Here is a 144179-nt window from a genome sequence, read left to right on the forward strand (position 1 = left end):
TGTTAATTCATCTATCTTTACCATTGTCAATTGGTATTTACCAAACAGAGATCCGGCGACGTCCTGCTCCTCTCTCCTGTCATCATTGGATGAATTCGCAGAAGGGACCGTGATCGTGGGTGGCGATTTAAACTTCACTTTGGACCCTAAGGTAGATACAACTTCGGGACACAATTTTCTCTCTCTCAGAAAGCTAATAAAAGTTAAACGCTCAATACAAGAGCTTCGATTGGTAGATGTGTGGAGAACGTTACACCCAGTGGAGCGTGACTACACATACTTCTCCCCGGCTCACTCCTCGTGCAGCCGCATAGACCTGTTTCTTGTGAGCCAAAAGGCTCTGACCTGGCAGATACAGGACTCTATAGGCAGTATATCCTGGTCTGACCACGCTCCTATATTCCTGAGCCTTACTATCCCAGATGGGGCAGGAAGGTCGTGGTCTTGGCGGCTGAACGATAGTCTGCTTGGGGATCAGGGGTGCATGAAGGATCTACAGAACACGATTGATGAATTTTTAGAAATACACTCAGAAGACCCCACAGCCCTTCTCGTGCAGTGGGAGGCACTTAAATGTGTGTTGAGAGGGGTTTTGATCAAACATGGGGCTAGGCTTAAGAGAGAGAGAACCCAAACCATTTTGTCCCTACTTCAGAATATTTCAGATCTGGAAAGGGCCCATAAGAAGACATTATCACCTTTGACACTGGCGGAGCTAGTCAAAAATAGAGAAGAGCTTAAATCGATTCTCGACCGACAGTATGAGCGACATAGGACTAGAATAAAAAGAGTCCTCTATGAGTATGCAGATAAATGTGGTAGACCACTAGCTAGGATTCTACACCCTAGGGGAGACCCCAGCCACATTCCCATGATTAAACGAGCAGACGGCTCTTCGACTCAGAACCCAACTCTCATTGCGGAACAGTTCCAAAAGTGTTATAGAGACCTATATAACATAAAGAGCAAATTTGGAGACATGCCACATGACGCATTAGAAAATAAAATAAACGACTACGTATCCAGAACGGCCCTACCGGTTATACCCAGTGCTGAGGTTGAAAATTTAGAGACGGACATTACAGAAGCAGAAGTGGCATCCATCATTAAAGAATCTCCCTCAGGCAAAAGTCCGGGTCCAGATGGGTTTACCCCTAAATTTTATAAAATATTCCAAACTCAGCTATCCCCGTTCTTGACTAAAGTATTTAATTCCATCTCAGAAAATTCCCAATGGGTGGCGCAATCTCTCGAAGCCCATATATGTGTTATCCCCAAACCGGGGAAGGATCACATGTTAGTTACAAATTACAGACCCATTTCACTGATCAATCTGGACCTAAAACTTTTTTCCAAAGCCTTAGCCAACAGACTTGCTCCTTCCTTGCCTGGGATAATACACACAGATCAAGTGGGGTTCGTACAAGGTCTGGAGGCACGGGACAACACCAACAAACTGTTCCTCCTGATAGCCCGGTCGAGGGCTTATTCTCTTCCTATGTGTTTACTCTCAGTGGATGCGGAGAAGGCCTTTGACCGGGTCAGTTGGAGTTTCATGATGGCCGCTTTAAAGCAGGTGGGTTTGGGCAAAACATTTTTAGATAGGATTGCGTCCCTTTATTCGAGACCCTCAGCAAAAATTAAGACGGATGGGTTTCTGTTGTCATCGTTTCAGGTCCACAATGGAACAAGACAGGGATGTCCATTGTCACCTCTGCTGTACGTCATTGTCATGGAGCATCTCGCGGTTGCCATAAGAAATAATGCTAGTATCCATGGGATAGAGGGCGGGGGAGGGAATCGCAAATTAGCTTTATTTGCGGACGACCTTCTCATGTTTATTTCCCAGCCACACATATCCTTCCCGTCTTTGCTCAAAGAGTTCGAGGAGTTTGGTAACTTAAGTAATTTTAAAGTGAACTTCTCTAAATCAGAGGCTATGAATGTGACCCTGTCGGCTGAAGATCTAGCCCGTACAACCCAAAATTTTCCCTTTAAGTGGCAACCGTCAGCTATAAAATATCTGGGGGTAGTTGTTCCTCGGGATCCAACAAAAATTATGCATCATAATTTTATACCCCTGTTAGAGAGGACAATTAGGGATTTAAAGAAGTACGACAAAAAAAGACTATCGTGGTTTGGGCGTATCAACGCTATTAAAATGGATGTTCTTCCTAGGTTTCTTTTCTTGTTCCAGACGGTACCTATTCAGCTGCCGGGGAGTTACTTCTCCAAAATTCGGACGGCTTTGTCAAGGTTCGTTTGGGGGAATCGGAGACCTCGGACAAGCATAAAAACTCTTACCAGACACAAAAATAATGGAGGGGCGGGGCTCCCAAATTTCCAGTTATACTACAGGGCAACTATCCTAACGAGGATAATGGATTGGCACTTCCATAGGAACTCGAAACAATGGGTGGCGATCGAACAGGACGGATTGGGAGTCCCATTGCACTTCCTTTCATGGATGGGAAAGGAGAGTAGGTCACAGACAGAGAAGGGAATGGATTTTATTTGGACAGTGATGGGGACGTGGGACGGTGAGGTTAAGAGGGGTTCTCTCTCACAGGGGAGGGGTCCACTTACCCCCCTCTTTGGCAACCAGGAGTTCCCTCCGGGGCTTCATTCCAATAAATTTCTGGGGTATGCTCGGGTGGAGGAAACTCGTTTTTTTCATGTGCTCCAGGGAAATACCCTGCCCCCTCATACATCTCTACGGGCCACAGGGCGAGAAGCTTCCTGGATAGAATATATGCAGCTGAAATCGTTTCTATACAACCAGGACAGGGAGAGGAATTTGAGGACCCCCCCCTACTCCATTTGACAAATTGTTCTTGCAGGGTTCGTCACCCGGGCATGTCATCTCTCTTATTTATAAAATGCTGAACCAGAGAGACATGTCGGACAAACCCAAATTTGTCTATAGATGGAGAGAGGAACTGGGAGAGGACATTTCGGAAGACGGATGGAGCAGGGCGTTTCTGTGGACCCACAAACTTTCTCTGGCTTGTGCCGCCCAAGAGAAAAACTATAAAATTCTCACAAGGTGGTACCAATACCCGACCAAATTGCACGCTATCTTTCCCTCAGTGTCCGACAAGTGCTGGAGATGTGGTACAGAAAAGGGGTCTATGTTACATATATGGTGGAGCTGTGCTAAATTGCAACCATTCTGGGACTCAGTGTTTTCTCTGTATAAAAAGATGAGTGGGGGTGAGGTGGAGAGATCTCCCCAGGTGGCCCTCCTCTCTATCCTCCCAGGTTCATTCAAGTCACAAAAGAGGGACCTGCTGCGATTTTGTTTAGCAGCAGCCCGTATAATTATTCCCAGATACTGGAAACAGACTAGATGCCCCACGTTAGCTGACTGGGTAGAGGAGATGGCAAACATCCAGAGAATGGAGGAACTCACAGCTGAACTAAATGGGCTCACGGAAAAATTTATCACAGTGTGGGGACCGTGGATTACGTTCATGGAGTCTCCTGAGTTCACGGTGAGTCTGGCAGGTTATTTGGGATGAGAAATGGTGACAAACCTTTTTTTTCCCCACCCCCTCTTTACCCTACTTTCTTCACTCTGATTCTTTCTTTTCTAAGCTTATATCTGTTCTTTTTTTTTTTTTTCTCTAGTTTTCTACTTTTTCTTAAATGTTTATTCAATAACTTAAAGGGGATTGTTTTATGCTGAGAGTGGTCTTGTCAATTATCAGGAAGACATGTTTAGCTGGAACTCTAATTTCTAGTGTATTGTTTGTCATGGAGTATTAGCATAAGGATAGCTCATAGAGTTCCAATGAAATATACAAAGTGATGTTATTTTTGTCATTCTGAAACTGCGAGATCACTGTTTATGTTTTATAATCTTTATAAATGTTCAAGATGTATGCTTGATTTATAAACTTAAAAATAATAATAAAACAGATTTGAAATATAAAATAGGGTCACTGCTGTGGTCAAGAGACCACTGACATTGCCATAGATATCCCATTCAAGAGAAAACATCATCAATTAACCAGAGACAGTGGTAACCTAGGAACTAAGATCCACTATCCCAAAAAAGTCCAGGAGGAAAAACCTGGAAAACCCAGAAAAAAAGAGCACAAGAGTGGTTGGTAACTAACAGGCAGCAACCCCTTGACTATTGAAACACAACTAGAAATAGCGATGGAGCATGCCTACTCTATCTAGATGCCTCACCACCACCTAAGAAACTAGCTAGCCTCAAAGATGAAGAAAGGAACCCTAACTTGCCTCAGAGCAGCACCAAAGGGATAGTTAAAGCCCTCAACATATATTGACAATGATATAAGAAATAAACAATACACAGTTGGGTAGGAATAGACTTCAGCAAAGGGAGGCCCTGCTAACTAAGACACCAAAGGATAGGCTAGATCACTGGGTGCTGCCAGCAAAACCCTAGTATATGCCAACTCCTGATTATCAAAATTCCTTTAGGACCACACAATCCTCCACCACTACATCAGGGATCTCTTGTGCAGGACACCAGACAGGATTAGCATCCAAGAGAGATTGTCTCAAAAATCAGCTAAGTAGCAACTGCATAGGAAGAAAGATATTCAATGTCCAACAGGACTAATAGTGAGCAGTCCATTGATGTGGCCTAATAAACTGTATACTAAGTACAACAAAAGTAAATATGCAAAAATGATGGAAAAAGGTCTTCAATGGATTCTCAGGAAGGTCTCTGTGTTAAAGTTCATCAGTGGGAACCCAATAGAGCAGAAACGCATATATGACAGAAAAACGCAGGACTATGTTCAGACAGAGAGAAAAAAACTTCACTATGCGTTTTTTCACTGTGAATGAACAGTCGTCATAGCACTTCAAAACAAATTGACAAAAAATTTAAATAAACATTGCACATACAAGAAAAATGCATGAAAGCAGTTCAGTCACAGGCTATAAAACACAGTACTTTTCCAAGGCTCCAAAAGACGAGATCAGGATGACTAGGAAAAAGAACAAAAATTGAATCCACAGAAGCAGACAAAAGCGGGCTTTACATGCTGCAACATCGCTAGCAATTGCTAGCGATGTCGAGCGCGATAACACCCGCCCCCGTCGTACGGCCGATATGTGGTGATTGCTGCCGTAGCGAATATTATTGCTATGGCAGCGTCACATGCACATACCTGCTCTGTGACGTCGCTCTGGCCAGCGAACCGCCTCCTTTCTAAGGGGGCGGGTCGTGCGGCATCACAGCGACGTCACACGGCAGCCGTCCAATAGAAGCGGAGGGGCGAAGTGAGCGGGACGTAAGCATCCCGCCCACCTCCTTCCTTCCGCATTGCCGGTGGAGGCAGGTAAGGAGATGTTTGTCGCTCCTGCGGTGTCACACACAGCGATGTGTGGTGCCGCAGAAACGACAAACAACATCGCTAAAAAGCAGAAAACATTTATTTCAGGAAGACCTCTCCGCGGCAAACGATTTTGTCCTCTTTTGCGATCGTTTTAGATCGCTCTTAAGTTTTACACACTGCGATATCATTAATGACGCCGGATGTGCGTCACAAACAACGTGACCCCGACGATAATTCATTATCGATATCGTAGTGTGTAAAGCCAGCTAAACTGTAGCAGACACACTGGAGATCTCCAAGAGAAAAAGACAAGCTGGAGCACATGGAGAACTGTCCGGTAGGTCACAGGCATACGGTCGACATAACAGGAGGACCTGGTGTTCAAGATATGTTCACTGGAGAAAAACTGACACAGGAAACAATGTCACCAGCGACAGCATGAGGCAGAATCTCTTCCTTTAAACACCAAGGGCTGGACATAATTGGCCCACTGGGATTAGAGCCAAGCCCCGCACCTGTCTCACTGACAAGCACAGAACCTGACAGTTCCAGCACTGGCCACCAGTGGGAGTCCAGAAACATCCTCAGGAAGAATCTTAACCTCTTCAAACCGGCAACGGCCAAACCAACAGACACACCCTCCATAATATGTCACTAGTGCTTTCTGCTGCTCTGGCACCTCATGGGCTTTGCGAATGTGACATGGAACCCCCAAACCATTCCAGCAAAACCTGCATTTCAAAATGGTGCTACTTCCTTTTTGAGCTTTGTACTGTTCCTGAAAAGCAATTTTCGACAACATGTGGGGTATTGGTGAACTCAAGAGAAATTGTGTAACAAATGATGTGGTCTATTTTTTCCTATTAACCCTTTTGAAAATTAAAACTTGGTGCTAAAATATTTTAGTGGTAAATACATAATTTTTCATTTTCAGAGCTAAATGTTACACATTTCTGTGAATCAGCTGTTTGAGTAAAATGCTCACTATATGCCAAAGTGAATTCCTCAAGAGGTGTAGGTTCCACAATAGTGTCACTTGTGGAGTGTTTCTGTGCACGAAAAGTCAAAGAACAATCCTTCCCTTACAAGCCCTGCCACGTGCCCAATCAGTAGTGTTCCCCAACATATGGGGCATTGACGTACTCAGAAGAAATTACAAAACCAAAAAGATGTTCCATTTTTTTCCTGTTATCCTTCTGAAAATTAAAAATGTGGACTTAAAGCAACAAGTTAGGGAAAAACACTTCATTTTTCATTATTTTCTGTCACTTTGCTGAGGCAGGATGGAGGTGAAAATACAACTTACATGAAGAAAGAAAGATGAAAAACATACCTCTGTGCCCATAGAAGCAATCTGGTAAATTTACCTTAGGTTCAGAAGACAGCTTTTGGTAGAGTAAAACCTCTGTAAGGGTATGGTTCCACTTGTGCATAGCTTCAGATGCGAGAGCATCGGAAGTGATTTGCTATTGACCCTCTTCTGCGAGCATCACCCGAGGGGTCATGCGACTGGAATGTGATCTTGCAATCGTATTACAGCTGCAGAGAAGAAGGAGGGAGCACTTTCCCCCCATCTCCTCCATGGCTTGTCTCTGCGTACATCGCACTGCAGTCGAATGACATGCGGGTGCAGTGCGATGTTTCACACGCTCCCAAAGACTTGAAATGGTGTGCGTGAGCCAAGACTTGCTACCAAATGCAGCATACTGCGATTCATTCTGCATGCCGCTATGGCATGAGAAATGAATTGCAGATGGACCCATAGTTTTGCACTACAGTGAGAGCAATCCGATGTTTTATCGGATTGCACTCGTCCATCCAAAACGCAAGTGGAAATGAGACCTAACAGCGGATAATGCATATTGTTGTTGCCGCTTGATGCATACCATCTCCAAGGACAAGAACTGTAACTGCACGGCCAGGGCGTCCACATTGTCCATGATGGCTTCTCAGCACACAAAAATGGAGTGGATTGGGGATAATGTTATGAATGAGTAATTAACTCATATGGGATAAATAGGTTAAACACTGAAAATACTGCAAATGACCCAATCAATTCAGGTAGAGACTAGAGGTTCAGACCCTGCAGTCCCTAGTGGTTCCTGAGTGGGATAGCCATAACCCCAGACTAAACAATGACAATGTGGACCTAAGTTTCCTTGGAAGGTCTTTGAGCACTTCATGTTCCTCCTAAAGAACCGGAGGGCAGAGCAGAGTGCAATATACCTACAGAATGAAAGGAGTGCCTGTAACACTTGAAGAGTTGAGCAAGAGGATAGTGGACCCACTGGACCAAGGCACCGATCGCTGACCTGGAAAAGAATACCTGTACGGTTACCAACAAAGAGAGGGGAGCCAGCACTGCCTGAGAATGGCATGCAAAACAAAATATTTTTAGTGTAAATTCACAATTATTCCAACTGTACTATAATGCAACGGTCTCTGATAGTAGATGCTGCAGCAACAGCCGGTATCGTAGATGCAACTGGAATGGATGCAGCAGCAGCGGACAATATAAGTGCAGCCTGGATGGATGGATGCAGCAGCGGCTGGTATCATAGGCGCAGCCGGGATAGATGAATGCAGCAGCAGTGGCCGGTTTTGTCACCATGTAGTACAGACGCAATGATGACTTTTCACATCCATGGCTCGTCTCTGCAAACTTCTCTCTTCTAAGTCTTCAGAACTTCCCAACATGGTGCTCTTAAAAATAAAAGTATCATTATACTACCCCATAAATTTTAATATCTCCCACGCTGTGACCCTGAATAAATAATTGCCATTCACTGAGTTTCCTGCAAAACAATATCCCCAAACTACCTTTCTCTATAATATTCCCCACACACTGCCTCTCTGTGTAATGCCCCCCCACATTGCCCCTCTCCATAATTCTCCCCCACACTGCCCCTCTCCATAATATTCCCTCACATTGCTCCTATCCATATTTCCCCTGCAAACACAGTCCCTCTCCAAAATATTACTCCCACATTGCCACTTTTTATAAAATACCCCCAACAATGCCCCTCTCCAAAGTATCCCCCCACACTTCCCGTCTATAATATCTCCCCACACTGCCTCTCTCCATAATATTCCCACACACTGCCGATCATATTATTCCTCCACACTGCACCTCACCCCACTGTCCTTTCTCCATAATATTCCACTCCATATTGCCTCTCTCTATAATATTTCCCTTACACTTCCCCTCTGTATAAAATCCTTCCAACAATGCAAACCCTCCAAAATACCTCCCCACACTGCCCCTGTCTATAATATCCCTTCACACTGCCCTTCTCTTTAATATTTCCAAAAACTGCCCCACATAATATTCCTCCACACTGCACCTCAATCCACTGTCCCCTCTTCATAATATTACATTCTATATTGCCCCTTTCTATAATATTCCCACACACTGCCCTTCATAACATTTCCCACTGCAGCTCACCCTACCGTCCCAGACTATACTATGCCCACTTTCAAAATTCCCCCCGGTTTCCACATAATGTCCCCCATTGACCCATAATGTGCCCTCACAGTAAAACCCTGCATCTACATCTAAAATGATAGCACATTTAATTTTCAGCTTCTTCATGGTCTGCAGTGCTGGTGAAAACAGCAGTGTCATAAGGGCAAAAGCATGCTGACTGACTAGTGATGAGCGAGCACTACCAGGCCCAGGTGCTCAGTACTTGAAAAAGCAGTTGGATGATCGGATGGGCACGCCGTGAGTACCTGACTATACTGGAATTCAATGTGGGACCAGAGCATTTTTCTGGGAAATCTAGAAAAATAATTGAGTGCCCTATTGACTTCAATTATACTATTATACTCAGGTACCCAGAGTCGCGCCCCTATGAGTATCCAACGGCTTTTTAGGAGAGCCAAGCACCCGAACATGGTAGTGCTTGCTCATCACTAGTGTTGACCTCATCACGCTGTTGCACATCAGGGTGGGGCCTAACGGGCACTCTTCCGCCCTAGTCCCAGCTCCCAAGTGTTCAAATGTATTTGTGTCTGAAAGACGCAAATACATTTGAATGTAGATGGAATGGAAGCTGGTGTGTTCTAGTTGCTGCAAGCGACAACAAACCCTTTGGTGGGCCGCATTTAGCCCCTGGGCCGTATGTTGTGCAGGTCCTGCTTTAGCACAATATGTCCATATATTCAAATCATTTTCAATGTTTTCTATGTATAGTCATGTCCAGGCCATTTTCATTACTTTGTTTTTGTTTTTGTTTTTCCTGTTGAATCACAATTCAAAAGCAATGTCTGATTTTCATTAGCGGATATTCAGGAATTTTAAATTAAAACTTAGTTTTGTCAGTTTCAAGTTATTTCAGTGACCATTGTGGGTTTACTATTTTGTGTTTATAGGTCAGTGGATATTCTCTGTGAGAAGGACTGTAAACCTTGAAGGGTGCTGTAAAAAGCTAACGATACCAGGGTGTCACCAAGACAAAGGCAAAAATGCCATAAAAACGTACAAGAATTCATAACCAGTGTGTGTCATCCAGGTGCTGGTATGAAACTTTTTCTCTAGCAAGTAGCTGTTTCAACAAGCCCAGGCTGGGTTACATCACTTCCTAAGTACACACTTGAATATATCTCCTTAGCTCAAATGAGTAAAACTTCACAGATAAATTTAAAGGAAACAGGAAATGTTCAAGTTCCTTTGAAAAAAAGTGAAGATATGTAGAAAAAAAGGGCGAGAAGATCAGAAACCAGGTAAGAAAAGTGATATACAAACATTGGCAGATGGTCCTTCACTCGCACAATCCTGCATTGCGGTAAGTTTGTGTATGTTCTCATGGTTTATACTGGTGACTTACCTTGTGAATGCAGGATCCTATGTGTACAGTGACTCAACCTCCACACTGTGCGTTCACATATGGAATTAATGGTTCCTGTAGACAGAAAGCAGTCACATTGCTTTTCTAGTTATATACATTTGTCATTTTACATTCTCAGGATACTACTCTGATCAGACAGACAACTAATACTGGGAGTAAGGCTGCTTTAATATGTTATACATTATAAGAAAAGACATCACATTGTCAAGCTTTACATACTTGTTTATGATCGTCTCCTAACATTTTCAATTGTATCAATTTAGTAAATATTAGTAATTTGTGGACCAGTATATGAGACAGACAGAAGCGGGGCACTTTGCAAGCACAATATATGGGTGCTTTGCAGTCCAATAGCTCATCATAATGCACATTTCCACCTGCTTTGGGTAGAAGTGGGCCCCTTCCCGCTTGGGCCCCCTTATGGCTGGAAAGGTTGTACCAATGATATGTCCGCCCCTGCTATGGATCACATTACTGAATGTACATGACGTCCCCAAATGACTTTTCTGATGACATGAGTAGTACACGCAGCTGCCACCCATTTATTTCTTCCAAAGAACACATAGATCACTCAGCCTGGTGACAAGGACCTTTGAGAATTCACTAACCCCAGACTATGGCAAAACTTTAACAGACTGATTAAAAAGATTTATGGGTAACCAAGAAGAATATTTCCTAAACTAACGCTGATAATATGTCAGCTGTGTATGAAATGTAAACTGTATATGAATTGCTAATAACACACTTTATGTATAACCCACATATTTCCTCTATATTTCTAAATTCGAAACAAAATGGTAACTGACCTTTAAAGAAAACGTAAGATTGAAGTGAAGCATTCTTCCTCAACACAAGCAAGTGACAACATTCTTAGAACAGCTGGGATCCATCACTGAGAAAAATAATTACACTGTCCAGTAATCGGATTCCTGTAACCTCCACAACAGCCCTACCAGGTGGGTCCACCCTCCCCACCACCTCCTTAGGACGGTGTGGTCGTTTCCATATACCGTCTTCAATAATTTTACAGGACTGTCAGAACCTGAAAAACTCCCTTAGAAAATATGTGGAAACTTACAAAGATAGTGAGGCAAGAAACTGCAGTGATTGAAGTCACAGGAAAATGTTTTCCACATATTTCTACAATAGCACCACATGGAGGAGTTGCAAGAAAAAGAAAGGAAAACTGTTGCGGAAAACAGAGGTGAATTTAAGTTTACCGGTACCTGGAGTAAAAGTTCAGTTAGGCGCCCCCTCCTATTTACAGCTGAAGCAGTCAGCATGTGGCTGCTCATACGCAAATTGCTAATTTACAGTTACTGACCTTCATAAATCTTTCAATGTTCAGAGAAAAACTACAGCCCCTGTTTCATTTAGTGAGGCAGGCAGAGAAGATTGACACGTGACTGTAAATATGAAAATCATCTTTGTAGTCATGTGATTAACACTGGCACCGGCAAGCAGAGTTGAATTCTAATAGTGAATTTATTACACACAGTTAGGATTGGGCATGCTACAGTGCTCAAGAGTACAATTAAAGGGGTTGTTCAGATTTGTAATCAATGCCTGCAGTCACCTACTCTGTTAAAATTCTCCAGTGCTGGTGTAGCAGCGGCATCCCTGCATTTCCCTGCCTCTTCCCAGCAGGGATACTGACTCACTCACTGCCACAGCCGGGGTGCATCCTCCCCCGCACTCCTACAGTCATTATCGTGTGCTCCTGCTTCCTCCGGCACCTGTGTACGCAGCACAGGTCCCCCAGGAGTAAGATTAGGACATGCGTGCGCGCGCACCTGTCCTTCTCTTAAAGGGCAGGAGTGCCATTTCCAGGAAGTGCCTCTCAGCCATAGGGACTTAAGGCATCCTCCCACTAGGGGAAGTGCTGCCTGCACAACACCCTTAGTTATTATTCTGTCTGATAGCTAGTTGTCAGGTCCCATGATCCTGTCCCGTTTCCTGTTTCTGAATCTGTCTTCACATACCTAGCTGTCCCTGTCTACTGTGCCCACCATACATGTGCGTACCCGCTTTCCTGTCTGCCTGAGCCATCCCACTTGTACCTACTTGCAGTTATGTCCATACCTGAGCCCGTCACTGCCCTGGGGGTCAGCTTTCATAGTCCCAGTCACTGCCCTAGGAGTGGTACCTAGCATTTGCCTTGCAGCCGGTGCTTAGTTAAGCCCCTACTAAAGGATAAGCTCGGGTTCCCCCTGGGTCCAGTGGGTCCAGTTCTACTCTTGCTCACCAACTCAACACCAGAGGTGTGCGTTACAGCTACAGCTGGTGGTCATGTGACCGCAAATATGCGATTCATATTTTACTGCCCACATTCCGGCTAGATGTGCTTTGCTTTGGTCAATACAAATGAACTGTATCTAGCCGGTAGGTGACTGCATCTATGCAAATGGTATACTTGAGGTGATGAGACCTCCTGCTCTCCCAACTGCTACAAAAGAATCCTGACAGCATGCAGTGGTCATGCTGTGAGAATTCAGAAGTTTGTAGTCACATTGAGTGACTGCAGACATTCATCACACACCTGGATAACTCCTTATATTGTTCTTAATATTAACATTTCATAAAATAAAGCCAGGTATCAAGTAATCTGAAAACAGCTACATGTGTACAGGATCAGAACCAATAACAGCACAGGAATACATTACCAGAACCCTCATCAGTACAGGAATACATAACCAAAATTACCATCTGTATAGGACTACATCAAGAGAACCACTATCAGTAAAGGAATACATTACCAGACCCACCATCAATACATGAATACAGCAACAAAATTACCATCAGTACATCATTACATCACCAGAATACCCATCGATACATGAACACATTACCAGACCCACCATGCAGCACACCCCAACATGGTGCCTTTAAACATCACAGTGCAACTATAATACTTTTTAATAAAAATATCTGTCCTATGCTATGCCCCTTAGTAAATATTTGCCCCACAAAATATGGCCCCAAGAATCTCCCTCTCATGGTGCGTTGCATCCAAATATATCCTTTTTATACTGGGCTCCCTCTTTACACTGTCGCCTAACACTGTGTCCCCCCTAAATGTCTCAATCTCTATACTGTGCCCCTCCCCTCACACTCCCCTCCTCTGCACACTATCACCTCCATACTCTGTCATCACACTGTTAGTATCCCCTCTGCATACAGTCCCTTCGACATTGCCCTTTCTCTATATTGCCCTACACATTGACGAGTTTCTATTCTGTTCCCTCCCCATAATATCCTCTCACTCATACTCCCCAAATTGATCCCTTACACATTTCTTCTCCTGTCTCCTCACACATTTCTTCTCCAGTTCACTCACATATTTCCCCCTTCCAAAACGGTTTCCTCACACATTTACCTCTCCCTATACTGTATCCTCCCACATTCCCCATCACCCCTTCACTCCATATTATCTCCTTGCACATCCCCCCTAATACCCATACTGTCTCCTCACACATTCCTTCTCCCTACATTGTGTCCTCAAACGTATCCACCTTCTCATGCTGTGTCCCCATATATTTCCCTTTCCACATACTCCCACAAAATTTTCCTTCTCTATAATTTCTCCTTCCACTCCTCCTATCTCCCTCCCCCTGCATACTGCCCTCTATAAGTTTTCTTATGACATTAAAGGAGTATTCAAGGGAGATAAAAAATTCTTCTAATGTTCCTGTCCTTATAAACTATAAAGATAAGATACCCAGTACAGTCCTATATCCTCTCAATATCTGTAAGTCAGTGTGACCCGGCAGCTGCTCTCACTGGTCCCCCTTCCCCTCTGGGACGCTACATCACACATCAGGGGGCCTGCCCATTATATTATATTTAGGACTATAGGCTGTGCATTATACGATATGGAGGACTATAGGGCATGCATTATCTTATATGGCGTACTATGGGACCCATTATACTATATGAAGGACTATAGGGTGAGAATTATACTAAATGGAGAGCTTTGGGGGGTGTATTATACTATATAGAGGAGTATGGGGTGTGCATTATTTTATATAGAGGACTATGGGGTGTTCAACATATTATATGAACTATCTGTCACGGGTGTGTCACGCATGACAGACAGTCCTATAGTTTCCAGCTGTAGAAGATTGCAGCGTTTAGCTTCACAAGATGCTACCACTCTGACTTTCCCTGCTTGGGGTTTATCCCTTTCACTTTTGGACCCTGCAGATTTACTCACCTTTTCAGCTCTTCGGCCCGCTTCACACTTGCGATTAACTCGCACGAGTGCAATGCGAGAAATTCTCGCATTGCAATCGGACACATGTTAATCAATGAGGCAGCTCCCATCTGCTGTTTTTCTCTCAGTCCAAATCGGACTGAGAAAAAACTCGCAGCATGCTGCGTTTTGGTGAGTTTCTCACGTGAGTCTCTCCAATGCAACTCTATGGGAGCGGGTAAATAAACGGATGTCACATGGACGGCACTCACACCATCCTAGTGACATTCGTTTTTCTAAATACTTTTATGGCATGTTTCAGAAAACACTGGAAATGAGTGAGGTCTCACAATGTCGGTGAATCTATATTCTCTGTCAGTCGGTCTCTCCCTCTTGGTCTCTATTCTCTCTCTGTCGGTTGGTCTCTATTCTCTGTCTGTCGGTCTGTCGGTTGGTCTCTCTCTCTCTGTCGGTCTATCCCTTTCCCCCTCTCTCATACTCACCGATCCACGATCACCGGCGCGGTGCTGCACAGCGTTCACACTGTGGCGGCTTCTCCTCTTTTGAAAAAGCCGGCCGCTCATTTTTCCATCACGTATTCACTGTTTTCCCCACCAACCGGCACCTATGATTGGTTGCAGTGAGACAGCTGTCACTCAATGTGGGGGCATGTCTGACTGCAACCAATCACAGCTGCCGGTGGGCAGGTCTATATCATGCAGTAAAATAAATAAATAAATAATTTTAAAAAACGACGTGCGGTCCCCCCTCAATTTTGATACCAGCCAGGGTAAAGCCATACGGCTGGAGGCTGGTATTATCAGGATGGGGAGCTCCACGTTATGGGGAGCCCCCCACCCTAAAAATATCAGCCTGCAGCTGCCCGGAATTGCCGCATCCATTAAATGCGACAGTTCCGGGACTGTACCCGGCTCATCCCAAATTGTCCTGGTGCAGTGGCAATCGAGGTAATAAGGAGTTAATGGCAGCAGACCATAGCTGCTACTAAGTCCTAGATTAATCATGGCAGGCGTCTCCCCGAGATACCTTCCATGATTAACCTGTAAGATAAAGAAAATTAAGACATACACCAAAAAATCCTTTATTTGAAATGAATAACAAAAAAAAAACACCCTCTTTCACCACTTTATTCAAGTCCCCAAATACCCTTCCATGTCCGACGTAATCCACAGAGGTCCCACAACGCTTTCAGCTCTGCTACATCAGAAGCTAGAGAACAATAGAGAAGGGTGTTTAAATGCCGCGCCAACAGATCACTCGCTCAGATGGTCAGACCAATGTCACTTTATTTTCATCCAGGTCTACGCGTTTCAGGAGCACCTGCTCCCTTCCTCAGGACCGTCAGTTTACAAATAACATCAAATCTGTCTCACAAAAGACCAGACATACAATAAATAGTCACAGTGACGTCATAGGGCCATCCCTCTAATGAAAAAAACAGGCGGGAAAGGGTGCCACGTTGTCAGCTATGACATGTTTAGAAAATTCTATAGATATATAAAATAAAACATAAAATTTAAACAGTTGGAAAATCGTAACCATAATCATCTCTCATAGAAGAGAAAACAAAAGGAAAAAAACCACTAAAATAGAACAACGTGAATATGCAGCAAAAAAAACCAGAATGTGTGTTAAATAAAGTATACATCAGCGAATGGATATCCGTAAATTTACAATTGATCACGCACATACTGAATGTGAAGTGCACCAGGATCAAACCAGGGGTAGTGAGAGCGCAAAGGAACATACCAATAGGTGTATGTTAAATTCAACACCGAAGGGGAAGCACAGCATTAGTGTGTGTCACCACCCGGGAGTGCATGGTTTTAATCAAAAAGAGTGTTCATTTACAACTACCAGCACAAAGTACAGGTGAGTTCGTGGAAACAAGCAAAACATGAAAAACCACCAAAGGGATTATTCAAGAATCAAGATTCAAGACAGCAGTTTACTATCGGGCAGAAGCGTGGGAACAAACCGATCCACGCATGCGTCCCAGGTCTGTATCTGGAACCGAAGGTTAAACAAGTTCAAGACCGTGGGAACCAACCCATAGCGCATGCGTGACGATCAATAGACCCAGCGCACGCCTGAGACAGCCAAGAGGGGACAACAGAACAATATAGGACAAAGAGAACCGAATAGGCAGCCGTACAGGGCCAAGACATACCCTGAAGGCTTATGATGAGAAAGGCATAGAACTAGAGATGTGTACGGAAAAGCTCAAGACAAAGGTGTGAGCATTATATCACGGCTAGTCACACCGAAAAAAGTCATGACCCGCATACAAAAAGTCGGGTTGTAAAATAAGTGAGGGAAAGACAGGTATGGAACAAAGGAGAGTGGGGAGGGATCCTCATAACCCAAAAACAATAGTAGAAATATGAAACTAAAAGTGAAAATATAAGCATATGGAGCATACAAGATTATATAGACCCGGACATGTGATAGTGACCACCCCGAAAAACAATTAAAACCAATTATTATATGTGCACATAAAGAATAAGTGTACATAAAGAACCAATTATTGTATGTGCACATAAAGAATAAGTGTGTGTGCAAAATCATACACATACATACAATCAAAGTTACATACATAAAACATCAAACAGATATATACATATGTATAAATGTATATGTACAAAGATGAGTCAAAGGCTCAAAAACCGACGGTGAGAGGAATATATAAAATCCATAAAATAAAATGAAATCAGCAGACCTGGTATAGAATCACGTGAAATGTGATTCAACAATAGAATTAATAACAATAAATAGGAGCATACAGATAAAACCAATAACATGTATATAAAAAAATATATATATAAAAAATATATGTATATATATATAAAAAAATCAATAAAAAACAGGGGAGGTTGTATTACCCATAAAACACTAAAAAATACAACACCGCTTAAAACCATAATAAGAATATCAATGAAATAAATCAGTCACCTCATTTAAGCCCCGAGGTTTTAGGGTGTTAAGCCTATAAATCCAATAGGTTTCTTTCCTACCAAGAACTTCCAACCTGTTAGGATTATGTGCAGGTATCTGCTCGATAGGGGTGACTTTTAATTTAATTTTTTTATTATGATAGATGGTAGTATGACGGGACAACCCATGAAGCATGTATCCCACCTTAATATTGTGCCTGTGGGAATTGATTCTGTTATGCAGGGCTTGAATCGTTCTCCCTACATAACGCTTCTTGCAGTCGCACTCGATCAAATAAATGACATAATCCGATTGACAATTCAGGTGTCCCTGTATTGGAAAATCCATGTCCCCCGGGTCAGACCCAAAAGAGACCCTTCCATGTTGGATCGATTTACAGCACAAGCAATTTTTGGTCAGACATCTATAAGACCCAAAAGGTTTATTAGTACTAATAGTGCTGGAGGAACTCCTCAGTCTGCTCGGGGCCAGCTGATTCTTTAGGTTGGAGGCCCTACGAAAAGTGATCCCAGGATGAGAGGGTAAAACATCTTTGAGAAAAGGGTCATTATGTAATATAGACCAATGTTTCTTTAATATCCCTCTGATGGCATCCCCATCACTACTAAACGTAGTTAGGAAATTGGATGCAAAATTATTTTTGGGGACAGATTTAACACCTGAAACAACAGCTGTAGGGGAAGGGTCACCTTGCACCCGATGTCTATTAGCCTGGTACGCCTTTTTTATAACAGTCAAAGGGTATTTTTTATACAGGAATCTTTCTTTCAGAACCAAAGATTGCTCCTTGAAATCATTATCTAATGTACAATTTCTCCTGATTCTTTGGTACTGATTTTTAGGAACGTTGAGCAACGACTTGTCATAGTGATTACTATTAAAATCAATATATCCATTGCAGTCTACTTTTTTAAAAAAGGTTTTAGTCAGGATGGAGCCTTCGGTATGTGAGATGGTCAGATCTAGAAAATTAATAGAAGTGTGATCCATAGTGGGTGAAAATCTTAAACCCCAAGTATTGTTCTCTATACCCTCTAGAAATGAAGCGAGATTATTATCAGTATTGTCCCAAACTATAAATAGGTCGTCTATATATCTCTTATAAATAACTACATGTTTGAATAATTCAGAAGAGTAAATATACAATGTTTCAAAAAGCCCCATAACCAGATTCGCAAATGTAGGTGCTGCTTTTGAGCCCATGGCAACGCCACAGCACTGATGATAGATCTTGTCATCAGAAGCTGACAGAGAGCGGTCACAGACCATGACCGCTCTCTGTAATCTCCCCGCAGGGACTGAAGTGAGTCGTGCTATCAGCGATGACGTCACTCAGGTTACCCGCAGCCACAGATCTCAGCGGGAGGACTTCAGCTGTGGCCGCGGGTAACCTCAGTGACAGCACAGCTGATAAATCACAGATCACTTAAGTCACTCATGGGATTTGCGGTCACCGGTGAGTCCTTCACCGGTGACCGAAAATCAGGCCATGACACACAGACAGAGCCGCGGGATGACAATGAAGTCAGGTGAAGTTCATCCGACTTCATTCTGATCGTGCGGCTCTGTCTGTGTCTGCTGTCAGTGGCCATTCAGCTCTGCTACATGGCTCTGTCTGTGTCTGCTGTCAGCGGCCATGTAGCAGAGCTGAATGGCAGATGACATAGTAAAAATGGATCCCATACGCATCAAACACGCATTGCACACGGACTGCAATCATGAGAAAAATCCCAGGATCGCATTGCAGTTGCATTGCACACTGATCATAACGTGAACAGAGCTCATCCTCCTTTCTAGGCCTCTTCTCCACTAGCGTTTTTGTCCTGAAAATTCCCTCGCATTGAGAAACGGATTGCAATCTTGCAAAGGTTTTCTAATGATGCTGTCTCCATTTCCCCTTTTTTTCCAGACGATACACGTGCTCTCCTTGAAATCGCAGCATGCTGCGATTTGATGCGATTCTCAGCTCTCTCACCCCCATGCAAGTCAGAATCCGGGTGGCATGCGCATGTCACACGGATCCTGACACTTGCATAACGCGTCAGACTGGCTACCGGAGGAATCTCCTGTAAAACCAGTCCTGGCCGCGGTTACATGCACTGAACCCCGGAGCTGTCACCTGAGCTCCAGACTGCAGCCTGAACAGCAAGCGCCGAGTGATGGATTCCCCGGCGATTGCTGTTCAGGTCAGCACAGCTGCAGACAGATCAGGCAGACGCTGGAGCTCAGGTTACAGCTCTGGAGCTGAGTGCAGGTAACCGCGGCCAGGACTGGTTTTACAGGAGATTTCTCCTGTAGACAGCTCTACACTTCTTACCTAAAAACTCACATAGCACTCGCATGACGCTCACATGTCATACGGATGCTATGTGAGGAAAAAAACACACACTGTACGCAGATCACACGCAGGATACTCGACTCACATTTTGAGCCGAGTATCGCTGTGATTTAAAAAACGCTAGTGGAGAAGAGGCCCTAGCATGAGACTCGGATCGATTTTATACGCACAAATCTGTTTCCAGCCTTAATACCCTCATTCCCAGTTACTCTGTGTTGGTGATAGATCTAATACTCTTAACAAGTCTTCAGTGCAAGCAGTCGGCCTGTATTCATCTGGATAAACTTTGGTGTTGTTGCAGTTCTCCCTAAGTCATGTGGAGATAAATTATTTGTTTATGTTTCCCTATGTGTTATTCCCTGTGTGTTCTTTAGAGCTTAGTGGGGTTGACTAAGCGCTCATCCTATCCATTCCCTACCTAGGGCTTATTTCAGGGTCAGCCAGGGTCAGGGCTTAGCGGAAGCTATCTAGGGTGGTGAAGACAGCCAGGGGCCAACAGGTCATGGGTCATCATGTCCCCCTTCATTAGACACAGGTTTTCCCTTCCCTTTCGCCATTAGCTTGGTACTTCCCTGTACCTAGCGTGACACTATGGGGAGTGCATTATACTATATGGTGATGTATGGGGTGTGCATTATTTTATATGGAGGCCTATGAGGTGTGTATTATATTATGTGGATGAATATGGGGTGCAATATATTCTATGAAGGAATCTGGGGGGAATTATTCTATATGGAGAACTATCTGATATGCATTATATTATATGGAGTACTATGATGTATGCATTATACTATATGGAGTACTATGATGTATGCATTATACTATATTCAGGCCTAAGGGGTGTGCTTTATTTTATATGGAGGACTATTGGGGTGCATTATATTATATGGAGGACTATGGAAGTGCTTTTTTTTCCATAAGGAGGGCTATGAGGGGGTCCATTATACTATATTAAAGGATATTTGGAGGCCATTATACTATTTGGAAGGCTATGAGGGGGCCTTTATATTTTATGGAGGTGTATTTGAGAGCAATTATACTGGATGTAAGGAATTATACAGTGTGAAGGTTTGTGTGGGGTCCATCATATTGCGTGGAGGCCATTATATAGTGTGAAGAGGCGTGGGGACCATTAAACTGCATAGATGGACATGTGAGGGTCACACTTGAGGATCATACTGTTTTGGGATCACTATACTTTGCCAGAGTAGTTGAGGGGGGATACAGTCGGGTCATCATGCTGTCTGTGTGGGGGTACTAAGTTGAAATTAACTGTGGGACTATCAGACAGTGTTTGCAGGGCACTTTTGTTGCATCATACTTCATGGATGCAATGAAAGGAGAATCTAGGGGCTTCAGGAGGGGGAAAATTACATTGTAGTTGTGAGATAAGCTTTTCTGTGACCCAGACGAAAATTAACTTTTTTTTTTTGGGGGGGGGGGGCGCAATTGGAAGTTTTACTATTGAGACCCATGATTTGTATGTACGCCCCGATAATGAATATTGAAGATATTTTATGTTGGAAGTTCTTTTTCACTCTATTTGGCTGAGTTTGCATGAGCTGTATTTACATGGCTTCTTTGTGTTGGATGCCCAGTTTTCACAGGCAAAACTTTTTTTAACATTAAAAACAATGCAGCCAAATAACTGCTCTGCAAAGCTGGAAAAATGTGATGGTAAGGGTATGTGCCCACATTGTGTTTTTTCATGCGTTTCCGCAGCGTTTTCAACTGCAGCGTTTTAATGCCAAAATGCATGCGTTTTGATTTCCAAGCAAAGTCTATGAGAAATAGGGTTTTCTTGTGCGCACTTTGCTGTTAAAAACGCTGCATTTAATGCATATTTTTGGGCAAAAACTCAGCGTTTAAACATGTCAATTGTTTTTGCCATTTGAGCTGCGTTTTGATAACATTAGAGTCAATGAGAAGATGCAAAAAGCATTCTACATCAAAATCCTAGCGTTTTACATGCTTTTTTGATGCAGAAAACAAGCGTTTTTGACAATTTAATTGCATGCGTTTTTGAAATTTATATTAAAGGCATGATATGTCCCTTTACACACACACACATAGTCCGACAATTAAAATTAAGAAAAACATTCATATAATGTTATTTTATGCATAAATATTAACAAACATTTAGCATTTTAATATAATCAGCTATTTTGTTTATGATTATAATCTTGATATTTGTTATCATTTTTTTTCCATTTTTTCATAGTGTTTGAATGTTAAAACTTTATATAGCAGTGTATTTGTCATCAAAACACATGTGACTTTAAGCAATGAAAAAGCATGTAAATCACGGTAAAAACGCGGCCAAAACGCGGTAAAAGCGCAAGCGTATTTATAGCGTTTTTGTGGTCAAAAGCAACTTTGGCAAATACCATTTCTGCCAAAGGGTGCGTTTAGAACTGCAACTACCTCGACGCAACGTGGGCACATAGCCTAATACTCTCATGGCTGTGTGCTTGTAGCCAAAGTCTAAAGGCCCCGTTACACGCACCAACATCACTTACGAGATGTCGTTGGGGTCACGGAATTCGTGACTCACATCCGGCCTCGTTAGCGACGTCGTTGCATGTGACACGTACGAGCGACCGCTAACGATGCAAAATACTTATCAAATCGTTGATTGTTGACACGTCGTCCATTTCCAAAATATCGTTGCTGATTTTGGACGCAGGTTGTTCGGCATTCCTGAGGCAGCACACATCGCTATGTGTGACACCCCAGGAACAACAAACAGCACCGTACCTGCGTCCTCCAGCAATGAGGTGGGCGTAACTTTCATGCGGGTGCTCTCCGCCCCTCCGCTTCTATTGCACGCCTGCCATGTAACGTCGCTGCGATGCCGCACAAACCGCCCCCTTAGAAAAGAGGCTGTTCGCCGGCCACAGCGACGTCGATAGGAAGGTAAGTATATGTGACGGGTACTAGCGATATTGTGCGCCACGGGCAGCGATTTGCCCATGACGCACAAACGACGTGGGTGGGAGCTTTCACGAGCGACATCGCTAGCGATATCACTGCATGTAAAGAGCCCTTAAGGGCCACCATGAGCATCTGGTGAGTTTTTGGTGTTGCAGATTTTCTGATGAAATTTCCATACCAATAGTAGATTACTTGCATTTTTCGGTACGTTTTTCTGTTTTCTATGTCATGTTTCTTATCTTTGTTAAAATGTTATTAATAAAGTCATGTACACATTACATTTGTTTTTCCTGCAGATGTTCCTCCTCTTTTTCTAAGTCTAAGGGGAAAACCTGCAATTAAAATATATTTACATCAAGAGAAATTGACATTTTGCAGATTTTTATACACACCATAGGTCAATTTTAACAGTGTGAAAATAAAATGTGGGTATGAGGTTTATTTAAATCCCATACTCTTTGCTGAAACTGTAACATGTTGCATTATTTCCTCACTAAAATAAGCAGCAGAAAAAAAAATGCCTCAAACTACTGAAATGGAATTTGTCAACAGGTTTTTGCCACCTAATCTTAGAGTAGCATAATGTAGAGTCAGAGACCCAGATTCCAGGAATGGGTCACTTACAGGGTTACATTATTTACTTTTACTAAAATCACATTTTTATCAGCAGGAGATTATCAGTGGATGATGATAAAACTCTGTATAAGGGGTGCTTCACACACAGCGAGCTCACTGCCGAGATCGCTGCTGAGTCACGCTTTTTGTGACGCAGCAGTGACCTCATTAGCGATCTCGCTGTGTGTGACACTGAGCAGCGATCTGGCCCCTGCTGCGAGATCGCTGCTCGTTACACACAGCCCTGGTTCGTTTTCTTCAAAGGCGCTCTCCCACTGTGACACACAGATCGCTGTGTGTGACAGCGAGAGAGCGACAAATGAAGCGAGCAGGGAGCAGGAGCCGGCGTCTGACAGCTGAGGTAAGCTTGTAACCAAGATAAACATCGGGTAACCAAGGTGGTTACCCGATATTTACCTTAGTTACCAGCCTCTGCAGCTCTCACGCTGCCTGTGCTGCCGGCTCCGGCTCTCTGCACATGTAGCTGCTGTACACATCGGGTTAATTAACCCGATGTGTACAGCAGCTAGGAGAGCAAGGAGCCAGCGCTAAGCAGTGTGCGCGGCTCCCTGCTCTCTGCACATGTAGCTGCATTACACATCGGGTTAATTAACCCGATGTGTACTGTAGCTAGGAGAGCAAGGAGCCAGCGCTCAGTGTGCGCGGCTCCCTGCTCCCTGCACACACAGCTAAGCGGTGTGCGCTGGTAACTAATGTAAACATCGGGTAACCATACCCGATGTTTACCTTAGTTACCAGTCTCCGCAGCTTCCAGACGGCGGCTCCATGCAAGCGCAGCGTCGTTTGCACGTCGCTGCTGGCTGGGTGCTGTTCACTGGTCGCTGGTGAGATCTGCCTGTTTGACAGCTCACCAGCGACCATGTAGCGATGCAGCAGCGATCCTGACCAGGTCAGATCGCTGGTTGGATCGCTGCTGCATCGCTAAGTGTGAAGGTACCCTAATTTCACTCCATCACTGATTAGTAGCTTTCTACCTATGCACAGAGTACACAGAAATCTGTCAATCAGTGATGTACGCAGATGCGATGCTTGTCACTACTCCCGGAGAAGCCGTGAGGTGGGATAGTCAAACATTCCGGGGTCAGATACCAAGGGAGCTCGTGGTGAACTAAAGGGAAAAACAAAAAGCATAGTCAGGTTGCGGTCCGCGTTTAGAATACCAGGAGGATAGTGGATCAAAGCAAAGGGGCAAAGCAAATGAATGGTCAGAGGACTATCAAGGTCTGGCAGCCATAGATCAAAACACAGCGTTCTAAATGGCACCGATTTCTCTTTTCCACAACCCGAGAACTGGCAGTTCCAACCTCCATTGGCTCCACCTCATGCAGACAAACGTGCTCCTGGGAAATATAAGAGGCTCCCTGCGGCTCACTTCATCACTCCTGGATTCTGCAATCCATCTGTATGGCCTTGGTCATAGCCTCCAGCAAGGAACCAGGGGGAGCATGTGTGAAGCCCCTGGACTATCGGGTCGTCACAGGGTATTGCACAATCTGCCCTCCCATGCAGTATCCACCTCCTTCTTGGTTTACGGTCCCAAACTACATGGTATTGCCTACATCAGCTAATCAAATCCTAGATACACCCTGCACCACACCCACCAAACAAACCAGTGGGCTTGGAATAGAGTCGCCCACCTGGGGGGTTGGGGGGAGAGGTCAAGAGTGTCAAGAGGAGAGAGTTGGGTCTGAGAACTGAAAGTGAGAGGAGGTCAGGAGCGGGGCTCCTGGGAAGCAATCTAGGTGGCAGACAGTGGTCTGGGCCTAGAGGACCTGGACCCCCGGTCGCAGGGGATAGTGGAAGGGGCACGGATCTGTCGAGGAGGACAGTCGGCAGCCTTGCACCATCACCGGGCTGGGACCAATGCACGACAGGGTACGTGGACCCTAGGTCGGGGAGTAGTTTCAGGCAACCCGATAATTTACCCGAGGAGAACGGAGTCTTCAAGATCTGTTCCCACCTACTCCAAAATTGGAGCATTAGCGCAACGAGGGGGATAGGACTTTCCAATTCAAAACAGTCCAGAAAATCCCAAGCGTGAGCCCTGAGAGCAAGCTCCCACACTTAGCCATAGTGGGGAGTGGGACCTGGCTGGTTTCACAATACCGGGACCACCAAAGAAGTAAACTTAGTGCCAGGAGGCAGGTCATGGATCACCAGGCAGTACCATTGGGAACGCGACCCAAACTAAGCTCCCCTCAGCGGCAGCGATGTCCAGAGACTTGTTTGACCAGTTGTCGGTGTCAGCTTAATGGACTGAGTGAGTACCACAGTGACCCCCTTGTATCCAACGGCACTGAGCCCCGGGGTATCCCCCCTACCCGTGAAGGGTCACAACACCTGGCTGCCCCATTCCATCATCCCCGGGTACTCCCAACTGCAGCAGCGGTGGTACTCTTAATTACCACATACCACGGGTGGCGTCACGAACTCTATAAAATCCCTTGTAAATAAACCCCCTTCATTTGAGTGGCCACACGACTCCCGGGTCCGGAGACCCTCGAGTCACTGAGAACACAGATCCGAGCAGCTCGGCTGCTAGCACAGGGCGGCACACATGGAGAACTAGATTGTCCTTAAGAGCTTCAGAAAGGCCCCTCTGGAATCGACACCTGAGGGCTGCATCATTCCACTGAACCTCAGTTGGCCATTGCCAGAATTCTGTACAATAATCTTCAGCCAGGTTCATGATATTTGACATAATGACCTGGATTTGGTCTGGTTCATCATTAATTATACCTAAGGCATCAGAAAAGGCTGAAACAGAAACCTGTTCTGGGGACAAGGGAACTAAAGAAAAAGCCAAGATATGTGTGTCACCCTGTAGAAGTGACATCATTATTCCTACCCTGTTAAACTGACAGCTCAGCACGGTCCTGCACTAGATTGTGTGACTGAGCTGTCACTAAACCAACTGGCAGCTCAGTATGGTCCTGATTTCATAGGGCAGTAAAACTGTGCTGATGTCATACCCATGTGACCAGAAGAGGCGGGGCCTCAGCCAACATAGCTTATACCAGGAAGCAACATCTTTCTGTTGGTTGAGGCCCTGCCCCTTCTGGTCACATGAGTATGACATCAGCACAGGTCCCTTTAGTTACAAAGTAAACGATTGTATAATAGAATTAGCATAAGTAACAGGGGTGGGGATAGCTATGAATAGCCACCCCAGCTATCAGCTGCTGCAGCTGCTGTCACTCAACAAGCTACTGATTTTACAAACTTTACTTGCTTGTGCTTCAAAACCTATACATCCGAGCTGACAACTAAAAGTATGTATAGAATCAGCATGATAGGGCCAGTATATAGCACTGGCTTTAGGTTATATAGGAAAATCCTGGTGATTTGGTATCCTTTAAGGGTATGACCGCACTTTGCGTTTTCCTACTTGCAGTTCAGAACGCACGTTTTTGCCTTAATTGATTTAGCCAAAGTTGCCTTTTCCAGAAATTTAGCGCTAAAAACGCATGCGTATTTACCGCGTTTTAGATGCATTTTTAGCGCTTTTTACATGCTTTTTCACCTGCGTTTTGGCAGATGCCTTTTGGACACTGCTAAATAAGGTTTAAACAGTCAAACAGAATGAAAAAAAGAGAAAAAAAACCAATACATTTATAATTTGTGAATTAATAAACAAAAAAGTTAAATTTCATGAAATTATAGCGGTTTTATAATATTTAATGCTAAAATAGCAATAAAATCATATTTTTCTTAAATTTAATTGTCGGATTATGTGTGTGTGTAAAGGGACATATGATTCCATTAATTTAATGTTATAAAAGCTTGCGTTTTGTTTGTCCAAAACGCTTGTTTTCTGCACCTAAAAAGCAGGTAAAACGCAGAAAATTTGAAGTTTTTTGTTTTTTGCCATTTCTCATTGACTTCAATGTTAGCAAAACGCTGCAGAAATGGCAAAAACAATTGACATGCTGCTTCTTTGAATGCATGGTTTTTGCCACAAATTATGCAAATTAAACGCAGCGTTTTAAAATGCAAAGTGCGGTCTAGAAATCTACATTTTCCATAGACTATTATGGAAAAGCAAAACGCATGCCTTTTGGCATGAAAAAGCTGCAGCTCAAAACGGACCTAAAAAGCAGCAGAAAAGCAGGTGGCAACGCAAAGTGCGGTCATACCCTAAGTTAGTCTGACATGACTTATTAGTTACAAATACATGCTGGCCCTGGTTAATCACTTAGTTTTCATCCAGAACTCTGCATATTTTAAGTTTTTATTTATAGAAAGTGTTGCACATCTCAGGCTCTGTTTGGGTGCAACTTTTAGGAAACAACATGCATTTGTATGCTTTTCTTTTTTAATTATTTTGCCTTGAAAGTCCTAAAGAGTATTATAAGGCCTCATTCACATGTCCATTGTCATCAGTGTTTGGGATCAGTGTGAAATCAGTGTACAGTATGTGTGTCTACTTTTACCATCAGTTGTTATCAGTATTCTTCATGGATGGATAAACTACAAAGCCTCTTCTACACCTTACAATGTTAAATACGGACTGCACACAAATGCCATTCGTGTGCTGTACTTGTTTTTAACATGTTTTGGCCCTTATCAACTGTAATATAGGAAAAAATATGTCTTAGTGAGCTTACTGAAATGTGACTAGCTCCATACATTACAATGGATATATGTTCTATCTGTAGAAAAAAAACGGATACAACTCGTATATGCAACACGGACATCTGAATGAGGCCTAAGGCTGCTTTCACACATCCGGCTTGAGCAGTGCGGCTCAATCCGGCTGTGCAAGCTATGCAACGTATGCGGTGAAAACACTGCATCCTTTGCATACGTTTTTCCCATGCAGCCTGTCCGGTTTTTGCCGCATCACGCCGCATCCGGCCGCCATAGGCATGCAATGAAAAATGCGCCGCATCGGCCGAATGTGGCGCAATGCGGGTTTTTTTGCCGCACAAAAAACGTGCCAGGCAACGTTCCATCCGGCCGCCGCATCGGCTAAATCTGCCGCATGCGGCAAAAACCGGATGGAACGCAAGGCCTTGCGGCACAATGCGGCACTAATTAAAGTCTATGCAGAAAAAACGCAACCGGCAGCAAAAAAACGGTTGCGATTTTCCTGCAAAGTGCCGGATTGTGCCGCATTGCAGAAATCGGAGGTGTGAAAGCAGCCTAATAATGTATCACTATTTGGTAAATGTTTGGGTATAGGACTATACTAAATTTTTACCCTAAAGTAAGAGAAAAACAATCACAACAACATGTGTTACACAAACGATACTGTATTTACTCCACTCTCACAGAAAATACAAAACTGTTGGTAGGAAATAGGTCAAATAAAGCATAAAATGCCACGTAGCAAAATGTGGAAGTGTTAACTGTCAAAGCAGATGCATAGTAGCCATTGCTGTAATATTGACAGTAGCAACATTGTAAAATATACTTTTTTATACCATAATCATAAAGGGGAAGTAAGATGTCTGAAATAAATGTACAAAGATAGCGGTTTAGAGGTATAGTCCTCTTAGGGTGCATCATCAAAACACAAAAATAGCGTAAGAAAACACCAAGATGTAGTATTAAAAGCCAAGTGAAGTGATATTGCAGAAGGATTACCAATACATATTACATAAAAGGAAGTTTGCAACACAGAAATAAAGGTTCCATGGTGGTTTCACAGCAACATTCACATGAGCACTTCTCCCCATTCCTGTATCATGCAGCGATCATTCACTTTGAATTCACTGCTCAAATCTGTCTATGCTGAGGAATCAGATTACAGTTGCTGTCTATAGAAGTCAATGGAGAGGGAAGGGGGTGATGAAGGTGCTGAATCTGCTACAGTGAATAGAAATAGCATTAGAGCAGAGTCACACTTGACTCGCACGAGTGCAATGTAGGAAAATCTCGCATTGCACTCGGCCCCGTGTATGACAATGCTGCAGCTCAGATCTGCGAGCTTTTCCTCAGCGCTAATTGGACTGAGGAAAAAAATCACAGCATGCTGTGGTTGTCTGTGAGTCTCTCATCACTCGCACCCATTCAAGTCTATGGGTGCAAGTGAAACATCGGACTGCACTCGAATGACATCCAAGTACAATGTGATATACGCACAGGCTGACAATGGAGGAGATGGAAAGATTAATCCCTCCTTCTCCTCCACAGCTGTGATCCGATCACAAGATCAGATCATAGTTGCATGACACTCGGCTCTCATTCGCTGCAGAGCGGGAGCCGATGGTCATTAGCATATCACATTTGATGCTCTTACATTAGATGTCATACAGTAGTGTAACTTTAACCTTAGGCTAAGTTCACATGTCCAGTAATCATCTGTTTTGTTTTTTTTTAACATGGGAGCCTATGGAAAACAGATCCCTTAACTGATTGCTATTTAACCATCCATTTTTCTTTCAATTGTAAAGGATCCGTTTTTTGCTTTCTGGATAATTTTCAAATGGAAGATAAATAGCAATCAGTTAACAGATCTGTTTTTCATAGACTCCAAAGTTAAAAAAAAAATGGATTGTGCAAAAAACTATTTTTTCAAAATGGATTAAAAAGTTGTGTTTACGCAGCTTTTTTGCTAACGGATTTCTGCTGGATCCATTCTAATGGATGATTACTGGACATGTGAACATAGCCTCATTCCTCATGTAAGTAAGACAACTTATTGAGGGAAGTCCACTGAGATGATAGTCAGACCATTTCATAAAATTATATAATATACCCTTAACCACAGGGTTGGACAACATTTTGTTTTTGGTCCAAGGGCCATATTGTCATACTGAATCAATCCAAGGGCATTACCTTCTGTGACATATATGGCATATTGAAAGTATATCCCATAAATGTCTGATAAGTACAAAGTCTACTTAGGCCACATGCACACATTAAGTATTTGATGGGGTTTTTTTTAATCTCAGGATTTCTAAGCCAAAAAAGTGGATTGAAAAATGCAGAAGTGGTGCCTGTGATTCTATTATACTTTTCCTCTGATTGTGCAATTTGTGGTTTTGGCTTAAAAAGACTGATGAAAAAAACTCACCAAATGCTCAATATGTTCATGGGGCCTTACATGACTCTTACCTTCACCAATCAGCACTCTAAGCCCCCTTCACATGTTTGTACAAAACACAAACGTTTTGCATGGGCCATTGTGGAGTTCCATGGGGCATGTGTCTGTGTGTGATGCGTGTGCAGTCCCTGTGCTATCCGCAAAACTTCTGGATAGCACACAGACAGCAAGAACTTGCATACTTACCTGTCTCCGGTCCTGCTGTCACACTTGCTTCCGGGTCCACAGTCAGTGCAGTGAATATTCATGATACATAATTAGTGGGCCCGGAAGCAACAGCAGTGCCGGAGACAGGTAAGTATAAAAATCCTTTTTTTATTCAGTGACTTGGTTGTCCTCCATATCACACTGATCACATCAGTGTGTGGTCCGTGTGACATCCGTTCTGCCAACCAGAAATGGACATGTCGCCGTGTGGAGCCCATGGACACACGTGTGCTCTACAGGGTCCATGTGAAAACACGGACGTGTGACTAAATTCATTGAATTTAATGGGTCTATGTGTGTCTGTGTCTCAGGTACATGTGGAAATGGACACCCCACGTATCGGAAACACGGACGTGTGAAAGAGGCCTAAGACTGTGCCCACAATAACTTTTTTGATGCTTTGTATTTTTGCTGCATCAAAAACAATAAGAATTTTACAGTTCTAGGAAAGTGGCAGGGATGTATAGAGCACACCATGCTTTTTTTTTTAAGCTCTGTAAACTGACCTGCGGTGCGTTTCAAATCTGTAACTTGTCAATGTCTGTTGTGAGTACGCTGAGTTTTATGTGCAGATTTTACCTCTAGAATTTCTTTAGATGCAGAAATTCCACAGGTAAAAATCACATTTAATCTGTACATGACTATATCAATAAACGTTTGTCAAAGACAAATATGAGAAAATATCAAAAACAAAAGAGCTGTACTTTAAGCACCACATACCAACAAGATACAAAATGCAATAACAATGCATGTAAAAAATGCAGTAAAAATATATAACAGTACCCTAATTTATCTAAAATGCTGCAGAAAATCTGCAACATTAAAAACCCACCAAACACCCATCATGGGAATGGTGCATGCACACAGAGTTTTCTGGTGAAGATTTAGACATAGATTCTACTCCTTAAATCCACATCAAAATTTGCATCAGATACTCACAATACGTTTCCTACTGATTTGAATGGAAAAGCTCCCTTAGTGCATTTAGTACTATTTTTTTACGTTATTTCGAACATTTCCCAGTAATACTAATAGGAGGCATATTCGAAAAATATTTCAAGATTTTTTGGGGGGGATTTGCAGTAAAATTCTTATGAAAAAAACTGTGTGAAAAGGCGTAAAGAGAAAGAGGTCATGCATGCACATGGCTCTCTACAATAGATTTTTTTTTTATTTTTTTCCAATGCCTAAGGTTTCCGAACGCCCGTCAATGGCTTTCTTTACATGTACCAGTTTCCAGGACATGTGGTGTCCATTTTCACACGTACTGGAGACAAGTTCATATGAATCCTCATTAAAATCATTGGTTATCTTCACACCTCCATGTTTTCACCAGACAAAGTCTCTGTGTAAGCCACATGTGTCTGTGTGATCCACATGGAGACATGTCCGTTTTTAACCGGCAGCAGAGACACACGGACCCATACAAATCAATGAGTCTATGAAAAACACGTACAGTATATAGATGACATCTGTGTGACATCCACGAGTCGGCCATGTCCTGTACGTATTTAAGAATGCAAAATATAGGAGACACTAATTTGCTACTGGAAAAACACAGATGTCACACGGATGGACACACATGTACACCGGGATGGACAAATGGGCCCATGCAACATGTGCGTTTTTTAAATGGACGTGTGAAGGGGGCCTACAGTGGAGTAAGCCAGAGACACAGAAGGCCATATCTCTAGTTCACATACTCCTTTCTGGAAATGGGTGACTAGACCCCACTCTACTGATGTATGGGGCATCTACAAATGACAGTACACCATTAGGACTGCAAGCCCTTGCTTATGATTGGGGGCCACACAGAATGGCATTTTGGGCTACATGTGGCGCTTAGGCCTCTGGTTGTGCACCCCTCATTTACCAGCTTTTTTCTCTCGTTTCCCATACTTTACTACCATATTTGAAAAAGGTATCAGTTCCACTTACGATTAACATAAATGAGTACAATCCGATAAAACATCAGATTGCAGTCGCACCAGTGTTAATTAAGCAGGCAGTGTCCATCTGTGATTCTTGCCACCTCATGCCATATCGGCATGACAAATGAATCACTGCATGCTGTCTTTGGCAGTGAGTCCCAGCTCATAAGTCTTTGGGTGCGTGTGAAACATCGCACTGCACTCGCATGTCATCCAAGTGCAGTGTATGATATGTGCAGCAACAGGAGGGAGAAAATGCTCCCTGACTATTCTCCGTGGCTGCAATCCGATCGCAAGATCAGATCACAGTTGAATGGTCCTCGGCTCACACTCATAACAGAGCCTCAGCTGAAGGTCATTAGCATATGTGACGCCCTGAACCCCCAGGGGTCACAGTACACTAACACCACACACACACACACCCTCCCCTGGGTAGGTGACACCAATCAACCAAAAATCCTTGTTGCCACCCTCCAGGCTTGATGTCCACACCAGGTGGGGCGGAGCCAGGCGGTTGACCCCACCCACCGAGGAGTACACAGGCCTGGAGGCGGGAAAAGGACAGTAGATTGGAGTAGACAGTGAAAGTGAGAGGAGTAAAGACTGTCGGTGTCTGGGTTGGAGCCCAGGCACGATCAGCAAGGTCGGCAGACGGTGGTGGTCGTCTGCAGGAGGTGGTGTAGATCAGCTGAACCGTAGGAGAGGGGTCGGGCGGTGGCCCGCCGGTACCGAACTGCGGAGCAGATTGAAGCCAAGCACCAAGGCAGGGTACTCAGACCCCGACTAGGCTAGGAGCCACCGAAAAGGTCAAATTCTCTGATTGCGGTCTGGACCTCAGGGGTTCATTCCCACCTAAGTCCTGTCAGAAGGCAACAGCCCAACCCGTCCTGATAAGTGCCACCGCCAAGGGCCAGAGATCCAAGGGCCAGCGCCTGCGGGCAAAACGGGCTCTTCCGACACGTACACGCCGGGGAGCGGACTACCCGTGGGAAGCCATAGGAGTCAAACACACTTACACAAGTGCAGGAAAACGACAGCCACCCATCCGGGGAGAGTGAGAACACCGCAGCCGGCTGTGGGCCCCGTCCATCCAGCCGTTTGGTTTACCAGAGACTCTGTCCTTCTGTGTCTGAGTGAGTACAACAGTACCACCCGGCACCGCGCTGCACCGCAACGTTGCACTCGCGCCCACGCTGCTTCCCCGCATCAGCACCTGCACCTATACCTCCTCCTTACTCACCAACCGGGGCCCTAGGGACCAACAGCCCCCTACCCACGGAGGGGTCAACACCTTAGCTGCTCTCCGCCATCGCTCCCGGTATTCCCCGTCACCAGCAGAGGTGGTGCCCACCATCACCACAACCCGTGGGTGGCGTCACGACAGACATCCCCAAACATCACACCACAAACCACCCCCTTTTCACTCATGGGCGAGGAGGCGCTGCTCGTGCCCCCGGGTCCGGCCCCGTGCTCGAGCCACCAAGGAGCAGAAGCCCCGGACCAGAGCGCCAGCGGTTCCAGGCGAGCGGCGTTCCTAACCCCTCCGCCCGCAACACATATCGCATCCAATGCTCTTGCATCAGAAGCGAAGCTCAAGTGCAACCGAGGTCTAAATGTAATAATATTTTGCATCAATAATGCCAACTCATGCTGTACATATTTAGCCTGGCATTCTGCACATAAATAGTGCCACTGTACAGCGTGTAAATAACACAAACATGAATGCTCCAAATGAAAGTGCCATTAGTATTAGTAATCCCATTAAAGCCACTAGAGCATGCCACGTAAATGTGACGCCCTGGCCTATCAGGTCATCACAGGGTATTGTGCAATCTGCCCTTCTGTGCAATATCCATCTCCTCCTTGGTTAGAGGTCCCTAACCAATGGTGTTGCCAAAACCAGCTAATTAAAATCCTAGGAACACTCTGCACCACACCCACCAGACACACCAGTGGACGGCCTGAGTGGAATAGGGTCGCCCACGTGGGGTTTGGTTAAGGGGAGGTCAGGAGTGTCAGGAGTTAGTCAGAGAAGAGGAGAGTGTTGTGTTGGAAGTGAAGGAGAGAGGAGGTCAGGAGCTGGGCTCCTTGGAGGTACTAGGTAGCAGACGTTGGTCTGGGCCTGGTAGGAGCTGGACCCCCAGTCACAGGGGATCGTGACAAGGGGCACGGCATTGTCGTGGAGGACAGCCGGCGGCCTTGTACCGTCACCGGGCTGGGACTAGGGCACGACGGGGTACGTGGACCCTAAGTCAGGGAGTAGCTTCAGGCAACCTGACAATTTACCCGACGAGAACGGAGCCTTCAAGATCCGCTATCCCCTGCTCCGAGGGGGATAGAACTTTCCACACATACGGTCCAGAAAATCCCAAGCGTGAACCCTGAGAGCAAGCTCCCTCAGTTAGCGACACTGGGGAGTGGGACCCGACTAGTTTCAAGCTACAGGGGCCAACTAGGAAGAAAACAAGGTACCAAGGAAAAGGTCACAGATCAGCAGGCAACACCAGCAGAAACGGGACCCAAACGCGCTCCCCTCAGCGGCAGCGGTGTCCATAACTTTGGTTTACTAAGTTGTCGGTGTCAGAGTCATTGGACTGAGTGAGTACGCAAGTGACCCTTACCTCCCCAACAGCACATCCCTGTCCCCATCACTGAGTCCCGGGGCATCCCCCCTACCCGTGGAGGGGTTAAACACCTGGCTGCCCACTACATCGCCACCGGTACTCCCCAGCTGCAGCGGTGGTACTCCACCTTACCACACACCACGGGTGGTGTCACGAACTGTAAATATACTGTCCCCTGTAAATATCCTCTTAATTAGAGTGGCCGCACGACCCCCGGGTCCGGACGCCCCTCAAGCCACCGCGGATCTGGATCCGAGCAGCTCGGATGCTTACGCGGGGGCGGAACATAAACAGGTAATGCCTCCTGTACACAGAATTGCCAGCAGAGTGCCTCCATAAACAAACGTGCCAGCATAGTGCAATGGTAGAATCTGTGAAAATCGTGTGCATTTAAGTGGTTAATAGACACAACCCAGCTGGACGGGAGTGTTGTAATATCCTTTTTTTAGTTAGGATGCCAAATAGTGACACGGCAGTAGATTCTACATCTGCACTCACTTTACAATACCAGAATTGTGCATGACATTGTAAGAAAACTGGGAATAATCTCCCCAGCATAAATTATCCAGGACTTGGAATCTGCTCTATCTCGATTTATCCCTCTGACGTCAGTACATATTTCACCCTTTGCAATGCAAACAATGATGTTTACGAAGTATGGGTGAGTCTATGACACAAGTGTTGCTCCATTACTTGTCCATAGGTATGGCCTGAATATGCGTCCAGGGCTGGATACAAAGCAGATGTTCTGCAAAGGAAAGTCTACACTGAAATCTTCAGATGCAATCCCGGCATCAAATTTTGCAGGTGTTTTTTGCAGATTTCATTGCACATGTTGTAGACATTCTTGTGACTAAAAATTGGTGCCATACATGTGAATGTGGTTGTTTCAGATATATTGGACAATTGGAGAGAATTCTACAGCAAAATCTGCAATGTGTGAATTCATCCTGAGGGCAGGTACAGATGGCAGACGACAAAAGACCGGATCATTCTCGGACCAACGTTAGTCTATGGGGTTGTGCACATGTCAGATTTTTTCCTCAGAAGTAAAGAATTTAGTGTGCACTCAGTCTCTAAGCGAGTATCCAGTGAAGAGGTTATGTACAACCCACAAGTAGTACGAGGATAACCACTCTGTACTCTTATTTCATGCAGAAAGTAGGCTTTAATCAAACAGTGCATAACAGATGCCAGAAATGTCACTAGTAGATGTGACAAGAAGGACGTTTCAACCAATTTATGGTCTTGATCACAATGTCGCTCTGAGGAAGAATGTGCTGCTGGCACTCTCAAGCACCCTCGCCTTTTTCTTATGTTCAATAACTGTAAAACTCTTCCCTTTTGGGAGGCAATATCAACATTTCAACATTCTGGTAATCAAGTCCAATTGCAACCTGCAAACCTTATGCAGCATGCATGACTTTAATTTTTCTTGGCAACTGGAAGTGCTGGAGGGCTGCGGCCTGGTCCTTCTCAGTCTGGTCAAGGGTGAATTCCGGTGCGTAGTACCACAGGTCGCAGAAGAACTCACACACAGTCCAGAAATGTCTTTCAGGGTTTTTACTCACATTCAGATGGTAGAGTGAGGCAACCCGGGCGATGCTATGATGAACCAGGTGGAACCAGGTATCCTTCAGGCTGATCCAGGGGTGACTGTCAACTCGCATTCCTAGCCCTTCTTGTTTGGGGTGACCCCTGACTTGGAGTTTTGCGGGAATCACCCAGGAAAGTCGCAATTACCTTTCTCCACTTTCTGGCCCGTTTGCTGGCAGCGTGGACCAAGTAAAGATGGCTTCTTGCCCTGTCTCACTTATGGGCCCCCTCGTTGCTGCTGATGCTGTGGGCTCTGTGTTGGTTGGTGAGGCACATTCAGCACCCTCACCAGCAGGTTTAGCAGTCCGAATCCTTGGTTTGCTGCTCTAGGGACCTGTTTCCCCATGCGGGCCTGGTCTACCAGGAGTCCCTGTACTTCCTGAGGTGCCTTTCAGGCTAACTGTGTGGCAACCGAACTCCCCCGCTGACAGCCACGACACGTGCAGGGTCTGACTAGTGACCCTGCGCACGTCCTCCTTCTGCGACTGCACACTGCGCTTCCTCACTTCAGACTGGTTCACTACTGTCTCCCCACTGTGCCTGCCACTGCAGCCTAGCAACTAGCTCCTCCACCGCACCACTAGCTGAAATGTGGAGGCCATGCCCCCTCCTGGGTCTGCCCAGGGTCCCCTCTATGGTGTGTGTGAGACCTGGTCACTATGTGTCTGTGTGTCCACACCCTATTCAGCCATCAGGATTACCTGTTTGTACTGACCCAACATTGGTGCAGTACTCAGTGGTCAGGGGCGCCACATATGCAGCATGCATGACTTTAATTTGTCTTGGCAACTGGAAGTGCTGGAGCGCTGCGGCCTGGTCCTTCTCAGTCTGGTCGAGGTTGGATTACGGTGGACAGGTCTGTGTGACCAGGGCAAGCGGCGCCCGGTTCTCATGGGCCTGCATGGTCGCCACTACCTCCATCATACCGGCTCTCCACTCCTCTATTTGCTGGAGCTGCTGTGCCCGCATGACTCCGGTACCCCGCATCAGTTTCACTCTCACATTGCTTGGTGACTCCAAGGGGTGGGGCTAGCATTCGCACACTTTTCTCCACAGCAATGGCGCAGTTGCTTTTTCACACAAAATGGTGAAAGTTGCACAAGTCACAAAAACAGTCCATAAGGCGCAAGTCATCCGGTGTGAACGGATCTAGTCAAATCCTGTTTGTGACGCCAGGAAAAAGCTGACTCGCCCCAGGGCTATGGGGTATTCGGTCCTGGGCCGTATATATACGGGGAAACGTGGAAACGCATACAAAAGCATTGCGTTCGCACATAGGTATGTCAATAAAGTTTTGTCAAAGCCAAATACCAGGAAGTATCAAAAACAAAGCAGCTTTATTTAAAATATGACACACCAAGAGATAAAAAAAATACACATAGCCTCAAAAACTTGTTTAAAAAAAACACATGTAACCTAATTTACATAATAGGGGGCAGAAATGATACAAGAATCCTACAACATCAAAAACTCCAACAAAACGTGAATTGTGGGAACGTAGCCTGATAGATCTGTCAGCTTAGCATGCTCCAATTAATCCTTATGTAAAGGCAGCATATAACTTCATGTCCATAGTCCTAGCAATCAACAGCACACAAAAAATCTTGTGCCATTTAGCTAATGGAATGCATTGCCCATGAGAGGTGATTGCCATGCTGCGGTGTATGTAGATAGACAGCGCTCCTAAAAGTCAAGCTGCATGTGTGGCGCCCTGGACAAGCCAGGACGTCACAGGTACTACAGCAACACACCCCACACCCCGGCTAGGCACATCTAGGTCAAACACAAATCCTTGTTGCCTCCCTCCAGGGGCTGATGTGCACACCAGGGGGTGGGCCAGGCGGTTGGCCCCGCCCACCGAGGAGTTCACAGTCCTGGATGCGGGAAAAGGAAGGAAGTCAGATCAGTTTTGGAGAGTGAAGTGGTAGTAGAGGAGACTGACCGTGTCCGGGTGCGTGGCCCGGGCACATACAGCAAGGTTGGCAGACGGTGGTGACCGTCTGCAGGAGAGGCTGATTGGAGTGAACCGTAAGGACCGGGGATGGGCGGTGGCCCGACGGTACCGGATCGGGGAGCAAAGAGAAGCCAGCACCATTCGGCAGGGCTTACGGACCCCGACCAGGCTAGGAGTCGCCGTAAAACCGGTCAAATCTGTTAGCGAAGGGAACCTCCGAGGTTTCCCAGCAGTCAAGACCCGATTGAAGGCAACAGCTCAAACCGTGAAGGGAAATACAGTCACCGCCAAGGCTACAGTTCCCAGGGCCAGAGCCTGCGGGCAAAAGGGGCTCCCTCAGCATCCATCCAAGCTGGGGAGTGGGTTACCGGTGGGAAGCCATTGGAACCGTGAACACAACACAGGTGCAGGGAAAGGCAGTCACCACCAACCTACCGGGAGAGCTACCGCAGCCGTCTGTGGGACCCGTCCATCCAGCCGTTTGTTTTACCGGAGACTTTGCATTCATCATTGGCTGAGTGAGTACCATCGTGCCGTGCGGCACAGCGCTGCCCCCGCGACCCTGCACCTCACCAGGCCCCGTAACCCGCCTGCCATCCCTACCCCTCACCGGGCAATGGGACGAGCAACCCCCTACCCACGGAGGGGAGAAACAACATCCAAGCTGCTCCCTGTCATCGCTCCCGGGATCCCCGTCCAGAGCAGCGGTGGTGTCCCAACCTCACCACAACCGTGGGTGGCGTCACGGACAATATCCCTAAACCAAACCACCCCCTTTCACTCACGGGCGAGGAGCGCCGCTCGAGTCCCCGGGATCTGGCCCACCGCTCGAGCCACCGACTGAGCAGCAGCAGCCGCCGGACCCGAGCAGTGGGTGAGCGCAGCGTCCCCTCCTCCGCCCGTGACAACTTGGCGTCACGAACAGGATCTTACCGCTCTGCCGTCTGGTAGAGGTGCGCCTTTTGACCGCCGGAGGCGTCCGGCCGAAAAAATTAAGAAGCCGCCATTTTTGGCGCGAAAAATCCCCGCTCGAGCGTCTTCCCGAGAAGTGGAGGCGCGAAAACCGAAACCCCGCCCCTGTAGAGGAGGAGCCGAAAAAAAGACTAAGGGGGACGGATGGCGTCTGGCCGCATGTAGCCCGCGGCTATAAAAGCAGGGACGCCAGGACCCTGCGGCCATCTTTTTGTTCCTGGAAGAGGCCGCCGCAGCGATGTACCAACCGTCCCGCAGCACCGAAGCCCCCGCGCCTGGAACCGCGGCGTGGGTGGAGGTCCGGACCGCTCAGCTGCAACAACGGCTGCAGATCAGAGTGCAACTCCTCTTGGAGGAGTGGGAGGCCTACATGGCGGAGGTGGTGGCGGCCATACGGAGACGCGAGGTGGAGGGAGTCTTGGAGGAGAGGGTAAGTGACCCACGCCCCTGTACCCCTAGTGGGTCGGTCATCGCGGCCGAGGGGCCCGGTCTACACCCGCTCACCCTGCTACCTCCCCCGCTACCCGTGTTGGCTGCTGCTGCCCCGTCACTAGGCCCGCTACCACCACAACCGGTAGCGGTACCCCGTCAATCCGCCCAGGCAGACCGACCTGCAGCCGGGGCCCGTGACCGCCCGGAGCCGCTCCCTTGGAAGATGCCGAAATCCGAGGCCATCAGTGGAGAGGTACCGGAGGCACCTGTAGTGATCGTGCCTGAGCCCGAATCAGTTCCGACAGGCCGCTGTGTGCAGGAGGTTAAGCGGGAGACTGTCCCTGTGCCCATCCCCCACGCCTCGGCTGAGGCCGCGCCGGGTTGCCGCTGTAAGGCAGCACCCCAGGCCATGACACCGCGGGACCTTCCCCCCAGAATGCCAGTACTGGGCAGCGTTAAGGAGGTCTCGCGGGGCCCGACCCGTGCGCTGGGCCCGCAGTAGCCTCTTACTGGGACAGGGAACAGACCCCGCTGGGCCAGGAGATTGCGGAGAGGGAAAGGAGGAAGGCGGAGCTGGTAGCCCGCACGATTAAGGAGAAAGAAAGCCTCCGCCAAGCCACCTTCCGTGTACGGGGCCCGCTCTATGAAGGACAAGTGAGGAGGTTTGACGTCCGTCGGGGGTACAGGTTTATATATGAGCCGGGCCTGGAGGCCGAAATCTTTGTGGCCCGATGGGACGTCAATGCCCACCTGCCAGAGGACCACCCGTGCCGCAACCTGATGCCGGGGGACTTGGTCCAATACACTCGGCATTGCGGGGAGAGGGGTTGGTTTGCTCTGGACGCTAAACTGAGGGGCAGTCAGGAGGCCCGAGTACCAGTCCGGCCCCCTCCCCCGGCCGACACCGTGGATGTGGAGTGAGTCAGCGGTCCACCGTTGTCAGCAGTTGTCCCCGTTGGGACAACCAGTTTAAAAGTTGGGAATGATAAGTAATCAACAGAAGATGTAACCTGATTAGCACTTTGATTAAACCGGCCATTGCCGGCAACCAGTCCCCGTGGGGACTTCCTGCAACCGTTGCGTAAGGGACTTCTTACGGACAAGCCCGAGAACTGGCAGGGCAACCACAAACTAGTGGGATGTAAATAAAAATGTTTTGGCTTGAAACCGTTACCGCCTCCGGAGAGGCTGATTTGGGAGGATGGGCCTGGAGGAAAGGGATGGCCCAGGCCCGCCACTACCGTAACCGGTGGCGATCCTCCGGGGGTTCAGGGGTCCCCATGGACGCGGGTCCCCTGAAAGAGACCGTACCCGCTCGGGGAGCCTGGTGATGGACTGGGGCAAGGGGTGCTGCCCACTTCTTAGGGGCAGCATCAGGGCCAGGTTGTTTGGGTGGGAGAAGAGCGGAAGCCGTTACCGTTTGCAACGTTTAAGTACTGTACCTCCCGTTAAGGGAAGTTTTATACAAAAGAAATGCTTGTATTTACTGTTTTATATGTTTTACCCCTTTTCTACAGTTAACCAAAAATAAAACCGGTAATGGGCGGGCAGCCCCCGGACGGTCTGCATTTTACTAAGGGGGAATGTGGCACCCTGGACAAGCCAGGACGTCACAGGTACTACAGCAACACACCCCACACCCCGGCTAGGCACATCTAGGTCAATTACAAATCCTTGTTGCCTCCCTCCAGGGGCTGATGTCCACACCAGGGGGTGGGCCAGGTGGTTGGCCCCGCCCACCGAGGAGTTCACAGTCCTGGAGGCGGGAAAAGGAAGGAAGTCAGATCAGTTTTGGAGAGTGAAGTGGTAGTAGAGGAGACTGACCGTGTCCGAGTGCGTGGCCCGGGCACATACAGCAAGGTTGGCAGACGGTGGTGACCGTCTGCAGGAGAGGCTGATTGGAGTGAACCGTAAGGACCGGGAATGGGCGGTGGCCCGACGGTACCGGATCGGGGAGCAAAGAGAAGCCAGCACCATTCGGCAGGGCTTACGGACCCCGACCAGGCTAGGAGTCGCCATAAAACCGGTCAAATCCGTTAGCGAAGGGAACCTCCGAGGTTTCCCAGCAGTCAAGACCCGATTGAAGGCAACAGCTCAAACCGTGAAGGGAAATACAGTCACCGCCAAGGCTACAGTTCCCAGGGCCAGAGCCTGCGGGCAAAAGGGGCTCCCTCAGCATCCATCCAAGCTGGGGAGCAGGTTACCGGTGGGAAGCCATTGGAACCGTGAACACAACATGGGTGCAGGGAAAGGCAGTCACCACCAACCTACCGGGAGAGCTACCACAGCCGTCTGTGGGACCCGTCCATCCAGCCGTTTGTTTTACCGGAGACCTTGCATTTGTCATTGGCTGAGTGAGTACCACCGTGCCGTGCGGCACAGCGCTGCCCCCGCGACCCTGCACCTCACCAGGCCCCGTAACCCGCCTGCCATCCCTACCCCTCACCGGGCCCCGGGACGACCAACCCCCTACCCACGGAGGGGAGAAACAACATCCAAGCTGCTCCCTGTCATCGCTCCCGGGATCCCCGTCCAGAGCAGCGGTGGTGTCCCAACCTCACCACAACCGTGGGTGGCGTCACGGACAATATCCCTAAACCAAACCATCCCCTTTCACTCACGGGCGAGGAGCGCCGCTCGAGTCCCCGGGATCCGGCCCACCGCTCGAGCCACCGACCGAGCAGCAGCAGCCGCCGGACCCGAGCAGTGGGTGAGCGCAGCGTCCCCTCCTCCGCCTGCGACACATAATTTTATTGCTGTTTTGGCCTCTAGGAATATGGTTCGGTCGCTGTAATCTGCTTTACTTATATAATGCAGTGTATTATTCTGATAGACGTGGTGAACATAATACTAATTCACATTCATTGGCCATTATGTAATTATATTGCTGCACTGAGTCCTGTAGGCTCCTATAAACATCTCTACATATGACGGTAATAGTATGGCTGTGCACTGGGGCGGTGTCAGTGCTCTATGACGGAGCAAGCCAAGTGCATTGACACCACCCAGTGCACCTCCAGCCTAATTTACTTATTTCTTCAATTCAAGATTTTAACATTAAGGAGGTTATGAGGTTGTGCAGGTGATTGGGATGAAAGTCTGCAGTTACCTTATGTGGCTGCAGATTTCTGTTTGCTTACAAAACTTACATGCTTATACTATATACAGTAAAGGGTTAATGTCACTAGGTAACAAAAATGTTGGTGCATGAAATAAAATTCCCATTATGAGTGCATTAGGTTGGGAGTTGCTCTGAATGTATACAATCTTACTGCTTCCTCACAGATGGAAGGGAGCACCACAGAGGAGGCGCTCACACCAACCAGCCAGACATACCCTGTATTTACATCCGAGGGAGACGAGACCCTGTCCACCATCACATCTGATGCAATCAGTGAATCAAGCAGTGAAGCCACTGAATCCCCCGATGGTTCTGATTCAGAAGTGATCACGATCCTGATGTATGCGGCTCCTGCCATCATTCTGGTGCTGCTGCTGATCCCCATCATTATATGCATTGTAAAGCGCAAAAGACGAAAAAAACTGCAAGAAGGTAAATGTGTAATATGAGGACCATAGTCTGAATCGATCGTCTGGGGTATTAAAATCAATAAGTATGTTAATGTTGTAGTTACCGTAAGTATTTATGGGGTGGCAATATTTTAACCATATATTTTCTTTCTTTCTTTATTGTCTGTATAAAAGTAAATTTTCAGGAGGAAAAATGACACAATGCTGACTTAGTGATTACAGCCCATGTAAAATGCAAAAAATAACATTCATCGCAGATTGTCCGTATTATAACTTGTGGACACAGTTAAGGAGTTCTGTTCTGTATTTAGAAAAGTGGACTCCAAAAGTAGCCTATTACAGTACTTCCCTCCCCAGGTCCAGTTCCGGCCCTACCACTTTGGCCTCAGTGTCTTGACCGCAGCAGTGAAGTCAGATTGGCTGCTTACGTTACCGCTGCAGGCAATCACTGAGCTCTGCAAATTATGTGAATGTAGATGTTACGAGCCATTGACATCAGTGGTGGACTGAAATGGTCAATGTGATGTCACCAGTCTGGCTAAAACACTGGGACCGGAGCAGAAGCGGAGAGCCCGAGCTGGATCCGGGGAGGAAGAGCATACTGTTATTTTACATAATAGGCAACTTTGGGGTCCACTTTTCTAAAAGTGGAAAACTCAATTAAAGGGAATCTTTCACCAGGGTCTCTTGCAGTTGATCAAAAAGTGTCCCCTGTTAGGACCATCAGGAAACAACTGTGATCTGTTGTAATTTTTAAGTAAGAAATCAAATTTTCTTAAAGTGAATCTGTCCCCATATTTTTGCTCCCCCATCTGAGAACAGCATAACATGGAGTCAGAGGCCCTGATTCCAGCGATGTGTCCCTTACTGAGTTGTTTGCTGTAATTTTGATAAAATCAATGTTTTCTCTGCTGCAGATCTGGCAGTTATACAGAGCTCATTAATATGCTGGACTACCTGGCAGCACACCAAGTAGTCATTTAATGGTAATATACTCCTGATTAAACAGTGATTTTATCAAAACTACACTAAGCAGCCCAGCAAGTGACACATTGCTGGAATCAGGGTATCTGTCTTTACATTATGCTGCTCTCAGATTAGGTGGCAAAAACCTGGTGGCAGATTCCCTTTAACCCCTTAATGACCGCGGGCAGTAATATTACGTCCAAGCGGTTATAGTATTACTGCCCCCGGTCTGGCGCCGGCAGCTTGCCGCGATCGGCGCACATCTCAGCTGATTTTCACAGCTGAGATGTGTGCCTGCTAGGCACGAGCAGAATTGTTATCTGCTCGTGCCGCTTAACCCCTTAAATGGCGCCGTCAATATGTGACAGTGCCATTATAACGGCATCAGCGGTAAACATTTACTTACCACCCGATACCGGAAGTCACGTGACGTGATCACATGACTTCCGGTGGTTGTCATGGTAGCACAGGGTCATGTGATGACTCCTGTAGCACACATGAATTACATTCGGTTTCACTCAGCCCAGAGCCCAGTGAAGCAGAAAGTGAACATATCTGCTGTTTACAGCTGTAGATCTGTGATCAGCAGATAGGGCAGAGCGATTGGATTGTTGATCCTTATAGTCCCCTAGGGGAACTAGTAAAATAAAAAAAAAAAAAAAAGTAAAAGTAAAAAAAAAAGTTTTAAAAAATTAAAAAAAACACAAAAAAAATAAAAGTTGAAATCACCCCCCTTTCGTTCCATTGAAAATTAAATGGTTAAAAAAATATACACAATTTCCAAACGCCAAAATGACTTTTTTGTCGCCACAACTTTTGCGCAAAATGCAATAACAGGTTTTGGGGAAGTCACGGTGGTGGTCGTTACTCGGTTCCGTGCCCTGAGCCCTTTTTGTAATGGGCATATTTACAGGGGAGAATAAGATAATGTTCACATGTGACGCCACTTGCGGTGTTGCAGCTAAGTGTAGGGAGCTGCCGCTGCAGAATGTCTCTACTGGGGCTGGTGATATTGGCCACTAGAAAGGTAGACCCTTCGCAAGTAGGGTTTTGCCCAGAGGGTGTATGCTGCAGTGGGCGTCAGAAGAAGGGAGTCCACACAGATGTTGAGTGCAACCGGTTTACTCACTGCTGGTAGATGTTGTTTGATTGCCCAAGGCCGGCTGGTTTCACCTCCAGGTCCCCTCCATCCCAGTGCCAGTTTGGTTCTCTGGTACCTTCTTCCCCTGCACCTGTCTCTGGTAAGTGTGTCCCCGTGGTATAGAACAACTGGGGGTCCCCATTCTGTGGTTTGTCCATTTCTGTCCACCTGACGGTAATATGAACCCTGTGGGGTTGGAGTCTCTGGTCCTGTCCCCGGTTCTCCCTTTGCTACTGAGTCTTTGGATTCTTCAGGGCCAGCAAGGTCCTTGAATGGTCCCCTTGCTGTGCAGGTGTTAACACGTCGGCTTGAAGCTCTTTCCTGTCCTAGAGTCCTGTACCCCATCGGTGCGTAGTTCTGGGATTACTTCACTGTACTCCACCGGCAACCACTTCTCCTGGGTACCAGGTTACTGTTAACCCGAGTCAGGACGTCGCTTAGCTTCCACCTTCACACTCCTGCCACTGTCAACTCACTGACTACTTTCCACAGTCTGCCCCTCCCACCTGGTCAACTAGTGGACTGGATTGGCTCCACCTCTAGGCGGCCATCCATTGGTCCCACCCTAACTGGGTAACATTGTATGGGGGAATGTTGGGGAAAAAGTGGGATTACCTGGGTTTTTATTTGTACCAGCACTGGGGTTCTGGGTCCCTAAGGGGGTAGGCCCTGCATCATGGTGGGGATGCAGAACCTTTTAGCACCCTGATGGTCTTAGAGGCACTACACTAACATAGCATAAACTATAGCTGGCATGGGTAGAAGGATTCAACCAGCATAAATAAGAGGTTAGCATATGAGATAGATCTCCTCACATGTGATTAAAGGAGCAAGCAGACTAGCAGAGATTAAACAGGTTGACACCCAAGTCTGCCTGTGTTGATTCCAGACACCAGAGAAACCATTTTGCAGACTGTTAGAATCTGCAATCTGAACAGAGCCCAATGCCGTCATCGCAGTCAGCGAAGTTTGCGCAAAACTCCACATGACAAGTTGATATCCCCCAAGCAGAGGACCACTTTTAATCCCAAACCAGCGGTGTTCATAGGGTGGTTGTTCTGAAGCTGAAACTGCAAAAAGGGGAGATACTGGCAAAGTATTAAAAGTTGTCCAGGCACGGGAGAAAAGTATGCATTCACTTTATTTGACAGTCACGATGCCACAGTATTCCCCATGTGAGAGGGCAGTCACATAATAACTATATGCATTTAGTTTTTCTCACTAGAAGACAATTGAGAGAACCTGGATCTAGTCGGTGCATGATAAAAAGTATTCAAATCGCAAACATGTTGTCGTGTGACTGCCCGCTCACATTGGCAATACTGGAAAAAATGTCACAGTCTATGCACCTGCAGTCTGGAGTCAAATAAAGTGGCAGCAGACTTTGTCCCAAGCCTGAACAACCCCTTTAACACATCCCCCTCACTGTATTTAAGGCTACTTTCACACATCCGGATTTTTGCTCTGCGGCACAATACGGCGTTCTGCAGAAAAACCGCAACCGGCTTTTGTAACGCCGGTTGCGTTTTTTTTTTTGCATAGACTTACATTAGTGCCGTATTGTGCCGCAGGGGCTTGCGTTCGGTCCGGTTTTTGCCGCATGCGGCAGATTTAGCTGATGCCGCGGCCGGATCGAACGTTCCCTGCAACGTTTTTTGCTCCGGCAAAAAACACCGCATCGCGCCGCATCCGGCCGCTGCGGCGCATTTTTCAATGCATACCTATGGAGGCCGGATGCGGCGCGATGCAGAAAAAAACGCATCCGCTCGCCGCATGCGTTTTTTTCCACTGCGCATGCTCAGTAGCATGCCGCAACCGGAAAAAAATGGACGGGCCGCATGTAAAAACTTATGCAAAGGATGCGGTGTTTTCGCCGCATCCGTTGCATAGTTTTCACAGCCGGATTGAGCCGCAGTGCTCAAACCGGATGTGTGAAAGTAGCCTTAGGCTGAATTTAAAGATACCAAAACCTCTCAACTCTTTCCTGAAGGGATTCCACATTTTTTAAATGAAAAGGAAAAAAACTTGATTCTAAGTTTATTTTCGTTCCTATAGCTGCTTTTTCTAGACAACTTTTTATATATATATATATATATATCTCAATATATAAACACATATAAAAAAAATAGAGGCAGCGCTCCAATACAGAAATATAGAAAAATATTTAATGGGCCATTAAATAGAGAATATTTTTCTTAAGTTCTGACCCTATTTTATGAATAAATTGGGGGACTGGTCATACCTAGGAGATTTTGCGCCCTATTGTTTATTTGTTGATGGTGTTACACCTATATTTTATTTTTATGCATATGTTGATTTTCTCCCTTTAATTATACGTCTTTTCCTTTAACATGTTTAGATAAGCCGGGAGATGAAGATGTAAAAAGGTAAACTTTAATATATGATTCCACAGGATGTACTGATTGTCTTCCCTGACACATTGTGTAATCAATTCTCATATCTTCTACAAGACAGAACTGGAATTGTTCTCTTGGCCAGGGGGTTTATGTTGGGTTATAGAGTTCACATTTTTACTGGAGTAGTATTGCTCACGGATGTACATAGAAATCATAAGGGCCCCACTGTAAGGCTATGTGCGCACGTTGCGTCGTGTCCCTGCAGAAATTTCTGCAGGGATTTGACAGCACATGTGTACTTCAAATTGCTGCAGAAACACTGCATAATGGATGCAGTGTTTCTGCAGAAAAAAAAGCAGATTTCATGCGCTCTGGATGCAGCCTCTCCCATAGACAGAGCGGGGGCTGCATCCAAAGCGCGCAGAATAAATGACATGTTGCTTTTTAGAACGCAGCGATTTGGAACAAAATTTTGGCATCCAAATCGCTGCGCTCTCAAACGCAACGTGCACATGGATTATGCACAATCTTCATAGATTGAGCAGGGGACGCAGGACACATGTATTTACGCTGCGTTGCAATACGCAGCGTAAATGCATAAAATTCGGCAACGTGCGCACACAGCCTAAGAGGCTGAATTGTATCTACTCACCCCAAAATAAAATCAATTATTCTAACTAAAATAATCAGAATATAATCCATGAGTGTGCTAAATGAAGCCAAGCAAATTAACGGTAAAATAAATCTTGTAGGCAAAAAAATATTCAACAGCGTTTGTTCAAGAAAAGGACACAAGTAAAACATAGTAGCTAGGCTTTGACATTTTTTGGGGGGGAAAATGTGTACCGTAATCATTGGTATAGAGTTAAAAAAAAACTAAGAGTGGTGCACTGGGCTCCTCAAGTCTCAGGCCCCATAACAGATGCATGGTCTGCCTCACTGGCACGGCTTCTAAGGGGAAAACTTTTCTTCTTGCGGAGACTGACAAGCCAATCTGGCTGTTGGTGAGGAGTCTTATAGTTGCAATGCTCCTCTGGGAAATATTCAAATTGTCTGTAAGGGAAGAAGGAGACAAACTGTAGTACCGCCTATTGGAAGTAGCAATCCTAAAAGTTACAAGTGACCCTTTAACGAGCCTTGTCATATGACTTAAGATTTCTGCCAGATCAGAACCTCAATTTGCAGACACAGTGTTTTAGGGTGATTGCCCCTCATCAGTGCAAACCATGAGATCTTATCTGGCTATATGAGAAGGTATAGTGGGGCCTAAGGGGAAAACCTTTCTCCTTGCGGAGACTGACAAGACAATCTGGCTGTCGGTGAGGAGTCTTATAGCTGCAATGCTCCTCTGGGAAATATTCAAATTGTCTCTTCAGGGAGGAAGGCATGGCTTCTCTAACATTGAGCCAACCTTGAATCCACAGATCCATAGTATATACAGTGTATTGCTACTAAAGCTTCTCTAACATTGTCTACTTTTACAGTTGTTATTATTATGCTGTACTATTTCCTACGAATATTTAAGAATTACTTAAAGGAGTTTTCCAGTTTCAGAAAACCTATCCCAAGTGCAGTTTGTTTAAAAGAAAAACAATTCTTTACTCCCCGCCTCCAGCTCTGAGTCTCCATCACTACACTAAAGTCTTGTGACTAGTGTTTTATGTTAGTTTTCTGGGGTAAACACTTTGATGAATCAGGGCCTCTTAGGTGGGCTTTGCACGTTGCGACATCGAAAGCCGATGCTGCGATGTTGCACGCGATAGTCCCCGTCCCCGTCGCAGGTACGATATCTTGTGATAGCTGGCGTAGCGAAAATTATCGCTACGCCAGCTTCACATGCACTCATCTGCCCTGCGACCGTCGCTCTGGCCGGCGACCCGCCTCCTTCCTAAGGGGGCGGGTCGTGCGGCGTCATAGCGACGTCACACGGCAGGCGGCCAATAGCGGTGGAGGGGAGAAGATGAGCAGGATGTAAACATCCTTCCGTATAGCCGCCGGCGGCAGGTAAGGAGATGTTCCTCGCTCCTGCGGCTTTACACACAGCAATGTGTGCTGCCGCAGGAACGAGGAACAGCATCGTACCTGTCGCGGCAGCGTAATTATGAAAAAGTCGGAGCCTGCAACGATGATACGATAACGACGCTTTTGCGCTCGTTAATCGTATCATCTAGGATTTACACACAACGATGTCGAAAGTGACGTCGGATGTGCGTCACTTTCGATTTGACCCCACCGACATCGCACGTGCGATGTTGCAACGTGCAAAGCCGCCCTTAAGCGGGCTTTGCACGTTGCGACATCGCAAGCCGATGCTGCGATGACGCACGTGATAGTCCACGCCCCCGTCGCAGGTACGATATCGTGTGATAGCTGGCGTAACGAAAGTTATCGCTACGCCAGCTTCACATGCACTCACCTGCCCTGCGACCGTCGCTCTGGCCGGCGACCCGCCTCCTTCCTAAGGGGGCGGGTCGTGTGGCGTCATAGCGACGTCACACGGCAGGCGGCCAATAGCGGCGGAGGGGCGGAGATGAGCAGGATGTAAACATCCCGCCCACCTCCGTCCTTCCGCATAGCCGCCGGCGGCAGGTAAGGAGATGTTCCTCGCTCCTGCGGCTTCACACACAGCGATGTGTGCTGCCGCAGGAACGAGGAACAACATCGTACCTGTCGCGGCACCAGCATTATGGAAATGTCGGTGAATGCAACGATGATACGATAACGACGTTTTTGCGCTCGTTCATCGTATCATCTAGCATTTACACAGTACAATGTCGAAAGTGACGCCGGATGTGCGTCACCTTCGATTTGACCCGACCGACATCGCACGTGCGATGTCGCAACGTGCAAAGCCGCCCTTAGTCTCTTAATAAATCTTTGTGTGAGGTTGAAGCAGGGCCAGCCTTAGCCTGAATGGTGCCCTGTGCAAAACTGCCCTTTGGTGCCCTACACCCCCCTACTGATTTTTTACCCAGTTTCCAGGAAACAAATGAGGACCAGAGGCCTTTTTTTATATCCTAAGAAAATTGATCTTTTCAAATGTACAATAAACTCCTCCAGATTTGTGCTGGAGAATCTGCTTCTCAAATCCACATTAATTCCACCACATCTGAAATTATTCTTATTGGGGTCTTCTCATCTCGTACATGCTGTATGCCTGGATATTACATTATGGATGGTACATATGGATCCCGCCAATGGGGCGCACATGTAACTGCAGAATGAGGCGCTGCCGCTCTTCGTGGAGAGATGGTATAAATTCCTATACACTAAAGGCCCTGTCACACACACAGATAAATCTGCGGCAGATCTGTGGTTGCAGTGAAATTGTGGAAATCAGTGCCAGGTTTGTGGCTGTGTACAAATGGAACAATATGTCCATGATTTCACTGCAACCACAGATCTACCAAAGATTTATCTCTGTGTGTGACGGGGCCTTTAGAGCGGCACAGGTTGTGGTCCCATTGGTGGGATCCTGAGGATAAATGTGCCAGATGATACTAGACAAGGCACCATGGAGTCGACGGCCGATGCTGCGTGTACTCCGGACCAAAAAGTACAAAATACAGATATTGAAGGGGAATGTACGAAATTAGAAAAAATCTCTGCTTTATACATAATAAAGAGTCCTCAGGTTATATGTGTTACTGCCTCTCAGCTCCATTGACCTGAACAGACTGAGGTGCAGCACCACATACACACCATAAGGACGGGGGGCGCTGTGTATGTGTCGCTACCTCTCAGCTCCACTGCCCTGAGCAGACTGAGGTGCAGCACCACATACATACACACCATAAGGACGGGGGGCGCTGTGTATGTGTTGCTGTCTCTCAGCTCCACTGCCCTGAACAGACTGAGGTGCAGCAGCACATACACACCATAAGGACAGGGGGCGCTTTGTATGTGTCGCTGCCTCTCAGCTCCACTAATCTGAACAGCCTGAGGTGCAGCACCACATACACATCATGAGGACGGGGGACACGGTGTATGTGTCGCTGCCTCTCAGCTAAAATGACCTGAACAGACTGAGCTGCAGTACCACATACACACCGTGAGGGAGGGGCACGGTGTATGGAAGAACTTTGGCATATATACTGTAATCCCTTTATTAACCAGTCTGGGCTCACTCCATTTGGCGATGCTGCAAATAATTATTTTGGAAAATTTGTAAGATAAATCCACGCCGAATAATGTAATATTCTGCAGAAGTTCATAATGCACACCTCAGTTGCTGCAGAACCACATCATACACACCTCAGATGCTGCAAAATCTCATAATACACCTCAGCTGCTGTAGAACCCCATAATACACAACTCAGCTGCTGCAGAATCTAATAATACACCTCAGCTGCTGCAGAACCGCATATTACACCTCAGCTGCTGCAGAATCTCATAATACACCTTAACTGCTGACGATGCATTACAGTGGACTTCATAATGACACTACGGCTAAGTTCACACAGGACATCTTTTGCTGCATTTTTGAGGTCACAAAGATTCACCAAATGCTTGCATTTCCTCCTCTCAGCAAAGCCTATGGGATTTCTCTTTTGCTGTCCACACTGGGCATCTTTTGTTGGCTGCATCTTTTGTTGGCTGCGTTTTTCAAGATGCAGCATGTCAATTCTTTTTTCGTTTTCGTTTTTGAGCCCTCCCAGTCAATAGATTAGACTTAAAAACCGTATTGGGCAAAACGCCGTAAAAACGCGTCAAAAACACATTGCGTTTTTTTTATGTGTTTTTGCCGTGGTGCTTTTTGGTGCATTCTTGGGAGAAAAACGCTGCATATTTGTGGTAAGAAAAAAGTTGCCCCGTGTGAACATCCCCTAAACCATTACATGTGATGTGCAGACGGCAGTGACGCCATGTAACATATGAGACTCCACTGTTATTTTGCTACCAGATAAGGAACCTGACAGCTGATTCCTCCTGCACAACCCCCGAGTGGAAGGAATCAGACACCGGCTCCATTATTGCAGTCGTCTATATTTTACTCTGATGCTTCCACATTTCAGATAAAACACATTTAATCTCTGGCCGGGGACGATGCACTAGGATGAGACGTCCGGGAGGCTGATGCCCAACGGCTTCTCCCTGCTCTGCTGCCCTAGACTGACCGGTATCTCCCATGTGTCTGACATTCTGCACATTGACTGGTCGAACCCCCAAAATGTGTAATATAGGCTACTTTCACACATCCGGTTTGAGCACTGCGGCTCAATCCGGCTGTGAAAACTATGCAACGGATGCGGCGAAAACACCGCATCCGTTGCATAAGTTTTTACATGCGGCCCGTCCGTTTTTTTCCGGTTGCGGCATGCTACTGAGCATGCGCAGTGGAAAAAACCGCATGCGGCAACCGGATGCATTTTTTTCCGCATCGCGCCGCATCCGGCCTCCATAGGTATGCATTGAAAAATGCGCCGCAGTGGCCGGATGCGGCGCGATGCGGTGTTTTTTGCCGGAGCAAAAAACGTTGCAGGGAACGTTCGATCCGGCCGCGGCATCGGCTAAATCTGCCGCATGCGGCAAAAACCGGACCGAACGCAAGCCCCTGCGGCACAATACGACACTAATGTAAGTCTATGCAAAAAAAAACGCAACCGGCGTTACAAAAGCCGGTTGCGGTTTTTCTGCAGAACGCCGTATTGTGCCGCAGAGCAAAAATCCGGATGTGTGAAAGTAGCCTTACACTGTTAGGATTTCATTTGCCAATTTGAGTGGTTGTGTGATCTCTCACAAGTGATTTGCAGACTCTGTGTCATCTGTAGAATGACGTCTCCTCCTGCGTCTCTCATTGTTATAATTTTCAATTTGAGAGAAACAAGAGGAGACGTCATTCTACAGATGATAACACAATGCAAGTCACATAGGAGTAGTCAGATGACAACTACTCGAATCGGTAAGTGAAATCCTAACAGAGCGCATATTACACACCTTTAGGATATGGCAGGTCAATATTCAGAATTACATTACATTAAACACTATATGACATGTACAGGGCATATGTAGGGTGTATAATCTAATATATAAAGCTAAGTGTATGTATGTGTGTGTATGTCCGTTAAAGGAATCCACACCGTCGCATATACAATCAAGACGCCCCATGTGACTCAGGGAATATCATAGATTATGTTTTGAGGGGAAATTTTAACCCCGCACTTTACAGTTATTCGTCGAAAAACCTGCTTACATTAAAATCAATGGAGCTGGGAGTTACAGGTCATTAATAGGAGCTATAATTGGTTGCTATAGGCAACAAAGAACATTCTTAGCATAAGACAGGTAATGTGTCAGATAATATGATGTCGATAGAGACAAACACAGAGACACAGATACACAGAGACACAGACACACAGAGACAAAGACACACAGACAGAGACACACAGTGTCACACACAGACAGAGACACACAGACTGATACAGAGACACACAGAGACAAACGCAGGGACACAGAGTCTGATACAGAGACACACAGAAACAGAGACACAGAGAGATAGATGGATGCAGGGTCAGACTGGGGTGTCGGGTCCACAAGAGCAGTTAACACTAGAGGCCACACTACCACTATTATTATTATTATTTATTATTATAGCGCCATTTATTCCATGGCGCTTTACAAGTGAAAGAGGGTATACGTACAACAATCATTAACAGTAAAAGACAGACTGGTATAGGAGGAGAGAGGACCCTGCCCGCGAGGGCTCACAGTCCCTGCAGGAGCCCCCACACAGCCTCCTATGCACAGCAGCAACCCCCACACAGTCTTCTATGCACAGCAGGAGCCCCCTCACAGCCTTCTATGCACAGCAGGAGCCCCCACAAAACCTTGTACACACAGCAGGAGCCCCCACACAGCCTTCTATACACAGCAGGAGTCCCCATACAGCCTCTTACACAGAGAAGGAGCCCTCACACAGCCTCCTATACACAGAAGGAGCCCCCACACAGCCTTCTAAACAAAGCAGGAGCCCTCACATAGCCTCCTATACACAGCAGGAGCCCCCACACAGCCTTCTATACACAGCAGGAGCCCCCACACAGCCTCCTATACACAGCAGGAGCCCCCACACAGCCTCTTATACACAGCAGGAGCCCCCCCACAGCCTCCTATACACAGCAGGAGCCACCACACAGCCTCCTATACACAGCAGGAGCCCCCACACAGCCTCTTATACACAGCAGGAGCCCCCACACAGCCTCTTATACACAGCAGGAGCCCCCCCACAGCCTCCTATACACAGCAGGAGCCACCACACAGCCTCCTATACACAGCAGGAGCCGCCACACAGCCTCCTATACACAGCAGGAGCCACTACACAGCCTTCTACACACAGCAGGATCCCCCACACAGCCTCCTATGCCCCGCATGAGCCCCCACACAGCCTCCTACACACCACAGGAGACCCCACACAGCAGGAGCCTCCACACAGTCTTCTACACAGAGCAGGAGCCCTCACACAGCCTCCTATGCACAGCAGGAGTCCCCACACATCCTCTTACACAGAGAAGGAGCCCCCACACAGCCTCATATACACAGCAGGAGCCCCCACACATCCTCTTATACAGAGAAGGAGCCCCCACACAGCCTCCTATACACAGCAGGAGCCCCTGTCGCGGGCGGGGAGGAGGGTGTCGGCACACTACGCTCACCCCTTCTGCTCGGGTCCGGCAGCTGCTCAGTGGTGGCTCGAGCTGTGGGCCGGATCCCGGGGTTTCTCGAGCGACACTCCTTGCCCGTGAGTGAAAAGGGGTTTGTGGTTGGGTGTGGGGATTGTTATAGGTCGTGACGCCACCCACGGTTGTGGTGATTTCACCACCGCTACTCTGTACGGGGCTCCCGGGGATGGTGATGCGGAGCAGCCAGGTGCTGTGTTGCCCCTCCGTGGGTAGGGGTTGGTGATCCCGGGGCCCGGTGTTGGAGAAGTAGGTGCGGGGCCTGATGGGCGCAGGGACGCGGGGGCAGCGCTGTGCCTTGCGGCACTGTGGTACTCACTCAGCCTGAGACGTGGACACAGTTTGTACGGTAAACCAAACGGCTGGTAGGACGGTCCCACAGACGGCTGCACCTGCACTCCCGGTAGGTGACGGTGATGTCCCTCTTCCTTGCACCTATGTTTGACTTGTGGTAGCGGTGGATTCCCTCCGGTTACCCGCTCCCCGACTACAATCTGGGCCGGAGGAGCTCTACACTTTGCCCGCAGGCGCTGGCCCTGAGAAACTGGTGCCGTGGCGGTGGCGGTGTCTCTCTGCTTCAGGTTGGGCTGTTGCCTTCAATCGGGACTTGGTTGTTGGGGGATCTGCGTCCCCGTCACTGACGGATTCGGCAAATTTGGCGACTCCTAGCCTTGCCAGGGTCCGAGAGGCCCCTGCCCTGGTGCTGACTGTCCTTCGAAACACTGCTCCAGACCACCGGGCACACAGCCAACGGGGTCCTTCCAGGAACTTCCAAACGGTCCCCCTCCAGACAGTCACCGCCGTTGCTGACCTTGCTGATCTGGCCCTACACAAAGCTGGACCCTTCAAGCTTTCCTTCTTCTTGTCACCTCACTTGCTTTCCTCCCTTTTCCACTTTCCTTCCTTCACTTTCACTTTACTGTTTACTCTTGCCCTGTCTAGACTACTCCTCCACTCCTTCCACTTCCTCCTCCCTGACTAGACTGCCTGGTTTCTCCCGCCTCCAGAGCTGTGACCTCCTTGGTGGGCGGAGCCAACCGCCTGGCCCACCCCCTGGTGTGAATCATCAGCCTCTGGAGGAAAGCAACAAGGATTTGTAGTTTAGCTGTGATGTGCCTACCTGGAGTGTGGGGTGTGGTGGTGTTGTGACCTGTGACCCCTGGCTTGCCCAGGGCATCACATTCCCCCTTAGCAAAATGCAGACCGTCCGCGGGCTGCCGTCCTACACCGGTTTTATTTTCTGAAAAAGATAACATTTGGAAAATCAACATATATACACTTTTAATCATAACTCTTCCCAAGACGGGAGGCACATTTCTTTTAACGTTACAAACGGTTTACGGTTACGGTTTCCGCTCTCTCCCACCCAAGTAACCTGGCCCTGATGCTGCCCCTAAAACCCAGGCAGCACCCCTTGACCCACAGTCCAGCACACGGTACCCGAGCGGGATCTGTCCTTCCCTCCAGAGGGTAGCCACCGGTTCCTTTGGTGGCTGGGCCCTAGCCTGCTCTGCTGAGGGCCCTCCCTCCAACCTGCCTCTCCGGAGGCGGCATGCGGAAAACGGTAACGGTAAACAACATATTTACAAGCCACTTATCGTTTGTGGTGCCCTGCAAGTTCACGGGCTTGTCCATGGATAGTTCCCATGCCAAAACTTTAAACGGTCCCCACGGGGACAACGGTGCCGGCCCCAGCCGGTTCAATCACAAAAGCAAATCTGGTTAAACTTCGGTAATTATCATTTTTCTTATCATTTTCAACTTTTCAAACAAACAAACTGGTGGTCCCAACGGGGATAACTTTTAGGCGGAGGACCGCCGGCTTAGCAGTCCATCCTCAATTGCGGGGCTCTAGTGCCACCTTCACATGGTGCATCGCCGTGGACCCCGATGGTAGCTAGCTGCGGGTCATTTTCCTCCATATTCATGCGGGCATGCACATCCGCTCTACACCCCTCTCGGGCATCGATCCCCCTGCGCAGCTGTTGTTGCCGTCGCTCCCAGCCGGGAGTACTTTCTGTTTGCTCCGGTTCAGCGTGTGCGGGGGACGGGCCCAGCCAGAGTCCCTCCGTGTCGGCTACGACCGGCACCTTCAGTAATAAGGGACCCCGCTGTGACATGGCCTGCTCTGCCTCCTGGCAGCTGCATCCCCGCCGTGCCTCCGGTGCATCTTTGCTGACGGCCTCAGCCTCCGGCTTCTTCCATTGAAGCGGATCAGGGTGGTCACGATCTTCTGCTGAAGGTCTGTCCGCCGGGGCGGATTGACAGGGTACCGCTACCGGTGGTGGTGGTAGCGGGCCTAGTGGCGGGGCAGCAGCAGCCAACACGGGTAGCGGGGGAGGTAGCAGGGCGAGCGGGTATGGACCGGGTCCCTCAGCCGCGATGACCGACCCACTAGGGGCACAGGGGCGTGGGTCACTTACCCTCCCTTCCAAGACTCCCTCCGTCTCGCGTCTCCGTATGGCCGCCACCACTTCCGCCATGTCGGCCTCCCGCTCCTCCAGGAGGAGCTGCCTGCGGACCTGCAGACGGCTGCTTAGCTGGACGGTCCGGACTTCCACCCACGCCGCCATGCCGGGCGCGGGGACCACGGTGTTGTTGGTCGGACTCAGCATCTTTAGCAGCGGCCTCTTCCAGGAACCAGTCAATGGCCGCAGGGTCCTGGCGTCCCTGCTTCTATAGCTGCAGCTACATGCAGCCAGCCGCCATCGCTTCCCCCTTAGCTCTTTCCGGCCCCTCCTCTCTCGGGGCGGGGTTTTGGCCTTCGCGCCTCTACTGCTCGAGAAGACGCTCGAGTGGGAACTTTTCGCGCCAAAGATGGCGGCTTCTGAAATTTTTTCTGCCGGATACCTCCGGCGGCAACAAGGCGCACCTCCACCAAACGGCAGAGCGGTAAGATCCTGTTCGTGACGCCAAGTTGTCACGGGCGGGGAGGAGGGTGTCGGCACACTACGCTCACCCCTTCTGCTCGGGTCCGGCAGCTGCTCAGTGGTGGCTCGAGCTGTGGGCCGGATCCCGGGGTTTCTCGAGCGACACTCCTCGCCCGTGAGTGAAAAGGGGTTTGTGGTTGGGTGTGGGGATTGTTATAGTTCGTGACGCCACCCACGGTTGTGGTGATTTCACCACCACTGCTCTGTACGGGGCTCCCGGGGATGGTGATGCGGAGCAGCCAGGTGTTGTGTTGCCCCTCCGTGGTGATCCCGGGGCCCGGTGATGGAGAAGTAGGTGCGGGGCCTGATGGGCGCAGGGACGCGGGGGCAGCGCTGTGCCTTGCGGCACTGTGGTACTCACTCAGCCTGAGACGTGGACACAGTTTGTACGGTAAACCAAATGGCTGGTAGGACGGTCCCACAGACGGCTGCACCTGCACTCCCGGTAGGTGACGGTGATGTCCCTCTTCCTTGCACCTATGTTTGACTTGTGGTAGCGGTGGATTCCCTGAGGTTACCCGCTCCCCGACTACAATCTGGGCCGGAGGAGCTCTACACTTTGCCCGCAGGCGCTGGCCCTGAGAAACTGGTGCCGTGGCGGTGGCGGTGTCTCTCTGCTTCAGGTTGGGCTGTTGCCTTCAATCGGGACTTGGTTGTTGGGGGATCTGCGTCCCCGTCACTGATGGATTCGGCAAATTTGGCAACTCCTAGCCTTGCCGGGGTCCGAGAGGCCCCTGCCCTGGTGCTGACTGTCCTTCGGAACACTGCTCCAGACCACCGGGCACACAGCCAACGGGGTCCTTCCAGGAACTTCCAAACGGTCCCCCTCCAGACAGTCACCGCCGTTGCTGACCTTGCTGATCTGGCCCTACACAAAGCTGGACCCTTCAGGCTTTCCTTCTTCTTGTCACCTCACTTGCTTTCCTCCCTTTTCCACTTTCCTTCCTTCACTTTCACTTTACTGTTTACTCTTGCCCTGTCTAGACTACTCCTCCACTCCTTCCACTTCCTCCTCCCTGACTAGACTGCCTGGTTTCTCCCGCCTCCAGAGCTGTGACCTCCTTGGTGGGTGGAGCCAACCGCCTGGCCCACCCTCTGGTGTGAATCATCAGCCTCTGGAGGAAAGCAACAAGGATTTGTAGTTTAGCTGTGATGTGCCTACCTGGAGTGTGGGGTGTGGTGGTGTTGTGACCTGTGACCCCTGGCTTGCCCAGGGCGTCACACCCCCACACATCCTCTTACACAGAGAAGGAGCCCCCACACAGCCTCCTATACACAGCAGGAGCCCCCAGACAGAGCAGGAGCCCTCACACAGCCTCCTATACACAGCAGGAGCCCCCACACATCCTCTTACACAGAGACGGAGCCCCCACACAGCCTCCTATACACAGCAGGAGCCCCCACACAGAGCAGGAGCCCTCACACAGCCTCCTATACACAGCAGGAGCCTTCACACAGGCTCCCATATACACCAGTGGCCTCCACATAGCCTCTTATATACAACAGGAGCCCTCACAGATCCCATATATACATAAAAAAAAATTATACTCACCTAATCCTGATTCCCAGCACCGCAGCCTCCATCTTCTCTTCTATGGTGGCCTGCAGAGGCAGCGCAATGCAATGATGCCACTGCACTGCCCTTGTGGATATGCGGTCTCCTAAGACACAGGCCTGCAGCAGTCTGTGGCTTAGGAGATGGGCAGTGATAGAGCAGGGAGCTCTCTGCTCTGTCACAGGAATGAACTGTATCGGTGCGACACCGACATAGTTCAGTGCGGTGCTTGCAGAAGATTCGGGGCTCCGACCAAGAAGTTCTGGGCCAGAGCTCTGGATCTTTGATGCCAGCTGCAACCCTTCCAGTGGTTCCCTTTTATGTCCAGTTAGGCTATGTGCACACACAGTGTTTTTTTTGACGCTGCGTTTTTTACCGCGTTTTGCTGCGTTTTTGATCTCTACGTTTTTCTGCGTTTTTTTTTCCAATGCATTGCATGGGGGGAAAACGCAAAAAAATGCAGAAAAGGATTGACATGTCCATTTTTTTTTTTTTTTTTTTTTTTTTTTTCTTTAAAGCTCAAAAACGCAGCTTAAAAAAAAGTTGTGTGCGGACAGCAAAAATGAAAACTCATAGACTTTGCTGGGGAAGCAAAGTCATACAGTTATGAGCACAAAAACGCACCCGAAAAATGCGCAAAAATGCTGCAAAAAACGCACTGTGCGCACATAACCTTAGAGAGCCCTCTGGGGCATTCACTGGTGTCTGTGTGCCAGACCAAGGCTGTATAGATGTTAGATAGACAAATAGATATCAGACACATCAATATATAGATAATAGAAAGATAGAGAGATACCGTATATGATAGATAATAGAGATACATAGATATAGACAGATATATAATAGAGAGATAGACAAACAGAGAGATAATAGATTGACAGACAGATATTGCACACTATACAGGACACACACGTTATACATAACACATACAGACAGCACATAATACATTACAGATGACACACAGCACATTATACTCATATATAGTTACTTCCTGGGCTCCAGGATTTCAGTGTGACTCTTGTAACAGCATCACCGGCAGTGCTGCCGACCCTCCCCTCTCTCTGGTAAGGACGGGAAGAGAGAGGACACAGAGCCGAGATCAGGGGAGGGCGCCCACTGCTGGAGCCTGTGCAGGGAGCCGACAGTGCAGAGGAGGGGGAGGGGCGCCCCCTGCTGGAGCCTGTGCAGGGAGCCGACAGTGCAGAGGAGGGGGAGGGGCGCCCCCTGCTGGAGCCTGTGCAGGCAGAAGATGCTATGCAGAGCTGAGAGGAGGAGGAGGGGAGCTCCCTGCTGGAGCCTGTGCAGGGAGAAGACGCTATGCAGAGGGATGAGAGGTGGGGGAGGCGTGCACCCTGCTGGAGCCTGTGCAGGGAGAAGACGCTATGCAGAGGGATGAGAGGAGGGGGAGGGGCGCTCACTGCTGGAGCCTGGGCAGGGAGAAGACACTATGCAGAGCCAAGAGTAGGGGGAGGGGCACCCCTGCTGGAGCCTGTGCAGGGAGAAGACGCTATGCAGAGCCGAGAGGAGGGGGAGGGGCACCCCCTGCTGGAACCTGTGCAGGGAGAAGATGCTATGCAGAGCCAAGAGGAGGGGAAGGGGCGCTCCCTGCTGGAACCTGTGCAGGGAGAAGACGCTATGCAGAGCCGAGAGGAGGGGGAGGGGCGCTCCCTGCTAGAGCCTGTGCAGGGAGAAGACGCTATGCAGAGCCGAGAGAAGGGGGAGGGGCGCCCCCTGCTGGAGCCTGTGCAGGGATAAGATGCTATGCAGAGCCGAGAGGAGGGGGAGTCGCCCCCTGCTGGAACCTGTGAAGGGAGCAGACACTGTGCAGAGTCGAGAGGAAGGGGAGGGGCGCCCCCTGCTGTATACTGTGTAGGGAGCAGACACTACGCAGAGCCGAGAGGAGGGGGAGGGGCGCTTCCTGCTGGAGCCTGTGCAGGGAGAAGATGCTATGCAGAGCCGAGAGGAGGGGGAGGGGCGCTCCCTGCTGTAACTGTGCAGGGAGAAGATGCTATGCAGAGCCGAGAGGAGGGGGAAGGGCGCCCTTTGCTGGAACCTGTGCAGGGAGCAGACACTGTGCAGAGTCGAGAGGAAGGGGAGGGGCGCCCCCTGCTGTATACTGTGTAGGGAGCAGACACTACGCAGAGCCGAGAGGAGGGGGAGGGGCGCTTCCTGCTGGAGCCTGTGCAGGGAGAAGGTGCTATGCAGAGGGACGAGAGGAGGGGCGCTCCCTGCTGGAGCCTGTGCAGGGAGAAGATGCTATGCAGAGCCGAGAGGAGGGGGAGGGGCGCTCCCTGCTGTAACTGTGCAGGGAGAAGATGCTATGCAGAGCCGAGAGGAGGGGGAAGGGCGCCCCCTGCTGGAATCTGTGCAGGGAGCAGACACTATGCAGAATTGAGAGGAGGGGGAGGGGCGCTCCCTGCTGGAGCCTGTGCAGGGAGCAGACGCTATGCAGAGCCGAGAGGAGGGGGAGGGGTGCTCCCTGCTGGAGACTGTGCAGGAAGAAGACGCTATGCAGAGCCGAGTGGAGGGTGATGGGAGCTCCCTGCTGGAGCCTGTGCAGGGAGAAGATGCTATGCAGAGCCGAGAGGAGGGGGAGGGGCGCTCCCTGCTGGAGCCTGTGCAGGGAGAAGACGCTATGCAGAGCCGAGAGGAGGGGGAGGGGCGCCCCTGCTGTAGACTGTGCAGGGAGCAGACACTATGCAGAGCCGTGAGGAGGGGGAGGGGCACCCCCTGCTGTAGACTGTGCAGGGAGCAGACACTACGCAGAGCCATGAGGAGGGGGAGAGGTGCTCCCTGCTGGAGCCTGTGCAAGGAGAAGACGCTATTCAGAGCCGAGAGGAGGGAGAGGGGCGCTCCCTGCTGGAGCCTGTGCAGGGAGTAGACACTACGCAGAGCCGAGGGGGGCGCTCCCTGCTGGAGCCTGTGCACCGAAGAAGCAGCAAAGTGAAAGTGCATTCCTGCTCCCTGGGTGCCTGCCTCTGCTGACGGCCAGCTGGCGCCCTGTGCGACCACACCACTCGCACATAGGTAAAGCCGGCTATGGGTTGAAGCTATCCTTTTTTCCGTTACAATTTTAGCTCCCTCTAGGGACCTAGGAACCCACTGCATAAAATATAAACACTCAAAAGGGTTTTCCCAGTTATTAATAATCTGCCCATAGGAACTCATGCACAAAAAAAGAAATGTAAAAAATGTATAATGTGTCCATTTAATTCTTGTTATTCCAGTGCCACATCTCTGTTTCTCTTTGCTGGTCATCTGCTTACCCTGCAGCAGCGGTGAGATTCCATATAACTCTCATAACCAGTGCGGCTAATCGCATTGTGGTTACATGGTACAAGATGTGGTCACGTGAGGAAAATGTGACATCAATGCTGAAGTCATTAAAAGGAATCAGTCACAAGGATTTCTCAACTAATTCGGGAGCAGTATGATGTAGAGACAGAGACCCTGATTCCAGCGATAGGTCAGTTACTAGGCTGCTTAGTTTAGTTTTGATAAAATTACTCTTTAACAGCGTGGAGATTATCACTAATGGACTACTTGGCGTGCTGCCAGGTAGTCCAGCATATTTATGAGCTCTGTATAAGTCCGTCCCACCACTGATTGGTGTTTTTCTGTGTACACTCAATATGGTCATAAAGCTGCCAATCAGTGCTGTGGGCGGTGTTATAGATCTCCGCATTCAAATAACTGCTTGATCTGCAGCAAAGAAAGCAATGCTTTTATCAAAATGACAGCAAGAAGCTCAGTAAGAGACACATCGCTGGAATTGGGGTCTCTGTCTCTACATTATGCTGATCTCAGATGAGGTAGTAAATACCTGCTGACAGATTCTCTTTAAACAGATGACCTGTATTGGGAACACAGTGCTGGAAACAATAAGAAATGGTTGGGCTAGCAATCATTTTTTAAAATTTATTTTGGTGGCTGCGGGGCAGTTTTGTAAAACTTCTTTAACAGCCCTTTATTAATAAAACAGAAAGCAGCAAATTTCTAGGCTTTTTCATCGTGAGTTAATTTCATGCTCATAACTGATCAAATTTTGTACCTTGACTTTGAAATCCCTTATCTCCCATCTCTGCCCATGTGTTTTGGTGTCTTTATTTCTATTCTAAAGAGAACCTGACATCATGATTTACCACTAGGAGCTATTATGAGCAGTTTATCAGCCTCTTAATACTCTTTTTATTGATGCTTGTATTAACCCTAAAAGCTAGACATATGTGTTTAAAAAAGTGTAAGTAATGGTTCTGCTCTCTGTGCCTGCAGTAACTGGATTTGTTCAGAACTGCTGTCATTCAATGCCAGGGTGCGATGGGAGCATGCCCACAAAAAGTGTGACTGGCATGTGCAGAGAAGAAGCCGTCCCTCTTTCTAGATACCCAGTTCTCCCTGCACATGCCAGGATGTCCGTTACATTGCTGTGTTAATGCTCCCACCAAGCAATAGCATTGATTGACAGTGGCACTGATCATACCATTTTTTCCCAGCTCCGAAATAGGAGGGGTGATGGGGCGTTATTGGGTGTGAAAACCACCGCTTGCCAAATTTGGGACGAGCAGTGGTGTGTCTGACTCCACAAATCTTATTCCAGTCCTAGACTGGAGTAAGATTTGTTGGTAAGCACATACGCCGCTTTGTGCCTCGCCTGATTCAATAAGAGATGTGCACTTCTTGATGAATCAGGCACCTCACCTTCTAGCTCACCCCCTCATCAAGACCGGCATGAAAGAAGCTGGTCTTGAATCGGGGCCCGGTTGTCACATGATTGACCCTGCCGCTTTTTAATGAGGCTATTCTCTACTAATCAGACAATTCACACAAAATATCTACAAAAGATGAAAAATGTGATGGAAGTCATGAAAGACAGGTTTTGGCCCATATTACTCCAGAATTCTGGCACATTTATCTAGTTTTGGTAAGTATTGATCTGATCAATGACACAAGAGCGAATCATTGTTCCATCCCCGGGTAAAGTGAATGATCATGTGGCAATTATTGCTCTATGTAAGAGGCCATTTACACTTTCTGTAAGCGTGTGTGGCACTCTATCATTTACCCGTTCTTAGAGAATATCACCGATAAGATCTGACTTTGTAATTCTCAGCTCATTTTTTAGTATTAATGATGAGCAGCTGCTTTCTTCATCTTTTCCAGCCCTATCTTTGAAGAGGACACTCCATCAGTAATGGAGATTGAGATGGATGATCTTGACAAATGGATGAGCAACATGAAAAACAGTAAGTGCTTCACACACATTTCTGTATTATAATATAAAATGGCAGGGTTTATCCCAGCAGCTGCGGCAGACACCCATCAATACATTATGCCTTTGTTTGCCTCATGTTTTTATATCACTTATCTCTATAGGGGCCTGTAATTTTGCCTTTGTTAGATCACAGATCACTATGCTGTGGGAAGGTACTCCACGTTTTTGTGTCACAAATGATCGCTTGTTGAAGAAAGCTAATTCTTATTCTTACACTATAAGCTAAAAATATAATCATCTTATGGAGACGACATATAAACGACTCCTTCTCTTTCACAACAATGTGATATTTATCATAAAATAGACAGAATCCTCCAAGTATATCAGCACTTTTATGGTACAACCACACAGTATTTTGTAGCAAAATCTGCGGCACAGCATAGCGATTTATCTTATCATAGCTTTCCTCTTGTTATTTTTTAATGTTTTCTCAAGTTTGTAAGTGTTTTTAACCCCTTCACAACATCCGGAGTACATGTGCGGAGCTGCAGGAGGTGTTTTCATGCGAAGTGCCGTAGATGTATGGCGCTATGATCGCGCCGGCTCACAAGCGGCGCCCTTGAGACTATAAGCAGGTGTCAGCTTTGTGTTGTCATAGATGACAATCTGCTGCAATTTCCACGATCAATGCTAGCACTGATCGCAAGTGTTTAACCCCTCTGATGCCACTATCAATAGTGACAGCAACACCAATCGGCATAGCAGAGGGAGGGAGCTACTTCTCCGCTCCGATTGGCACAACGTGATTGTGATTGTGGTCTGCAGATAGTCACCCCGGTGACCCTGGACCGAATAATTCAAAAGGAGGGATCCAGCGTCTCAAGGAGAATGGAAGAAGTTAAAAAATTGAAAACTTTATTGTATCCATTAAAATGTCCAAAAATCAACACACAGGAGGCACATAGAAACAGGGTAGAGGATATATTTCCTACGCGTTTCAACCCATTAAGTTCTTAATCATGTTTCCACCAGTGGGCTCGTATATACAGTATTCTAACATGCTGTATATAAGAGCGCAGGCCGCTGTGAGAACATAAAAAACACTTTATAATACTCACCTAAACCGGTCGCTGCGGTGCTGGTTGGCCCGGTGAGCGGCGCTGTTCTCCGGTGCCTCCTCTCTCGGCCCCTCGGTGATCATGCCCCAATAACTTAGCAAGTTCATGAGTCTTTAAAGCATCTGTAATATAAGATTTTTGACCTTTGTAGGAAGGGGTGTCAGCAGGTCATATGACTTCTTTTCTCTAAAAACCAAAATACATAAAAAGACAGCTGAAAAAAAAATGGAAGCAAATGTATAACACTTTATTTGCACGTCTTCCATTGATTTCAGTGTTCTAAATACAGATCAGATTTTTGCACACAGTCTTTTAAACCATGTAAATGTGCAGCAGATGGCGTTTTTGCATCCGGTAAAAAAGTGATCAAAATGGATACGTGCAAAAATGTATGTCACACTGATGCCAAATTGAAATACATTTTTTTGTATTCTATGCAAGTGCAAACACATCCATATAAATACCATTTACAGTAAAAATGGTTCTGTTTCGTAAACCACATACATTTGGTGTAATACAGGCCCACCAGACACAAGATTTAACTATGGAGGCAACTTGTAGAATTTATCAGACATCTGGCTACATTGTGACAGGTAACATACTCCTCATTGTGTCTATACTAACCTACCTTACTGAATTACTTGATAATGTGCTCTATATTTGCAGGTTGTCGCTTGTCTACCCTGGAAGAAGACAGCAAATTTCACACAAGGTATGTGACACTTTCATCATGCTGCCACTAGGTGGCTCTAACAGACACAGGAAATCAGATATCAAGTAATTACCTTACTATATATCAGCCAGCATAAAGTGTGATTAGGACAAAACACTGTTTACAGGAGGAAGGGACCATATTCTAAGACTATTCTGGTAAACACTTAGATTGTGGACACTATAGAGAAACTTGTCGTAGGTCATGTCAATAACTAAATCATCTTTTTCAGAAATAAGAATTAAAAAATACATATAAAATCTGTAGTTGTTATTTTTCCTGACATTTAAGGTTCGTTCATGTCTATAGATGTAAGAAAAAAAGAATGGCACACGGAGCATGCTAGTGCCAGCCATTGTTTTACAGATACATTACCATTCTGTAGCACAGAACACTGTAATGGTCCTGTAATTGATTGTAGAATAATAGTTGCTGAGAAAATAAACAACGCATTGCATATGGAAGGTATACACGTCATACGGATGCTAGGCGAGAGAAAGCCGCAAACTCACATACCGTAGCACTCGGATGACATATGGAATAGCAAACAGAGTTCACTGCTCCAAATTCTCTGGATGAAATTGAACAGATTTTTTCATATGCTGAGTGAGGGAACTCTAAAAGGGGTCATCCCCAGGACTTTGCAAAATAAAAAAAAAAGGGCCTAAACACTAACAGGCTGATAGTTGCTATCTACTTGCCTGTTGTGCCCGGTGGCTTTCTACACTAGCACCGAGAGGTCACAGACAGCTCCCTGTGTTCCCCAGCACTGCCAGTCGTTCCAGGGTCCCCCAGTATGTGTATGACACTAGTGCTTCAGGTTCGCAGCATCCCCAGTATGTGTATGTCCCCCAATGGCCCCAGCAATGTGTATGCCCCCCCCCCGTAATGTAATATGTATGTATGTATGTCTCCCTAGTAACGTGTATGTGTGCCGCCCCCACGCCTGTAGCAGCCGGGCTGCTCGGATCCGGACCCGCTGTGTGGCTCGAGGGATCCCCCGGACCCGGGGGTCACGCGGACACGCCAAATGAAAAGGGGGACGTAGTTGTACGGGCTTGGCCGTATTCAGTTCGTGACGTCACCCACAGTGTGTGGTGAAGTGGGACACCACCACTGCTGTTGTGGGACACCTGGGGGAGATGTAGTGGCAACTGGATGTTAACCCCTCCGTGGGTAGGGATGGTTGCCCCGGGACCCAGTGTCTCTGTGCAGGGTATGGCGATAGCAAGGGATTGCGCGCCCGGACGTAGCAGGTGATGTTTGGTTACTCACAATTAAATGAATCACACGAGTCTTTTGGTAAACCAAGGTGCTGGTGGCCGGCCGCCGCGGCCGGTTGTACTCTGGTTCCCCACCTGGTCTGGTGGTCGCCGTCTTTTCCGCTGCACTAGTTCTGTTGTTTGTTTAGACTTCCTTCCCGGTATGGAACACGGGAGTCCGCTCCCGGCTTTTTGTGTACCTGATGAGCCGTGCCCACTGACGCTGACCCGAGGGATCTATGGGCCCTGGCGGTTGCCCTATCCCTCTCTGTGGGTGGTTGTCTGCTTTTGGGACTTTGACGGCAGGATTATAGGTCCTGTCCCAAACAATCGGTTGCTTAGCTAGGCCGTTGGTTCCGGTCCTGGCTTCAGGGTCCGAGTGCCCCCTCTGTGCATGGTTTCAAGGTCGAGTGTCTGGTGTCGGGACCGGCGGGCTCCAACCCTGTCGCGGTCCACCTCGGATCTCCGGCTGCCATCTTGCAGTCGCCTGCCGACGGAGACCACCGTCTGACACCTAGCCAAGGTACCAGGGCTCTGACCCTGGTACCTGTCAACTCGAGCTTCACCTCCGCTGGAGCTACACCTAGCCCCAGCCTCCACTCCTCTCAACTTAAACTCTAGACTTCATCTGCTTGTTTTCCCGCCCCAGGCTGTCTAGACCCCTAGGTGGGCGTTCCCTAACCGCCTGGCCCCGCCCACTGGTGTGCCTGTCTTGCCCTGAGGGGGATGACTAGGGTTTCAGGTCGGCTGTATGTAACCCTGTGAGGGAAGGTGTTATACGGCAGCCTAATCTGTGACTACCTGGTTTTGCCAGGGCGTCACATTCCCCCTTGGTTTAATACAGACCGTCCGCGGGCTGTCCGACCACCAACATTTATTTAACTGGAACTAAAAAGTAGAAAAATAGGAACAGTTTACAAGTATATTAACATTAATACATTGGTTTTTCTTCCCTTACGGGAGGCACATTGCTTAAATGTTTCACATTTAAACTGGGACGGGACGGACCGGGTCATTCTCAACGCACCCCCACCCAAAACAACCTGCCCCCTGGTGCCACCGCTAAGCACTAGTGTGCACCCCTTGCCCAAGTCCAGGACAGGTCCCGGTGTTGCCCTCACGGGTCGGGTAAAAAATTCCTTACTCGGCAGTCTTTTGTCATGGGCCCCAAGTCCGGGACCCCTGGCCTGGAGGGTAGTCACCGGTCTCAATGGTGACTGGGCCTCGGCCTACTCTACCGCAGGCCCTTCCTCCAATCAGCCTCTCCAGAGACTGCAGCAGGGTGAGAAGGGTGGTCAGGGACTATTTACAAGACCCAATAGTTCTTGGGTTGGCTTTCCATTCCAAAGCCGTGGTCCATTTTTAAAACTGTAAAAACTTTTTAAACGGTGAACGGTCCCAACGGGGACTTGTATAACTGGGGTAGCCGGGGTTCCGCTACCTTAACTTCTTAATCAGGTGAAGATGGCGGAGAGGGGTGGGTGTGCAGCTGGGCACCCATCTTCACCCACTTCCTCACGTCGAGGGTGAACCACCCCCTCTCTCCACAGTGCCGGGTGTACAAGACCATTTCTCCGGGCTCCAGGTCTTGGTCTGGGAGGCCAACAGGCAGATGAGGGGCCACATCCCTTCGGGATACAAAGATCTCGGCCTTCAGGCCCGGCTCATATATGAAGCCCCAATCTCTCTGGGCATTGAAGTGCCGGACCTGCCCTTGATATGTTGGGCCCCGCACCCGGAAGGTGGCGTTCCGGAGGTGGTCTTTCTCGGTGTATGTTTGGGACAGTACCTCCACCTTTCTCTTTTCCCGGGCCGCGATCTCCTTCTTCAGCTGGCGCCGCTGCCGCTCCCAATACGGGGCACCGGTTTCGTACTCCGTTTCCACCTGCGCGGGGTCCGTGCCAGGCCGGACACCCTCCGTGCCGGCTGTGACCGGCACCACTGGCAATGGAGGGCTCCGCTGTGTCGTGGCTCGCTCTGCTTCCCTGCAGGTGCATCCCGGGTGCGCCTCAGCTGGGACCGGGAACTGGGGAGCTGTCGGCGTCTTCTGCTGACTTCCGGTCAGGCGCCGCCTCTGTTGCGGCTGGGCAGACTGCCGGGGCCGTTGTCATTGAGTGCGCTGCCTTCTCCGGGACCGGGAGTGATGTCGTCGGGGGTTCGGCCTGGCCCGGGACCGGAGGGGATGTCTTCCAGGTCTCAGTCTGGCTTGGAGCTGGTGCCGGAGCGGTGGCGTGCTCGCGGCCTGAGGATTCCGATGGTGGGTCCTCACAGGCAGATGGGATAGGTACCGCTGCCGTTGCTTGTGGCAGTGGACCGAGCGGGGTGTCGGCTACAAGTACGGGCAGCGAGGGAGACGGCGTGGCGGATGGTGGCAGTCCGGGCCCCTTGGCCTGGTGGGCCGGTCCCGGTGGGACACAGGGGAGTGGGTCGCTTACCTGCTCCTCCGAGGTCTCCTCCACTTTGCGGGCCCGGCGGCTGCAGCCAGCTCCGCCTTCTCAGCCATCCATCACTTTAGCAGGAAATTGGCCTGAGCCTGGATTCTGCGGCACATTTGGTTTGACAGACTGTTCAGCCATCTTTCTCCGTCGGTGTCCAGGAACAAAAGGGTAGCAGAGTCCTGGCGTCTCTGCCCTTTATCTGCTCGGGTCACATGCTGCAGACTCTTCGCCCGCCCCCCTTGGTCTTTTGCAAGCACTCTCTTGAGCGGCAGGTTAGTTTTGTTTTCGGCCTCAGGGTGTTGTTTCCTTCCAGCCTCGTTCCCAGGGGGCGGGCTTCAACTTCGCGCCCTTTGTTGGGGGAGAAGACGCTGGGCTGTAGTTTTTCGCGCCCAAAAATGGCAGCAAAATGGCGACTTCTGGAAATTTTTCAACGGATCACCGCTGACTGTCCAAATTAAGGCGCACTTCCACCAGGTAGGTGGATGGGTTACAATCCTGTTCGTGACGCCTTTTTATGGGGTGTGCCGCTCCCACGCCTGTGGCAGCCGGGCTGCTCTGATCCGGACCCGCTGTGTCGTTCGAGGGATCCTCCGGACCCGTGGGTCACGCGGACACGTCAAATAAAAAGGGGGACGTAGTTGTACGGGCTTGGCCGTATTCAGTTCGTGATGCCACCCACGGTGTGTGGTGAAGTGGGACACCACCGCTGCTGTTGTGGGACACCTGGGGGAGATGTAGTGGCAGCTTGATGTTAACCCCTCCGTGGGTAGGGATGGTTGCCCCGGGACCCAGTGTCTCTGTGCAGGGTAAAGCGATAGCAAGGGATTGCGCGCCCGGACGTACCAGGGGATGTTTGGTTACTCACAATTAAATGAATCACATGAGTCTTTTGGTAAACCAAGGTGCTGGTGGCTGGTCGCCGCGGCCAGTTGTACTCTGGTCCCCCACCCGGGCTGGTGGTCGCCGTCCTTTCCTCTGCACTAGTTCTGTTGTTTGTTTAGACTTCCCGGTATAGAACACGGGAGTCCGCTCCTGGCTTTTTGTGTACCTGAGGAGCCGTGCCCGCTGACACAAACCCGTGGGATCTATGGGCCCTGGCGGTTGCCCTATCCCTCTCTGTGGGTGGTTGTCTGCTTTTGGGACTTTGGTTGGGACAGGACCTATAATCCTGCGCTCAATCGGTTGATTAGCTAAGCCGTTGGTTCCGGTCCTGGCTTCAGGGTCCGAGTACCCCCTCTGTGCATGGTTTCTGGGTCGGGTCTCTGGTGTCTGTACCAGCAGGCTCAAACCCTGTCCCGCTCCACCTCGGATCTCTGGCTGACGTCTTCCCGTCGCCTGCCGATGGAGACCACTCTGCCACCTAGCCAAGGTACCAGGGCTCTGACCCTGGTACCTGTCAACTCGAGCTTCACCTACGCTGGAGCCCCAGCCTCCACTCCTCTCAACTTGAACTCTAGACTTCATCTGCTTGTTTTACCGCCCCGGGCTGTCTAGACCCCTAGGTGGGCGTTCCCTAACCACCTGGTCCTGCCCACTGGTGTGCCTGTCTTGCCCTGAGGGAGGTGACTAGGGTTTCAGGTCAGCTGTATGTAACCCTGTGAGGGAAGGTGTTATGCGGGGGCCTAATGTGGGCCTACCTGGTTTTGCCAGGGTGTCACATATATCCTTCTAGTAATGTGTATGTCCCTCTATTAACATGTAAGTCCATCTAGTAATGTGTATGTCCCCGCAGTAACGTGTATGTCCCTGCAGTAATGTGTATGTAGCCCAATAATGTGTATGTTCTCTAGTAATATGTATATCCCTCAGTAATATGTATGCACCCCAGTAAAGTGTATGTCCCTCCTGTAATGTCCTCTGTGATATATCAGCCCCCAGTCTTTCCAGTGATACCGTATATATATACTGTAGATGCCATGTCTCCTGTGATGTATATACAACATTCTCAGTGTGCACTATGCGGCCTTGCCTGCTAGCAGTGACTCTGCTGGACTAGCACACAAACAGAATTAAAGGTGTACTGCTGTGCCAGCCCATCCAGGTCACTGCAAGCAGACAAGGCCGTACAGTGCTGTCATGTCTGTTAATGATGGCCATCAAGCAGCATGGCGTGCACAGGCACATACCCGAGAGGAGCTGGATGGGAAAAAAGGTGAGTGAGATTTGTTGCCAGCTTCTCCATTTTAAAAATATCTGTAATGTGTCTGTGTGTGCATGTATGATGCGTGTCTTTGTATGTCAGTGTATATGAATGTGTATATATTTATGTCTGTCTGTTATGTCTGTTGAAAGGTATTTTTTGTGAATTTGTCTTCAAATATGTATATGTATATATGCCTGTTTGTGTATGCGTCTGTGTATGTGCGTATCTGCGTGTGCATGGGGCCCACTGAGACGGTTTCATCTGAGGCCCATGAAAACCTGGAGCCGGGTCCTGTCCCACAGCCCCCATACACCGAGTGATCGCCAATCTCCAAAACACTGATTAATGACACACAGTTACGCAACATAATATGATGGCCCCCACAACACCCCCAATACAATATGATCCCTCACAGCCCCAAAACACAATTTTATTCCCACAGGCCCTAAACCCCCACAGTTTCCCAAACACAGAATGATGACCCCACAGTATGATTACTCACAATTCCCTAACACTTTATAATGGCTCCCACATGGTATCATCCCCCATAGGTCTAAACACATGATGACCCCCAAATAAATGACAAAAAAAAACCAAACACTTCTTACCTCGCCCCTGTTCCTCCAGTGCTCTGCTCCAGTCTTTTCTCTGCACAATGATGCTCCACAGCAGGCACGATCTAATGACATCATCTTGCCTGCTGTGCTGAGCTACTCCGTTCCACAGACTGAATGGTGAAGGATGGAGCCACAACTCCATTCAATGTTATCTGCATATTGACGATGCAGATACTGGTGAAATCGGAATTGAGGGGGTAGGGTGACTGTGGCGTAGTTTGCCCAGGTCTGCCTTAGGGGTACTTTGCACGCTGCGACATCGCAAGCCGATGCTGCAATGCCGAGCGCGATAGTCCCCGCCCCCGTCGCAGCTGCGATATCATTGTGATAGCTGCTGTAGCGAATATTATCGCTACGGCAGCTTGACATTCACTCACCTGCCGTGCGACGTCGCTCTGGCTGGCGAACCGCCTCCTTATTAAGGGGGCGGGTCGTGTGGCGTCACTGCGACATCACATGGCAGGCAGCCAATAGGAGCGGAGGGGCGGAGATGAGCGGGATGTAAACATCCCGCCCACCTCCTTCCTTAGGCATAGCCGACGGGAGCCGCGGTGACGCAGGTAGGAGATGTTCCTCGCTCCTGCGACTTCACACACAGCGATGTGTGCTGCCGCAGGAGCGAGGAACAACATCGGACCGTCGCGTCAGCGTAATTATGGAATTCGCCGACGCTACACCGATGATACGATTACGACGATTTTGCACTCGTTAATCGTATCATCTAGGATTTACACACTATGATGTCGAGAGCGACGCAGGAAGTGAGTCACTTTCAACATGACCCCACTGACATCGCACATGCGATGTCGTAGTGTGCAAAGCCCGCCTTAGTATGATATCTGTCAACCAGATATTCATTCCTGGAATTGATCACTGTTCCACCCCACCTTACCATACATTTTATCCACCATTCCTAATTACAATGTACACAATTTTTCCCATTGGAATTCACCTAAAACACTTACCTGTCATCTAACTATGCATCTCAACTTGTTCCTCCATTTCACTTTTATGTGTTTGATTTGTGAGTAGTGATGGGTAGACTCGCAGATAACCAGAACCGGCGGACCTAACTGAATTTAAAAAAAATCTGGTTCCGGGCGCGCATGCGCACACATCAACTGCTGGAACTTAAAGAGAAAGACCCTGTACATCAGGATAAGAACGACAGAACACATAATCATGTCACAATAATAGCAGTAATTCATAGTAATAGTCCACGCAGTGGGATCCAATGAATGGTAAATCAAGGAAAATTCCTTTCTTAGCAGTCAGGCTGTAAGATGTGTCCAGGCAATCAACATGCTAAGGCAAGGGACCAAAACAGGAGAAAAGGGACTGTAAACAAAAAGCAGCAGCATAAAAATACAGCAAAACAAGAAAAGGTGACACAAAAAAGTCACATAATTTAAAAACATTAAAAGTGTCAATGTAAAAATTTAGATAAAACCCTCATCAAAATGAAAGATGCGGGGAAAAGAAGGGGGGAGGGGAGGGAGAGGAGCTACAGGAAGGGGGCAAAGCTCAGGGACTCGTTCAGACCAGACGGAAACATGGTCCCCAGTATAGTAATCCATTTCGTTTCCCTCTGGGCCAGAAGTTTCTTAATGTTTCCCCCTCTAATGCCACCATGGACAACATCTATTCCCATGACTCGAAGTGATTTAGCATTACACCCGTGATGACTCCTAAAGTGTCGTGGGAGCGTTTTACGAGTTAATACATCAGTCACTGTCCTGGCCGCGCTAATGTCTCTCACATGTTCGCGCACTCTAATCCGCAGTTCCCTAGATGTCAGACCAATATAGATCTTAGGGAAACTGCATGTGGCATAATAAAGGACATTAGAGGTAGCGCATGAAATATAAGATCTAATATCGAACTTCCGACTGCCATCAGCAGTTTAGAAAACTTTACTGCGAGAGACATTAGTGCAGGCAACACAGTGACTGCATTGTAGCCCTTTTTGATGGTACGGCGGCTATACCCCCTAGCAACCAGCCTGGAAGTTAAATCAGTGGCCCAGGGCTACAATCGGGCAAGGAACACAGAGAGACGAGAGCTCCTGCAACTGTCTGGCAGGGTGGATACGGGGCCCGGAGAGGCTCGATTCATCTCTACATACAACCACACTTGGCACAACATGCGGTCCATTCTGGGTAAATATTGGCCCATCTTAAAATCTGATCCCACCTAGAAGGATCTCCTCCCTAATCATCCCCTCATGACTGCACGATGGTCTAAAAATCTCAGAGACTACCTGGTACACAGCCACTACACACCCGTGATGTCTCATCCTTTTGGCCTTACCATTTACCAACCCTACACGCGGTTGTTTTCACTGCAGTCACTGTGTTGCCTGCACTAATGTCTCTCGCAGTAAAGTTTTCTTCACTGCTGATGGCAGTCGGAAGTTCGATATTAGATCTTATATTTCATGCGCTAGCTCTAATATCATTTATTATGCCACATGCAGTTGCCCTAAGATCTATATCGGTCTGACATCTAGGGAACTGCGGATTAGAGTGCGTGAGCATGTGAGAGACATTAGCGCGGCCAGGACAGTGACTGATGTATTAACTCTTAAAACTCTCCCACAACAGTTTAGGAGTCATCACGGGTGTAATGCTAAATCACTACGAGCCATGGGGATAGATGTTGTCCATGGTGGCAATAGAGGGGGAAACATTAAAAAACTTCTAGCCCAGAGGGAAACCAAATGGATTACTATACTGGGGACCATGGTTCTGTCTGGTCTGAACGAGTCCCTGAGCTTTGCCCCTTTCCTGTAGCTCCTCTCCCTCCCCTCCCCCCCTTCTTTTCCCCGCATCTTTCATGTTGATGTGGGGTTTATCTAATTTTTACATTCACACTATTTAATAATGTTTTTAAATTATGTGACTTTTTGTGTCACTTTTTCTTGTTTTGCTGTATTTTTATGCTGCTGCTTTTTGTTCACAGTCCCTTTTCTCCTGTTTTGGTCCCTTGCCTTAGCATGTTGATTGCCTGGACACATCTTACAGCCTGACTGCTAAGAAAGGAATTTTCCTTGATTTACCGTTCATTGGATCCCACTGCGTGGACTATTACTATGAATTACCGCTATTATTGTGACATGATTATGTGTTCTGTCGTTCTTATCCTGATGTACGTTATCTTTCCCTTTAAGTTTCAGCAGTTGATGTGTGCGCATGCGCGCCCTGCGTCCTTTCCCGGCGTGCTCGGCGGCGTCTTCTGGGCGGTGTTGTGTACGTATGGGGGTGGCTTCTTGGACGCGTCATATCGCCCCACCGTGCACTCCTCTGCTAGATGCTGCTTGCGCCCGCTGTCAGGGACGGGCGCCGTCCGCGCATGCGCTGTCTAAAACACCACTGACTGGCTTTTTCTGACCATGTGATACACCACATGGTGAGTTTCAAAGACCCTACAACAGAGGAGTGTTCACCCCTCCCTGGTCTGATGAAGCATTAAGATAGACAACACGTGAAACGCGCGTTACCTTTTCTCTCCCCCTGGGGGGGACTCCAGGTCTTTTTGTCTAGGCACTATTGGTACTTTACTAGTGGGTGACACTTCACACCCCCATCTATCTTGGTATGTAGCATTGCTTGTGAGCTGGTGATAACCTCTTGTGCTACATAGGCACTCTCACCACTGTATCTGTGATTCTTTATATGGCTGCTACCAGTGTATTTGTATGTGCCAATATCCTCTTTGTCTCTCTGTATTCTTATTTATTGCATTTTTTGAACCTTGATGGAATAAAATTTTCACTATTTTTGCATATTATCCACTTTTTGTTCTCCTGTTTTTAATATCTTATCTAGTGGATTGCATTCATTACATGGGTTTCCCTACAGGATTTCCCACAAGTATGATTAGTGGTTGTATTCACTGTTTACTAGCCATATAGTGATCGCTTACCTGCTCATATGGATATTATTTTTGCTTATTTATGACAAGTGACAGATGCTCTTCAACTTCTGTTAAATAGCAAAATAAAGTAACAAGCTAGTAACTTTATTATCTGTATATAATACTGAGCAATATTATTTAGTTGTACTTTAACTTTAATGTCATCCTACATTTACCACATCAAAACTACTCCATCTGGAAATTCATTCTTTTTACCTAGTATATGTGTCCACTCACTGGCGGACAGACAGAAAAGAGCAACTGTGAAAAAAGGCAAATGTACATAATATACTGTATATTTCTAAATAAATATATAGCTAAAGATGCTTGTAACGCCGGTGTCCATGCATTCTCCCACCTCTTTTCCTGGGCAGAGACGCCAACATGCTTACTACCACCTGCCTGTTTATTTCCCTGCTACTTTTTCAGTCCCAACGCTCCAGGGCCTCCACATGTTGCACAGGTTCCCTTGCATCATTCCTAGGGTGCGAGTGCGCTCCCCAACTTTTAAAGGGCCAACGCTCGTGCTCAGAAATTGTTCCCCAACCTATGGCTAGAAGGCACTATGTATTTTATGCACCTTTCCCTGTTGGGAGGTGCCTGAACAACTAGGTTCCTGGTTAGTCTGATCCGGTCAGTACTTCAGTCTGCTGTCTGCCTGTTGTCTTAGCTCCTGAACCCATTGTGCCTCTCTGAGTTCCCAAACCTGTCCTACCTGTCTCCTGAAGTAGAACTTGTCCTGCCTGTCTCCTGAACAAGAACCTGTCTTGCTAGTCCGTTTCCAGTACCTGTATTCGTCCAGCCTGTCTCCAGTTCCTGAACTCGTCCTGCCTGTTCTTGCACCTGAACTCAATCTGCCTGTCTTCAGTAGCTGCCCGTCCAACTAGTCTCCTGAAAGTACTCCGTACTCTTAAGGCTGCTTTATACGGTACGACCGATTGTGCGATTTCACAATCGATCGTACCCGCCCCCGGCCTTTTTGCGTCACGGGCAAATCGCTGCCCGTGTCGCACAAAGTTAGTTACCCCCGTCACACATACTTACCTCTCGTGCGACCTCGCTGTGGGCGGCGAACGTCCACTTCCTGGAGTGGGAGGGACGTTCGGCGTCACAGCGACGTCACACGGCCGCCGGCCAATAGAAGCGGAGGGGCGGAGATGAGCGGGACGTAAACATCCCGCCCACCTCCTTCCTTCCACATAGAGCCGGTGGCGGCCGCGGGAGGCAGGTGAGCTTCTCATCGTTCCCGTGGTGTCACACGGAGCGGCGTGTGCTACCACGGAAACGATGGTCAACTAAATCAAACGATATTATGGAACCTAGCGAGCAGTACCCGACTCACGATTTGTGAGCGATACTGCGTCACTAGGAGGTGTCACACAGGCCGGCATCGCCAGCGATGCCGGATGTGCGTCACAAAAACCGTGACCCCGACGATCTATCGCACGATAGATTGTCTGGTGTAAAGCACCCTTTAGGCTATGTGCGCACGTGTGCGTAATTCATGCAGTTACGCTGCGCTTTGTAGCGCAGCGTAACTGCATGCGTCCTGCGTCCCCTGCACAGTCTATGGAGATTGTGCAGGGGCCGTGCGCACGTGGCGTTTTAGAGTGCAGCGCTTCGGCTTCTGCCGAAGCGCTGCGCTCTAAGAAGTGACATGTCACTTCTTCCGTGCGCTTTGCCGGCAGCCCCTGCACTGTCTATGGCAGGAGCTGCAGGCAGAGCGCATGGAATCGGCTTTTTTTTTTTTCACTACGGACATTTCTGCAGCGATTAAAAGCGCACATGTGCTCTTCAGATCGCTGCAGAAATTTCTGCAGTGACTGTACGCAACGTGCGCACATAGCCTTAGCCTCCACTATACACGCTCCGTCCTGCCAGCCTCCATACCTGCGTCCTTGAATTTTGGGTCAGATACTGCAGTACTAAAGACTGCTGTGGAGTGGTATCTGGTGTCTAAGGCCAGCCCAGTCCATCTTTATCATAAGGGACTCTGTTGAAAACCAGGTAGGAATTCAGTCACACCCCTCCAAGGTAAGCCTGGTCTATGGCAAAGTCGTTCTTCCTCCGCTAGCGTAACAATGCTATTGACATCACTGCTATTGACATCACAAGATGTTGGTGATAACCTGCCCAATAGAAACAGGCAAAGAAATCAAAGCACAGATGTCCATAAATTTAGTGATGTTTAATAATGAGAAATTATACAGGGAAGAAGTTTTGAAAATGCTTACTGAAATGTATTTAATACTTCATACAAAAGCCTTTGTTGGTGATGACCGCTTCATGACACCTCCTGCAAGGAGAAAATAGTCGCATGCATTGCTCAAGTGTGATTTTGGTCCATTCTTCCACACAAACATTTTTAAAATCCAGAAAGTTCTGTGGGCTTCTTCTATGAACTCTGAGCTTTAGTTCCTTCCATACATTTTCAGATCAGATGATTGGCTGGGCTATTCTAGCAGCTTTATTTTTTTCACTGAAAACAATTGAGTTTCCTTGGCTGTTTGTTTACAATCATTGTCTTGCTACAATAACCACTCTTGTTTCATCTTCATCATCCTGGCAGATGACAGTTTATTTTTATCAATAATGTCTCTGTATATTTGTCCATTCATCCTTTCTTCCTTTAATGACAGTGAAGTTTTCCAGTACTGTATGCTGAAAAACAGCCCCCCAACATGATGTTCCCACCTCCAAACTTCATTGCTGGTATGGTGTTTTTAGGATAGGGCCTTTTTTGCATCCAAACATGGTGTGTATTATGGCATTCAGAGAGTTCAATTTTGGTCTCATATGAACAGACTATATTCTCCCAGAATTTCACAGACTTATTTAAATATTGTCAAGCAAACTTTAAACTCATTTGAACATGCTTTTTGTTCAGCAATGGAGTCTTGCATGGTGAACCTGCATACTGGCCAAGGAGGTTGAATGTGTTAGTAATTGTTTTCTTTGAAACAAATGCACCTGTTGATTCCAGGTTTTTCTGTACCTCGCAACAGGTGGTTATCGACTTTTGGACAACTCTTCTCACAATTCTTTTCACTCCTCTGTCTAAAATCTTGCGGGGAGCACCTAGTCTTGGCCGGTTTTATGGTGAAATTATGCTCTTATCACTTCCAGTTTATGGTACCACCAGTACTCACTGGATCCTTTAATAGTTTAGAAAATTTTCTGTAACCAATGTCATTAGTATGTTTTGCAAAATTAGGCCCTGTGCGCACTAGGCGTTTTTACCCGCGGTTTTACCCGCGGTTTTGCTGCGGATATTTCTTGAGAAATGCTTGTGATCTTTCTGCAGACATTTCCCAACAAAACCTATAGAAAAAAAATAGCTGTGCGCAACTGCGCACACTGCGTTTTTTTCTCAAGAAAATTCTTTCTAAAGATTTTCTTGAGAAAATTTCTTGAGAAAATGTGCATGTCACTTCTTTTCCGCAGGTACCTGCGGTATATCCCCGGTATTTCACTCCATTCACTGTAATGTAATCGCGAAATACCGGGGGTATACCGCAGGTAGCAAATGATGTGCGGTATACCCCCGGTATAGCCGCGGTTTACCTGCGGTAATGCTCATCGCTGCCTGCGGTTTTGCAGGTAGTAATGTCATTATGACAGAAGAGGAAGTGGAGCAGAGTAAACACACAGATCACACTCCCTGGACGCCGCACAGAAGCACTTCCGTGTGACCTCCAGGTGCCCGTGCAGTCTGTGTCCCGCTCCGGCCCCGCGGCTGCCCGCCCTGCAGTGTGTCAGTGTCTGCCCGCAGTGTCAGCAGCTTGTCACCCTGCAGTGCGTGCAGCTGCGGGGATGCCGAGCGCTGCTGTCAAGAGGTGAGATGAGATCATTACCTGCTGTGACGATCTCCTGCCTCCTGACGTCACCGCCGTCACTGCCGTCTGTGCCCGCGGCCCGAGACTGTCACTAGCGGTGACGTCACGGGCTCTCGTGATACTGCTGAGAACGCGGCGGGCATAGAAGGCAGTGACAGCGCTGATGGCAGGACTGCAGGAGATCATCACAGCAGGTAATGATCTCATCTAACCTCCTGATGGCAGCGCTCGGCATCCCCTGCAGAGACCTGGGCTGACCTATTGATGTTAGCTCAAGTCACTGCATTGCTCTCCCAGCCAATAGGGAACATTCTGTTCTTCATTGACTGGGACAGTGACTATGGTATGGATCGGCATGTGACCCCCTTATTGGATTACACCGGACCCGGATTTGATTGTTCTGGTCAATAAATTGGTGAAAGAGGTAAAGTCATTTACTCACTGACCTGCTGCTGTGACAGGAGACACCATCTGGAGGCTGCCGATTCCCACTGGAGCTATTCCCTGAGTCTTGCACGGTGTTGCTGGATCTCCAGAGGCTGGAGAGTGTGGCGCAGCAGCCATCTTCCCACAGTCTGCATTTTCACAGTGAGCAGCAGAGCATGACTCCGGAGAGCAGTAAGGAGTGACAGAATTATGGCCAGAGGTGAAGACCTGGGAGTGGTGAGCACAGAGAGTTAATCCGTTAGCTGTGTAACTGGCAGTCAGAGAGCAGCACATTAAGGGGTCAGCGGCTGTGTAGGAGACTTTAACCCATAGAGTGCTGGAGGGTCTGGAGTGTGTGCCTTGAAACACAGGCCCTGCAGATTCTCCCTGACACATGAAAACAAATAAGTGGCACATATTGAAGTCCCCACGCTGCGCAGGCCTGCGTCATCCTGATAAATACACCCTGAGTGCTGTGCTGCCCTGGGACTCCCTTCATTCTTATTATCCACCATATAAGTGGCTGTTTTCTGGCTCTCTGGACGTGGTGAGGAAGTGGAGACAGACATATTACTAAATATACATTATAAAAGCACAGATTCAGGCCACGGGGGCACGATAAGAGAGGGGTGCAGAATCAGCAAATCCCCAGTGTATCAATATGAGAAAGCAGACGATCTGGAGAACCGCATGCGTCAAAACAATATACGAATCTTAGGACTCCCAGAGCGCTCGGAAGGTCAGCATCCGGAACAATTCCTGGAGGAGTGGCTGAAATCTAATCTCGGAGATGCGTTCTCCTCGACATTTGCGGTGGAGAGGGCGCACAGAGTTCCAATGAGGCCTCCTATTCCAGGCGCGCCACCACGTCCCTTTTTAGCAAGGATACTCAACTACAGAGATAGAGACACAGCACTCCGTCTGGCCCGACAGAAGAGCCCACTCAAGTTCAATAATGCTGCGCTCTCGATCTTTCCGGACTTTTCGGTGGACCTCCAGAAACAGAGGGCCCACTTCATGGAGGTGAAGAAGAAATTAAGGGAGCGGAACATCATCTACTCTATGCTGTACCCTGCCCGGCTCCACATAGTGCATGAAGGGTCATCTCTGTTTTTTACTACACCTGCTGAGGCTGAGGACTGGCTACAGGTACACCCAAAACCTAAGGGGCAGAAGCAATGAGATTACTTTCCTAGGTGACATTTTCTGTGCCCCCTTGTGACCCTCTTCTTCCATGGTTGCTTGAAGCCCCTTTGGAGACAGATGCTACTTCCCCGTGCCTCGAGTGATGGAGGAATTGGCCAGGAATTGGTTCTTGTGAAATGGGAGCCCTATCTTGTGCACCCTTATACCACCTATACCAGGACACTGTATTCAGTGGTGGTATCCCCATTGATGTGTGAAATGTTTTACAGGACTTATCGGAAAGGTCCTGAAGTTCGATATTGGTTCTTTATGTTTACAGCTGCAATTGCATTAACTTTATTTCTTTGCAGGGACAGGCTTATTACTGTTGGAGGGTTAACCACACTTAACTGCAGGGCAGAAAGCGTCTTATACCTGGGATCCTGGTTCTATAAAAAGATCTATGTGATATGGGGTCAGAGCTGATATTTATGACCTGGAATGTCAGAGGCCTTAAATCGCCCAAAAAACGTATTAAGGTATTCTCCCAAATTAAGCAAGTCAAGGCCCAACTGGTGGTACTGGTAGAGACTCACCTCACACGGGACACAGCCAGACTAGTAAACAAACCGTGGGTACAGTGGTCGGCACATGCGTTCCACACCAGCTACTCCAGGGGTATCTCTCTATTGGTCCATAGACATATCCGTTGGGAAGTGAAGGTGGTGAGGCGTGACCCAGAGGGGCGATTTGTGTTTATATATGCGTCTATAAACTCTAGAGATTGTGTGCTGTTATGTATTTACAACCCCCCGCCAGCTCGCATCTCCATTCTTAAACAAGCACTGAGCTTTGCCCTCAATTATCCAGATGCGTATGTGTTATGTATGGGGGATTTTAATTTTGTGATGAATGAGGAGCCGGACAGGTTTCGGATGGATGGAGGGGGACAACATTCAGCCACACACTTGACTGATTTGCAGCAATGCACGGAGGGAGGTGGGTGGATTGACCTTTGGCATCTCCGGCATCCTAATACCCGAGAATATACATGTCATTCTTCTACTAGACGCACGCTGTCCCGACTGGATTATATTTTTGGGTCGAGCAATATCGCAACCTGGGTGGATGACGTGGTACACGGGGTCAGGGGCATATCAGATCACAGCCCAGTGATTCTTACTATGAAGACTAACCAATGTGTTGGTAAACCCTTTTGGAGGTTAAACCCCTTTTGGCTGAAATTAATAGATCAAAGTGATAGAACTCTGACCCAAATAGAGGATTTCCTGGAAGACCACCCTAAACCCTGGAATATTAACTTGGTGTGGGACACTCTTAAAGCCTACCTTAGAGGGTGTTTGTCTTCAACCATAACATATCTTAAAAGAGTGACTAAAACTGAGGATGATATAGTAGAGGGGAGACTTAGGGATTCAGAGGCAATATATATATCGGCCCAAACCGATGGAAATAGGGCGGACTGGATGCAATCATATAGGTTATATATGCAGCACTCTGAGACAAAGTCCAAACGCAAATTGTTCTTTACCCGACAATCATATTTTGAGCTTGGAAATCAATCCAGTAAATTATTGGCATATATGGTTAGGCAGTACAACACTTCAAATACAATATTGGGTATACGGAGGATGGATAGCTCAATAGCTACATCCCCTGAAGATATTTTAGAGTGCTTTTGTGAATACTATAAAACCCTATACACTTCTAGAAATCCTCATGGAGTTCAAAGTTGCGTGACATATTTGTCGGATTTGGAGTTTCCCACTTTGAGTGGATCACAACGGGAGTCTCTGGAGGCGGACATCACACTGGATGAAGTGATTACTGCCATCTCGGATATGGCTAGGGGGAAATCTCCGGGTCCAGATGGCCTTCCCATAGAATTCTATAGTAAATATTGTGACGTATTGGCCCCGATTCTTTTAGAGGTTTTCTCACATTTTTCAGCCGGCGACTCTCTACCTGCCCCCTTGTACGAAGCACATATAGTCGTGCTGAGGAAGGAGGGTAAAGACCCACTAGACTGCGGTTCATACCGTCCTATATCCCTAGATAACGTGGATTACAAGATCTTTACCAAAATACTGGCGTCCAGGCTTAATTCAGTCATATTGAGTATAGTTCACCCAGATCAAACCGAATTTATGCCTGGGAAAAACACCTCTATAAATATAAGACGGGTCCAGTCCATAGTGCAATATAGCACACTGGTCCAGGAGAACGAGTGGGCCTTGGCCTCGCTGGATGCGGCCAAGGCATTTGACTCGGTAGAATGGCCATTTTTATTTGCCTGCCTCCAGAGATTCGCCTTTGGGCCTAAATTCAGCAATTGGATTCATATGTTGTATAGGTCCCCGACAGCCAGGATACTAGTCAATGGTGCTATGTCTACACCCTTCTCATTGAATCGGAGCACAAGACAGGGATGCCCTCTGTCTCCAGCATTGTTTGCACTAGTTATTGAAGCTTTGGCAATTAGAATCCGATCTCATCCACAGATCACTGGAATCACTATAGCCGACCGCACAGATCAAATAGGATTGTATGCGGATGACATGGTTGTCTTATTAGATCGAGTGCAAGAGACTCTACCGGTGGTTATAGACACTATAGATACATTTGGGGAGTTTTCGGGACTACGCATCAACTGGGATAAATCGGCTTTGATGCCATGAATGCATGGGTCTGGAATTTCAATGGAGGGTAGGTCGCCTCTGCAAGTGGTAACTAGCTTTAAATACCTGGGAATACACATACAGAAAGACCATACACTAGACCTGCAGACGAGTATAACACCACTTCTGGAGCACGTTAAACTTAAATATAACTTGTGGAACAAGCTACCCCTGTCAGTGGTTGGCAGAATAAATTTAATCAAAATGATATTACTTCCAAAGCTTAGTTATACACTACAACATAGTGCAGTATCAGTACCCAAATCCTTCTTCTCAATGTTGAACTCGCTTACTACCTCTTTCATATGGGGGAAATCCAGGCCCAAACTTCGGTTATCCATTTTACAGAGATCCAAAAGACTGGGAGGGATGGCTTTACCGGAGTTCTTCCTCTACTACCTCGCGGGACAGCTTAGGGCACTAGAGACTTGGATGCCTGGATGTCAGCTGCCAAACTCTGAGAGTCACTTGGCACACGCAGCTGGTACTGATTGTTTAATGGGTTTTCTGGAATCAGATGGACTGAGAACACCACGGCAATTACCCCTCCTCAGGTTGGCAAGATTAGTCTGGCCTGGCGACAAGCCAAGAGGGTGGCACACTTCGAAGGGGTGGTGGCGGAACTCCCATTATGGGGGAATAGCCACTTCCATACTCTGAGAGCTCACCCCTCGGCGCAATTCTGGGCCACTCACAGCGTCAGTGCATTAGGTGATCTTCTTGTCCCAGGAACCACAACCTTCAAGTCCTTTGAACAAGTCCAAATTGAATATAATGTTCCAAGATCAGTTTTTTAGATACCTGCAGATTCGCACAGCGATTCAATCCCACATACAGAAAATTGGAGTGAGGAAATTGATATCATCACTTCCTATGATAGGTATTCTAAAATCACAAGGACCTCGAGTCCTCATCTCAGCTACAGTTAGGTCCAGAAATATTTGGACAGTGACATAATTTTCGCGAGTTGGGCTCTGCATGCCACCACATTGGATTTGAAATGAAACCTCTACAACAGAATTCAAGTGCAGATTGTAACGTTTAATTTGAAGGTTTGAACAAAAATATCTGATAGAAATTGTGGGAATTGTACATATTTCTTTACAAACACTTAACATTTTAGGAGGTCAAAAGTAATTGGACAAATAAACCAAACCCAAACAAAATATTTTTATTTTCAATATTTTGTTGCGAATCCTTTGGAGGCAATCACTGCTTTAAGTCTGGAACCCATGGACATCATCAAACGCTGGGTTTCCTCCTTCTTAATGCTTTGCCAGGCCTTTACAGCCGCAGCCTTCAGGTCTTGCTTGTTTGTGGGTCTTTCCGTCTTAAGTCTGGATTTGAGCAAGTGAAATGCATGCTCAATTGGGTTAAGATCTGGTGATTGACTTGGCCATTGCAGAATGTTCCACTTTTTTGCACTCATGAACTCCTGGGTAGCTTTGGCTGTATGCTTGGGGTCATTGTCCATCTGTACTATGAAGCGCCGTCCGATCAACTTTGCGGCATTTGGCTGAATCTGGGCTGAAAGTATATCCCTCTACACTTCAGAATTCATCCGGCTACTCTTGTCTGCTGTTATGTCATCAATAAACACAAGTGACTCAGTGCCATTGAAAGCCATGCATGCCCATGCCATCACGTTGCCTCCACCATGTTTTACAGAGGATGTGGTGTGCCTTGGATCATGTGCCGTTCCCTTTCTTCTCCAAACTTTTTTCTTCCCATCATTCTGGTACAGGTTGATCTTTGTCTCATCTGTCCATAGAATACTTTTCCAGAACTGAGCTGGCTTCATGAGGTGTTTTTCAGCAAATTTAACTCTGGCCTGTCTATTTTTGGAATTGATGTATGGTTTGCATCTAGATGTGAACCCTTTGTATTTACTTTCATGGAGTCTTCTCTTTACTGTTGACTTAGAGACAGATACACCTACTTCACTGAGAGTGTTCTGGACTTCAGTTGATGTTGTGAACGGGTTCTTCTTCACCAAAGAAAGTATGCGGCGATCATCCACCACTGTTGTCATCCGTGGACGCCCAGGCCTTTTTGAGTTCCCAAGCTCACCAGTCAATTCCTTTTTTCTCAGAATGTACCCGACTGTTGATTTTGCTACTCCAAGCATGTCTGCTATCTCTCTGATGGATTTTTTCTTTTTTTTCAGCCTCAGGATGTTCTGCTTCACCTCAATTGAGAGTTCCTTAGACCGCATGTTGTCTGGTCATAGCAACAGCTTCCAAATGCAAAACCACACACCTGTAATCAACCCCAGACCTTTTAACTACTTTGTTGATTACAGGTTAACGAGGGAGACGCCTTCAGAGTTAATTGCAGCCCTTAGAGTCCCTTGTCCAATTACTTTTGGTCCCTTGAAAAAGAGGAGGCTATGCATTACAGAGCTATGATTCCTAAACCCTTTCTCCGATTTGGATGTGAAAACTCTCATATTGCAGCTGGGAGTGTGCACTTTCAGCCCATATTATATATATAATTGTATTTCTGAACATGTTTTTGTAAACAGCTAAAATAACAAAACTTGTGTCACTGTCCAAATATTTCTGGACCTAACTGTATATATACTTACCTGTTGTTGGTGGGGGTGGAGTCGGACCCCTTGCCAGCCCAGGATAGATGGAAATCTCTAATTCCCTCTCTACAGGGAGAGGAATGGGAAGAGATGTTGGAATCTCTGACTGCGGTATCCCCTTCGGTTCATAATAAGTTGATTCAATGCTACATTGTCCACCAGGCATACCTTACTCCAACTCGATTATTTAGTATGGGCCGTTCTCGTACATCTGAGTGCCCGAGGTGTCATCTCTCAGGGGCAAATTTCATACATATGATTTGGAGCTGTCCCAATATATCTTCGTACTGGCGGGGAGTGACATCTCTGCTATCATCGATTGTGTCAATTCCTGTTTTGTGTGACCCTTTGATATGCCTGTTTTGGGTGGTGGAGGAAGAGTCCTGGGATCATTACATGGCAATATTCGTCAGAGAGGCATTGTTTCTGGCTAGGAAATTAATAGCTCTGAGGTGGATGGGAGATTCGAATCCAACTGTGCGGTCCTGGGTTAAACTAGTCAATGCAACCATAGTCTATGAGCGGGTGGTATATTATAATAGGGGGGGCCCGGGAAAATTTAACAAAATCTGGGGTTTGTGGAATTCGTCTCCAGACACACTTGCGGAGATTTGAGGGAGATTATGTGGATAATGGTGGTTCCCGTTAGATGTTGGGATATGAAACACTGTCCAATGGTATATTGAGGTATAATAATGCAATGTGGCTGTTGTTCTTTCTTTCTTCCTTTTTCTATTCCTCTTTCTATCTTGTTTTCAAAATATGGTCATGCTGAAAGTTAGAGCTGTTCTTATGCTCAATATAAAATTAGATATATATGCAAATGATAAGAAGTATGGATAATAATATTGTTCTATCTTAAGTGCTAAAGATATTATTGACTTTATATGACTGTTCATTGTTATATTCAAATATTACTATCTATGTACTGAGCTATTTTTATATGGCAAATGTCAGTTGTACCATGTTTGAAATTGTTAATAAAACGAAGTTAAAAAAAACCCAAAACCGCAGGGACCAACCTGCGGAAAAACCGCGGCAAAACCGCAGCAAAAACGCGGCAAAATCGTGGTAAAAACGCATGCGTTTTTCCCACGGTTTTGGTGCGTTTTTTTACCGCAGGTGCGGTAATCTTCAACTCCCAGAAGTTTCTCAAGAAAGTTTTCTTGAGAAAAATCACTTTTCTAGTGTGCACATAGCCTTAAAGCGTAGCCATCATTTCTCTGCCTAAAATCTTGCGGGGAGCACCTAGTCTTGGCAGGTTTTATGGTGAAATTATGCTCTTATCACTTCCAGTTTATGGTACCACCAGTACTCACTGGAACCTTTAGTAGTTTAGAAAATTTTCTGTAACCAATGTCATTAGTATGTTTTGCAAAATTAAAGCGTAGCCATCGTTTTAATATTTCTTTCATAAATCTACAGTACATATGAAAATAAGCAACATTGTAATATATCTTATCAGAAATATTGTAATATATCTTATCAAATTAGTTTCTTTTTCTGCCAGTATTGATCAGTCATTATCAAAATTGTCAATTCTTTGATAAAATCTGTATTCAGTGAAGACTTTCCCATTACTGAGATAGGAGATGGCAATTGTTACTGATCAGATTCTATGACGATGGGAGGAAGGAGGAGCTGGAGGCAAAGTTCCTCCCTTTTCTATCTACATAGAATATCATCAGTAACAACTGCTAACACCTATCTCAGTAATGGAAAACTCTGCCATCACTGAATACAATGTTATCTCAGAATTGAGAATTTTGATAATGGCTGATCAATTCTGGCACATTTGTCTGATAAGGTATATTACAAGGTTGCTTATTTTCCTGCGTACTAAAGATTGATAAATAAAATATGAAATGACAGCTATGCTTTAAGGCTGCAAAAGTCTTGAGACAGCTCTCTGGTTTTACCCATCATGATATGTTTCTTGTGTCAAAGCTTGGTAATGAGATACCTTTTTATAGGCCATTAGTTGAAAGAGATGATATTAGATATCAGATATAGATAAGAAAATAAGATAATAATAATAATAATAATAGATAAGGCTTTAGCACTGCAGTTCTCTTCAACATTTCTATAACCATCCAAGTTTCCCTACTTTAACCCATATTTTTTCTTCTCATTTATGTCCTTTATTATCTCTTATGTGAGCAAAAGTGATGATGGATGATAATATCTTTATTATCCAAAAGTTTAATCTCCCAGTAAAGTGTAAAGGAAAACAATATCTCGGCCAATATTGTTATGCTGCTTTAGAAAGTGTCGCTAAAAGTCCTTATTATGTGTCTGAAAAACAGCAGCCAGAGACTGGCACCCACAATGTATTTCCAGCCAATTTTCAAACCTCCTGCCTCCTCCATGGGATTCATTAAAGACAAAATCAATCCTTCCATCTAGAGCGCACCCCTGTTGCTAGGCAATTATTTTATAAAGATTGCTGGAGCACTGGCTGGCGCAGAGTCAATTGCATCCTGTATAGCATCCTTCCATTAGCATTGTGCTGCTGTCTCTGGTCTGGGCACAGATGCCAATAAGAGCACAGCGTCTCCAATGCATGCAGCGTTTAGGTTTGTTTTCAACATCAGTCACAAAAAGGCTGCATGCACGGAATATTTCTGTCGTAAAATCCCCTGTACTGGCAGCCTCCTCAGCTATATATCTTATGCAGGAAGATGCAATCCACACTCGGCAGTTTTGTTAGGATGATTTAATGGCCCAAATAGATCTCTAGTCTATTCTACGGTTTGGTTCACTCAAATCAATACATTAATAGGAACTCCTGATTGATGTGTTGCATAGGTAATATTGTACATAATCCATCTAGGGCATGAAGGTCATCTGTCACTAACGCTGCATGTCGGTGTCCTTAAATTTCCATTTCATCTAGAACCTTCGTGTTCAAGTGTTATTAGAGAAATGTAGGGAAATCTATATAATATGCGTTTGGGCAAATGACATACTGAAGGCAAAAAAGAAAACAAAAACAAAATGAATAACAAATATATTATTTTAAAAATAACTTTGCAAACATGTAGTATTGCTTGAAAGTTTGTGAAACCTTTACATTGTCATATATTTGTCAAACCTTTAGAATATTTTATATTTCTGCATAAATTTGACCTAAAAGTACAACAACTACAAGTTAAAAGTAGATAAATAAAACCAAATCTCACAAATTAGTCAACATATTAGACATAGCCATTAGATAATTTTACTCAACAAAAAAATATCACATCTGTGAGTGGTAAAAGTATGGGAACTTTTGCTTATCTAGTGAGACTTTTGCTTATCTAGTGAGACCCCTTTGTGCACCAATATCTGCATCGAAGAGCAGGGGCAGATGAGCACATTTTCCATCAAACTGCTATCTGACAAAACATTATATTGCACTCGGACCAATGTAAAGGCACCTTTACACACTGAAACGTTCTAGCGATCCCACCAGCGATCCCAACCTGGCCGGGATCGCTACAAAGTCTCTGGTGAGCTGTCAAACAGGCAAACCTGGCCAACGACGCAACAGCGATTCGGACCTGCAGAACGACCTAGCTAGTCATTGGGGACGTTGTAAAGCAGCTTTTTGAAAGGGAAGTCGCTAACGAAGTCGCTGTAAAGTCCCCTTTACACACTAAAACTTTGCTGCACAGCGGGAAACAAAGGACCAAAGAATGGTCCTGAACGATTTGTAGCGATCACAACTTCACAGCAGGGGCCAGGTCGCTGATGTGTTTCACACACTGCAATGTCGCTGGGGAGGTCGCTATAACGTCACAAAACCGGTGACGTTACAGCGATGTCGTTTGCGATGTTGCAGTGTGTAAAGCCACCTTTAGTCTATGGGGCCGTGGACATGTCAGATTTTTTCCTTTGGCAGTGTCTGTGTAAGTATCCGAGTTTCTGTATGGCCACTTCTACTCCAGGACACCAGAACTAGAGATGAACAAAACTAAGGTTCAGTTTTCAAACCGAACACCAAATTTAAAAATCAAGGTTCAGGTTCAGGGTCGGAGACTTTGCGTGCGAACAAAACTTGTGCAAGCAAACCTGTACTCAGGTACGCTTAGTGTTCATGTGACACCCCTGGACTATCATGTCGTCACAGGGTACTGCAGTATTCCAAGTCCCTCATGGTTCTGGGTCCCTATCTAATGGTGTTGCCTCCAACAGCAAATAAAATCCGAGATACACCCTGCACCACACCCACCAGACACATCAGTGGATGGCTGGAGTGGAATAGAGTCACCCACCTGGGGGTCAGGGAGGGGAGGTGAGGAGTGTAGTGAGTTGAGAGTAGTAAGAGAGTAGTGAGAGTGAGAGGAGGTCAGGAGCGGTGGCTCCTGGAGGAACTGGTTAGGTTGCAGACGTGGTCTGGACTTAGAGGGGTCGGACCCCCGGTCGCAGGGGATTGTGGCAAGGTGCCTGGACCTATCAAGGAGGACAGCCGGGAGCCTAGCACTGTCACTGGTCTGGGACCAAAGGCACGACGGGGTAAACGGACCCTAGGTCATGGAGTAGCTTCAGGCAACCTGACAATTCACCTGAGGAGAATGGAGCCTTTATGATCTGTTCCCACCTGCTCCAGAATCGGGGCATTAGTGCAATGAGGGGGATAGGATTTTCCAATCCAAAATGGTCCAGAAAATCCCAAGCGTGAGCCCTGAGAGCAAGCTCCCACACTTAGCCACAGTGGGGAGTGGGGCCCGGCAAGTCCCATATTACTGGGCCACCACATTGAAATTAAACTTAGTGCCAGGAGGCAGGTCATGGATCACCAGGGAACACTATAGGGGCCGGGACCCGGACGAGCTTCCCTCAGCGGCAGCAGCACCCAGAGAGTTGGTCTACCCAGTTGTCAGCGTCTGCTTATTGACTGAGTGAGTACGAGAGTGATCCCTGCATCCCACAGCACCCCACACCGAGTCCCGGGGCATCCCCCTACCCATGGAGGGCTATGACACCTTGCTGCCCCACTTCATCACCTCGGGTACTCCCAACGGCAGTGGCGGTACTCCCAATTACTGTACACCATGGGTGGCGTCACAAACTATATCAATCCCCCTGTAAATACCCCCCCTTCGTTTGAGTTGCCTCATGACCCCGGGTTCGGAGACCCTTGAGCCACAGCGAACCCGGATCTGAGCAGCTCAGCTGCTTCCACAGGGGCGGGACACTCAGTTGCTTGTAGTGTTTGAACGGCGCACACTGGGGGTAACAACAGTGTGATTACATGTAGTGTGCAAAAAAAATCAAACAATTATTTGAAAGAGGATCTCTGCTTCCAACTCTAAGGATACCATAGAAAGCACAACACCATGAGGAAAACTGGAGAATGGACGTTCTGAAGGAGAAACAGAATCAAGGCTGAGTAACAAAGTGTTAGCCTTAACGTTCTTTGACCCCGGCCTAAATTTGATAGAAAGATTTAATCTAGAGAAAAATAAGTAGCATCTGACTTGCCTTGAGGTCAACCGCTTGGCATATACAAAATAAGGTAAATTTTTAAGCTCTGCCACAACCTTGATGAATAGCTCCCTCCAAAAAATGTCTGCATTTTTTAAAAGCTAATTTGACAGCAAGTAATTCATGGTTCCCATCATCATAATTTATTTCAGCAGATGAGAATTTCCTACAGAAGAAGGCACATGGCCGCAAGTTGGTCAATGTTTTGGGACCTTGGGACAATACAGCCCCTACCCCGATTTCAAAAGCATCCATTCCACAATGAAGAGCTTTCGGAAATCTCCTTGGAGAAGAACTGGAGCGGACACAAAACACTTTTTAAATGTATTAAAAGGCTTCAAGAGCATCCGGCAAACAAACCTTGAGATCAGCCCCCTTACGTGTGAGATTAGTGAGAGGTTTGACAATCTGAGAAAAACCCCTAGTACATTTTCTGTAGTAATTGGCAAATCTTAAAAACTGTTGCAATGCTTTAAGTTGCCAAGATTGAACCCCATCAATTATGGCGTGTACCTTCCCAGGATCCATCTTTTATCCTTCAGCAGATACCATGAGCCCCATAACCACATTTCTTGCACATAAAAACATTTCTCAAACTTAGCAAACAAATAATTTTCTCTAAGCATTTGTAAGACAAAACGGACATGTTCATAGTGTTCATAGTGTGATTCCATAGTGCGAACAAATTTAATTATTGTCCAGATAGTTGATGATACACATAGCAATACAATCAGAAAAAATAAAATTCATAAAGTTTTGAAAAACTGCTGATGCATTGGTTAATCCAAAATGTTCATCTCTGGCTCATCCCCCTTCTGGATACATATGAAATTATAAGCCTATCTAAGATCGAGTTTGGAAAACTATTTAGCCCCTGTAAATTGATTACATAGGTCGGTGATAAGTGGAAGTGGGGTAAGTATTGTTAACCGCAATTTTATTTAATTCATGGAAATCGAGGCAAGAATGCAGACTCCTGTCTTTGTTTTTTAACAAAGAAAAATGCAGGTATGTATGGTGCCTGCAGTGCCTCTGTGCTTAGGAAGTGGAAGACCTTCTGAGCATCTGGACTGTTAAAAGTCAGTACGTGGAGCAAGACACAGATCCTGGTCAGTGATTCCAGTGAAGCAGTTTCCTAAACATCAGTGCAAATAGGAGCCAGTGTGTGGAGCCTTGCTCAAGAAAGGTAACCTCACAAAAGGGGGTTGTATACTGACAGAGGTCAGTGAGTGGACAGTGCGATACCTCCACTGGGATACTGCTGTGAGGGATTGTATCCGAAGCCATGCGGGCGTCCCCACGGATTGAACTGGACTGTATGTAATTTCTGTTACGTAAAGCCGAAGGAAAGCTCATGTTTCTGGCAATTGGTTTAAGTGTGCTTTAATAAACTGACTGGACTGTTAAAATAAAAAATCGTTCCTGTGAGCCTCAGTCTAGCAGCCAAGGTTGTGTCCCCCATTACATTCAGTGAGCGCAGCCTCAAATGACATAACAGGAACCTGTCACCTTAGAAAATCCTATTTACCTGGAGATATAGGGTTATTCTGTAGGTTTATAGGATTATAATACTCCAAGGAGCTGCCTGTGTTTAGTCACCACTGGCAGCAGAACTCACGATATTTATATCTGCAGACCATGGTGTAGTGAATGGTGCTATAAGCAATGGCTGTAATAGGTCCTTGAATCGAACCATGACTGAAAACCAGCGACTCCAGGGAGGAATTATGTCCATTTTCTCCTGGTAGCCTCTATTTCAGTAAGGTGGCATTGTAATGCTTAACCCCATATTACATTGGTAAAAAGTTTAGAGGCAGAATAAAATGCAGAATTATGTATCAATCAATGTTACCGTAGGTGACCACCATTCCAACTAATGATCCTGGTCTAAAGGACATCTTATTGCTCAAGGTCTGATGCTTGTGACCCCCTTAAGAACAAGTTGATCTTGGTCACCAGATGAGTGAAGGCTGCACTTGGCTTCTTTCAAGACTATGGCAGCTAGTGATGAGCGGGGTGATGGCAGTGAAGATGGAAAATAAAGATGTGCCATTCTCTGTAACAGCACAGGTTACACTGATCAGTGATATTTTTTTTTTTAATACTATGGAGTTGACCCATCATAAAGCACCACTGTGTGAAATCCGCATTTCATCACAGTAATATTTATCAGCTTATCTGCAATTTCTCATTGAAATGTATCTGATACAGTCATCCTAAGAATCAGCAAGTCTAAAAATAAATCCAATCAGTGCATCTTTAGTATCACGCTTTAATTTAAACCTTGTTTCTAGATTTAGATACATGTTTACTATTCTAGTCTCAAATGGGAAAATGAGTCAGTAACACAATTGCTTTACTTGGACTATTAATTCAGCATTTCTGATGTACTTGCACCTCCGTCTAGAATGATCGACACCTGTATTACACAGGATGCAACACAGGCAGGAACATCAGATTCAAACTAGCCCATTAGAAATATATACTTATATAACCTTGTTGTCTAGCCGCAAGGTCATTGTGCTGATGGAAATAGATTAGTTTACAAGAAAGCCAAGGTACAGATTAGAATAGCACAGATGTATTTTCTACTGTATCAGAGTTTGTGGAAAGGAAAGATAAATCATAGTCGTGCATAGCTGACCATGAATTTAAGGATCTCCCTCCATCAATTAAACATAATGTGAACTTTCATGATTTAGATTCTGGGTTGATATTTACAAAAAAAAAGAAATATTGTTAATGGAGAAAATCATTCCCATTATTTGATATATCATTCCATAAGTCCATTCCAACGGAGCGTGAACAGGACCTTAGGTCATTTTCATACTAACACCAAATTGAAAAAGGTATCTAATATACATTACCTGTCGAACAGAAGACGGATGAGGGATGCTGAAATATTTTAAAACTTGTTTTCAGTCAATCCTACTATTTTTCAGGAGTTTGGTTTAATATTGGCCATTGGCCAACTTAAACCGTTGTCATAGCTGATCAGTTGATGACCGCTAGGCCAGGTTTGGAAACTTTCGATAGTCAGCCATTATCACTGCAGAAATCTCTAGATAATTATCCCCGCTGGAAGGGCTCACTGCAGAGGACATGTAGTATTGTATGCCAGCCCTTGAAAAACTGACCATAGATATATTGGCCAGGTCTGCTAGATAGAGGCATACACAGAGAGACACGCTTTGTACTCTTTTTGCTGTTATGAGGGGTGGGTGGGTCTTAAGGTGAAAAGCCATATCATTAATATAAAATATGAAAAATGAGCAAAAAAGAAACCCTACCACAGAAGGTTTAAATATAGTATTTCTAGTTAATTCAAAAAGTGTGTAGGGGGTGTGAGAACACCATTACCACAGCGACCATCGGAACCAACAAGGAAAAATTATACACATTAAACCGACACAGGTCATAGAGATAATACATTTTATTAATGTATTAAATATTTAAGTAAAACCAGAATTTTGAGAAAGAAATAATCTCACAAAAATGTAAAAAATATACTGCATAAAAAAACGAAGGGCGATGTGCTCAGTACAATTTATACACCATGACGACACATAATATCTATGTAGATATCCAAATAACAAGACAGATCTCCTAATAGTGAGAAAGCTATAAAAGGGTATCCTCAGAAAATTATGTATAATGAATAAGCAAAAACTGACTATATATAAATATATATCAAGGTAGTAATCAAGAATATATAGTACAGACCAAAAGTTTGGACACATCTTCTCATCTCTAGAACAACTGGTAAGAGGAGACTTTGTGCAATAGGCCTTCATGGTAAAATAGCTGCTAGGAAACCACTGCTAAGGACAGGCAACAAGCAGAAGAGACTTGTTTGGGCTAAAGAACACAAGGAATGGACATTAGACCAGTGGAAATCTGTGCTTTGGTCTGATGAGTCCAAATTTTAGATCTTTGGATCCACTCACCGTGTCTTTGTAGAAAAGGTGAACAGATGGACTCTACATGGCTGGTTCCCACCATGAATCATGGAGGAGGAGGTGTGATGGTGTGGGGGTGCTTTGCTGCTGACACTGTTGGGGATTTATTCAAAATTGAAGGCATACAGAACCAGCATGGCTACCACAGCATCTTGTGTGTCGCCCCAGGGACGTCACTCCAGCTTCAGGGATGCCACAGGGTCTTTTTCTGTAACATGGCAAACCGGTATGTCGGTTTTGTATATATGTGTCGTGACGCCACTCACGGCTTGCGGTCAGGAATATGGGTGACTGCCACTGCAAATTTAACGAGCGTCTGGGGATGATGGGGTCTGCAGTTAGATGGTGTGGCCTCCCGTGAGTGAGCCAGGCCCCAGGGGCTCAGGTGAGTAAGGTAGCAGGTCTCAGAAAAATTCAGCAAAGTCCAAAAGTCATTTAACTGGTTTTTACTCACATAGATGTTTCTGTGAGCTGACGCGAGCGTTGCTGCGATGAACCAGGTAGGACCAGAGGCTCCTTCAGGCCAGTCTGAGGATAACAGGTAGCTCGCCTTCCTAGCACTTCTGTGTTTGGATAACCCCCTGACCTGAAGTACTGTGGGGGTCTATTCAAGGAGTCGCTACTGCCTTTTCTCCCTTTTTGGACCATTTGCTGGCAGCATGGACCAGGTGAGATGGCTTCTGGCTCTGTCTCCTTATGGGTCCCTGTGTTGCTGCTGAGGCTCGGACTCTGTATGGTTGGTGAGGTACTTGTAGTTCCCCTCACCGTCAGGTTTAGCAGATAGTTAAACTTGAGTCTACTCTAGGGACCTGTTCCCCATACGTGCCTAGTCACCGGCAGCCCCGGTCCTCTTTGACTGACTGACTCGGTAACCGTTCTCCCCCGCCAACTGTCACTACACCGCGCAGGGTCTGACTAGTGGCCGCGCGTGTATCCTAGCAACTGACGCACTCACCACTCCCAGACTGGCTCGCTCCACTCCTTTCCTGACAGCCTCTGCACTTTAGCTCCCAGCCCCTCCGCTACACCTCTTGAAAAGAATTGAAGGCTAGCCCCCCTCTGGAGACTACCCAAGGGTCCCCTCTAAAGGTGTGGGAGACCTGGTTGCTATGCGTCTATGCGTACACACCTCATTCTGGCCTTTAGGATTACCTGGAAGTACTGTCCAAACATGGGTGCAGTACTGAGTGGTGCCTGATCGGGTCAGGGGTGCCACACTTGCAGCGGCATGCTATTCCATCCGGTTTGCGTTTAGTTAGACCATCATTTATTTTTCAATGACCCCAAACACACCTTCAGGCTGTGTAAGGGCTATTTGACTAAGAAGGAGAGTGATGGGGTGCTACGCCAGATGACCTGGTCTCCACAGTCATCAGACCTGAACCCAATCGAGATGGTTTGGGGTGAGCTGGACCGCAGAGTGACGGCAAAAGGGCCAACAAGTGCTAAGCATCTCTTGGAACTCCTTCAAGACTGTTGGAAAACCATTTCCGGTGACTACCTCTTGAAGCTCATCAAGAGAATGCCAAGAGTGTGCAAAGTAGTAATGAAAGCAAAAGGTGGCTACTTTGAAAAACCTAGAATATAAGACATATTTTCAGTTGTTTCACACTTTTTTAAGTATTTCATTCCACATGTTTTAATTCATAGTTTTGATGCCTTCAATGTGAATCTAAAATTTTCAGAGTTCTGAAAATACAGAAAACTCTTTGAATGAGAAGGAGTGTCCAAACTTTTGGTCTGTACTGTATATAAAAAAGCTTGAAGAAAAGTATAGTCCGTCAACAATAGCCCAATTTATACACCTACGGTAATAATTAAAGTGACGATACATATTACTTGTTAAATTGAAAAAAAATAATAAGTGCAAATGCAAATTTCAATATAACAAAATAATCAATAAATACTGTGTGTGTATGTGTATATATATATATATATAGATATATAATGAATATGTGCTAATAAAGTCAATTACAATCTGATATATAGATACATATTTTGCTCATAGAAAAGATGACTAATAATGATATGTAGCAATGACCTTCAATTTACTGTAGTATCCAACAAAGGATATATACTGGAGGAAGCTGTCCTTCAATCACAACATCTGCACTGATGACCACAGAGTTCAGATATCAAAATTAGCATTTGTTCAAATTGCCAGGTTCACAGATGTGTACAATATATAATAATCACCGCTGTTCAATCTTTGTAACCCAAGATATAAATTTACACATCAACTAATCTGTGTTAATTACATACCAGCTCAACAAGCACAATCCATCCATAAATGGATATATCATACCGATCTAATACATTACAGAAGAAAGGGGGCAGACCTGGCCGTCAGACACAGTGAACATGCGCGCATAACCTAATTACATAGCTCAGTGCAAATTCTGCATATAGAGAAGCTATGAACACAAGTGCTGACAGCCGAGAGGTGACACTACTGTCAGCAATACCTGGTAATGGAGCACGACGCCCTTACACCCGACGTACGTTTTGGAGCTTTCCTTCGTTACGAATGGAAGTTGAGCACATGACTAAAGGCCCACAGTCCTAATTTTTACAATACGGAAGCTTATTTCCAATCATTGGTCTGCATAAACATGCCACCAGTCAGCCAGCAAAATGTTTAACCGTTGTCTGATGGATAGTTTATACCATCATAGAAGTCACTGTTCTCACCGGCACATTGCCCTGTGTACTGTAGACTGACAATATGCAAAATATTTAATTCATACAGATTGTATTGGCCTTTGTATGAGGACAATTTAATCACCTTGTAAATTATTGCCTAGTGCTCGTTTATGTGCAAAAGTCTACCCATCTAAATTCAGTGTAAGCCAACAACAGGAGTGGGTGAAAAACTGCAGAAGTGGTGCCTGTGTTGCTATTATTCTTTCCTTCTGATTGTTCCATTTGTGATTTTGGCTACAAATACTGAGGTAAAAACCTCACTGATCGTATGAACGTGGCTGTCACAGGGTGTTCAGCTCTAAACTCACCAGGTGTCATTGCGACTTCTGTTCACACTGACACAACACCTAGTGCTTTTGAGTTGCTTAGTCAGACTTGGGTGTCTACCTGTTGTGTGTTTATTAGTGATCAGTCTTGCAGGAGTTAATTTCTGCTATCCTGTGGATTAATGCTAGGGTTACAGGTTACTGGAGACCTATCACAGCCACCTCCGCCCTTTAAAAGATGTTGGAGCCTGTTGCTCCATGACAATTACAGTTTCATATGTGAATACCGGTCCTTGTGCTGTGCTTATCTAATTCTGGTGATCTCCTGTGCACTATTTGGTGTATTGTGGAAATATCCTTGTTGTTTGTTATTTCCTCATGAGCATGCATTGTCTTACGTGTGTGTAGTGAGTTTTGTTTTTTCAATGCCTGTCTATTTGTGTGAGATGAACACTCCTGTCCCAGCGCTCCCTGGTGGTGGGGGAAAGGGGTTATAGACCGGGGGTATTCAGGAGCCAGGATTAGGAAGGTGGCCCAAACATCGTCACCATTAGACATATGGAACAGGAACAGGGACAACTTGGGCCCCCCTAGCCCTAGGGCCAGTGTACCCGCCCCTATTGTAAGTTACCTTGTCACACCCCTTGACAGTGGTCTTACAAATTGAATACAATTTTAATAATTCTATTAACTGCCAATTGTTTTTTTTACAAACAGAGAAATGTTCTTCAAATAAATTAATAACTATGTAAGATTTAGGTTTGACGTGGATGTTCCAGTTCTATGTTACTGTTGTGACTTATTTTGGACTGACAAGTCACTAGTTTTCTAATTACGCCTGTGTTATGTCTCTGCAATTGATCTGACCACGACTAACAAACATTTGCATTACCTTTACCAGTCATTGTATGTCTGTTTGTTTTGCAGAACGGATACATGATGCCTATTCATAAAGCCTAGCTTTCATCTCTCCAGCCTGCAAGTGGATATTATCTCTCGATACGAAACCTCAGAAATAATCCATATAACATTTTAAAAAAAGAAAACTTAAAAAAAAATAAACTTTTGTAATATTTGTTCAAATAATGTCACATCACATGGACTGCAATAATAATTCAGCGAAAAGACTGATAATCTGCAACACAGAAGTATGAAATAAAAGAAAAATACAGGTCTTCCTGGAAAACTGACTCCAATCCAGCTAAAATGATGAAGGAATGTCTCCAGAAACAATTCATACATCATGAGCTGTCGTACATCATCGCGTTATGAAAAATGGATAAGAAAGTATAAAAGGGGAAAGAGTTAAGTAATCACTGTGGACAATAATCTTTTAGGAATCACATGAGTGACAAATGAAATGATAAATATTGTTTAATAGTCAGAGCTTACCTTTAATTTCAGCTACAGATCATAAATCCATTTCTCCAAGGGTGACTGACTTCTGCTTGGAGTTGTCTACTCTGGCCACAGGCCACATACTATAATAATACAATATCTTGTCCCTGTATATAAATCTTGTACAATGATATTATAGACTGTACAATGTTCTCTGTCACAATTTACTCATCTTGCAACCCACCCAGGTCTCTCACTAACTTTACTATGAAATTATAGAGCTGTGAAGACGTAATAGTTGCTCAAAGTATCAAGGGATTACAATCTAGCCAATATTCAGATAATTTAGATGCAACAAACTGAATCTATTCTAAAGGCCAGGGGTGGGGAACCTTTTTTCTTCCGTGGGCCATTCGGAAATTTATACCAACCTTCGCTGGCTGCACAAAATTATCAACTTGAAAACTACCCTGCTATATTTGATCAAACAATTAATTAACTCCCCACTACTGTGGTGGCTGGAGAAGCTTCTCTTTGGTGTGGCTGTGATGTTCTGTGATATTGATCATGTGGCTTCTTACAACTGCTTTTCCAAGTTTGTCTTGGTTTGGAGCGCAGTCAACAGATTTGTAAATCATACATCACATAGGAGACGTTGGGGACACATACATTACAGGAGGTGCTGGAGGAACATATACATCACAGAAGGGGCTAGGGCATATATACATCACAGGAGGGGCTTGGGGCATATATATATCACAGAAAGGGCTGGGGGCATATATACATCACAGAAAGGGCTGGGGGCATAAATACATGACAGGAGGGGCTGGGGCATATATACATCACAGGAGGGGCTGGGGCATATATACATCACAGGGGGGGCTGGGGCATATATACATCACAGGGGGGGTGGGGGCGTATATACATCACAGGAGGGGCTGGGGCATATATACATCACAGGAGGGGCTTGGGCATATATACATCACTGGAGGGGCTAGGGGCATATATACATCACAGGAAGTGCTGGGGACATATACACATCACAGGAGGGCCTGGGCCTCAGACATCACTGGGGGGCATGGACAGTACTGCCAGGCACAGACAGCACTGGCGGGCACAGACAGCACTGGCGGTGGCACAGACACACTAGAGGGGCACGAACAAGACTGGGGGACATGGACAGGACTGAGGCAGCACAGACATCACCATGGGGGTGCAGATAACACTGGGTTTGTGTGGTGGCACACAGCACTGGGGGGTGGCACACAGCACTGGGTTGGTGACACACAGCACTAGTGGGCATACACAGTACTAGGGGGGTACACACCACTGGGTGGCTCACAGCAGCGGGAGGCAGGAGGTTCACAACAGCAGGAGGCAGGAGGCTAACTGCACTGGGGGACAGTAGGCTCACAGCAGGGGGAAGCAGGTACAGCAAGGAGGTCGTAAACCTGCTACTCCTCTTCTTCTTTGAGATGGGAGCTCAAGTTATCTTGCTCTTATCCTGCCCACAAAGTACATCCTCAGCACATTGGAGACCTAATTGTATGCACATCACAAATTGTGATTTAAAGGGCCGGCAGTCAACAAGAGTGGCTGCCACCTGAGTACTGCAGTCGCCGGCAATGTGCCCGGGAACCGCATAAAAAGTCATCAAGTGCCACAAACGGCCTGCAGGCTAGAGGGTCTCCACCCCTGCTCCAGGTGAATGAAAGTCTCTACATGTCTGTAGTACATTGCATATGCAGATTTGATAAAGTTATCATTCAGGGACTTCCAGTCCTACCTACCAGTATGTCTGTCCATTTTGTAATATGTTCCAGCACACTTCAGTATTCAGGTACCTCGTCACAGTCCTTCTAGTGCCAAGTTATACCAGTATAATCTACTCTGTAGTCTTCTGCCAATATTCACAGATGCGTATCCTGGTGCAGTAATGATATGGTTATACTTACATTGTCATTATCAACCAGGAATATTTAGTAGAGCATTATGTATTATGGCTAGCCTCTTTCCCACTGTCATATTTTTCTATGAGCCAACATCAATATGAACCTCTAGCTCTTCTCCACACTTGTGCTTCAGCTGCTATTAAATTTGTAAGAGTATCAACAGTATATGAGGGGCACATGGAGTAGACAGACATCTAGAGACCTTTGTTGAAGGACAATATATATGCCCTATGTCCCTCAATTATCCATCATGGAGCACAACCATTATACTGTTTTAGTAAAAAATATTCAAATGAAAGGTTCTTTGATTAGAAACACTGAGCTTAAAGGTCCCCATACACATTAGACTAAAGTTGACTAAAAATATTGGTGGGGCTAGATGGTTTAATATGTTGGTGTCTTCCCGAATCTCTTCCAACAGATGATGTTGGGTGAGATAAGGGTTGAACTGTCTGATTTTAATAACACCCATTTGTCATGAGATAAGAGGCAATCGGAGTCACTTGGTAGCAGCTTTCTCCAACTACCTAAGTCATATGAGAAGGCTCGTTAAAGGGTCACTTTTGACTTCTAGGATTGCTACTTCCAATAGTTGACACGAGTTTGTCAATGAAGAGACAATTTCCAACTACCAGAACATTCAGGTATATTGGGGAGTTGTGAGAAATACATGATGGCCAAATGAAATGCTGCATTTATGTAATAATATATTGATATCAAAAATAGAGATCAGAAAACAAAACCTTTTTTGTGAAATAAAAAAATAAGAGTAGGAAAAATAATAATTATAAAAAAAAATGTCTTACAACCAGAGCAATCTACACAATAAAACATTTGACATAACTTATGATTTTTGTATATAGCTTTAAAAAAAATAAACCTGAGGGACTACGTTTTAGTTGTTTTTTTTAATATTGGGAAAAAAAACATTCTAGTTTGTAAGTGTTGGAAAATTGATGGAAAGTAATAAAATTTCTATCTTTAATAATGTAAATTGATTTACATTTTAATGTATTACTGTAGAATTTTCATTTGCAATTAATAGGGAAATTAGTAGAGAATTTATGTAAAACTAGCAAACAAAAAATGATACCGTATTTCCCAACAAGACCAAAAAACCAACCATATACAATGTGTGGATGTTGGGAATTAATCGGATTGCTCTTGGTAGTGTATTCCAGAGCATAGGCACAACTCGTGAAAAATCTTGAAGACGGGAGTGGGAGGTTCGAATTGTTGAGGAAGTCAGTCTTAGGTCATTAGTAGAGCGGAGGGAACGGGTGGGGTGATAGACAGAGATGAGGGAGGAGATGTAGGGCGGTGCGGAACCGTGGAGAGCTTTGTGAGTGTGAGTGATAAGTTTATGTTGGATTCTGTAGCGGATAGGCAACCAGTGCAATGACTGGCAAACAGCAGAGGCATCAGTGAAGCGCTTGCAGAGGAAAATGATCCTGGCTGCGGCATTCAGAATGGATTGGAGAGGGGAGAGTTTAGTAACAGGGAGACCAATTAGTAAAGAATTATAATAATCCAGGCGAGAATGAATGAGAGCGACAGTAAGAGTTTATGCAGAGTCAATGGTAAGAACAGGTCGAATTCTCGAGATGTTTATGAGGTGGAATTGACAAGAGCGAGCTAGTGAACGAATGTGGGGAGTGAAGGAGAGATCAGAGTCAAATATAACCCCAAGACAGTGGGCGTGCTGCTGGGGCGTAATGGTAGAGCCACACACAGAAATTATAATATTGGGTTTCGGAAGGTTAGGAGAGGGATGAAACAGGAGAAGTTCAGTTTTTGATAGGTTCAGTTTTAGATAGAGGGAGGACATGATGTTGGAGACAGCGGACAGACAATCAGTAGTATTTTGTAATAGTGCAGAGGTGATGTCAGGAGAAGATGTGTACAGTTGGGTGTCATCAGCATAGAGATGGTACTGGAAACCAAATCTGCTGATCGTTTGTCGTCCAATAGGGGCTGTGTATAGAGAGAACAGGAGGGGGCCTAGGACTGAACCCTGAGGAACCCCGACCATAAGGGGAAGAGGAGAGGAAGAGGATCCGGCAAAGGATACAGTGAATGAGAGGTCAGAGAGGTAAGAGGAGAACCAAGAAAGAACGGTGTCCTTGAGCCCAATAGAGCGGAGCATAGTGAGGAGGAGCTGGTGATCCACAGTATTGAATGCAGCAGAGAAATCCAGGAGGATCAGCAGGGAGTAGTGACCATTAGATTTAGCTGTAAGTAGATCATTAGCGACTTTAGTAAGAGCAGTTTCAGTAAAATGTAAGCAGCGGAAACCGGATTGTAGAGGGTCAAGGAGAGCATTATCTGACAGAAAGTGGATTAGACAAGAGTGGACCAGGCGTTCCAGGAGTTTTGAGATGAATGGGAGATTAGAGACAGGTCTGTAGTTGGCGGCACAATTTTGGTCCAAGGATGGTTTTTTAAGTAATGGGTGTATGCTGGCATGTTTGAAGGAGGAGGGAAAGACACCAGAGGAGAGAGAGAGATTGAATATTTTAGTTAGGTGAGTGGTGACAGCTGGGGAGACAGATTTAAGTAGATGTGAGGGAATAGGGTCACTGGTGCAGGTAGTAGAGCGAGAAGATGCGAGGAGCCTGGTGACTTCTTCTTCTGTGACTGGATCAAAGAATGAAAGTGAACTAGATGAAGTGTAGGAGGGCAGACAATGTGTGGTGTTCTGAGGCTGGGAGGAAATTTCCTGGCGTATATGGTCAATTTTTTCTTTAAAATAATTGGCCAGGTCATCTGCGCTGAGGTTGGTTGTTGGGGCCAGAACTCTTGGTCCGAGGAGGGAATGGAAAGTATCAAAGAGTCGTTTAGGATTGTTGGCTAGAGAGGTGATGAGGGTGTTAAAATACGCTTGTTTGGAGAGGTGAAGGGCAGCATTGTATGTTTTGAGCATAAACTTATAGTGGATGAAATCTTCAGCTAGATTGGATTTTCTCCACAGACTTTCAGCACACCTGGAACATCGCTGGAGAAAGTGTGTTTGCAACGTGTGCCAGGGCTGCTGCCGTTTGCGCCGAGTTGCTCTGCGTGTAGCAGGTGCAGCTTCATCTAGGGCGCTCTGTAGTGTTTCATTGTAATGTTTTACAGCAGAGTCAGGACATGAGAGGGAGGATATTGGGGCCAGTGATGACTGCAACATCTTCAGAAATTTCTGATTGTTCATGGCATTTATATTCCTATATGGGAGGTAAGTGGGGGCATCCTGAGTGGGTTGACAGCTCTTGACCAAGAATGAAATAAGGTTGTGGTCAGAGAGTGGGAGGGGGGAGTTAGTGAAATCATGCACTGAGCAGAGACGGGAGAAGACCAGGTCCAGTGTATTCCCACCTTCATGTGTAGGAGAGTTAGTTAGTTGTGAAAGGCCAAGGGAGGAGGTTAGAGATAAAAGATGAGTGGCAGCTGGAAGAGGGGGGGATCATCAATAGGGATAATAAAGTCCCCCATGACAAGAGTGGGGAGGTCACAGGCTAAGAAATGTGGGAGCCAGACTCCCACACTCCATAGACATACTGATAGGGAATTTAGATTGTGAGTCCCAATGGGGACAGTTTTGTTGATGTCTGTAAAGCGCTGCTGAATATGTTAGCGCTATATAAAAAAAAGATTTATCATGACATAGCTCCTGTTACAGCCGACAGAGCAGCAGCTGGAACAAGAACGGAGCATTTCTGCTTTTCAGAGCGCTGCTGCTTTGATCAGGAGAAAAGAATCATCGGTTAGACTGCTGATCCTTATAGTCCCCTTGGGGGACTAGTAAAAAAAACAAAGTTTTAAAAAATAAAAAAAAATTAAAAAACCCTAAAAGTTCAAATCACCCCCCCATTCGCCCCATTGCAAATTAAAGGGTTAAAAATTAAAAAAATATAGACACATTTGGTATCGCCGTGTTCAGAAACGCTTGACCTATGAAAATATAAAATCAAAACTCCAAAGTTACGTTTTTTGGTTGTCATAAATTTTGCACAAAATGCAATAACAGGCGATCAAAAAGTAGCATCTGCGCAAAAATGGTACCATTAAAAATGTCAGCTCAAGACGCAAAAGAAAAGCTGTCACTGAGCTCCATGTTCCGAAAAATGAGAATGGAAAATGGTGCAAAATGTGCGCCACTTTTTTTGGATAAAACGCTGAAATATTTTTTAACCCTTTAGATAAGAGTAAACCTATACATGTTTGGTGTCTACAAACTCAAACCAACTTGAGGCATCACACTGACATCAGTTTTACCATATAGTGAACACGGTGAATAAAATATCCCAATATCTATCATGCAATGGCACTTTTTTTTTGCAATTTTTCAGCACTTGGAATTTTTGTTGCTGTTTTACAGTCCACTATATGGTAAAACTTATGATTTAATTTAAAAGTACAACTCATAAGCCCTCATATGGCAAGATTGATGGAAAAATAAAAAAAGTTACGGCTCTCGGAATAAGGGGAGCAAAAAACAACAGGAAAATCGCCCGGTCATGAAGGGGTTAATTTCTCCATATTTTTTTTTCCCATTCTCCATCTCTGTGTATATGTCACTGCACTCCGATGTCATCACTGCAGGCTGACTTGTTACAGACTTACAGTGCCTACAAGTAGTATTCAACCCCCTGCAGATTTACCAGGTTTGATAAGATGCAAATAAGTTAGAGCCTGCAAACTTCAAACAAGAGCAGGATTTATTAACAGATGCATAAATCTTACAAACCAACAAGTTATGTTGCTCAGTTAAATTTTAATAAATTTTCAACATAAAAGTGTGGGTCAATTATTATTCAACCCCTAGGTTTAATATTTTGTGGAATAACCCTTGTTTGCAATTACAGCTAATAATCGTCTTTTATAAGACCTGATCAGGCCGGCACAGGTCTCTGGAGTTATCTTGGCCCACTCTTCCATGCAGATCTTCTCCAAGTTATCTAGGTTCTTTGGGTGTCTCATGTGGACTTTAATCTTGAGCTCCTTCCACAAGTTTTCAATTGGGTTAAGGTCAGGAGACTGACTAGGCCACTGCAACACCTTGATTTTTTCCCTCTTGAACCAGGCCTTGGTTTTCTTGGCTGTGTGCTTTGGGTCGTTGTCTTGTTGGAAGATGAAATGACGACTCATCTTAAGATCCTTGATGGAGGAGTGGAGGTTCTTGGCCAAAATCTCCAGGTAGGCCGTGCTATCCATCTTCCCATGGATGCGGACCAGATGGCCAGGCCCCTTGGCTGAGAAACAGCCCCACAGCATGATGCTGCCACCACCATGCTTGACTGTAGGGATGGTATTCTTGAGGTTGTATGCAGTGCCATCCAGTCTCCAAACGTCACGTGTGTGGTTGGCACCAAAGATCTCGATCTTGGTCTCATCAGACCAGAGAACCTTGAACCAGTCTGTCTCAGAGTCCTCCAAGTGATCATGAGCAAACTATAGACGAGCCTTGACATGATGCTTTGAAAGTAAAGGTACCTTACGGGCTCGTCTGGAACGGAGACCATTGCGGTGGAGTACGTTACTTATGGTATTGACTGAAACCAATGTCCCCACTGCCATGAGAACTTCCCAGAGCTCCTTCCTTGTTGTCCTTGGGTTAGCCTTGACTCTTCGGACAAGCCTGGCCTCGGCACGGGTGGAAACTTTCAAAGGCTGTCCAGGCCGTGGAAGGCTAACAGTAGTTCCATAAGCCTTCCACTTCCGGATGATGCTCCCAACAGTGGAGACAGGTAGGCCCAACTCCTTGGAAAGGGTTTTGTACCCCTTGCCAGCCTTGTGACCCTCCACGATCTTGTCTCTGATGGCCTTGGAATGCTCCTTTGTCTTTCCCATGTTGACCATGTATGAGTGCTGTTCACAAGTTTGGGGAGGGTCTTAATTAATCAGAAAAGGCTGGAAAAAGAGATAGGTAATTAATCCAAACATGTGAAGCTCATTGTTCTTTGTGCCTGAAATACTTCTTAATACTTTAGGGAAACCAAACAGAATTCTGGTGGTTTCAGGGGTTGAATAATAAATGACCCTCTGAATAAACTTTTCACAATTTAAAAAAAAAAAAAAGAAATAACATTCTTTTTTACTGCAGTGCATTTCACACTTTCAAGCTGATCTACAGTCCAAATGTCACAATGCCAAGTTAATTCCGAATGTGTAAACCTGCTAAATCTGCAGGGGGTTGAATACTACTTGTAGGCACTGTATATGGGTGCGTGTGATACTATATGAGGACAAATGCAGAATGCTGTGATTTTTTTCCTCAGCCCCGGTACAGTGCAGGAAAAACTCGCAGATCTTACCTACATCATTGAATAACACTGAGTTGAGGGCAGTCCGATTTTTTTTATCAGATTTCACTTGTCCAATTCGTATGCTCATGTGACACCGGGCACAAAAAGATAATCTGAAAGTTTCTGTGCTGAAGCTTCGGCTGACACCGCTACAAGGATCTATCTCATTACAGTATTATGGATTGACAAATTAGGTAGAAAATGTGTTTGGCTCATTCCTTCCACGCTGGCAGTGATAAATGACATCCCATATGCTACAGGCCTACACACGTCATCTACTTAAGGTATGATCCATTGCTCCTTTGATGCAGTACATGAATTTCTCTGTTCCCGGATGTTGATAATGTGCTTGTTTATAACAGGGGGAAAAAAGTATTATCTGATAAATGTCTTTGTCAGACTCCCCACCATGCTTCCACCCGAATCATCATGAAGATGTCACAATGTCTTCCACAAAACATTTTGTCTCATAGCAGATAGAATGAGAACAATATTATAATAAATGGCGATGTGATAAATTGGATCTATTTTATCATCTTTTGATGGTGCTTAGGTGCTAAATGGAGCTTCTGATAACAGAAAGGGTAAGGCAAAGGGTTTTAAGATACATTCGACAAGTAAACACCCTAATTATTGTATTAGGGTAAGTATGATGGAGAAGTTGAAGTCAGGGGGGCCAACAAAATGATGGTCTATCACAAGCCTTCCCCAAAGAATAATCATAATGGAGACATACTATTTGGTGGGAGTTCATTTTTATATACCCTAAAGAATGTGTGCGACTTACCCTGTTCTGAATTACACAGACAACTCATTCAGGCTTGCCAGCCGTCAGTAAATTCCTGAGCAATCCGTAAAAATAGGTCACTTTTTTCCACGGACCATAAAAAAATTGTAAACCTATGTGATATTTTTGAGGCTAGAGAATTGTGTACAGGTTAATGTATTTATACAGTTTGATTGGTATGAGATATAGGCTTATATCACTTATTTCCATTGCTCCTTAAAGTTATGAAGTGTGTCCGTAAAAAATGTTAACTATCAAAGATTATTGTAAAATCACTTCAGAAAAAAAAAATATAGCAAAAATAGTCCATTTCAGGGGCTGAGCTAGTCCCTGCTCTGCTGTGTCAGTTATCAATTCCGAAGTATACTCAGTAAGATCTATTCATTGTGTAATATTATTCTCAGTGCACAGTGACAGTGCGTTCCTCAACAGCTCTAATTAGAAATGATGAGCCGGTAAGAGAGCGCACTGTCAGTGCACACTGTAAGGAAAGAACATGGCAAGCAGAAAGAACAGGGACCAAACCCACCCCCGAAAGTGACATCTCTTCTCTGTCAAGGAATTACAGGAGAAAGTAAACAGTTGCCACAAGGCTTCCTTGATCTCATTGGGAAATAATTTGCTATCGACTTTTAGCCATGTAAGCATCATATAAAATGGACATTCCCTTTAAGCACATCACAGAGAATATTTAATCTATGCATAGAATAGGTAATAATTGTATGACTTGGAGTTGGTCCAGATGCTGAAACCCATCAGTCCCAAGAACAGAGAGAGCCTTAAAGCACCTTGTGTGAATGCAGCAGTAGAAAGCAGGTGCAGCCACCATGCTAAAACAATAAATTGATCAGTGGTTGCTTACAGAGATGAGTGAACTTGAAAAGTAAACTTCGGTGTTTTGTACCAAATATGGACTTTACCAAAAAAACCAGTGTTGAAGTTTGGAGTTCCAGTGCTTTACATATGCTAACCACTTGCTTGAGCATCAGTGTGCTTGAGTACGTTCAATGCTCGGCCCAGTCAAGCTGCTTACAGTGTATGAATGGCTCACACTGGGGGTAACAAGCGTGTTATCAGACGTAGTGTGTACACCAAAAAAAAAGAAAAAAGCCCACCCAACCTTCCCGGAAGTGTTTATGGTTGGCTGTATTTGGGTGGAGACCCGAACTGCCCAATCAGTGACTTCCATTAAGGTTCAAGTCAAGTCCTGGTCTAGAACCAAACTTTATCTAAAGCCCGGCTGAAACCACTGAACGTTGGAGGCTCTTGATTATGGATCCAGCAATCACATAACACTCTTTACACATCGTAAACTTGTTAACCCCTTAAAGACATATGCTGAAAAGATATATAAAGGAATAGGCAGCAATATTTCCCACTTTATAACATAGATTACTGTTCAAAAGTTTTAGGCAAATGTGGAAAAATTGCAAAAAAGTGGGAGCCAAATTGTCTTTGTTTTAAAAAATAGAATTGTTAATTTAAAAGGGTTTAGTTTATTTTTATCCATTAACAAAATTGAAAGTGAATGAAGAATTAGATATCTAAATCAAATCAATAGTTGGTGTGATCACCCATCACGCTCTGACTTCAAAATAGCATCAGTTCTTCCAGGTGCTTTTACTTGCACACAGTTTTAGAAAAAACATGTCAGGGAAGTTGTTCCAAATAATCTTGGCTAACTATCCTCAAATCTTCTAGGCAAATGGGCTTGTGCAAAACCTCATATCGCTTCATGAATTCAAAACAGACTTGGGGATGTTGAGATCTTGGCTCCATGGAGGGCACAGCATCACTTTTAGGATTCATTGTTCTTCTTTACATAGATGATAGTCCTTAAAAGGAATCTGTCAGCAGGTTTTCGATACCTCATATGAGAGCAGCATGATGTAGGCAAAAAGATCTTGAATCCATCTATGTATCACTTAGATTACTGGGTGCAGCTGTTATGACACAATCAGAATGTTTAGATTTAGTCATGTAACAGAACTGACAGCTGTCCCGCCCACACCAGGCTCTCATTCGAGATCGAACATTGTCAGTAAAGTGTCAATCAGAGAAGGGGGCATGTCGGACTGCCATGCACATGATTTTGTAGTTTCAGCAATGATAAGAGTCCTGCCTCAACAAACATAGCAAATAAATAACAGATTAGACTGTGACAAGACAGGCATTCCTGAACTTCCCGTATTAACGCTTGCAGCATGCTGGTTTCAGCTTACATAGCAAAAACCTGCTGACAGATTCTCTTTAATAATATTAACTGTATGTTTTTGGTCATTGACCTGCTACAGAATAAATTTGAATCCAATCAGATGCCTCACAGATGTCATTGAATGATGATAAGTGTCTGCTTGTATTTCTCAGCATGTAGTACACCATTAATCTTGATCAAATTCCCAACTACGTTTGCTGAACTGTATCTCCAAATTTGCAAGAAGCCTCCACCATGTGTCACTGTTGCTCATTATTGCACTGGTCTCCAGTTCTTTAGCAAACAAAATGCCTCCTGATAGTGCCAACTATTTCAAAATTTGTCTCATCATTCCAGACCATGTGCTGACATTTTTTGGCACCCCAGTTTCTATGCATATGTACTGTACATAGTTTATTCTCTTGGTCTTGTATATTTAAGATATGGGATTCTAAAGACAATTTTTCCACAATGATGACTTTGGTAAGACTTCTCTCAGCATTAGATAGATATATTGGAGGTTCATTGGTTGCTGCCCAATTCGAGCTGATGACCCTTCAGGACATCTTCGGGTTTTCAAAAGAAGGAATATGGTTTTTTTTTTATCTGCTCCAATATGCTTTGTTGGCCAAACACTGTGTTTATGGTTCTCAACATTACCCACTTTTTCCTGCTTTTTCACGGCCACTTGAACAACACATCATGAAACCCCAGTTGACTTTGAAGTATTTGCCTGGGAGAGATCTTGCAAATGAAGTATATCTATTTTGTGCCTTTTTGCTGTCTTGCCATGATGCATGACCTGTGAGAGGAAACTCTATTCCACAACCTAATCTTTGTAGCAGAATTTGGCTGTTGATCACCCAGATTTATGCCTCTTATACAGCTGCTCCTGTTTGAGGTAATGACTGTTATAAAATTATATATGTAAATGATGAACGCTATCACCTGTTTTGTAGAATTGGTTTCTCATACATCTTACAATTCTACAAAATTCCTAATTTTGTGCAAGAGTACCTAGAAGAATTGATGCTACTTTAAAGGCCAAGGGTGACCACAGGTTCGGTGTTAAGGGGGCTTTACACGCTACGATATCGTTAATGTTTTATCGTCGGGGTCACGTCATTAGTGACGCACATCCGGCGTCATTAACGATATCGCAGCGTGTGACACTTACGTGCGACCTAAAACGATCGCAAAAGCGGACAAAAATCGTTTGCCGCGGAGAGTTCGTCCTAAAACAAAAAATCGTTCACCTCTCATTAGCGATGTTGTTCCTCGTTCCTGCGGCAGCACACATCGCTGTGTGTGACAGCGCAGGAGCGAGGAACGTCTCCTTACCTGCCTCCACCGGCTATGTGGAAGAAGGAGGTGGGCGGGATGTTTACGTCCCGCTCATCTCCACCCCTCCGCTTCTATTGGCCGCCTGCCGTGTGACGTCGCTGTGACGTTGCTGTGACGCCGTACGACCCGTCCCCTTAGAAAGGAGGCAGATCGCTGGCCAGAGCGACGTTGCAGGGCAGGTAAGCCGTGTGACGGGGGAGCGCAATTTTGTGCACGACAGGCAGCGATGTGCCCGTGTCGCTCAAACGATGGGGGTGGGTACGCCCGCTAGTGATATCGGTACTGATATCGCTACCATGTAAAGCCCCCTTTAGGGCGGGGCAAATTGGGCAACTGCCCAAGGCCCCAGCGGTTACGACAGGAGCTATAGTGATCAGTGTAGCTTCTGATGTGCGGACCACTTAAGGACCTTTGGTGATATGACGATCATGTGATTAATGATGTGACCGTGATGTTAACACAGGTCTTGCACTCTGTGGGATTTCAGGACCTTTGATGACATTACAATCATGTGACTGGTCATGTCACCATGATGTCATTATCGGAAGGGCTGGAGAGGTGATGGAATAGTGGCAAGTCCTCTAGAGTGTGCATGTGTTAGTCTAGAATACATGGGCTCCCAATGGTTTATACATATACAGTATATACAGTGGGGGGAAAAAAAAAGTTTTTAGTCTGCCACCAAATGTGCAAGTTCTCACTTAAAAATATGAGAGAGGCCTGTAATTGACATCATAGGTAGACCACAACTACAAGAGACAAAATGAGAAAACGAATCCAGAAAATCACCTTTTCTGATTTGGCAAGCTTTTTTTGAATATTATGGTGGAAAATAAGTATTTGGTCAATAACAAAAGTTCATCTCAATATTTTGTTATATATCCTTTGTTAGCGATGACAGAGGTCAAACGTTTTCTATAAGTCTTCATAAGGTTGACACACACTGTTGGTGGTATGTTGGCCCATTCCTCCATGCAGATCTCCTCTAGAGCCAGCTTCTAGTCCCCTAAGAGGACTATTAAGAAATAATAAAAAAAGTTTTAAAATATAAAAAAAATTAAAAAGACATCAATGTTTAAATCACTTACCTTTGCCCCCATTAAAAATAAAGATAAGAAAAAAGAAAGAAAAATACACAAAAGTGGCCTCATCGCATTCAGAAAAATCTGATCTATCAAAATATAAAAATCATTAACCCGATTGGTAAACACTGTAAATAAAAAAAAATTAAAGAACACCAAAATTATGATAATATCACAAAAAATGCTGTCACAAGCGATCAAAACGTTATATCCATCTCAACATGGGATCAATAAAATCGTTGTCTTGCCCTGCAAAAAGTAAGCCATCAGACAGCTCCATCGACCAAAAAATGAGAATGTTACGGGTCTTGAAAAAGGGCGGCGACAGAACCCCCAAATGTTTTTTTTTTTATCTTCTGAATTTTTTCCACCGCTAAAATAATGAAAAAAATGGACATGTTTGGTATCACTGCATATGTACTGATGAGGAAAATCACATTACCCAGTCATTTTTATCACAAATTATACACCGTAAAAACAACTCCCAAAAACCTATGTGAGAATTGTGTGTTTTTCACAATTTCTCCACATTTGGAATTTTTTCATTGTTTTCCAGTACACTATGTGGTAAAATGAATGGTGTCATTCAAAAGTACAACTCGTCCAACAAAAAAGAAACCCTGAAATTTCCATGTGGACATTAAAATAAAAATGTATGGCTCTGAGAAGAAGGGGAGGAAAAAACGAAAGCGAAAAAATGGAAAATTGGCCCCATCGTAATGTAATGGGGTTACTCAGCTCGCTGGTTGAGGTAGCTTACAGGAATGATTTCCATATAAGTTCAGCAAGTTTATTCCTTCCTCATAAATTGCACCATCAACACAGAAACAAAACAGCTTTGTACATGATGAAGTCTTAAACAGAACAATATAAGTCCATATATATATCTCTGTGGTGTTTGCCTATGTAGCGCCCTTGAATACATCAGGGTGCTACAGGGAACTGCATCCTTACCCAGGGTGCATGGCCTACTCTCCATGGTTCCAGGTGCCCAGGAAATTGGTGTCACTCCCATCTGCTCCACAAATCCCAACATACACCTCACACCATGACCTGTCAGACACACCAGTGGGTTGGTCTAGCTAGAACAGGGCCACCCACCTAGGGGTCAGGCAGACTGGTGGGAGGGACGAAGGCAGACTAGTGAGAGCTCTCAAAGTGAGAGGAGCTGGATTGTTAGCTCCCGGGGAGCTAGTAAGGAAAAGTTGGGTCGCAAGCAGTGATCCGGGACCAGAGGAGTCGGTGATCAGGTTCAGGGACTGACAGAACTGACCGGTACCAAGCACAACGGGGTACAGGACCCTAGGTCAGGAGCCGATTCAACGTCCTGGCAGAGGAAGGGGGCCTTCAGGGACCTTCCTAGGAGCTCAGAGATTGAGGGCATCACCACAACAAGGGGGACAGGGTTTTCCAGACAAAGCAACCTACTGAGGTCCTTAAGAGCACGGCTACACTACACATAGTGATCAGGGCCCCCAACAGCTTCAAACCATGGGGACCACCAACGGACAACAAATTGTGCATGGAGGCAGGCTCCGAATCACTAAGTGACACCCGTGGGACCGGGTACTTGGACGGGCACACGGCAGCGCAAGCTGTCCACAAAGACTTGGTTAAGAACAGTGTGTGCCTCAGTTTATCTCCACCGTACAGTGCATCAACCACCACAGTGAGTACACCTGCCCTTGCCTCCCATCTCAGCTTATCACCCGAGCACCGGGACCTTCCCCACCTGCGGAGGGACTGTCGCTTTGCTGCTTCATACCATCTGCCCCGGTCCTCCCTCCAGCAGCGGCGGTACTCCCATTACTGCAACCCGCAGGTGGCGTCACAAACATTACTCCCTTGTAAATATGTCGCGGACGGAGGAGGTGACGCCGCGCTCTCCCACTGCTGCTCGGGTCCGGCTGCCGCGGCTGCTGCGGCCTGCCGCTGCTCGGTGGCTCGAGCGATGGGCCGGATCCCGGGGACTCGAGCGGCGCTCCTCGCCCGTGAGTGAAAAGGGGAATTGGGTGTGGGGATAGTTTATTGTCCGTGACGCCACCCACGGTTGTGGTGATTAGGTGTACACCACCGCTGCTCCGGCTGGGTATCCCGGGAGTGATGGTATGGAGCAGCCAGTTGTTGTGTTGCCCCTCCGTGGGTAGGGGTTGGTGATCCCGGGGCCCAGTGATGGGGTTGTTGGATGGTGGACAGGCAGGCTATGGGGCCTGTGGAGGTGCAGGGGCAGCGCTGTGCCGTACGGCACGGAGGTACTCACTCAGCCAGTAAACATGACACAGTTCTTGGTAAACAAACGGCTGGTTGGACGGGTCCCTCGGACGGTTGCGCTGCTGATATCCCCTGCAGTTGACGGTGACGGTCTCTTCCTTGCACCTATGTGTTGTTGTTTGGTAGCGATGGGTTCCCACCGGTAACCAGCTCCCCAGCTTAGATATGAGCCGGAGGAGCTCCACTCTTGCCCGCAGGCGCTGGCCCTGGGAAACTGGTGCCTTGGCGGTGGCGGTGTCTCCCCTTAACGGTCGGACTGTTGCCTTCAAACGGGACTTGGTTGTTGGGAGACAGTCGTCCCCTTCACTGATGGATTTGGCAAATTCGGCGACTCCTAGCCTTGCCGGGATCTGAAAGGCCCCTGCCCTGGTGATGACTAATCTTCATATACCGCTCCGGTACCGCCGGGTCACCACCCGTCCACGGTCCTTTCGGCAACCTCCAATCAGTCTCGCCTGCAGACGGTCACCGCCGTCTGCCAACCTTGCTGCCTCAGTCCGGGGCACACACCCGGACTAACTTCAGGCTTCACTACTCTCACTTTTCTGTCACTTCAGCTTTTCTCTTTAGCTCCACTACTACTTCACTTCCTTCTACCTCTTCCTACTAAACTGCACTGCCTGGTTCTCCCGCCTCCAGGGCTGTGAACTCCTCGGTGGGCGGAGCCAACCGCCTGGCCTACCCCCTGGTGTGGACACCAGCCCCTGGAGGAAGGCAACAAGGATTTTAGTTTTGACCTTGTGTGTACCTGCAGGGAATGTGGGGTGCGTGTGATGTTGTGACCTGTGACCCCTGGCTTGCCCAGGGCGTCACATTCCCCCTTAGCAAAACGCAGACCGTCCTCGGGCTGCCCGTCCAACACCGGTTTTATTTTCCTTTTTGTTTTCTGTAAAGATAAGAAAAACGGTAACATATTTACAGTTTATGGCATCATCCCACATCGGGAGGTTCAGTGCTTAAACGTTGCAAACATTAAAACGGTTAACGGTTACGGTCTCCGCTCTCTCCCACCCAAGTAACCTGGCCCTGATGCTGCCCCTAAAACCCAGGCAGCACCCCTTGACCCCAGTCCAGCACAAGTTACCCGAGCGGGATATGTCCTTCCCCTCCAGAGGGTAGCCACCGGTTCCTGTGGTGGCTGGGCCCCAGCCTGCTCTGCTGTGGGCCCTCCCTCCAACCTGCCTCTCCGGAGGCGGTAATTGCGGAAACGGTACCGGTAACACAACTTATTTACAAGCCACTAACGTCTGTGGTTGCCCTGCAAGTTCACGGGCTTGTCCATAAGGAGTCCCTTATGCAACCTTTTGAACGGTCCCCACGGGGACAACGGTGCCGGCAATGGCCGGTTTCCAATCACGGTTAATCAGGTGAAGCTTCGGTTATCATCTTATCATCATTTTCACAAAAACTTCGAACAAAACTCAGACAAACACCTTTGTGGTCCCAACGGGGACTGGACAACGGTGCTCCGCTGCCCTACTCCAAGTCGTCGGCTTCATCTGAGGGAGGGGGTGCAGAACTCACTCGGCTCTCCTGGCTGCCCCTCAGTTTTGCATCTAGGGCGAACCACCCCCTCTCTCCACAGTGCCGGGTTATTCTGTACAATGTCACCCGGCATCAGATTACGGCCGGGGTGCTCCTCGGGCAGGTGGGCATTCACATCCCGCCGGGCTATAAACACTTCGGCCTCCAGGCCCGGTTCATAGATAAACCCATAGCCCCGGCGGACATCAAACCGCCTCACCTGTCCTTCATACAGCGGTCCCCGGACACGGAACGTCGCCTGGCGGAGGTTCTCCTTCTCCCGGATTGCACGGGCCACCAATTCCGCTTTCTTCTTTTCTCTTTCACCGATCTCCGGACCCAGCGGTACCGGCTCCCTGTCCCAATACGGTGCTGCTGCGAGCTCCGGCGCACGGATCGGGCCCCGCGGGACATTCTGGACGTTGCCCACTGTCAGGGATCTGGGCGGCAGGTCCCGCGGTGTCTTGGCCTTGGGCGCCGCCTTGCAGCGACAACCCGGCGCCACCTCAGCCGAGGTGTGGGGGATGGGCACAGGGGCTTTCTGCGGCTGGGCCTTCGGCTCGGAACGAGTCATCAGCTCCGGCTCGGGGGACTTCTCAGGGGCTGCCTCCGGTGCAGACTTCGGGGCCTTCCATGGCAGCACCTCCGACTTGCTACGGGCTCCAGCTACAGGTCGGCCCGCCGGGGCGGGCATGCTGGGTATCGCTACCGGTTGCGGTGGCAGCTGGCCTAGTGGCGGGGTCACAGCTTCCGAGACGGGTGGCGAGGGAGGCAACAGAGCGAGAGGGCTTGGACCGGGTCCCGCAGCCGCGATGACCGGCCCTTAAAGGGCATCGGGGCGTGGGTCACTCACCCTCCCTTCCTCGGCTTCCTCCTCGCGTCTCCGCACGGTCGCTATCACGACCGCCATGTCGGCCTCCCACTCCTCCATGAGGAGCTGCATTTTGACCTGCAGCCTTTGATAGAGCTGCGCGGTCCGGATCTCCACCCACGCCGCAGTTCCCGGCGCGGGGGCTACGGTGCTTCGGGACGGCATCCACATTCTGCTGGTGACTTCTTCCAGGAACAGGGTGACTGCAGAGTCCTGGCGTCCCTGCTTTTATAGCTGCGTTCACATGCAGCCAGCCGCCATCGCGTCCCCCTTAGCTTCTTTCCGGCCCCTCCTCTATTGGGGTGGAGTTTTGGCCTTCGCGCCTCTGCTACTCGAGAAGACGCTCGAGCGGGAACTTTTCGCGCCAAAGATGGCGACTTCTGAAATTTTTCAGCCGGATACCTCCGGCGGTCACAAGGCGCACCTCTACCCAACGGCAGAGCGGTAAGATCCTGTTCGTGACGCCAAGTTGTCGCGGGTGGAGGAGGGGATGCCGCGCTCTCCCACTGCTGCTCGGGTCCGGCTGCCGCGGCTGCTGCGGCCTGCCGCTGCTCTGTGGCTTGAGCGATGGGCCGGATCCCGGGGACTCGAGCGGCGCTCCTCGCCCGTGAGTGAAAAGGGGAATTGGGTGTGGGGATAGTTTATTGTCCGTGACGCCACCCACGGTTGTGGTGATTAGGTGTACACCACCGCTGCTCCGGCTGTGGATCCCGGGAGTGATGGTATGGAGCAGCCAGTTGTTGTGTTGCCCCTCCGTGGGTAGGGGTTGGTGATCCCGGGGCCCAGTGATGGGGTTGTTGGATGGTGGACAGGCGGGCTATGGGGCCTGTGGAGGTGCAGGGGCAGCGCTGTGCCGTACGGCACGGAGGTACTCACTCAGCCAGTAAGCACGACACAGTTTTCGGTAAACAAACGGCTGGTTGGACGGGTCCCTCGGACGGTTGCGCTGCTGATATCCCCTGCAGTTGACGGTGACGATCTCTTCCTTGCACCTATGTGTTGTTGTTTGGTAGCGATGGGTTCCCACCGGTAACCCACTCCCCAGCTTAGATATGAGATGGAGGAGCTCCACTCTTGCCCGCAGGCGCTGGCCCTGGGAAACTGGTGCCTTGGCGGTGGCGGTGTCTCCCCTTAACGGTCGGACTGTTGCCTTCAAACGGGACTTGGTTGTTGGGAGACAGTGGTCCCCTTCACTGACGGATTTGGCAAATTCGGCGACTCCTAGCCTTGCCGGGATCCGAAAGGCCCCTGCCCTGGTGCTGACTAATCTTCGTATACCGCTCCGGTACCGCCGGGTCACCACCCGTCCACGGTCCTTTCGGCAACCTCCAATCAGTCTCGCCTGCAGACGGTCACCGCCGTCTGCCAACCTTGCTGTCTCAGTCTGGGGCATACAGCCGGACTAACTTCAGGCTTCACTACTCTCACTTTTCTGTCACTTCAGCCTTTCTCTTTAGCTCCACTACTACTTCACTTCCTTCTACCTCTTCCTCCTAAACTGCACTGCCTGGTTCTCCCGCCTCCAGGGCTGTGAACTCCTCGGTGAGCGGAGCCAACCGCCTGGCCCACCCCCTGGTGTGGACACCAGCCCCTGGAGGAAGGCAACAAGGATTTTAGTTTTGACCTTGTGTGTACCTGCAGGGAATGTGGGGTGCGTGTGGTGTTGTGACCTGTGACCCCTGGCTTGCCCAGGGCGTCACAAATACCCCCTTCATTGAGTGGCCGCTAAGCCCTGGGTCCAGGGACCCTCGAGCCACAGCAATCCCGGATCCGAGCAGTTCCCCCCGGCTTGGGGGCGGCACACCTGTACAGGATCTCTCACCAAGATCCCACAGGAGACGTTCCAACCTCCACACACAGACCATGTATAAAACAAACAGACACCATAATAACCTACTAGATGGTGGCCCGATTCTAGCCATGGTGTAGTCTAGAATATGTATGTAGTTTATTTATGAAGATTTAAGAATAATGCAATGAATATACAGGGTAAAATATATACAGAAGTATGTCACACTGCGACTAACAGAACTTGTCCAGTAAACATGACTGAATTACATCACACTTCTTTCGTAAACATGAATGAACTACGCAGGGCTGGCGTCAGCACCCACTGCCGCCCACACACATCGTGCCATCACGCCGCAATCATTATTTTCCCTTGCATTTGCTAATTTTCCCCTCTCCCCTCCATTTACTCTCTAACACAGGTTCTGTGACAGTCTGTGTCACATTGCTAAGGCCGCAGTCGGGTATCTAAGAGGCCTGCCCGCACCACTCCCTCAGCGACACCCACATCCAATCCGGAGGCAGCAGAGCAGAGAGGTCGGCGGGACATGCCAAGGAGGAAATAGGAAGCATCCGTATCTCCCAGCCTGCAGGGCCAGCGAGGGGAGGGAGAAAGTACTACAGAGTATGAAAAGAGAAGAAAGTGCAAGGTGAGTATAATCGTGCTGGAGGCTGCTGTTGGGGTGTATATAGAAGCTTTGGCTTGTGGGGTGTATATAAAGGCTGCTGGGGTGTATATAGAGGCTTCTGGGGTGTATATAGAGGCTTCTGTGTGCGGCAGTGTCTGTGTTCGGCGGTGTCTGTGTGCGACTAATCAGCGAAGTGTGGTTCAAATCCCGTGCCAATTCGCGGCCGGCCTGCGCCTGTCGCTGATTGGTCGCAGGTGGCTGGTGCGACCAATCAGCGACGCAGGATTTCCATTACAGACAGACAGACAGAATTAGACAATCTAATATATAAAGCTGAGTGTTTGTATGTACAGTGCCTACAAGTAGTATTCAACCCCCTGCAGATTTAGCAGGTTTACACATTCGGAATTAACTTGGCATTGTGACATTTGGACTGTAGATCAGCCTGGAAGTGTGAAATGCACTGCAGCAAAAAAGAATGTTATTTCTTTTATTATTTTTTTTTTAAATTGTGAAAAGTTTATTCAGAGGGTCATTTATTATTCAACCCCTCAAACCACCAGAATTCTGTTTGGTTCCCTAAAGTATTAAGAAGTATTTCAGGCACAAAGAACAATGAGCTTCACATGTTTGGATTAATTATCCCTTTTTCCAGTCTTTTCTGACTAATTAAGACCCTCCCCAAACTTGTGAACAGCACTCATACATGGTCAACATGGGAAAGACAAAGGAGCATTCCAAGGCCATCAGAGACAAGATCGTGGAGGGTCACAAGGCTGGCAAGGGGTACAAAACCTTTTCCAAGGAGTTGGGCCTACCTGTCTCCACTGTTGGGAGCATCATCCGGAAGTGGAAGGCTTATGGAACTACTGTTAGCCTTCCACGGCCTGGACAGCCTTTGAAAGTTTCCTCCCGTGCCGAGGCCAGGCTTGTCCGAAGAGTCAAGGCTAACCCAAGGACAACAAGGAAGGAGCTCCGGGAAGATCTCATGGCAGTGGGGACATTGGTTTCAGTCAATACCATAAGTAACGTACTCCACCGCAATAGTCTCCGTTCCAGACGAGCCCATAAGGTACCTTTACTTTCAAAGCGTCATGTCAAGGCTCATCTACAGTTTGCTCATGATCACTTGGAGGACTCTGAGACAGACTGGTTCAAGGTTCTCTGGTCTGATGAGACCAAGATCGAGATCTGTGGTGCCAACCACACATATGACGTTTGGAGACTGGATGGCACTGCATACGACCCCAAGAATACTATCCCTACAATCAAGCATGGTGGTGGCAGCATCATGCTGTGGGGCTGTTTCTCAGCCAAGAGGCCTGGCCATCTGGTCCGCATCCATGGGAAGATGGACAGCACGGCCTACCTGGAGATTTTGGCCAAGAACCTCCGCTCCTCCATCAAGGATCTTAAGATGGGTCGTCATTTCATCTTCCAACAAGACAATGAGCCAAAGCACACAGCCAAGAAAACCAAGGCCTGGTTCAAGAGGGAAAAAAATCAAGGTGTTGCAGTGGCCCAGTCAGTCTCCTGACCTTAACCCAATTGAAAACTTGTGGAAGGAGCTCAAGATTAAAGTCCACATGAGACACCCAAAGAACCTAGATAACTTGGAGAAGATCTGCATGGAGGAGTGGGCCAAGATAACTCCAGAGACCTGGAGAGAGGAAAAGAGACAGACAGAGATAGGGAAAGAGACAGATAGAGAGAGACAAAGAGACAGACAGACATAGACACAGACAGAGTAAGAGGCAGACAGGGAAAGAGACAGACAGTCAAAGAGACAGAGGCAGACAGACAGAAAGACAGGGAAAGAAACAGAGAAAGACAGAGACAGACAGACAAAGAGACAGAGAGAGAGAGAGAGAGACACTCAAAGAGGCAGACAGAGCCAGACACAGACAGGGAAAGAGACAGGGAAAGAGACAGGGAAAGGGAAAGAGACAGGGAAAGTGAAAGAGACAGAGACAGGGAAAGAGACAGAGACAGGGAAAGAGACAGGGAAAGGGAAAGAGACAGAGACAGGGAAAGAGACAGACATGGAAAGAGAAAGGGAAAAAGACAGGGAAAGAGATAGATGGGAAAAGAGGCAGATGGGGAAATAGACAGACCTGGAACGAGACAGACCTAAAACGAGACAGACGGGGAAAGAGACAGACCTGGAACGAGACAGGCAGGCAAAGAGACTGACAGACAGATAGACACAGAGATAGAGAGAGAATGACAAAGAGATAGAGAGAGAGACAGCTAGACTGATACGGAGACAGAGAGATAGACACAGTCAGACAGACAGACAGACAGACATGGATAGAGACAGAGATATGTAAAGCGCTGTGGAATTAACAGCGCTATATAAATGAATAAACATTATATTATATATATTATTATAGATACACACGGATAGAGACAGACACACAGACAGAGACAGACAGATAAAGAGACAGACATGGAAAGAGACAGAGAGACACACATAGAGACAGACAGAGACAGACACACAGAGACAGACACACAGAGACTGGGAGAGAGACAAAGAGACAGATATTATCCCGGGCAACGCCCGGGTACGACAGCTAGCTATATATATATATATATATATATATATATATATATATATAGATGAGACACACCCATGGGTGGCGGTATGTGGATAGGCAGACACGCCCTAATAAGTCTCATAGTACTACAGGTATCAGTGACACCATCTCACAAGGGGTTAATAAGGACATCAAAATGTAAGGAGAATTATGTTTTGACACCTTAACCACTTGTGAACTATAACTTATACTAATCTATAATTGCAGGTGTCGCGGGCGGGGAGGAGGGTGTCAGCACACTACGCTCACCCCTTCTGCTCGGGTCCGGCGGCCGCTGTTCAGTGGTGGCTCGAGCTGTAGGCCGGATCCCGGGGGTTTCTCGAGCGGCACTCCTCGCCCGTGAGTGAAAGGGGTTTGTTGGGTGTGGGGATTGTTTATAGTCCGTGACGCCACCCACGGTTGTGGTGATTTCACCACCGCTGCTCAATACGGGGATCCCGGGGATGGTGATGCGGAGCAGCCAGGTGTTGTGTTGCCCCTCCGTGGGTAGGGGTTGGTGATCCCGGGGCCCAGTGATGGCTTGGGAGGTGCAGGGCCTGGTGGGCGCAGGGACGCGGGGGCAGCGCTGTGCCTTGCGGCACTGTGGTACTCACTCAGCCTGAGACGATGACACAGTTTGTACGGTAAACCAAACGGCTGGTAAGACGGTCCCACGGACGGCTGCAATTGCTCTCCCAGTAGGTGATGGTGATGTCCCTCTTCCTTGCACCTTTGTGTACTTGTTGGTTGCGATGGGTCCCCACCGGTAACCCGCTCCCCGGCTTCAAGCTGGGCCGGAGGAGCTCCACTCTTTGCCCGCAGGCGCTGGCCCTAAGAAACTTGTGCCTTGGCGGTGGCGGTGTCTCTCTTACACTGGCTGGGCTGTTGCCTTCAATCGGGACTTGGTTGTTGGGGGATCTACGTCCCCTTCACTGACGGATTCGGCAATTTACGGCGACTCCAAGCCTTGCCGGGGTCCGAGAGGCCCCTGCCCTGGTGCTGACTGTCCTTCGGAACACTGCTCCAGACCACCGGGCACACAGCCTATGGGGTCCTTCCAGGAACTTCCAAACGGTCCCCCTCCAGACAGTCACCGCCGTTGCTGACCTTGCTGACCTGCCCTGCACTTAGCTGGACTCTTCAGGCTTTTCACACTCCTTCTGTTCTGTCACCACTCTTGCTTTCCTCCGTTACCACTCTACTTCCTTCACTTTCACTAGCTGTTTACTTTAGCCCTGCCTGGGCTGAACTTGCTGTTTACTCAAGCTCGTCCCTGAGCTGACTTCACTCTTGCCCTGCCTGGGCTAATCTGCTGTTCACTCGTTCATGTCCCTCACTGGACTGCCTGGTTTCTCCCGCCTCCAGAGCTGTGATCTCCTCGGTGGGCAGAGCCAACCGCCTGGCCCACCCCCTGGTGTGAATCATCAGCCTCTGGAGGAAGGCAACAAGGATTTTTGGTTAGCTTAGATGTTCCTACCTGGGATGTAGGGTGTGGTGGTGTGTGACCTGTGTCCCCTGGCTTGCCCAGGGCGACACATTCCTCCTTAGCAAAATGCAGACCGTCCGCGGGCTGCCGTCCAACACCGGTTTTATTTTTCTGAAAAAGATAACATGGTAACGGTAACATATATACATTTTCAATAACTCTTCCCAAAACGGGAGGCACATTTCTTTAACGTTGCAAACAGTTTACGGTTACGGTTTCCGCTCTCTCCCACCCAAGCAACCTGGCCCTGATGCTGCCCCTAAAGCCCAGGCAGCACCCCTTGACCCACAGTCCAGCACACGGTACCCGAGCGGGATCTGTCCTTCCCTCCAGAGGGTAGCCACCGGTTCCTTTGGTGGCTGGGCCCCAGCCTGCTCTGCTGAGGGCCCTCCCTCCAACCTGCCTCTCCGGAGGCGGAATTGCGGAAAAGAAGGATTTTTGTGTACTCACCGTAAAATCTCTTTCTCTGAGTCTTCATTGGGGAACACAGGACCATGGGTTATGCTGCTGTCACTAGGAGGCTGACACTAAGTAGACAGAAAAAAGTTAGCTCCTCCCCAGCAGTATACACCCTGAGCCGGAGGCGGACTCAATCAGTTTAGTGCACAAGCAGTAGGAGGAGAACCAAACAACTCTATATAAAAACTAGGTAAAAACTATAACCAATTAGACATGCGACCAGTGGCAGGGAATATGGCCACTGAGGCAACAGGCAGGTAATATGCAACCAAAAAACACAAGCAGGGTGGGTGCTGTGTCCCCCAATGAAGACTCAGAGAAAGAGATTTTACGGTGAGTACACAAAAATCCTTCTTTCTCCATCGTCTCATTGGGGGACCCAGATCATGGGACGTCCAAAAGCAGTCCCTGGGTGGGAAGAGAACCATCACCGGAGATCGGTAGGAAACCGCTTCCTCCTGTCGGGCTTGACCCAGACCTACGAAGACCTACCTTGGTACAGGTGTGCTACTGCCGTCCGCAAAGATAACGGCAAGACTGGCCTCTGCCAAAGCATGTGTGTGAACCTGATAGGAACTAGTAAGGGTATGCCGAGTAGACCAGGTGGAGGCCCGGTGGACATGGTCGACCAACGTCTGAAGTCCAATCCTCCAAGAGGCTCCCCTTGGACGGTAGAATGTGGTAGAGGTCCGTCCTCTATGCAATAGGCTTCACAACATCACGGAATGGATCCATGTGGCAAACTTGGACCTGGACGCCGGCATGCGACTCCTGGGAGCGGGAGAAAAGAGGAACTGACTGCCGGCGTAAACCGAAAGTGCGGTCCTGAAGACGTAAACGACTGAGGGCTCGTACCAGCTCAGGAACAAACTAGGCCCCTTTTCAGGCTGAGAGAAGAGACTAGGACCGATTTCGAAACTCAATCTCCTTATCTGGAAGGAAGGCGGGCTGCCTTGGATCGAAAAAGAGAGTTGTGGCCCGAGCACCCCCTTGTCCTGCTGGAGGACCCGGAAAAAGGGGGGAAAAAAGCAACAAGAGAGGGCTGTACGCCCTGATGCCACTTCTAGAAAGAGACGGCCACGAGGAGCCCACCTATCCCAACAGGTGGGGGTAGGAAGCACTCGGCAAGGTCCAAACCGGGAGCCCTGAAGCGAACCCATCTCTAGATTAAGGTCCCACGTTTCTAGTGGACGGTGATGCCGCCGAGCCAGACGGACGCCTCTCTATGTGAAAACCCTGATCGTGGGACGAGAAGTGATAAGTCTCTGAAATTGAAATGACCGCGTCAACACCCGGCCCCTAGAGGGACGCGGTAGAAAAACGCATCCAGATCCGACTGCAAGCATGGCAGCAGTGCCGGAAGGGAGAGAGAGAGAGAAGATGTGCTCCTCACACCCCGGAGGAGCTCTTCACATGTGGTAATAAATCTTCCAGGGAACCATCTTCCCGGTCTCCATCATTGTTTGCATCCTTCTTGCCAACCGGCCTGTGCAAGCAAGTACTGACTTGGGTGAATTCACAATTGAGGTTTTATTCTGGGAATATATATTGCCAGTGAAGAAACCACCGTTCCCTTCTATAAGTCTGTATCTATAGTCAACTAGTTGCTCTAGCCCTGTACAGATCTATCTATACACAAATACATATATATATATGTACCTGAAAAACTAATAAAAAACACAATCCTTGTATGATTGTGGCTCTTTTGAGGGCCTGTTTTTACTGTTACAACCGGTTGCTGCAGCCTCAGCAAGCCGCACACCGGGAAACCTATTTCCTTTCTATCTTTTTTTTTTTTTTTTTTTTTTTATGATGGAGTCTGGAGAGCGGGAAAAACACAGCCACCGCCCCCCCCGTGATGCCTGGGCAGAGCGGAGGGCGGAGACGGACGGCCGGCGACCAATAGCGCTGTAGTGGAGGGCGGGCCTGGGACACTGGAAACAAGGCCGGAGCCGGGGCCTAAATTTTGGGGCTGCCGGCGCGCGGGGAGGTAGAGACCGGCGGCTCTACCTTCAAACAGTGGTGGGGCAGCGGCGATGATCGAGCGCCAAGTGAGAGCTGTGGGCTTGAGCCGGCGCGCGCCGCCGACTGCTGAGACGTGGCCGGGGCGCAGAGCGTCTAGGCCGAGATCGGGACCTCAATTTTGCAGCCGCCTGGGAAGAAGGTAGGAGAAGGTCGGTCCTACCTGATCTCGGTGGCGCCGGCCCAGCGACTGATGCGGTGCAGGCAGGGCGCCCTGCCCCTGCCTGTGTACAGTGCTACTCGTCCAGGAAGACTCCGGGGGAGAGCGTGCTGAGGCAGGGTAGTGGACATCATGATGGGGGTAGCAGCCCCCCTTGCAGAGAAGGCAGCGTGACAGGGCCCCATCGATTACACACGCTGCGGAGGATCCATCCCTGCTGTACTCCCCTGTACGCCCTTTGGTGATACCGCAGGGCGAATCAGGGGTGCCCACAACAACCTGCCCACACGCGCACCCCCGGGAGTGGTACCACGGGGATGGACGGGGGAGAGGGCCCGAAATCTCAAGCCCCTGCGACCCTGGGGAGTGGTACCCACAGGGCTGCGGAGGATGAGTGAAGCGAATACCTGCAGAGACAAAGAAGACAGGTATGAGAGCGATGAGCGGTGCCGAAATAAAAGAAAAAAGCGCAAAAACATACATGGCTGAGGGGGGCCGAGACGGCCCACATCAGCCTCCTACGACACTAAGCTAAAAACTGATTGAGTCCGCCTCCGGCTCAGGGTGTATACTGCTGGGGAGGAGCTAACTTTTTTTCTGTCTACTTAGTGTCAGCCTCCTAGTGACAGCAGCATAACCCATGGTCCTGTGTCCCCCAATGAGACGATGGAGAAACGGTAACTGCAAACAACATATTTACAAGCCACTTAACGTTTGTGGGTGCCCTGCAAGTTCACGGGCTTGTCCATGGATAGTTCCCATGCAAAACCTTTTTTAAACTGTCCTCACGGGGACAACGGTGCCGGCTCCTGCCGGTTGCAAATCACAAAAGCAAATCAGGTTACTGTTCGGTAATCATTTTTTTCATTGGCAGAACTTTCAAACTTTCAAACAAACAAGTGGTCCCAACGGGGACGGTGCTGCGGGCATCCGCTGCCCTACTCCGGTTGCGCAAGCTCTGGTGCCGCTGCCAGGGGAGGGAGGTCTGCGCTCGCTCGGGCCTCCGGGCCCCTCCTTAGTTTGGCGTCCAGCGCAAACCACCCCCGCTCCCCAAAGTACCGGGTGTATTGTACGATGTCACCCGGCATCAGATTGCGGCCGGGATGCTCCTCAGGCAGGTGGGCATTAACATCCCGCCGGGCTACAAAAACTTCGGCCTCCAGGCCCGGCTCGTAGATGAACCCGTAGCCCCGGCGGACATCAAACCGCCTCACCTGCCCCACGTACAATGGTCCTCGGACACGGGAGGTTGCTTGCCGGAGATGCTCTTTCTCCCGGATCGCCCTGGCCACCAGTTCGGCCTTCTTTCGCTCCCTCTCGGTGATCTCCAGGCCCAGCGGTACCGGCTCCCTATCCCAATACGGCGCTGCTGCCAGCGCCGGCGCACGGGTCAGGCCCCGCGGGACATCCTGGACGTTGCCCACTGTCAGGAGTATGGGTAACAGGTCCCGCGGTGTCTTGGCCTTGGGCGCTGCCTTGCAACAACAACCCGGCGCTACCTCAGCCGAGGTGTGGGGGATGGGCATAGGGGCTTTCCGCTGCTGGGCCTTCGGCTCGGAGCGGGTCATCGGCTCCGGCTCGGGGGGTTTTTCAGGGGATGCCTCCGGTTCCACTTTCGGCGTCTTCCACGGTAACACCTCCGGTGTGCCGCGGGCTCCGGGTACAGGTCGGCCCGCTTGGGCGGGGACGCTGAGTACTGCTACCGGTTGCGGTGGTAGCAGGCCTAGTGGCGGGGTCACGGCCTCCGGGACGGGTGGCGAGGGAGGCAACGGGGGGAGAGGGCTTGGACCGGGCCCCACAGCCGCGATGACCGGCCCTTCAAGGGCATCGGGACGTGGGTCACTCACCCTCCCTTTCTCCGACTCCTCCTCGCGTCTCCGCACGGTGGCTACAACGTCCGCCATGTCGGCCTCCCACTCCTCCATGAGGAGCTGCATCCTGACCTGCAGCCTTTGGTATAGCTGCGCGGTTCGGATCTCCACCCACACCGCGGTTCCAGGCGCGGGGGCTACGGTGTCGCGGGACGGCATCCACATGATGGCTTCTTCTTTTGCTTCCAGGAACGGTATGTTTGCAGAGTCCTGGCGTCCCTGCTTTTATAGCCGCAGCTACATGCGTCCAGCCGCCATCGCGTCCCCCTTAGCTCTTTTCGGCCCCTCCTCTCTCGGGGCGGGGTTTTGGCCTTCGCGCCTCTACCGCTCGAGAAGACGCTCGAGCGGGAACTTTTCGCCCCAAAGATGGCGGCTTCTGAAATTTTTCTGCCGGATACCTCCGGCGGTAACAAGGCGCACCTCTACCAAACGGCAGAGCGGTAAGATCCTGTTCGTGACGCCAAGTTGTCGCGGGCGGGGAGGAGGGTGTCAGCACACTACGCTCACCCCTTCTGCTCGGGTCCGGCGGCCGCTGCTCAGTGGTGGCTCGAGCTGTAGGCCGGATCCCGGGGGTTTCTCGAGCGGCACTCCTCGCCCGTGAGTGAAAGGGGTTTGTTGGGTGTGGGGATTGTTTATAGTCCATGACGCCACCCACGGTTGTGGTGATTTCACCACCGCTGCTCAATACGGGGATCCCGGGGATGGTGATGCGGAGCAGCCAGGTGTTGTGTTGCCCCTCCGTGGGTAGGGGTTGGTGATCCCGGGGCCCGGTGATGGCTTGGGAGGTGCAGGGCCTGGTGGGCGCAGGGACGCGGGGGCAGCGCTGTGCCTTGCGGCACTGTGGTACTCACTCAGCCTGAGACGATGACACAGTTTGTACGGTAAACCAAACGGCTGGTAAGACGGTCCCACGGACGGCTGCAATTGCTCTCCCAGTAGGTGACGGTGATGTCCCTCTTCCTTGCACCTTTGTGTACTTGTTGGTTGCGATGGGTCCCCACCGGTAACCCGCTCCCCGGCTTCAAGCTGGGCCGGAGGAGCTCCACTCTTTGCCCGCAGGCGCTGGCCCTAAGAAACTTGTGCCTTGGCGGTGGCGGTGTCTCTCTTACACTGGCTGGGCTGTTGCCTTCAATCGGGACTTGGTTGTTCGGGGATCTACGTCCCCTTCACTGACGGATTCGGCAATTTACGGCGACTCCAAGCCTTGCCGGGGTCCGAGAGGCCCCTGCCCTGGTGCTGACTGTCCTTCGGAACACTGCTCCAGACCACCGGGCACACAGCCTACGGGGTCCTTCCAGGAACTTCCAAACGGTCCCCCTCCAGACAGTCACCGCCGTTGCTGACCTTGCTGACCTGCCCTGCACTTAGCTGGACTCTTCAGGCTTTTCACACTCCTTCTGTTCTGTCACCACTCTTGCTTTCCTCCGTTACCACTCTACTTCCTTCACTTTCACTAGCTGTTTACTTTAGCCCTGCCTGGGCTGAACTTGCTGTTTACTCAAGCTCGTCCCTGAGCTGACTTCACTCTTGCCCTGCCTGGGCTAATCTGCTGTTCACTCGTTCATGTCCCTCACTGGACTGCCTGGTTTCTCCCGCCTCCAGAGCTGTGATCTCCTCGGTGGGCGGAGCCAACCGCCTGGCCCATCCCCTGGTGTGAATCATCAGCCTCTGGAGGAAGGCAACAAGGATTGTTGGTTAGCTAAGGCTAAGTTCACATTTCCGTTGATTTGTATCAGTCACATGCGTCGCTTGACGCATGTGACTGATGCGCTGTTCAACGCTGTACAACGGATGACAAAGAACAGAATTCTTTGTCGGATTCCGTTGTGTGCGGGGGGCGGAGTTCGGGGGGGAGGGGAGGAGCCGAGCGGGGCCGTGGCACTGAGGACGTCAGTGCCGCAGTGACTGCAGGACAGGTGAGTGTGTGTGTGTGTGTGAGTGTGTGAGTGTGTGTGTGTATACACATGCTGAATGCGGGAGGGGGCGGAGCCGAGCGGGGGGCGGGGCCAGGCGCTGAGGATGTCAGTGGAAGTGCTGCGGTCTGCATGGCTGGGGACAGGTGAGTGTATCTGTGAGTGAGTGAGTGTGTGTATGTGCATGTATGTATGTATGTATGTATGTATGTATGTGTGTGCACATGCAAAGTGCGGGAGGGGGCGGAGCCGAGCGGGGGGCGGGGCCAGGCGCTGAGGATGTCAGTGGAAGTGCTGCGGTCTGCATGGCTGGGGACAGGTGAGTGTATGTGTGAGTGAGTGTGTGTATGTGCATGTATGTATGTATGTGCATGTATGTATGTATGTGTGTGCACATGCAAAGTGCGGGAGGGGGCGGAGCCGAGCGGGGGGCGGGGCCAGGCGCTGAGGATGTCAGTAGAAGTGCTGCGGTCTGCATGGCTGGGGACAGGTGAGTGTATGTGTGAGTGAGTGTGTGTATGTGCATGTATGTATGTATGTGCATGTATGTATGTATGTGTGTGCACATGCAAAGTGCGGGAGGGGGCGGAGCCGAGCGGGGGGCGGGGCCAGGCGCTGAGGATGTCAGTAGAAGTGCTGCGGTCTGCATGGCTGGGGACAGGTGAGTGTATGTGTGAGTGAGTGTGTGTATGTGCATGTATGTATGTATGTGCATGTATGTATGTATGTGTGTGCACATGCAAAGTGCGGGAGGGGGCGGAGCCGAGCAGGGGGCGGGGCCAGACGAGGGTGTCAGTGGCAGTGCTTGTCTGCATGGCTGGGGACAGGTGTGTGTGTGTGTGTGTGTGTACATACATGTGCGGAGTGCGGGAGGGGGCGGGGCCGAGCGGGAAGTGTCGGCCTCCCTGCACACGTAACCAGCCTAAATATCGGGTAACAGCAAAGCACCCGATGTTTACCTTGGTTACCCGATATTTACCTTGGTTACGGGCCTACACCGCTTAGCGCTGGCTCCTTGCACCGTAACCAGGGTAAATATCGGGTAACCAACCAAAGCTGGTGACGTGTGCAGGGAGCCAGAGAGCATGCGCAGCGAAATCCGACGGATCTCGCTGCTCAAAAAACGTTACATGCTGCGTTCCTCCCGCCCGGCGGTCAGTCGTTCCACGACTGATCAGTCGGGCGGAGGGTGCAACGCAGCATCATCAGTCACAATCCGCTGCTCATACAAGTCTATGGGAGCAGCGGAATCCGCTAAACGGATTCCGCTGTTTACAAGAGCAGCGGATTGTGACTGATACATTTTAGCGGAAATGTGAACTTAGCCTTAGGCTAAGTTCACACATCCTGTGTTTTGCATCAGTCACAATCCGTAGCCTTGAGGAATTACGGAATCCTGCAAAATATTTTGCAGGAATCCTGTATTTCCCCATAGACTTCTATTAGTGACGGATTGCGACTGATGACCCTGCGTTGCATCCGCTGCGTCGCGGTCCGTCGTTTTTGACTGACCGCCGAGCGGGGAGCAACGCAGAATGTAACGTTTTTCGGGCCGTCAAAATTAACGCGCCGCGCAGGAATCCGTCGCCATCCGTCAAGCTTGTAATGCATGTCTATGGTGCTGGATTCCGTCGTAATCCGTCTTACAACGGAATCCAGCGCAGGATTCCGTCATGCTCTACTGAGCATGCCCAGCATGCTTGGCACGCCCACTGGGCTGTCCCAAACACAGACGGATCATGACTGATCCGTCAAAAAACGGACGCACAGCGGATGTAACGGACGCAACTGATCCGTTTTTTCACAGGATTCCTGTGAAAGGAATCCTGTGAAAAACACATCAGTTGCATCAGTTGACATCTTGAAAATGACTGATCCGTTGCTGACGGACCTGACGGATTGAAAACACAGGATGTGTGAACTTAGCCTTAGGGTACTTTCACACTTGCGTTATTTTCCTTCCGTTACAATCCGCCCTTTTGGGAAACAGCGGAATCCGTTAACGGATTCCGCTGTTTCCCATAGACTTGTATGGTTGACGGATTGTACCAAAAGGAGCTGCGTTGCTTCCGCTGGGCGACGCTGCGTTGCTTCCGCCCAGCGGGAGGAACGCAGCATGTAACGTTATTTTGAGCAGCGGAATCCTCTGGATTTCACTGCGCATGCTCTTTTTTTTTTTTTTTTTTTTTAAATCAAACTTTATTTTGGCTCGCGGTGGCCGAACGTTCAGCTGAGCGCCCGGCCGTCGGCAAGCGACAGCGCTCAGCTGAATGACCGGCCACCAGCATGCCCGGCCGCCGGCAAGTCACAGCGCTCAGCTGAGCGCCCGCCCGCCGGCATGCCCGGGCGCCGGCAAGTGACAGCGATCAGCTGATCACTCGGCGGCCGGCTGCAGGGAGCGATCAGCTGATCACCCGGCGGCCGGGAGCGATCAGCTGATCACCCGGCAGCCGGCTGCAGGGAGCGATCAGCTGATCACCCGGCGGCCGGGAGCGATCAGCTGATCACCCGGCGGCCGGCTGCAGGGAGCGATCAGCTGATCACCCGGCGGCCGGGAGCGATCAGCTGATCACCCGGCAGCCGGCTGCAGGGAGCGATCAGCTGATCACCCGGCAGCCGGGAGCGATCAGCTGATCACCCGGCGGGCGGGAGCGATCAGCTGATCACCCGGCGGCCGGCTACTGGGAGCAATCAGCTGATCACCCAGCGGCCGGCTGCAGGGAACGATCAGCTGATCGTTCACTATAGTCTGCCGCTGGTAAAACCGGGAAAAAAAAAAAAAAAAAATCAAAACGAATTGCGTTGTTTTGCAGCATCCGTTGCATCCGTTGTGTCACTATATGCAACACATCCGTTGCATCCGTTACACAACGCAATGCAACGGATACCGTTCAACGCAAGTGTGAAAGTAGCCTTAGATGTTCCTACCTGGGATGTAGGGTGTGGTGGTGTGTGACCTGTGTCCCCTGGCTTGCCCAGGGCGACACACAGGCAGTGCATTTACATCTTCCATGCCTATTTTCCCTCCTAACCCTTGTCATTTTGTCATCCTGTTTTTATTGATTACATTAATAAAGATTTTGATACTTTTTGTACTATACACTCCCTGTCCTATTTGTTTACGTTTCATACGGAGTTGGTACTGAACCCACGAGTCAGTATGTTCATTATTCCTTGTATGGCCTGGATGGTGCATATTTTTACATAAATATATATACTGTATATATATATATATATGTATACATAAATATATATTACATAGTGCCCTCTTTTGTTATGTACAGCACCATCCCTTAGATATTGCATTCTCTTGTCATTTTTATTTATAGCAAACAATCTTGATTTCATAGCATTCTCTCTTGTTAAATATAATATAATATGACTGCTTATGGAACATGGTAAGGGTTATTTTCTAAAGGAGAAACTGATGGACGGTGCTATACATAACAAGAGAGGACACTATATAATAAGGGACAGTGCCTCACATAACTAGTGAGGATGCTAATAAGGCACAGTGTTATATGTGACGCCCTGGCAAAACCAGGTAGTCACAAAAGTGTCCACCCTCCTTGTTACCACCAAAACCCACACCCTGGTACAATACACAGCCATTAAAGCCTAGCCACCCCCTTGTGATAATAAGGGCACACTGTTGTTCTACACACATACACCCGAGCACCTGGGGCCAGCCTCACTCTCGGGAGGCCATACCACCAGACTGCAGACACCATCAGCCCCAGACGCTCCTTAAACTGCAGTGGCATTCACCCATCACCCTGACCGCAAAACCGAGATTGGTGTCACGACTCAGAAGCAAACAACCTGACCTACCTGTTGCCAGAAGGGTCCCTAAAGAGAAGTCCCCGCAGTATCCCAGAGGCGACCGCTGCAGCACTGTGGTGGGCGACTCAAAGACACTCTACAGCGTGACGCCTCTGGCTGTGATACCTGCACCTCCTCATGTGCACTCGGACTCTCCCGAGCCTGTAATGGCCCTCCCTGACAAATTTTCATGGGATAAAGACCAGTTTAGGGTGTGCAGGGAGAGCTGCAGACTATTTATTACCCTGCGACTCGAAATTTTTGCTCTGCTTGCTGATTCCAGCAGTCATCAAATGACAAATGATATGCAATTTTCATATTTACATTCACATGTCATCTATCTTCTCTTCCTGCGTCTCTCAGTGAAGCAAGGGCTGTAGTTTTTCACCGAACATTGAAAGAATCAGGAACAGCAGATAATTGGCACGTTACTGTAAGTGTGAAAATCACATATAAGCAGTCAATTTGTGACTACTCAAATCTCTTAAGCTCAGTATTGGAATGCAAATTAAATTTTTGCATCTGGTGAAGGAAAACCTAGACTTACCTCTGTCACTGATAACCTTTTATATATTTTACTGTCATACTGACCCCTAATGTTTTTTGGTTTCCTTTCAGAATGTCAAAATGAGAAAAAACTGCCTCAATCCACCAACCATGTACAAGAAGATACAGAAAAGTGACATCTAATGAACAAATATATACTTAGTTTAAGGGCTCATTCACATGACCGTTCCATTTTTGTGGACCGCAAAAAACGGTCCTGTTTTTCACGGATGCATCCGTGTGGAATCCATGTAACAAACGCTTCCATCGCATTCCGTTCCGTATACGGTCCACGTGTCATCCGTGTGATGTCACAAGGAAAGTCACATGCAGTTCAGGGTATATGGCCAGATGCTGGTCCCCATATAAAGTCTATGGGGAACAGAATCTGGGGCAAAGGGGTAAGAGCAAGCGCTACATACCGATCACCAGGCAGCTGTCACACTGCTCCCGCAACAGCTCTTTGATCTTCCTGAGCTGGCTGCTCATTAGGCTCATACATATTCATCCCTCCCACAGCTGAGATTGGTTACAGTCAGATGTGCTCCCACGCTGAGTGACAGCTGTCTGACTGCAACCAATCACAGCCGCCGGTGGGCAGGTCTATATTGTACAGTACAATTAATAAATAAATAATAAAAAAAAACAGCGTGCGGTCCACCCCAATTTTGATACTAGCCAAGATAAAGCCTCCCAGCTGCTGGCTGGTATTCCCAGGCTGGGGAGACCCACATCATTGGGAGCCCCCCAACCTAATAATATCAGCCAGCAGCCGGCCGGAATTGCCGCATCTATAAGATGCGACAGTCCCGGGACTTTACCCGGCTCATCCCATTGCGCTGGTGCGGTGGCACACGGGATAATACATGGGGTTGATACCAGATGTGTAATGTCACCTGCCATCAAGCTCTGGGGTTAGTGATGTTATGGCGTCTAGCAGATACCCGACATCACAAACCCAGTCAGTAATGAAAAAAAAAAAGACGACAAACAAATTTTTAATTGAAAAAACACTCCCCGATACAGTCCCTCTTTCACCAATTTATTGGAAAGAAAAAACAAATCCGGGTCCGGCATAATTCAATAAGGGGGACCCACGACGATCCATACTCACTGTCCCAGTTAATGAAGAACAGAATGTTCCCCATTGGCTGGGAGAGCAGTGCAGTGACCTGAGCTAACATCAATAGGTCAGGCCAGGTCACCGCAGGGGATGACCAGCGCTGAATTCAGGAGGTTAGCTAGGTACATTACCTGTGGTGATGAATTCCTGCACTCCTGATGTCAGCGCTCCTCAGTGACTTCTATGCCCGCGGCATTCTCAGACCACCTCTCGTGAGCGATCCGTGACGTCACCACTAGTCACAGTCTCGGGCCGCCAACAAGAGGTGATCTGAGAACACAGCGGGTATAGAAGTCGGTGACAGGCGCTAACGTCAGGAGTACAGGAGTTCATCACCACAGGTAATGAAATTTACTTAACTTCCTGATGACAACGCTCATCATCCCCGCAGCTGCTCACACCGCTGTGCAGGCAGCTGCTGACACTGCAGTACGGGCAGATGCTGACACAATGCAGTGCGGGCAGCTGCTGACACAATGCAGCGCAGGCAGATGCTGACACTATGCAGTGTGGGCAGCTACTGACACTGCAGTGCGGGCAAATGCTGACACAATGCAGTGCGGGCAGATGCTGACAATGCAGTGCGGGCAGATGCTGACAATGCAGTGCGGGCAGATGCTGACATAATGCAGTGCGGGCAGATGCTGACACAGTGCAGTGCGGACAGCTGCTGACACGCTGCAGTGCAGGCAGATGCTGACACAATGCAGTGCGGGCAGATGCTGACACTATGCAGTGTGGGCAGCTGCTGACACGCTGAAGTGCGGGCAGCTGCGGGGCTGGCGGGGAGCGGGACACAGATTGCACGGGCACCCGACAGAAGTCACATGGAAGTGCTTCCGTGTGGCTTCCAGGGATTTTGCGGATCCATTGATTTGTATTGAGTCATGGTCAGTTATTACAGAACAGAATAGGACATGTTCCATAATAACGGAACGGGCATACGGCATCTGATGTGTTTTTTGTAGGATCGTTTGCACATGGAAGTGCTTCCATGTGCCATCCGATCCTACACAAAAGACATTGAAAAGATGGTCCTGTCAGTAGGTCTGCAAAAAAACAGGAACTGACCAGGACAGACGGAACGGTCATGTGAATGAGCCCTAAGAGCAGAAATATACAGTAGTGGCATCATATAGATTTTTTGGGAATATTAATGTTTAAATATAAAGATCATAGGTTAAAGAGAATTTGCAGGCTCTCAAGATATGCATTTTATCTTAAAGAGGTTGTCCCATGAATAAAATCAATTTTAATCAATAGCTCTTGGAATAATAATCATTTTTACAACTGGATGTGTTTTAAAAAATGTTCTTGTGCTGAAATAATCTTATATACGTGTCCCTGCTATGTACTGTGTAATTGCCGTGTCTGACCGACAGAGACATGGTCTGATTATACCACAGCTCCTGGGCAGGGGAGGAACTAAAAAAGTATACAGACATTACAGCACGGTGATTACAAAGGATTCTTTCTTTAAAGTAAAACGTTTTTTGTTTTTTTTTTAAAAAAAACAGGCAGGGAAATGTTTTAAGTCACAGAAAGAATCAGTTATTATCCCACGCTGTGCTATTTGTATACTTTCTGTTGCAGCCTCCCAGTTCAGGAGATGTGGTATGATTGTAGCGCCCCTGACACCATCAGGGTGGTACAAGGTTCTGCATCCCCACAAGGATGCAGGGACTACCCCCTAGGGCCCCAGGAGACCAGTGCTAGTAACACCAAAAACCCAGGTAATCGCAGTTTTTCCCCAACAATCCCCCATACAGGGGTACATAGCTAGGGTCGGCCCAATGGATAGCTGCCTAGAGGTGGAGCCAGACCAGTCCACTAGTTGACCAGGTGGGAGGGGCAGACTGTGGAGAGTAGTCAGTGGTCGGACTGTAGCAGGAGAGGAGTGAAGGTGGAAGTGAAGTGACGTCCTGACTCAGGCTAACGGTAACCTGGTACCCAGGAGAGTAATTGCCGGTGGAGTACTCCCGGAACTACGCACCGACGGTGTACAGGACCCTAGGACAGGAAAGAGCTTCAAGCCGACCTGTTAACACCTGCACAGCAAGGGGACAATCAAGGACCTCGCTGACCCTAAGAATCCGAAAACTCAGTAGCAAAGGGAGAACCGGGGACAGAACCAGAGACTCCAACCCCACAGGGTTCACACTACCGTCAGGCGGACAGAAGTGGACAAACCACCGGACGGGGACCCCCAGTTGCTCTACGCCACGGGGACCCATTTACCAGAGACAGGTGCAGGGGAAGAAGGTACCAGAGTACTAAACTGGCACTGGGACGAAGGGGACCTGGCGGTGAAACCAGCCAGCCTCGGGTAACCTGTTACCATCAACCAGCAGTGAGTAAAAACCAGTTGCACTATACCTCTGTGTGGACTACCTTCTTCCGACACCCATCACATCACCCATCCTCTAGGGCCCGGCCCTGCTTGCGGAGGTCCTACCATCCAGGCTACAATTAACACCTGCTCCAGTAGTGACATTCTGCAGCGGCAGCTCCACATATATAGCCGCAACACCGCAAGTGGCGTCACGTATGAAAACTAACCTACATCCCCTGTAAATACACCCCATTATAAAAAGGGTTTAGGGCACGGAACTGGGCAATAGCCACCATCGTGACATTCCCAAGAGAGACACTGCCCGGAACCGAGTACGCAACATGCCTGGGCGCAACATGATCAGGCCATGTCCATATACGGTCAGACACGGCCACTACACAGTACATAGCAGGGACACATATATAACATTATGTCAGCGCAGGAACATATTTTATAAAACAAATCCAATTGTGGAAACTTTTATTATTGCAAGATCTATTGATTAAATCCAGCTTTAAAAATAATTTTGTTAGTGGGAAAACCCCTTTAAATAATAATTCTGCATTTACTATTCAATAGCTCATTAAATATAGTTTAGTATTGGTTACTTTGGTGTCCTACTAGTAGAGCTGGAAAGTCATTATATACGAGTATTGAACTCTTCTATGTAAACTTTCTATGTTTTTCACTGGACCTGTATATATGACAATGATTGTTATTTAATAAACAAATACAATCTTAAATGAACAATAAATAATCATTCTGGAGCAACCTATTTCTTAGCAGCATGGTGTTTCTCCTACTTATTTTGAATGTGTAATTCAATAAAGCAACATTGCATAAATTCTCCGGGTTCTCAAGAAGCTAAAGGACTAGACATAGTATGACTGAAAGTATGTAAGTGGAAGTATAATATCATAGTATCAAGAGTCAGTATGCAAATATATATAACTGGGCCACTCATGCATGCTTATCTAGAGGGTTTGCATCTGGGAAGGGAACATAGATTAGCCACTGTTTCACTTCTGAACAGAAGTGTGACAAATTAGTCTCCTTACTGTACTTAGGACCCTTAAAGGGAACATGACATGTAAAAAAGCTACTAACCTGCAGATATAGGTTTAATCTGCAGGTAAATAGTGTGGGTGTCAGGCAGCTTCAAGTCAGGGGCTCCAGTGCGGCTTCAGTCACCTGTCAGGTCAATGCATAGTGAGCGGTGGCTGTAACCACACCCCGGGACTGACTGACAGCTGGCTCTAACGGGGCTTCAGTCATTGCTCTGAGAATTAGAGCCAGTGGTCAGTCAGTGCCAGATGTGTGATTACAACCACCACTCAATATGCACTGAGCGTTGACTGAAATCGCGTCAGCCACGCTATTATGACTAAAGCCTGAGGCTGTCAGGAAGAATAAAGTTAATTTTCTCCCGGCAGCAGGTCTCTCAATAGCATTTTTTTGCATGACATAGTAACGCTGGTGGGGGTAAACCCACTGCGCCACTGGCCAGCCTTACCCTGGTGGAGCGGGAATAAGCGACTACTTGGTATTCACTAGAGCCTCTGATGTTGCGAATAGGCTGGGCTCCAGGTAATCACCAAGTACCACGCGCATGAGGACAGTCCCTGGACCTGCTGCAGCTGACTGACTTGTCAAGGCAGGAATACCAAGTACTGAGGGTACAGCCAGAGATGGAGTCAGATGGTCTGAGGATGGGGCACGCAGCACAGGATCAAAAGATGTAGTCAGGATCAATAGTGGAGAGATCAGGATGTATAGGTAGACAAGCACAATCAGGGGAGACAAACAGAAATACAACCAGACAGGGAACAAGACAACACACTAAATTGAACCAAACCTCAGGCAATGTTTGGGGAGAAAAGCTGCCTTATAAACCCATTACTGATAAGGGATAGGCCAGGGCTGCAACACTCACAGGAGGCAGGTGATTAAACTCCTGCAGAGTCTGGCCCCGCCTTCCTATTGCCAGGTGGAGACTCAATCACAGGAGTGACAGACAGGATCCCTTTGACTGGAGCTGTGCTGCAGTCCCCTGGTAAGAGAGTAGCTGGGAGTAAAGGCCGTTAGCGATGTCGTTGGAGGTCACAGAGTTCGTGACACACATCTGGCTTCGTTAGCGACGTCGTTGCGTGTGAAACGTACGAGCGACCGCTAACGAGAAAAAATACTCACCTAATCGTTGCTCGTTGACACGGTGCTCTATGCCCGATTATCGTTGCTGTTGCAGGACGCAGGTTGTTCGTCGTTCCTATGGCAGCACACATCACTATGTGTGACACCACAGGAACGAGGAACCTATGTGTGACACCGCAGGAATGAGGAACCTCACCTTACCGGCGGCCACCGGCAATGAGGAAGGAAGGTGGTGGGCGGGATGTTATGTCCCGCTCATCTCCGCCCCTCCGCTTCTATTGGGTGGCCGCTTAGTGACATCGCTGTGACGCCGAACGAACCGCTCCCTTAAAAAGGAGGCGGTTCGCCGGTCACAGCGACATTGCTAGGCAGGTAAGTAGTGTGACGGGTCCAAGCGATGTTGTGCGCCACGGGCAGCGATTTGCCCGTGACGCACAACCGACGGGGGTGGGTACGCTCGCAAGCGAGATCGCAGCGTGTAAAGCGGCTTTAAAGTTGTAAATAAGATGCAATACTAAACCATTACTGCCATTTATGCCACCCTTTCTTCCCAGGATCATGGGGGGCTGGTATTAAGACCACAAAGTAATGGCATATTCTAGTGATATGCCATCCTTTTGTGTAACGGGAGTAACTTGTTAAGGACCCTTCATTGCATTATCAGCAACATACAATTAATGAAAAGTGAAGTACTATTAACTATAGGTAGTTGCAGACTCGTGTCAGGACTTAAGGGTGCTTTACACGCTGTGACATCGCTAACGAAATATCGTTGGGGTCACGTCGTTAGTGAAGCACATCCGGCGCCGTTAGCGACATCGCAGCGTGTGACACCAATGAGCGACGATCAACGAGCTCAAAAACGTCAAAAATCGTTGCTCGTTGACACTTCGTTCATTTCCTTAATATCGTTGCTGCTGCAGGTACGATGTTGTTCGTCGTTCCTGCGGCAGCACACATCGCTATGTGTGACACCGCAGGAACGACGAAC

At 47.6% G+C, this 144179-nt stretch overlaps 1 protein-coding gene across 1 annotated transcript; it reads left to right on the forward strand.

Annotated features, from left to right (window-relative positions):
* Window positions 1-9896: 9896 nt before the first annotated feature.
* TMEM154 (transmembrane protein 154) lies at window positions 9897-102795 on the forward strand. The gene is made up of 6 exons (XM_075335548.1): window positions 9897-10046; window positions 43300-43567; window positions 48012-48039; window positions 65331-65413; window positions 67167-67212; window positions 101588-102795. Exons 2-6 carry the CDS (start codon window positions 43300-43302, stop codon window positions 101598-101600), a joined length of 438 nt encoding a protein of 145 aa, XP_075191663.1. The 5' UTR covers window positions 9897-10046; the 3' UTR covers window positions 101601-102795.
* Window positions 102796-144179: the final 41384 nt, after the last annotated feature.

The sequence above is a fragment of the Anomaloglossus baeobatrachus genome, chromosome 1, assembly GCF_048569485.1.
Source record: "Anomaloglossus baeobatrachus isolate aAnoBae1 chromosome 1, aAnoBae1.hap1, whole genome shotgun sequence".
Classification (NCBI taxonomy): domain Eukaryota; kingdom Metazoa; phylum Chordata; class Amphibia; order Anura; family Aromobatidae; genus Anomaloglossus; species Anomaloglossus baeobatrachus.

Bases quoted from the DNA above. Each gene is read 5' to 3' on its own strand.
- TMEM154 (XM_075335548.1), top strand. From the start codon at position 43,300: ATGGAAGGGAGCACCACAGAGGAGGCGCTCACACCAACCAGCCAGACA. The intron at 43,568-48,011 runs GTAAATGTGTAA...TAACATGTTTAG, and splicing joins ACGAAAAAAACTGCAAGAAG to ATAAGCCGGGAGATGAAGAT. The intron at 65,414-67,166 runs GTAAGTGCTTCA...CTATATTTGCAG, and splicing joins GATGAGCAACATGAAAAACA to GTTGTCGCTTGTCTACCCTG.